Source organism: Momordica charantia (assembly GCF_013281855.1).
Source record: "Momordica charantia cultivar OHB3-1 chromosome 8 unlocalized genomic scaffold, Mcharantia_2.0 BLBB01000008.1, whole genome shotgun sequence".
NCBI lineage: Eukaryota > Viridiplantae > Streptophyta > Magnoliopsida > Cucurbitales > Cucurbitaceae > Momordica > Momordica charantia.
In genome coordinates this window covers 32944194-33082478 of record NW_028275166.1, presented here as the reverse complement: position 1 = coordinate 33082478, position 138285 = coordinate 32944194, and the positions used below count along the sequence as shown (strand labels likewise).

The following is a 138285-nucleotide window of genomic DNA, read 5'->3' as shown; positions in this document are numbered from 1 at the left end:
ATATGGTTAGATATGATGGTTATAAGTGATTAGTTATAGGCTAATTAAGCTACAATTGAAGTATTATTTAGTAATTTAAAAAATTTCCATCAATATCCACTATTTTTGTAATTTTTCTCGAAATATCCATCGACATCGACATGTCCATGAACATGCCCGTAAAATCGAGACCTCGACATTTCCATCGACATCGACATTTTGAACCTTGGTTCTAATAAAAAATTATTTTAGTGGATGTAATTTTATTTTAATTATTAATTATTTATAAATGTTAAATAAATTGTTATAATAAAAAATATATTTACTATAATAAAATAAATTAAAATGTATTATTATTCTAATTAAAAAAGAAATTAGCACAAAATGTATTTGTAATTAGCTAGAAAAAAAAAGGTGGTATATATCTTATTCGGATTCTAATTAACCGTTTTAGTTAACAACATCAAATAAATTTTTAGTAAACACTAGGAATAACATTTTTATTCTGATTGATTTGATTCTGGTCGGTAATTTTCATTCCGGTTTTTTGTGAGTAAACCATTGCTAAATCCCGAAGTTTGGAAAGGAAAACAAAAAACAACAAACAAAAAACAACAGAACAAGAGAAGAGTGCTTACCAAGCCACGTAATTTAAGAGAAATATCCTTAGGAGTCGAGAATTCATTGTTGAGAATTTTCCCAGACCGTTGTACAAGTGTGTTGAACTGTAGACAAGTTACAACGACAGAAAAAGCTTTGTGGATGTAGATCAAATGCAAAGCTGTGTTGCCACCATAATCTTGCTTGTTCATTAACTTTTTAAACTTTCGTTTTCCCAACATAAATTCCACAGCTGCACCTTGGCGCCCTAAGACTGCAGCATGAAGGGGTGTTCGACCCTTGTTGTCAACTAAATTGCAGCAATCAGGACGACAATTTATGAGCTCTTCTAACGCATTGATATGGCCTTGAAAAGCAGCAATATGGAGAGCAGACGCCCCATTATTGGTCAACAGGTAGATCGCACAGCTATCATATTCAAGAAACAACTTAATTGCTTCAATTTTCCCATAAAAAGCAGCATAGTGAAGAGGGGTCATTCCCAATTCGTCACCTTCTCTTATCATTTCTGGCCTCCATCTCACAAGAACCTCAATCTCCTCAGTTTCTAAAACAAAACAAAATAAACACCTTTCAAAAGCTTTTAATAAGTCTCTATCTATGCCGTTGTTCTTTGAAAATGTTTTTATTTTAGTCTATCAACTTTCAACTGTTTAATGCTTAATTATATGACACAATATATATGATGATGATTTTTTGAAAAATTGAAGGGATTTTCAAAATATGCATTTGACTGTCGTTATGCGATAAGAGACGCATTCAGCGCTCCGGACTTACAGTCACGGGACTACGTGCTGTTAAAATAAAATACAACACTAACTATATCTAGAACCTTCTTGAGGTATCTACACAACATAAGTTTTCTCTAGAAGATTGTAAATAAATATCTAAAGAAAATGATCTAGAAATATCTTAGGTTTTTCCCTTAGGTTCTAAAGGATTCTAGAGAAATCTTTTGGATAAGAATAGATAAAGAAAGATCTAGAATATGTAAGATTTGAGAAGAGTCTATAAAGTTCTTTTTGCTTAAGCTCCAAGGATCTTTCTTCTATAAATAGAAGAGATGTCCATGTGAATAAAGTGAATAGAGTGAAGAGAGTGAATCAACTAAAGTGAGTGAAAAAAGAGAGGAAAGTTAGAGGGTGTGAAAGAGTCTTCCATCAAGAGTGTCCATATTTCTACTTTCCTAATAAAAGTATCTTTCTTCAAGCCATCATCTATTTCCTTTTGTGCTATTTATTCAACAAGTGGTATTAAAGCTGCGCTAATTAATTCAACAGATGCGTCTCTGCCTTGAAAATCTCGATTGGCCTCTTTTTTTTTTAAAATTTTGTTTTTACTTCCCCTCACATCGTCTCATCCTAATTTTTATTAAACACCGTAATTAAGATGTTCGTGTATTAAACAACCTCACTCACATCTCATCTTAGAGAGAGGCATCCGTCGCCGGCGTTCGTTGAATGGACATCACTACGTTTTTTTTTCTTTTGAATTAATTGTTTTATCGATTTATATTATTTTGTGAGTATTTTAGGTTAAGAATTTATTATTTTATATTAATAAATATTCAAAATTTCAAGACATGCAATTTCAATTTTAACTATGTATTTATTTTTATGTATTTCGATGTTCATATTTATGAAGTATATTTAATAGAAAATTTAAAAATTTAGATAAGTTATGAAGTTTGGGTTTAGATTTTATTATAAAAAAATTTTATTATTAAGTTAATAAAATTACGAAATACATGTGTTAATATAAAAGAATAAAATATTTTATTTAAAAAAGAAAATATTTTTTTAAAAAAAGTAGTCATTAAATTTTGAATATTTATTAATATAAAATATTACATTCTTAACCTAAAATACTCCCAAAATAATATAAATCGATAAAACAATTAATTCAAAAGAAAAAAAAACATAGTGATGTACATTCAACTAACGTCGGCGATGGATGCATCTCTCTAAGATTAGATGTGGGTGAGGTTGTTTAATACGAACATCATAATTATGGTGTTTAATAAAAATTAGGATGAGATGTCAGGGGAAATAAGAAGAAGGAAAAAAAAAAAAGCGTCTCTTCATGCATTCGCTATTTTTTCAATTTATTTTGAAAATACCTTTAATTTTTCAAAAAATCTCATGATCAATATTAAAACATTAACGTGTTAGGTAAGTGTAAAACGAATTAACAACCTCATTAACATGCATAAACCCTATTAAACACAGCTCAAGGTGCAGAGACTAGACTTTTAGTTTACCCAAAAAAAACAAAGTTGACTCCATGTGCTTGTTAGATTTAAGGATAAATTAAACCTGTCAGCATCGTGTAAGGTCCCGTTTGGATTACGATTTTTTTTTTTTTAATTTTCTATTTCATGGGTGGAAGCGGTGGTTGTATGTTTTATTTTGAAAAACAAATAAAATGCTTATCAAAATGGGGCATAAACACAATAAAATTTCCTTACCAATTTTTTCGATGAGCAGTGTTAAATGCAATGCTGTGAGAGCTCTAGGTCCTTTATAGAGTGCTGAAGATCGTGCGCAGTTTATGATATGGTGATGGATACCACTAACTCCAGAGGCAACGCAAAGATAAAGGGGAGATTCATCAGCATTATTCACAAAACTACAAACTTCAGGATCTGCTTCTGCCAGCAGCTTCACACATTTCCAACTTCCACTCCTTGCAGCGCAATGCAAGGCCGTGTCCTTCTTCAAGTTCACCAGTCTCATCAGCTCCCTGTGCCTCGACTCTCCCATTTCCTCGTCGGCCTTCTCCCGCGCGCAGGAGATGAAGTGCCTCACCAAGCCTGCATGCTTCTCTCTCGCCGCGATGTGGAGCGCCGTGTCGCCCGAGGAGTTCACCTGCCACAGCAGTGCCGGGCAGTCGTGCACGGCGGCCACTGCGAAAGCGACCCGGTGGTATTCGGTGGCGACATGAAGAACCGTGTTCTGAGATGGACTTAGCTGCAACTCAAGATTTGATGTCTCTGGTAAACTTCGAAGGAAAACCAAGTCCCCCTTCATGGCCGCGAGGTACAGATTTGGATCCATCAAAACTTAGTTTTGGGAGTGAAAGGTAAGTGGGAGAGAGACGTGTTAGAGAGAAATGGCAGAATGAAGAAAAGAAGCGAAGGTTTAGAGAATATATAGAAATGGAAAAATCTTCTCGTTACTGTCATTGAAAAAGTAGCAATTTATTGAAATTTTTTTAAATAATCTCTCTTTTATTTTTTTATTTCTCAAACATTTAATAGTACTACCAAGGAATAAAGTATTTTTCTATAGAAACTTTGTTTTTAAAAACTTATTTTTACAAATTTTTAAATTTACTTGCAATTTCAAAATTATAGGAATGGAAAAAAAAATTAGAGAGAAAATAGCTGGGTAGATGGGGAAAAAGAAGTTATATATTACAGAGAAATAATTAAAAAGAAAAAATTAGAGAGAGAAAGATTGTGAGACAAAACAAAGATGAGTTTAAAGTGTCCAGAGGAAAAAAGAAAATGAGAGGAAGGAATAAATAAATTTAACTATTTTTATTTACTTACAATTAAAAATTATTTTCAAAATTTGAACGTTTTGTAATTTTTAATTTTTTTTTTACTCTTTCTCGTTTCTTACTCCCTCTTTCATATTAATAAAAAATATATTTACATTTAATAATTATTTATTTATTTCTTATTATTTATTTTCAGTTTAAAAAAAAAACATGTTCTTGGTAGCCCTTTCTTGTTTTTTATCTAAAATTTTCAATTAAAAAGGTAAAATTTTTAATATAGAAATCAATTTTTAAATTAAATATTCAAATGTTATATTTACTCATTAATATTTACCATGCATCTTGTGAATCAAAAGAACGATAAAATAAAATAATAATTTTTATGGCTCTTTCTAATTTATTTTTCTTTTAAAAATTATCTAAAATTGCTCGATCTAATTTTTTTTTCTCTTTCAATTTTCTCTCATTGTAACTCTTTTTCTTTGAACTCTTTCTTTTTTTCTGTCTAAATTTTTTCTTTAAATTTAATCTCTTCCTATTTTTCGTTTTTATTTTTTGTCCGATGTATGCTTTGCTCTCAACTTTAATTACCATCCCTCAGGATCATTTTGTCTCTAACATTTCTCTCTTTCTCTGGCATATCACTGCCACTAATTTTTCTCTCTAAATATTTTATCTTTATAAATTTAATCTCTCTTGTGGGTGGAACTAAATGGGTTAAAATACTAAAAATACAAAATGAAATAGCTATCAAATGAAAAAAAAAATATAACTATTATATATTATCAAACAGATGGGACCTTAATATTTCAAATTTGTCCCTAATAATCTCAAATCTCATATCTAGAATCTTGTAGGTCATGTTTTGTTTGAAATTATTGTTAACTGTTTGGCACTAAAAAAAAAGATCTACGTTTTTTTTAGTACAGCATATGAGGGAAATGCACGACGTCTTGGTCATAGATATGTAACTATTATCGCTGAGCTATATGCTCGCTTTGACAAAAAACGTTTAGGGACATCAAGAATAATTAAAGTATTCTTTTTTTTCTTTTTTAACACTTTGGAAACAAAGAATAATTAAAGTGTTGAGTTTGAAAGACCAATAGAAACTAAATTCTAATCTGAAGTGTAATGTACTAAAAAAAATTCTATATTATTTGTTGTGGAGAATGAAACAAAAGCAGAATAAAAAGTAAATTAAGCCTAACCGGAATGGTTTCCAATAACAAAGTACTCCATTATGTTTTTAAAAAAAAGTAAAACAAAGTACTCCATTACATTTGTTACATTGAATTTTGAAATCCAAGTATTTATGGACTTTTTTGAATGATGAGGTAGTTTTTAAAAAATGGATTAGAAAAATAATGGATAAGTTTCAAATTATTTTGAAAAATAAAGAGTGCATGACTTAAAAGAAGAGAAACATTCCTTAATATTTGTTTTCTTATCCTTATGTATTTGAGTTAGTTTACGCATGCTTCCACTAATTTCACAGGCGACTACTGATCCCACAATATTTGGCGTTAAGAAAATACTGAGGACCAATCAAGTCTATTATATTATGATTAATTTTCTCATCTTGATGGACCATTAATGTTCGTTTTATTTATTATCTGACCTTCTTTCTCTTTAATTCATTTATTTATTTAAACTTAATTAATAGAAGTCAAAGCAAGCATAGTTCAGCGGTCATTGACATATACCTCTAACTAAGAGATTATGAGTTTGAATCTCCTCCTCAACAATGTTTTACTTACTAAAAAAGATAGAACAAATTAAGAGATCCCCTCCACAACAATGTTGTACTCAAAAAAATAGAAGAAATTGAATTTCTTCTTTTTCTTTTTTAATTCACACTTAAGTATGTCTTACGTGCTTAAAACATCTAATAAAATCAGTTTTCTTTTTAAGCTCAAATTCACTGTTTTTAAATTGGTTTTATTATTATTATTACTATTACTATTAATTTTAAAACTTGAATGCCTTCGAGTCTCTAAATATGTTTTATTTTTTCTATTATTTTTATTTTTAAACTTTTCCTAAATGTAACTATAAGAATCTAACAAAATAATTTTTTTTAAATACAATAGATCCAATGTCGTTTAAGGTTAAGCTCTTAATAGATCAAAAACTTAATCGTCACATTTCATTCCAAAAGTACAATAACAAAGATTGTCAAAGAAAAAATTAGGAGCACAAAATATTGTTATAGAAGCCGAATTCTTTGCATGTGAAGGAGAAAAAAAGGGTGAAATATGAGAATTGATCCCATTTCAATTTTCTATTTGGGCATGTACAAGACAAGAATATGTTTACTTCATGTTATCAACCTTTTATTGCAAAATAAAGATGAAACACGAGTTCTACAAAGATAAGTGTCAATTTATTTATTTATTATTATTTTTTTTTTTTGAGATACAAATTTAAGTGTGAACTATTTAACTCTTTTCTTTAAACGTTTAAATTCTCATATCTTTGCATTTATTGCACATGAATGATATTTTGGAAGGGGAGGGGTTCAAACAAATGTGGGTGGATGAAAAATCGAACCTAAAAAAAGAAATATATATCTTATCAATCAAGTTATATATCTTATCAATTCTGTTTAGAAGCTTAAAGTTACACCAAAAGTTATGTTTTTGTGGGGAGTGTTCAACGATTGCCTTCTATGGAAAACCTTATTAAGAGAGGGATTGGTGCAGACCCAAATTGTCTAGTACGTGGGAAGCAAATTGAAACAACTGACCATGCTCTTTTTAAATGCAAAAGAGCAAAGGAGGTTTGGAATATTTTATTACCTCAAGCTGTCCCGCAATGTGATTTTAATAATTCCGTTCAAGATAGATTGTTGTATCCAGTGGAGTCGCTCTCTACTCTAGACTTTGATTTGGTTGGAGTTGGTGTTTGGACAATCTGGAAGGATCGAAATGCAATTAGAATTCAAAGACAAATTCCAGACGCTAAGATTAGGAGCGATTGGATCCTTACCTATGTGAGAGATTTTCAAGCCCGTGATGTCCCTTCTCTTGGTGATTTTCGGATTCAGGAGGATGCAAGTTCGAATGGTTGGACTACTGAGAGTTACTGGTCGCCTCCTCCTGACTGGTTGGATTAAAATAAACGTGGATGTAGCATGCAAGAAACATCAATTTAGAACTGCAATAGGGATTGTTTGCAGAAATGAAAAGGGGCAAATTTTGGCAGCAGCATCTCGTAGAATGGAGGCTTACCATGATCCGCTAATGGCAGAATCTCTTGCTCTCCTTGAAGGCCTGCGTCTGGCTGACCATCTGAATATCCAACAAGTACAGTTTGAATCAGATTCTTTGCAATTGATCAATTTGCTAACTGAGGATCCTATTTCTTGGTGCGGTTCCAATGTCTGGTTAGAAGATATACGTGTATTGGCGAGAAATTTCATTGATTTCAATTTTTTGCATGTCTGTCGGTCCTCAAACAAGGCAGCCCGCAGGGTTGCTTCTTTTGCTGTTGGTTTTGATAATCCCTGTTTTTGGGCTCTGATTTTCCTGAATGGTTAATGGATGTAACCACTCAGGATATGTTATGTTTCAATATACTAGCCATAACGGCTTTGGTTGAGTTTCAATAAAGTTCCTTTTATCCTGGTCATATTCGATCAGTTATATGGGTACCGTCCAAATTCATCGAAACCAATTTTTTCTCCTAGAAAAAAATGTCAAACAGCCTCTAACCAAGAATTTATAAGAGTTCAAATCATGCCTCGTATTAATTAGACATCTCAGGATAATCTATTAATTTTCTTGTCCGATAAGTTACAACATTTTTTAAAATATTCATCACATGAACTAAAAAACAACGACAACTTGAGCACTCAATTGGTTAAGACAATTATCTTTATTTTCCAATCAATAGACTGTGAATTTAATTTGTGCTGTACTTTGAAAAAAATAGAAATAGAAAAAAATTTGGTGCTAAAATCCAAGAGATATTGAATTCTACAAAGTATAGACCATACAAATAGGCTCAGCAAATAAGACGTTTAGGTAATTGAAAATATTTGGCTCTTTAAGACTTCTACTTGACACCTGATCATTCTATTTAAATAAAAACATTTATGCTTTGTTCGATTTCAAATTCTAGAATTCTAAATTATAGAAATGATTTCTAATTCTTAATTGCATTTAGAATCTACAAATTTTGATGGATTTTAAATTAGTTAAAAATAAAATTTTTTGTTGGATGATGGCAGGAAATGAAAATAAAATATATATTTTACCATGCCTTTATAATTATAAAACAAAATCTTAACAACATTCTTCTTATATCAAAACCCTACTCCCTTTTCTTATGAATTCTCGTTCGTATCTCATTGTCTCCTTTTTTCTTTTTTTTTTTTTTGTATTCCTCCTCTTTCTTCATCTCCCTTTTATTTCATCATCTCATTTTTTCTTTCTTCTCTTTATACCTTCTTCTCCATTTTATTTCTTTTTTTTTCTTATCTCATCTTCATTTTCTTTAGTCATTTTATCTCATCTCTCATTTTATCTCATCTCATTCTCTATGCATTGGTTTCATTTGGTCTCGTTCTTTTTTGGTTCAGTTTGATTTCTTCAATTAAACTGGTTGTAAGGGTAAAATTGTAATATAGTCAACTTTCAATTAAAATCCGATCAAATCCAATCTATTTTGGATGGAAATTTTTTTGGGACAAAACGGGATTTTAAATCATATTGGATTTCAAATTCTATTTTTTTTAATCCAACCAAACACGAAAAATGATTTTCCTCATAAATCTGAGGAACTTGTAGAGTAATTATTTGTGTTTCGCGAGTTTTTTTTCCTTTTTTATTTAAGTGATAAGAAGTCGTAAACAGTTGAAAAATCTTCTTAACATTTATCTTTTCTTATATTCGGTACCTTATATTGGGTAAGGCAGTATAAATGTGGTTTCAATTTATCTTTTCTTATTTTTTTATTTGTTGCTTGAAGTTTTGCGTTGCGTCTATTTTGATTTAATTCTGTTATAATTGATATTTCGGAACCAGAAAGATAATATTAGTGGACTGTTTTGTCCTTACCAGTAAGGATGTTTATAAAGGATGTCAACCGTTAGAACTGCTCCAACTTCTGTTCGTAGAGAATTTAACTTTTGGAGGGAAAAATATGACCCTTTTTCCTGCCTAATGAGAAAAATGAGTTTAGGCAGAAAATGGAACTAGGTCAAAATTGACAAAAGTCGGCGACGTAAGCTCGCTGACTCGGAACACTCGGAGATAACCTGCACAAGATTAGGACAAACTCTCTCACGCTCAAGTTAGTGAAACAGCTCGGACTCAATAGTAAGTTCAAGAAGAAATTTTATATCTGGTGCGAAAATAGTGCCCTCTATTTATAGGTTTGGGATTCGACAGACCTCCCGATCGACAGCGTCGAATGGCAGATCGGACATGTCGGACTCTGCATGCCAGTCCTTGGAGCAAATCAAGCTTCTTATGAGAAGAGTATAACAAATGATTGCCTAGGTCTCCATCTCGGAAGGTTTGAGGTAAAGCTGACTCAGATTATCCCTCACGTGGATATATTCCTGTCCTCCATATGACATAGCGATTTTCTTCCCTAAACAAAATGATTTATGCTAGATCACCCAAATAGATTTGTTAGATTTTTTATAGGAAAGAAAATGCTTTATGAAATATTAACTTTTGGTTTGTTAAAGACTGATAAGTGAAAGATAATTTAAAGATAAGTGAAAACTTATGTTTGGCAAGAGGTAATTTAATGACCAAAAGTTTATGCTTACTAAATAAATTCAGTCATTTTTGTCGTGTATAATATGATTGAATTTCGAGTTGGTAATATTTTATAACATGGTTTAATCATATGAAAAAGAAAGGGAAAAAAAAGGAAGGTAGGAAGGAAAAAATATTGGTTTATAATTATTTAGGTTAAATGTATGTAGCTTTAAGAAAATAAAAAAAAAAACGTAATCAACACTTGTATCTATCAAGAGGGCATGAGTTCAAATCCTCAAGCACTTCCTGTTAACAGGAAGCCACATAAACTTTAAAGAAATGGTCCTTAGCATGAGGAACAGGAGGATTAAAGATTCTCGAAGGATGATATTGAAATCTTACTAGAAAAAGAAAATCTTACTAGAAAAAGAAAGACGGAAAAAAAAAATTTAGTTTTGCAGTGAAAGTTGCGGATCTTTTCGCCCCCCTCTCCCGACTCAGTCACATGCAACCAGGCTTGAAACCCGGCCCACTCTCCCTTCTGTGCCCCCAGACCAAAAAAAAGTATGGTCTTTCTGAGAAGAAAGAAGAGCATATCTACCTTGAAGACCTTCTGGAAAGTCGCCTATGGAAAGAGCATACCCAACCAATATGAGCCTGTCCGAGACTTGCCATTCCCATGGAAGAGAGTTTCCCTGCGTATTGATTCATTACCGACTGAACGGGAAATGCTTGCTTCTATTCTTTCTCTCCGAGCGATGAACTGTGGTTGTCTAGCTGTACGGAATCCCTGGGGAGTGAAGGGATAGGTGGAACAGGGTGCTCCACGATGACTCATGAGTCATGCCCAGCTCGGACGCCCGAGATCACCACCGCTAGCGTTGACAGATGCTAAGTATGAGGGCCGAGGTCCGACCTACCGGGAAGCTCGGTGGGGGCCGATGTGAACTACTGTCAGCGGCGTGATTATCAGGTGTAACCGTCGGTCCCGAGATTACTGGGTGAAACCGACGGTCCCGAGATTACCGGGTGTAACCGTCGCGGGATTAGCGGGACTACCACCCATAAGTAGAGGACCACACTTCGCGACCAGGTACGATGATTTCTGACCTCGAACTAAACTGGGAATTCGACCTATACTGACTTGATCGTCGGAGTGCTCACCTTTTTGTGCAGGTCCGCCCAAGTATTCAGATCGGTCCGGAGGCCGAGTTCGAGCTGCAATCTGAAATACATTGTTGTGCATATCCTTGCATAAACAGTCCAAAAGGATAGCTTGAAGCCATCAAGTAATGATTCCTTGCGTATGTATGTATATGAACTTTTTTTTAATTTAATGAACAAGTGATTTTGTAAAACGGATTTTATATTATTATTTTAATATTTGGTTAATACATTTTATCTAATAATTTTTATATAATTAAAAGTGATTTTGAATAATTTAAGTTTGATTTGAAAGAACCATCAATTTATTAATATATATTTGAAAAATATTTAAAACCATTTATTAAGGAATTATAATGAAAAACACATGATATATATAACTAAATAACCAATCTAGAATAATGTTTCAGAGAGATAAATAAATTTAGAAAAAGATGAAGATTTAAAAATTTAGAGAGTACAGACAAAATTAAAGATAATAAAATGATAGAGATAATAAATTTTAGAAAAGAAAAAGTATTTTTTTCCTTTAAAATTTATGGTATTTTAGGAAATATTTGAAGTTTAAAACAACAAACATTCTAAAAACTAAATTCCTCAAAAAAAAAAAAATCATTTAGATTTAAGACTAGAATCACTTAAAATTATTTATGAAATCATTACAAATACGCCTATTTAACATGAGTGAAAGTGATAATAGTCATACTAAAATCACTTACAAAACTATTAGTAATTAAGTTTATCGTCAATCTCAATCTTCTAAGTCTGGAAAAAATAAAACAACAAAAGAAGAGAAGAGTACCTAATTAGTAATTACCTCGTGATGTTTATTATAAACTGCGAAGACACTTGTGTATTGTTGGTAATAAAAAGCTGTGTGGCCATTTTTTATCTTGCTTGTTGATTTAGCCTTTCAAGCATGGGTGTTTTCAATATAAATTACACATCAAAGCCACCGCCTAAAATTAGGTTCGAGAGTGATAATAGAATGGATGATTTTGAAAAACAAAAATTAAACATAAAATGGATACTTTAAAAATCAATTTTAAGTAATTTTAAACTTTCTTAAAATAAAAATTTTAATTTGTCAAACATAATCAATGAAAAGTGAAATGAGTTTGACAATAACAAAAATGATTCCTAAACACACACCAAACACAGCATGAAAGGATTGTTCGACCATACTGTTGTTGTACAATTAAATTGTAGGATCAGGACAACATTTTATGAGCTCTTCTAAGGCATCAATGGCCTCCAGAAGCAGTTGTTTATAATGCATAGTTGATCAACGATGACTCAATCTTGGGTTTAAAATATAACTATTTTTATGAGTTTGTTTATATAACATTTACAATAAATAGTTAATGACGATTAACCTGACTCAATTCATTAAAATATCCATAATTTCAATTTTTTCTATGAATCAAACGTTTGGATTCTCCCTTTCCACAATTTTAATATTATATTCTAAAAGTTATATATGTAATAACAACCAGGATTGGTCCAAACGAATCAAAGTTAAGTCAAAAGGATGCCAAGGAGGCTTTGGCATCATGCTCCACTGCCTCAACACCAGAAATTATTAATCTTAGTCTATTTGTTAATTATAGTATGAAGTATGCAAAAGTTGAGACCACACTAAATCCTTTGGTTGGAAACTAAACATGTACATTTCGAGATACATTTATATTGTTGATGGTCAAAATCAGAATCGACACATGTGACTATCAACTCAGCTAAGAGTAACCATATAGCAGAAAATGGACCATTGGGACCCACCGTGTTGATCCATACCGAGCTGAGGTAAAAGAAAGCCCCCCGACCGTCGACCCGACAACCATAACCGCATATCGTATAACCACATAACGGTCCTGTCTCCGCCCACCTACCTATAAAAGGGATACTCCACTCATTGAACAGTTATGCAATTTCTTCTGAGAATGATTTGAACAGCTGGAGCTCGCAACTAACTTAGGCGTCAGAGTGTTTGTTCCATGTGCAGGTCTAGTCGTGAGCAACTCGGCAGATCGTCCTCATTAGCAGGTGACCGACGACCGTGAGCTCGGTGGAAAACTGCATCAACATAAATGAACTATAGTACATTCATGTATTTAGTTTTTTAAGATGAACTAGTTGTACTATGTTCATGTATGTATAGGTTCATAGGATTGAAAGGTTATGGATCTAGATATTTCCATGGATTCCTATAAATAGAATGATTTTTTTGTTTTATTTCAAGCAAGTGTGTAAATAAGAAAAATAAGAGAGTTTGTGAATCAAATGTGTGCGTGTTTTTTTTTTTTTTTTTGAGAAATTTCAATACAATTGTGAAGAGCTAGTTTCCTTGAAGAGGCTTGATGGGAAAGAGAGGTAAAAGAACCTAAGGAAGGTACCTCACAAGCTCTTGGATTCCGTGGCTAAGGCTTACTTGGGCAGATTTTAGGTGAGGGTGGAGGAGTAGGATAGGAGGTGAGTGGTTGATAGAACCTCTGGATTCTAGGGAGATTTTGGCAATAAGGGTGGTGTGAGGGCTCAAGACAATTTGGGAGGGGCAGTTGGATCATAAAGAAGAGTTTCTTCCTTTGTTTGAAGAGGAAGAATCCTATCAGACTTGAGATAGGAATGGCTAAACTGATTGTCCCAGGAAGAAAGCTACTCAAACAAATCTTGTTGATTCCAAACTTGTGGGTGTCCATTATCACACAGTTCCAACACCCATAGATATGAACTACCCTTCTAATTCTCAATTGCTTTTGAGATGTAACTCGAATGTTGATATAGTATCACAGCTCTTCATGTGATCATCTTGTCTGCCAGAAACAAAAACGTGAAATTGACGAGCCTAAAAAGTCACGATCGTGAGGCATAAATTTTGATTAGGAGTATTATTACTCAGCATCTTACATGTCGAATTACAATGCCACGTATGAATCTTTGAAACCCACAAAGGCATGGAAGGCCATCAACCCCGGGGTCAGCCACGAGAAGGGCAAAGTATAAAACCATAAAGAAAGCAGTCATAATGTAAGGAGTGACAGAGAGTGGGGTTGATTTTGTAAGCACAACGTAAGTGCCCGAGCAAAATGCCAACACCATCGCAAGAATGGCAACAGTGGTGGAATCTGCTGCAATCCCAATGTACCGAACACGAGCTTCTTCATGACGGGCGATAAACCCACCCGGCACTGTAAACACCACGAAAGATGGTTTCTTGGTGAGAATGGCGAGCCCTTCCTGTTCTCCGCTGCTGATAAACCCACCCGGCACTGTGAATCCTGCAGCGAAGGTTACTGTGGCCACCAGCATCGCCACCAACAGGTTCACTTCCAGTGCACTTTCTAGTCCAAAATCTGAACTTTTATCTAATTTTAATTTGTTGTTTGTTGATGTCTCTTCCTCTCTCGCGTTTTCAGCTTCTTTGTTCATCTTTTCTAGTTTTCCGCTGGCATATTGTTGCACTGCCAGTGGACCCTTGAAATTCTTTAGATTGTAACAAGCTACTGCCGCCTTTAATCCTTCCTACAGGTTTAACAAAAATATGTAATCCTTTCCATAAATTTCTTTTATAAAATAACTTTTTAATAGCACTAGACTTCATATCGTTATTACATGATGCTGATGTGAAACATAATGAATGATTGTAGGATTGAATTTTTTTTTCCTAAGACAATATGATCGTCTCTTTTTTTTGTGCTAATTTTTTTTACAAGTAGTGACTGAGTTGCACTGATTTATTCAACAAAAACACACCTCCAATTCAATATGTAGGGATTAAAGTCATATATGTTTATCCGTATTTCTCCTTTTATGATTGGAAAAATAACAAAACAAGAGAAGAGAAGGGAAGAGTAGTTACCTGGTCATGTTTTTTATAAACATCAAAAGGCGTCGAGAATTCATTGTTGGCAATTTGCCAAGTCGCTATTTTATGGTTGGTAATAACTTCAATGGCATCATAAAACTTGTGGAGGGCAGCCAAATGCAAAGTTGTGTTGCCATCACAATCTTGCTTGTTTATTAACCTTTCAAGCGGCGGTGTTTTCAATATAAACTCCACAGTAGCTCTTCGTTTGCCTAAAACTGCAGCATGAAGGGGTGTTCGACCCTTGTTGTCGATTAAATTGTAGCAATCAGGACGACAATTTATGAGCTCCTTTAATGCGTTGGAATAGCCTTGAAAAGCAGCAATATGGAGAGCAGACTCCCCATTATTGGTCAACAGGTAGATCGCAGAGCTATCGTATTGAATAAACAACTTAATTGCATCAATTTTCCCACGAAGAGCAGCATAGTGAAGAGGGATCATTCCTAAGTCGTCACCTTCTCTTATCATTTCTGGCCTCCATTTCACCAGAATCTCAATCTCTTCTAGTGCTGAGACAAAACAAAACCAAACAAACAACAAAAACTTTAAAAGGTAGTATCTAATTAAGTCCCAAAACTTTCAATTTTGTGTTTAGTAAGTTTTAGATCGTTGGTACCCCAAATATCCACACCGAGCTCCTCAGATTACACCATGACTACATCTTCTGATCAGACTCGCCACTTCTTAGTTTGACACTGGAGAATTCACCGACTCAATTAGGTTTAGACCATAGACCTTATATCATTTGTTAACGACAACGGTATCCCAAATACTCCAAGTATCTTCGCAATTGTATGATACCAATGGAGATAATTGTTTTCATCTATATACTATAAATCATGCTCTCCCCTAACTAATGTGAGATAACTAATGTGAGAGTTTGTTGTACCCTTAAAAACCCAATATAGATCACAACCAACAATGTAATGCAATGTTAACATGTATCCTATTAAACATAAAATTTAGAAGCCAAGAATGTTACAAACTTTCTTTTAAAGTAGAAATAAACTCAATCATAACATTGGATTTGTAAGGAAATGTGCAATTAAAGTCCCACGTTAGAAGAAGATCATGAATATATATGTGATAGAGAAGATTATCTTTATTTGTATATGAAATCTTTTGGGTGAAACTAAAAGTAAAGCGGCATGAAGTTACCTAGTCCACCTGAATGTAATAAAACAAAAAGGTTGAATCACATGCTGTGACTTTAAGGATAAATTCAATTAAATTTTCTTACGACATATGTTGAACGTCAGTATTTGATGCAATGCTGTGAGGCCTCTGGGTCCTTTGTAGAGTGCTGAAGATGGTGCGTATTTTATAATATGCTGATGGATACCCCAAAATTGAGAGGCAATGCCAACATAAATGGGAGACTCATCAGCACTATTCACAAAGCTACAAACTTCAGGATCTGCTTTCGCCAGCCGCCTCACAGATTTAAAACATCCACTCCTCGCAGCACAGTGCAAGGCCGTGTCTTTCTTCAAATTCACACTTCTCACCAGCTCTTCAAGATGCTTGGACTCTCCCGTTCCCTCGTCGGCATTCCGCGCGCAGGCGATGAATTGCGTGACCAGGTCAGCATGTCGCTCTCTCGCTGCGATGTGGAGGGCTGTGTCGCCCGAGGAGTTGACCTGCCACAGCAGCGGTGGACAGTCGTTGGCGGCGGCGGTTGCGAATTCGGCCTGGTGGAATTCTGTGGCGACGTGAAGAACTGTGTCTTGAGATGGGGTTAGCTGGGACTCAAGATTATTTGATGTCTCTTGAAAAGTTCGAAGGAAAACCAAGTCCCCTTTCATGGCGGCGAGGTACAGATTTGGATCCATCAAAAGGAAGGAGCTTTTTGAAGCTTGAGAGTTAATTAATGGAACCACACACACTGTAATGATAACTAATACTGTGTATTTGGTAACAGGAGAAATGTTTTAGGTATATATTGTCTCGTGGGCCGGCTGCTTTCACAAATTTTCCATGGATAAGGGTTGTGTGGACGGCTTCAACAATTCAAGACACCTCATTGCTTCTCTCTCGAATATATGTTCCACCAACAGAGATTTTTTTTTAACTATACATACATGTTGGCCACGAGAGAGTTGGTTACACTTATCTTTTCTTAACATTAGACTGTCAAATTAAATGTATACACCTGCAATATTCTGAAATATAAAATTTTAGAACGAGAAAAAGTAGAGAGTGAAAGATATATACGTTGAAGTGAGAACATGTAAGAGAGAAAACCTAGAATGAAGAAAAGAAGTAAAACTTTAGAGATTAGAGAAAAACTTTTTCTTTTTAATTATATTTATGGTTTCCCTGTCTGAAAGAGCTAAAAGCACACCGCTCTTTCCCCTCGTCAACATGGTAAAGCGGCTTCGCTCCTCGCTCTTAAAGTGAGTTTACTTCCGAACCTAGTAGCTAGTAGTAAGCTATGAAAGTCATGATAGAAGTTATTGGCCGTTGAGTTTAGACAGCTAGTGCTATGGAACTCATGTGTAGTCGGAGGTTCTCCGAGGTTGTCTCGTTCCTCCTTTTAGGAGCAAGCTACCTTACTTAAAAGTAATTGGTATTTAAGTAAGGTTTGGAAAAATTCTAGGAAGATTGAGAGAATTTAGAGAGAAATTAGCTGGGAGGAAAAAAAGAAGTTATACATTAGAGAAAAAGACAATTGAGATGGAAATTTTACCAAATAAAAGTGGAGAGAACGAGATATGTGGAGTGAGAATGAGACATGTTTCCTACTTTTAAAATAAAAACATAATTGTGTTGGATGACTACTTTATTTGTTGTTATTTTTTATTAAAAAAATAAATAGAAACTTGTTCGTTGTTGTCTAAAGTTTTCAATTAAAAAACTAGAAGTTTTGTATGAAATTAGTTTTTTAAATTAATTATTCATATGTGTTCTGTTATATTTACTTTCTAATATTTATCCTAGATTTTGTAAGTCAGGAATGATAAAATAATATTTTTATGGTGATAAGATTACAAATCAATCACATCCAAACACTTGAATGTGATAATAATAAAGATCGGAGAAAAACAACTCTAATTGTGCGAAAAATAAAAAAAACAAACATATATATGTTAATGATCATACAACCATCTCAATCAATGTTCGAGGATTTTCTAATTCCGATTTTGATTCTTCACAAAGTGAGGATAAACGTCAGAAATCTTAGTAGAGTTGCAGAGAGCTCGGATCCACCCAAGCGCACTCTTTTGCCATTTCATCATTATTGAAAGGTGTACAACACAATTAGAATGACCCATATTTAAAAATAGTAAAAAAAACAACTAATTTAAAGTGTAAGGCGTGAAATTGAAAGTTTAAAGTTAAAAATTAATAGTAAAATATGAAATTTCCCCTATAGAAAAAATATTAATTAATTTAGCAATTCCAGACAACTTTAAATATATTATTAATCACTTTATTGTTAGAAAAATAATAAATTAATTGAACATTCACACATGCTTTTTTTAACTTTTTTAGTACCATTCACACATGCTTTTTGACAATTGATCCCTTTATTTATAATTTCTGGACAATTTCCAAAGGGTTTCCTAGTAATCTACCAGAAATTAAGGTTATACATGTCCCCACTTTTGATCGTCTTTCTTGTCCTTTTTCCTTTTTTCTTTTTCTAAAAAGAACTTATAAAAAACAGTAAAAGTGAAGTTTGGTAGAAAATTATGGTAGATAAGAAAGATGGGTTCATTAAATCACTCGCAAATTTGAGATGAGATGATTGTTAAATTAAATAAAACAAATTGTTTTTTTTATAAAGGATTTATTTTTTTTAATTTCTCTAAATTTTACCCTGACTTAATTGTATGAAAAATAATATGTTAAAAAGATTTTTCAAAAAGTGAATTTGTCTCTCCAACTTTTATCTTGTCATAAAATTAAATATTTTTACTGCTATATTTATGTCAAACCTCAGGCCAGGGCAAAAAACATCAAACCCATGAGGTAAATGTGTACAACCGAGTTATGTTCAGGGTATCAAATTTTCCGTTGACGTATCGACATTTTCATGTGTGTCCATAAGTTTGACACCAACCTAAGGATAAGAAAATATAAAAAAGGATATATCTATTTAATATTAATATTAATTCTTTTCAACTTGTTTAGAAAAGGGTGAAATAGTTAATTTAAATATTTTTTATAATTTATTATTTTTATAATATTTCTAAAAATATACTTCTATGTACTCTAAATTTATTCTGCTTTGAATTTTGAAAATTGAAGAATAAGTTGTTATATTGATTTTATTTTAAAAACTAAAAACTAAAAAAGAAAAGCAAAGGCAAAATCTAATTATGTCTTCAAGATTTATAATCTTATCCATGCCCACTTAGTCAAAAACAATAATCTTTCCCAGAACCTTTTTCAAAGCAGATTAAAGACCTACTTTTTTTTTATCAATAGAAAATTTCTTTTCGTACCGAGTGGATGATATTTTAATTTTAATAACCCTAACAACTTCAACTTTCATCTCATTACATTCTGTCCCACTCCCACTTCCACTTTCTATACTTCAATCTATTCAATAACAAAATTTTTAGCCAAAATTCAAATAAAAAACAAGTTCTTTTTTTAGTAACTACTTTTCTTTGGTTTATTATTTTAAAAAAGTTTTCAAAAATAGGAAAAAAAATAAGAAACATAGATATCTTGGAATAATTATGTTAACCTGACTAAAAAAATCGAACAAAATATTGCAATAAATTGTTCTATTGGAGTGATTAAAAAAATGACACATGAAGATGCTACAAGAGGCTTGGTAAAATCTCAGGTTTAAATTTTTTCAAGGATACTGATGAGTGACTTTTGGGTCTAGTAATTTAGGGTGTTTTTGAGTTTAGTTTTTACCGACATTTTCTTTGAGTAGTTTAATCGTTTTTAGTAGTTCTTTGTTTTGTAGGACTTGAGTTGAAGAAAATGAGAAAAAGAGCAAATAAAGAAGCAAAAGCGAGCCAAATTCCAGTGCTTTGGACGCCGAAAATTGACAAAATGGCAGAATGTTGGGCGCCTAGGTGTCGACTTGGAGAATATTGGGCGCCTAGGCGAAGTTGGAAGCGGTGTTTTTGCTCGTACGCGTTTGAGCGCCTAGGCGCTGCGAACAGAACCTGCATTTTTAAACTTATTTTTACCCTAGCCGAAAGGTGGAAAAAAAGAGGAGAAGAGACAACATTTTTAGAGAGAAAAGTTGGGATTTTGAGAAGATCGAGAGGAACGCGAATAACGGAGGCTCGAGAGATCGCAGGATTTTGTTTCTTTCTCTTCTTCTTTCTCTCCTTTAGCTTCGACTTCTTTATGTTGATTGAGATTTTCTTTTTGGATTCAAGTATGAACTAAATACATTTTCTAGGGTATTGATGTAGCCTATATCAAACTTTACTTTCTTCTTCTTTATTTGATTTTCTTTCTAAACTTGTTGGTTGTGAGGTTTTTTTCTATTCTTAATGCATTTTTTAGATTTGGTCATTATTTACATTGATTCTTTGTCATAAATCGAGGTTGAGAAACAAGATTATTAACTAGATCGGAATAGTTCTCCCAAATTAAAGCAAGAGATATAGAGATCATATTCTTGTGAATTTTGTGTCATAGTTTTTGGGTTCTACCTGCTTAATTATTTTAATTGTCCGAGTAGTCATAGAGATATAGATACTCTACTTTTCGAAAAAAATCGTATTGCTTTAGAAATAATATCGAGTCAATAGAGTAGAATCTGTCAACAACCATGGTTTAGAAAAGTTTCGAATAAAATAATAAAAGAGTTAAAGAACAATATCGGTGAAGTCATGCTCCAGAGTTTAATCCACTTGAACTTACTATTAATTCTTGATAGTTGTGTTATTTTATTCTATTATTGATAGGGGTGAGCAAGCGAACCCGAAAAATTGATCCGACCGACTAAAACCGACGTCGGTCGGTCGGTTTAAAGGACAAATCGGTCGGTGTTGATTTTTTACCGTGAAAAATCGACAAGTCAGTCGATCGGTTCTTCTAATATCACAAGAACCGACCAACTGATCTACCTAAAAGAAAAAGAGAGGAAAAATCTAAAATTTCTTCCACGAGAGAGAACTAACAGAGAGGAACAAGAGGATAAATGATAAATGAGTGAAAAAGAAGAAAGATGTAGGAGTAAAAGGGAAGAAAAGAGAGAGAAAGTAGGAGAGAAAAAAAGAGAGGGAGAAATCAATTGAAAATAAAGAGAACAAAAAGGGACAGCTAATAGATAGCCACATGAGTGAGAAAATGTAAAATAAAAAAAAATTATGTTTCAGGGATTCACGTGAGTTATATTTATATATAATTATATTTATTTATTTTATATACTTTTATTTATTATTATTATATTTTATTTTTTTATTTTTTTCTTCCCCACCTACGTGGCTCTTTAGTAGCCATTCGTGTTCTTATCCTACTTTTCAATTTCTCTCTCTTTCTTTATCCCATGACTCATTCCTTCTTCTCTTTTTCTTTTTCTCTCACTTCTTTCTTCTCTTCCTTCTTCCATGCATGTTCTTCCTCTCTATCCTTTTTCTTCTCCTTCTTTCTCCATTGTGCATTTCAGTCACAAAACCACCCCCTTGGAATCGTTTTAGTTTCAAATTTACTACCTTTTAGAAACTGACCAAATCGATCGACCAAACAGTCGGTTAAACGGTCGATTTGTAAAGAGATGGAAAAAAAGAAAGTTTTCGAGGTCGGCCAATAACCGATCCCGACCGACCGATGCTCACCCCTAGTTATTGAACTACTTTATTTTAGAATTACTTCATTTCACCATCATTAAACGTTCCATATTCAGATAAAATTGAAGTGGAGAATTTGATAATTAGTAATCATTTATTCCCTGTGGAGACGATAGTTTACTTACTTTTATATTACTTGTGACGATTCGTATACTTGCGAAATCGAACAACAGATATACTAACAATTTGATATCTGTTTGCGAACTTGAACCTAGTTCAACTAGTTAAGGTACCTAATTTCCCATCAAAAGGTTCTGAGTTTAAATCTTTACCTCACATATTGTACTAAAAACAATTTGATAATTACTGCAAACTGCAATAAGTAATTGTGTTCGTCATTGTAGTGAATATAGTAATACCATCATAATGGCTCAAACTTTTCTTTTTAGACAAGTGTCATGCCAATAATAGCCTTGCATCATGCTCCACTGCACCAACACCAGAATTTGTTGATTTTAGTCCATCTGTTAATTTCAATATTAAGTCGGTAAAAGTTGATACTTAGAGAGCACACTCACTCCATATCGTTATATGGACCACTCCCTCTCATTCTCAATTGCTTTTGAGACGTAACACAGATGTCAGAGTTAAACAAGCTCGTGTAAAGAGATATCATCCTAAGAGAACCCATGACGAATTTTGATGAGAGTATCATTCAATGACGAAGTAGCATATGTTGGACATTAATTACTTAGCATTTGACATGTCGAATTACAATGCCACATACGAATTCTTGAGACCCAAGGCACGGAATGCCATCAACCCCATGGTCAGCCACAGGAAGTGCAAAGTACAAAACCACAAAGAAAGGAGTCATGAGTGAGAGAGGGTGGGTTGATTTTGTAAGCACAACGTAAGTGCCCAAGCAAAATGCCAACAGTGGTGGAAGATGCTGCAACCCCCTTGTACCGAACACGAGCTTCGTGACGGGTAATCATGGTGTGGAACTGGAGAATGTTAAGGATCCCACATTGAAAAGAAAAGGGACCTAACAATGGTTTATAATATATATGGGCTACTCCTCTCATTGCCAATTGGTTTTGAGATGGAACCCCATGAATATTAATAGAGAAGCACTACAAAAATCGAGCAGAAAAATGTGAAACTATTGGAAACATCACCGATGTCGAGGTCTATTATTGCAAGTAACCTCATCCAATGGCTACATGTAGGACACATCAGCAAGCCAGATTTCAACATCAATAAATGTGTTATTAATGTCCTAACGAGTTAAACTAGGTTCAGATTCACATATAATTTAATAAGTAAGAAGTGAAGATGTATGAAAGTTTGTTTATCTCAAAGGATGAATTTGTTAATTTAATGGAATAACCCGTGGAGGTTTAGATCTCCTAAACTCAGTTAAACTCTCATATATAATATATAGAGGGAGAGTTGATATGATCAACATAATTTAATTGGTCAACCATCTAGTAGCTTCCGTTATTGGGTGTAGGTTCAATGCTTCTATCTCTCATTTCTATATACCTAATCATATAAATGTGAAAAAATTTTAAAAATAGACGAGATTATGTCTTAGTACTACTAGGACATAAGGTGAGAGTTGCATTTTTATATATAAGGGAACTAATTAAGTTGAGGTCTTAAGTTTCACGTACAATTCTAAGGAGCCAATAATATTTATGGAAGGATTATATAGTTTATATATCTTTTTGTGCTCGATTCCATATTGAAAATATCTAACCTATCTCGAAGTTCATATTGCCTCTAATAATATTTAGATTATTTGATAAACAATTATTTTATCTTATAAACTTCATATTATTTTCAAAATATAGTAGCCCTAAAATTGATTTTCTAAAAGTATTCGGGAATGGTATTTTATTGAAGACTTATTAGTCTAGATATAAGTAATTATCTTATAAAATGTTAATATCATATTGTCACTATATGATTAAGGAAGGACCATGTGGTACACCATTATTTGGCATAGGAGCCTTCCTATAAGCTTAAACATCAACCATCAACTTCAATAATAAGGTAATGGTTACACATCTTTTCCTTCATCATTAAGCTGAGATATATCACCTATTCTATTTCTTGAAGGAGAGAGAAAGAAAGCTTGGGTGAGTGTGAACCGGGGGTATTTTAGTAAATTAACAACTATAATAAAATATTGTTGCTCTTGAAACTTGGACACCCTTCTCAATAATAAAGGAGATACTCTTTGTGTGTGTGTTTTTCGTTGAATAGAGTGTATAAGAATGGAGATCGAACTCACAACTTCTTAGTTAAAGATATATGCAAGTTATATTCGCTTTGGCACTGATACTCTTTTTTGAGATAAAGTAGAAGCAATATTTTAAATATAGTGGAAATATCAATATCTTAATTTTTGTTAAAGATTGATAGAAATATTGATAAAATTACGTCGATGTCGATGAATATTTGATAGAAATATTGATAAAATTACGTCGATGTCGATGAATATTTTTTTAATTATAAAATAAAGAATTTGTAACAAATATTTAAATTAAATACTTTTTAGATAAGTCAAAAGTTATTAATATTAACATTATATTTCATATTATATTGATATTTTTCAAATTATTTTTTCCATTTTTTTTCAATACTATGAAAATGTCTATTCACCCCTCATATCGATATTAAACACAAAAAAAAGTGTCGACGAAGATCAATACTTTGTGTATAAGTAGGAAAAATATGAATCGTGTATAAGTCTTTAAATTTTATGTATTTATTTGTTATTATTATTTTCTTTTATTTCTGGTCTTTAAATTTTATTAGTTGAATAGTAATTAGCGGTGGTTTTTCTTAACTATCGTTATTAATTTTAAAAATTGATTTTTGATTTCGAAATGTTTATTAGTTAATTATAATCCTGGTATTTTTAGTGAACTAAAATTGCTAAATTTGGCAAAAATTACCGAATGTGATTGTTGTTATTAATTAATTAACTAGTGTAAATTGGCAATAAATTATTAATATTTACGTGATGTGTTGAACACAGCCATTCTTTTTATCTTCCCTCTTTAATTAGCAAACATGAGGTCGGTGGTTCGAGATCGAGAGAAGAAAAAAATTATTGATGAGTCTAGAAAAAAATTATCGAGGTCGGTGTTTTATCTGTCTTCTCAATAGGATATCTCCTTATCTGACCAAATTCTTTTCGGGACTTCAAAATTCAAATGAACACATGGTGTGAGATTCAAAACATGCACAACTGTGCTTAATGCTTCACCCAAAACAATCTTGGCAACTGTGACTATGAAAGCAAACACTTGCAACAAGGTCCACAATACTTGCCTCCATTATCGGTCCTGATGTACTTCAACTTCTTACCAGTTTCTCTTTCAACAAGGGCATGAAACTGTTTAAACACTTGCAACACTTGATCTTTAGTCTTGTCTTTATAGGACCGCATACATCAGAATATACTAAATCAAGTATATTTGGCTTCCTCGAGTGTTGAGACGCCTTAAAGGAAACTCTAGTTTGTTTCCCAACTAAGCAATAAACACATCTTTTCAGAATTGCATTATTTATACCAGAAAGATGATTCTTTTTGGCCAAAATCATCAATCCCTTCTCACTAATGTGACTGAGTCTCTTATGTCATAATTCAACACTCTTTTCATCATCCACTGTATTTATTGCAGAATCAATAATCTTTGCTTGCGTCAAATACAGTGAGGTACACGTCTCTCCTTTAGCTACAATCATTGAGCCTCTAGTAAGCTTCCATTTGCCATTGTAGAAGGTATTGCAGAAACCTTCGTCATCAAGCTTACCTGTGAAAATTAAATTCATACAAATATCAGCGATATGTTTTGCATTCTTCAAAACCAGCGTAGTACAATTCTTGGTCTCCAAGTGCACATCACCAATACCAATGGCTTTTGCTGATCCATCATTACCCATCCTAACACAGCCGAAATCACCAGATGTGTAGGATACAAAGAAATCCCTTCTAGATGTAGCATGAATTGACGCGTCACTATCAATCACCCAATTGCTCTACTGTATAATTAGATTAATAACATCACCATCAAATAAGATAAGGAAATCCTCAGTATCTGTAGCAACTTTATCTGCATCATTACCATCATCATTTTTCTTTTCCTTACGTTTATCATTTTTATTCTCTCTCTTCAGTTGTCGACAATACTTCTTTATATGTCCTTTCATGCAACAATGATAACACTCAACATTGGATAACCGGCCGCTCTTACTTTTGCTTCTATCTCTACCCATCGGACCTTTACTCTTACTCCTCCCCTTTCTTTCAGTAACAAGAACATATGACTGTAATGAAGAACCCTGTGATTTTCTTCTCATCTCTTCATTTAAAATACTGTTTTTCACCATGTCCATACTTATTACTCCATTTGGGGCTAAGTTCGATAACGAAGTTCTGAAAGTCTCCTACGAGTCTAGCAATGTACCAAGAAGTCATAACCCTTGTATCTCATCTTTAAACTTGATTTTCATTCCAGCAAGCTAGTTAATGATACCTTGGAATGTATTCAAGTGATCTGACATGGGTGTTCCATCTTGATACTTCAAAGTCATCATTTGCTTGATCATAAACAATTTATTATTGCCAGTTTTCAGGGCATATAACGACTAAATCTTGTTCCACATAGTCCGTGCATGTATTTCTTCTCCAATATGATTTAGAATATTTTCTTCTACCTAATGTCTAATAAAGCCACAAACTTTTCTATGACATATTTCCCATTCTAAATCAGTTTTATCTCGAGTGAAAAAACAGAAAGATAAAAATCTTTCAAATATAAAACATCTTCCATCTTCCTTTTCCAAACTTGATAATTTGAATCATTCAAGGTCACCATTCTACTTGTACTAGTTTCTATTGTTCAACACAAGGCCTAATTAATTTTTAACTTAACCTCGCTGTGATACCACTTTTGTTGGGATAAACCTTTAAATTTATGGACCAATTATCCCCTAACCTAATAGGAATAGCAAGTAAAAATAATAATCCAAACAAGCACAGGACACAAACAATTTTAACGTGGAAAAACCCTCTCAAGGGGTAAAAAACCACGGACCGAAGTCAAAATCTCTACTATAATCAATAATGGGTACACCAAGTTCTCCCTAGTAACAACTAGAGGCATACAATAATAATATCTCGAGACAATAAATCTCGACAAACAAAAAGAATAAATCGGGGAAGAAAATTAGAAAGATCTCACCTAGAAAATGACAACAACTACCCACTGTATCTGACTATAGGCAACTCCAAAAGAAATCTCCACCGTCCAGATTGAAGACCCTCGTGTCACGATACGAATGAATTTCTTTTTCCTTTTCTTTTCTGTTTTCTCTCCTCGATCTGCGTGTACTTTTCTCTCCCTCCCCTTGTGTTATCTTATGCGGCTGCACATGTAGTTTTAAATATATATATATATTAAAAAATCCCTAAACATAATGGCCCATTTGGGTCTAAAAGTGTTGGGCCTTCGCACATGTGAAATAATATCCAACAAAGTACAACAATCTCGTGCCATCATCTTGTCCACAGGTGTGCCAAGATTGGTGAGTCCATCTTGAGAGAACACACGACGAATTTTGTTAAGAGTATCATTCAACAAAGACATATGTTGGACATTGCTTAGCATCTTACATGTCGAATTACAATACGACGTATGAATCTTTGAACCCCACCAAGGGATCGAATGCCATCAACCCCAGGGTCAGCCACGGGAAGGGCAATGTATAAAACCATAAAGAAAGCAGTCATAATGTAAGGAGTGACAGAGAGTGGGGTTGATTTTGTGAGCACAACGTAACTGCCGGAGCAAAATGCCAACACCATCGCAAGAATGGCAGCAGTGGTGGAAGATGCTGCAACCCCCTTGTACCGAACACGAGCTTCGTGACGGGTGATCGTGGTGTGGAACTGGAGAAGCACTGCAAAAACCGAGCAGCAAAATGCAAAACTGTTGGAAACGGTAAACACCACGAAAGATGGTTTCTTGGTGAGAATGGCGAGCCCTACCTGTTCTCCGCTGCTGATAAACCCACCCGGCACTGTGAATCCAGCAGCGAAGGTTACTGTGGCCACCAGCATTGCCACCAATAGGTTCACTTCCAATGCAGTTTCTAGTCCAAAATCTGAACTTTTATCTGATTTTTTGCTGTCTTTGTTGTTGTTTGTTGATGTCTCCTCCTCTGTCGCATTTTCAGCTTCTTTGTTCATCTTTTCTAGTTGTGTGTTAGCATATTGGTGCATTACCATTGGACCCTTGCAATTCTTTAGATTGTAACAAGCTACTGCCGCCCTTAATCCTTCCTACAAGTTTAACAAAAATATGAATCCTTTCTATAAATTTCTTTTAAAAAATAACTTTTTAATAGCACTAGACTTCATATCGTTATTATATATGATGCTGATGTGAAAGACAATGAATAACAGTAGTGTTTGTAGGATTGAATTTTTTTTTCCCTAAGACAATGATTGTCTCTTTCTTTTTGTACTAATTTTTTCTACAAGTGGTAACCGAGGTGCACTGATTTATTCAACAAAATCACACCCCCAATTCAATATGTAGGGACTAAGTCATATATGTTTATCCATATTTCTCTTTTTTATGATTGGAAAAACAACGTAACAAAACAACCAGAGAAGAGAAAAGAAGAAAAGTTACCTCGTCATGTTTTTTATAAACATCGAAAGGCGTCAAGAATTCATTGTTGGCAATTTGCCAAGTCGCTATTTTATGGTTGGTAATAACTTCAATGGCATCATAAAACTTGTGGAGGGCAGCCAAATGCAAAGCTGTGTTGCCATCACAATCTTGCTTGTTTATTAACCTTTCAAGCGTTGGTGTTTTCAATATGAACTCTACAGAATATAGTCGATTGCCTAAAACTGCAGCATGAAGGGGTGTTCGACCCTTGTTGTCGATTAAATTGTAGCAATCAGGACGACAATTTATGAGCTCTTTTAATGCGTTGGTATAGCCTTGAAAAGCAGCAATATGGAGAGCAGACTCCCCATTATTGGTCAACAGGTAGATCGCAGAGCTATCGTATTGAAGAAACAACTTAATTGCATCAATTTTCCCATGAAGAGCAGCATAGTGAAGAGGGGTCATTCCTAAATCGTCACCTTCTCTTATCATTTCTGGCCTCCATTTCACCAGAATCTCAATCTTTTCTAGTGCTGAGACAAAACAAAATCAAACAAACAACAAAAACTTTAAAAAAGGTAGTATCTAATTAAGTTCCAAAACTTTCAATTTTGTGTTTATTAAGTTTTAGACCTTTAAAAACAACCCTCGAGTAGTCAATCGTCTATATATACTCTCAAACTTGAACAAGAACGTGCTCTTCTCCCAGGCTTCCAACACACCTTGATAAAGCACACCCACAGATTACACCAATCAAAGGAATGATCCATGATATATAGATGAGGGCAATTATCTCTATAATCTTGAGGACTATGTCCAAAACGGACAACATAATCGTATTAGCGGTGATACTAAGGTTAGGAGTTCTTGGATACCGTTGTCCTTAACAACCCTGACTAATCTTTTGGATTCACCGATACGTCTAGTTTTAGATCATGGCTTTGATACCATTTGTTAAGGACAATGGTACCTCAAATACTCCACGTATCTTCATAATTATATGACATCAATGGAGATAATTGTTTTCATCTATATACCATAGATCATGTTCTCCTCTAACTAATGTGAGACTTTATTTGTACCCTACAAATCTAACATAGATCACTGTGAACAAAGTAATTCAAAGTTAACATATATCCTATTAAACATAAAATTTAGAAGCCAAGAATGTTAAAAACTTTCTTTTACAGTAGAAATAAACTCAATCATAACATTGGATTTGTGAGGAAGTTTGCAATTAAAGTCTCACGTTAGTTAGGAAAGAAGAAGATCATGAATATATATACGAGGGACAAAATTATCTCCATCGGTATATGAAATCTTTTGGGTGAAATTAAAAGTAAAACGGCGGTCAACTGCCCAGTCCATCTAGACGTGATAAAACAAAAAAGTTGAATCACATGCTGTAACTTTAAGAGTAAATTCAATTAAATTTTCTTACGACATATGTTGAACGTCAGTATTTGATGCAATGCTGTGAGGCCTCTGGGTCCCTTGTAGAGTGCTGAGGATGATGCGTATTTTATAATATGCCGATGGATACCCCAAAATCGAGAGGCAACGCCAACATAAATGGGAGATTCATCAGCACTATTCACAAAGCTACAAACTTCAGGATCTGCTTTCGCCAGCCGCCTCACAGATTTAAAACATCCACTCCTCGCAGCACAGTGCAAGGCCGTGTCTTTCTTCAAATTCACTCTTCTCACCAGCTCTTCGAGGTGCTTGGACTCTCCCGTTCCCTCGTCGGCCTTCCGTGCGCAGGCAATGAAGTGCGTGACCAGGTCATCACGCAGTTCTCTCGCTGCGATATGGAGGGCTGTGTCGCCCGAGGAGTTGACCTGCCACAGCAGCGGTGGACAGTCGTTGGAGGCGGCAGTTGCAAACTCGGCCTGGTGGAATTCTGTGGCGACGTGAAGAACTGTGTCTTGAGATGGGGTTAGTTGGGACTCAAGATTATTATTTGATGTCTCTTGAAAAGTTCGAAGGAAATCCAAGTCCCCCTTCATGGCCGCGAGGTACAGATTTGGATCCATGGAAGAGGACTGGTAAATGAATCTCAACACACACTGTAATGATAAATGAATTTTTCTAGGTTGTTGGGTTGTTAGAATATAATATTGTGTAGTTGGTATGAGGAGAAATTTTTTAGGTATATAATTGTCTCGTGGGACGGCTGCTTTCACAAACTTTTTAGAATATTAACAAGTAGCCTTATGGATAAGATTGTGAGCCTCGGAGAATGGAAATTAATATACTACATCTTGTTCTTCAATTGTGCTCTAGTATTAGCTTTAGATTCTTTTACATGCTTAATTTTGTTGTTGCCTTTCTTGTTTTTCTGGTTAGATTATTGGGGTTTTTTTAACATGAGTGATTTATGATAATTTGTTTTTGGAGAATTTTGTTAACTTTATGATTCCCATATGGGAAAATAGAGTTGCATTGAGAGAAATAAAGAAAATTAGAAATTGACAGAATTTAGAGTAAGTGTGGAAGAGAGAAAATGTTAGAGAGAAAGGGTAGAATAAGTGGAAGAGCTTCTAGTTACATTTATGGTTTATAAAATTTACTAAATTCTGGGAGTATAAAAAAATTTAGAGAGAACATTGGTTGGGGAGAGGGAAAAAGAAGGTTCTACGTTAGAGAGAAAATATGAGAGAGAAATTTTACAAAACAAAAGTTGAGAGAGATATGTGGAATGAGAAAGATAAATTTAAAGATAAAATATATTTTGATTTTAAATTTGAGTTTTATGTGTCTATTTAGTCCTTGAACAAATTTAAAAAGTGACAATTTAGTCATGATTATTAGAAAATAGTTCTAAAAGGTTTTAAGTTAAATTTCAATAAATGGTGACAGTTCAATATATATCAATTTTATATTATTTTTAAATTTTTTTTTCATTCCCCCATCTCGCCCCTCTTTTTTCTCTCTCTTCCCTCCTCCTTCTCTAATATTCCTCATTCTAAATTTTCTCTCTCTTCCCTCCTCCTCCTCTAATATTCCTCATTCTAAATCCCTCTCCCTTTGGAACAAACTAGGAATATCGACAAACTAGAGGAGGGAAGAAGAAATTCCACGAAGAACGAACTTGAAGTCGTTGTTAGATACTTAATACATGAACTAAATTTATCCAACTCATCAACTTAAGCTTTTGAGTTGAGTGGTGTTTATTCATACTTAACATGAATTGGATATCTAACCGTCGCCATCGACTAGTAGTAAGGAAAAGAAAGGCACAGAAAAACCATGGAGGGGAAGATCCATGGTGGGTGCCAAAACAATGGGATTTTTGGAACTTCGATCCTCGGATTCAAATTCAGGAATCAAAAATGTGTTTTACCTTAAATTTAAAGTGTGAAGAAGAGAAAAGAAATGAATTATGGAATAATAAACAATTATTTTTGTTTAGTTGCACTTAATCAAAATTTAAAAAACTAAAAATTAAGGCCAATTTAGTAATCTTATGATTTTTTTTGCGTGTTTCTTGTTTTTTATTTCTTGTTTTATAACCTTTACAAAGTAGTTCTAAAGGTGGGGGAGCCGAGCAATTGAATAGGTAAACAATAACTAAAGAAGGGATTTGGAGTTGAGGAATGTGGGAGGAAAACGAGAGGATGGGGAGAAAAGAGGTAAGAGAGGAACAGAGGAGGGAAAATATTTAAAAATTAATAAACATCCAACTCACAAATGTCATATCATCATTTCGTTAATGACACTGACGAAAGTTTGACATTTAGGAACGTTTTAGAATTATTTTTCAAAGCTGTCACCTTTTGAAATTGAGGGACCAAATAACTCTATAAACTCAAACTTAGAAACCAAAAGTATATTTCAATCTAAATTTAAAGTGGGAAGAAGAAAAAAGAAATGAAATTATGGAATAATGAACTTAATTATTTTTGTTTAGTTACACTTAATCAAAATTTAAAAACTAAAAATTAAGGTGAATTTAGTAACCTTATGATTTTTTTCCCCTGTTCTTGTTTTTTTTCTCTTATTTTAATAAAGAAAAACATAATTGCGTGGGATATAAACCACTTCTTATTTTGTTGTTTTTTTCATTAAAAAAATGAAAATAAACATATTTCCTAATTATTTTTAGTTTTTTCTTTTTTCTCGTTATCTAAAATTTTTAATTAAAAAAAAGTAAAGTTTTGTTTGAAAACTGATTTTTCAAATTAATTATTCAAATTTGTTTTGTTATATTTATTCTTTAATATTTATGGTACATTTTGCAAGTCAAGAATAATAAAATAATATTTTGAAAAGAAAAACTAGAAACATAAATAAAAACACGAAACGAGAAGCAATAAATTTGATTTTAGTACAATTTTGGAAATGTTTCTTTAAAAAATACGAGAAGTAGAACACAATGACCAAAGACTTGAGTTTTAAAAGAATTGGAAGCTAAAAATAAAATGTAGGTGCTTACCGATGAGTAGGTATACGACCCTTATAAAAATGATTGCATAAAGAAAATAAAATAAAACAAACAGCTGTAAATTTTTTAATATTGACAAGTATTTCTAACTTAAGTTTTATCCAAAGCCCTGTAGCTTATCCGTGGTCAGGAAGGCAAGCGAACCGACAGCAAAAGGATTAGACGTCCCCCCATGCTACGATTCTCTACGGTCCGAATCTAGTGCCGCATTAGGTTAAGGAGTTGGACGATAATAGCTCCTCTGCATCGTCCCAAAGCGCGCTACCCTCTTCTAGGCGCGCAACACTAAGTAATTCAAGCCAACCCACATTAATGACTAACGGTAACTAAAGAAGTCGAAGGAAGAAAGAGTAGTTGGGCAACTAAAGGAGATCAGATTTCTCTTCCAATCTCTTTTAGGACGCATGGCTTCGTGTCAAGTATCATAGGAGACCCGGATTCGAATACTCTTCTTTCTTTTGAGATCTTATCACAGTTTTTTTGGCTAATGACCTCTTGACACGTGACAAGTAGTTCTCTCGAAACTGAACTCGAACTAGTCATTGGAATCGTCATGATAGGCACACATATGACATTGACCAGAGAGTTACGCTAAGGGTATTAAATTTTCATCCACATGTCGACATGTTTATGTCCATGAGCTCGACATCAACATTTCATAACATTGAAAAAAAATTAAAAATATGAAAAGTATCATCAAAATATCTCTAATATAGCTAGTTATAATATTAATATTAATTATTTTACTCATTTAAAAAATAGTGAACTATTTATTTATTAATTTAAATACTTTTTACCATTTTTTACTTTTATATAATTCTAAAAAATATTACATTAACATTTTATTGATATTTCTGGAGAACTTTTGACATTAAAACGTTGTACCCCCAACTTACTGTTTTGAATTTTGAAAATTGAAGACTCAGTTTGTTTGATTTTATTTTAAAAACTAAATACTAAAAAATAAAAGCAAAGGCAAAACATAATCAGGCCTGCAAGATTTAGAATCTTATCCATGGTCCACTCAAACAAAAACAATAATATTTTCCAGAACCATTTGAAAAGAAGATTAAGACCTACTTTTTTTATCTATGAAAAATTCCTTTTCGTACCAACTGGATGATATTTTAATTTGAAGTTAAACAACAATTTTGGCAATTTAATTCATTAAATTTAGTCCGGAGCGATTTAGTTTATGTATTTCTAAATTATAACAATTTAATTCTTGAACTTTAATATATAATAATTTAATTCTAATTATAATTATAATTTAAAGTTTGTAACGATTTGATTCTTATAGTGAATTTTTTTTTATTAAATTTCTTATATATATATATATATAAAATAAATTAAAGAGGAACTAAATAGTTTCATCAAATAGAAATATTAAATTGTTATATGATAAGATTTGACACTTGATTTTAATAAAATTGTTATTATTTAAGTGAAAGTAGAAGGATAAGTGTTTTTTAAGCTTAATTTTAATAACTCTAGCAACTTTAAATTTCATTTCAGTATGTCCCACTCCCACTTTTATACTTAAATCCGTTGCATAACAAAATTTTTAGCCAAAATTCAAATAAAAAACAAGTTTCTTTTTAACTACTTGTTTTATTTTATTATTTTAAAACGTTTTCAAAAGTACCGAGAAAAAAAAACATGTGATTGAAAAATAGTTTTATAAACTTAATTTTTAAAAAATAGAAAACTAAAAATAAAATAATTATCGAACTGATTCTTAGTTTTCACGAACCTCATGACTTTACTTTTGATTTCACCAAAAAAAGTTTGTACCAATAAAAATAATTGTCCTCATCTATATTACTATATATCATCTTCCCTATGTAACATGAGACTTCATTTACAACCTCTTACAAACTCAACAATCATCCCCCTCGAACAAAGTACACCGATTCTTCTCTTAAAAACCCAATTATAGCCCACTTTTGACTAAAAGCCATATATATCAAATCCATTCTAATTATAGCAACCCATGATTTAGAACTGTTGCATTCAACCCATACTATTTTTCATAAATGAGTCCACTGCCTTAGTGTTGTACTTAACCAATGCATAATTATATATTAATCCTCATATCTTATATATCTACGCACAAACTTCTAAGACCCACGAAGGAATGGGAATCCCTTAACCCCAGGATCATGCAGAAAGGGAGAGCAAAGTAAAGAAATACAAAACTAGCACATATAACCCAAGGAGTTAGCGAGAATCTCATCGATCTCGTAAACACCACATGAGTTCCTGCAGAAAACGTGACGACCATCGCAAGAATAGCAACAGTTGTACGTGAAGAAAGAAAGTAATTCCCATGTACCTCACTCTTTGGTGGTGGTCTGTAAGTGAAGTGTGGAACTGAAGAAGCACTGCAAAAACTGAGCTGCAAAATGCCACTGTGTTGAAAATCACAAACATTTTGAAAAGCTGCTTCCTTGGTAAGAATTGCATTTCCAATGTCTTGAAAGTTTCCACCAGGCATTGAGAATTAATCCTGCTGCAAACGTCACACTCCAAGGAATGTCTATCTTCACTTCTCTATTTATCTTTCTTATCTCTTTCTCAGCCAATTGCTGCATTGTCATTATTCCCGTCGAGCTTCGTGGGTTTAGTGAGGGTCAATCCTCCCCTTGAACAAAGTGCTAGTGGACATAGCCCTCACGATTTTGCTTTTGGTTCTACCCAAAAATTATCATACCAATGGAGATAATTGTCCTCTCTTATATATTTATGATCATTCACTTCCTTAGCCAATATGAGATTTTGCACTCCTTACAAATCCAACACTATCGAGGAGGTAGTGTCCTTCCTAGAAAAGAAAAAAAAGCCCAATTTCTTATCTATTTTGATTGTGTTTTGAAACTTGAGTGATTTATGATTAGTTTTTGGACAATTTTGTTAAGTTTATGATTAAGATGCAAAGTAGAGTTCTATTAAGATAAACGAAGAAAATTGACGAAATTTTAGAGAGCAAACCATATATAAGAGAAAGCGAGAAAATGTTGGAGAGAAAGGGTTGGGTGGAGAAAAGAAGTGAAAGTTGAGAGATTAGAATTAGAAACTTGCTTTTTGAAAAAAAAATTACACTTAGGGTTATAAAATTAATTTACTAAATTCTAAGAATACAAAAAGATTTCGAGAGAAATTAGTTGGGAGGGAAAAAGAAGCTATACATATTAGAGAGAAAAGAAACTTGGAGAGATTTTTACCAGAGAAAAGTTGAGAAAAAAAACATATGTGGGGTGAGAGATTAATTTAAAGTGTCAAGAAGAAAAAAGAAATGGAATTATGGAGTAATAAATTAATTATTTATTTTTGTTTAGTTACACTTAATCAAAATTTAAAAAAACTAAAAAAAATAAGGGGAAAAATGCACTAATATTTTTTTCTTTTTTTTTTTGTTTCTCATTTTTTTTCATAAAAAAAACATAATTGTGTTGGATAACTTTTTTTTATATTCAAATGTGTTTTTATTATATTTATTCTTTAATATTCATCATATATTTTGTAACTCAATGATAAAATAATATTTTTATTAATATTTTGAAAAGAAGAACGAGAAACATCATAATATTAATATTAATAATTTTAAATTTATTTAAAAAGATTGAAATATTTATTTATTAATTCAAATTTTTTTATCATTTTTATTCTTATAACATTTTCAAAAATATTAACCTGTGACATTTAAAACTTGTTCTCCAATCCTAAAATAGAAAAACAAAAGGTAAAATCTAATTTTTTTTTAAAAAAAAATAATACGTAGGGATGAGATTCGAACTCTATTTGTTGAAAATATATACCAATTACTGCTATTTCATTTTAACAGCAAAATTTAATTATTTCTGTCTTCAAGATTTAGAATCTTATCCATGGCCCACCTAATTTCTTTTCGTACCAACGGGATGATATTTTAATTTAATAACCCTAACAATTTCAAATTTCATTTCGTCACAGTCTGTCCCACTCAAAATTTCCAATGATATTAGTACATGAGTTTGAGACTTTGAGTATAACATTATATATTGTTATACAATTTTACAATATTTAAAATACATAGTTAATCAATAAAAAGAAAATACTTAGGTTTTGACGAGTCAGAACGTATGTTGGACCACACCTTGAAAAATTCTCCTCATTTTTTAAAAAAAGTTCTATGTTTTTGTATTTCTCGTTAAAAATTTATTAATTATCAGGACAAGATAGATCCTTTCCCCATCTGGATTAAGTATTTTCTGAATCTACATCTTCAAAATTGTAATGTCATATTTGTTGGGTTCGTAAATTGTGCAAACACAATTTCACATGATTTAGTTAGGGAAAAGAGTGATGTATGGCACATAGATGAAGATAATTATTTGGCCATTTGGGATTAAACAAAACAAAGTCGTTATGCCCAAGATTTTAGTTTTCATAAATAATTGGTAAACTATCATATAAATGAAAACATATACTAGCTACACGAGTACGATAAAAAACATAAAATTTACTCCATAGCCAACATGACGAGGTACCAAACTATTTTTGATCCATATACTCATGATCTTCTCTTTATTTAGCTAACAATACGAGACTTCGGTCGGTAGCATTCCCAATATTATGCATGGAATTAACGTTTTCTCCTCAAAAAAACTAAGCCAAAGTAGAGAACCACAAAGCAGCAAGCACACATAACGTAAGCACAGAGTCCAGTAGATTCTGTAAGCACAACGAATGTGCCAGAGGAAAATGCCAACACCAACGCAAGAATGGCAACAGTGGTGAAAAATGCTGTAATCTTTATGTATCTCACCCGAAGTTGGTGATCTTGGCACTGAGATCCTCGACGTTGGTAATCGATGAGTGAGCTGTGTAACTGGAAAAGCACTGCAAAAACTGAGCAGCAAAATGCCAAAGTGTTGAAAACTATGAACACCTTGAAAGCTGGTTTCTTGGTGAGAATGGCGAGCCCTTGGTCTTCTCCATTGCTGCTGATGAACCCACCAGGCACTGTGAATCCTGCCGCGAAGGTCACTGTGGCCACCAGCATTGCCACCAGTAGGATCACTTCCAGTGCAGCATGTAGTTCTGAATTTTGATCATCTGATTTTTTGTTGAGGATGAAACTTGATGATGTCTTTTTCTCCTCCCTGCCATTTTCACGTAATTCTTTGTTCATCTTTTCTAGTTGTGCTTTAGCAGATTGGTGCATTGTCATTAGACCCATTTTGAGATCCAAACAACTTACTGCTGCCCTTGATACTTCCTACAAGTTTAACAAAAATATTGTTCAATACATATTAAATATATGTAATTTTCTAGTACTCTTTTTCCTTTTCTCTTAAGAAATATGAGTTCTCGCAAGAAATATATTCATAAAGGGGAAAAAAATTAACAAAACAACAGACTAAATAGGACAAGAGTCAAATCTGATGTGTTTTTTGTTTCGTCTCAGAGGTCTCATACTAATTGAGATAATTGTTTTCATCTATATACCATCGATTATGCTCTTCCTAGTCAATATGTGACTTTGTTTGCATTCACTTTACGAACCTAACAAGATTTAGCATGATCATCAAAAGATCTAAGGTTCCTTTCCAACAAAGATTCTAGTACTCTCATCTTTTGCTCAACAATGAATCTTTTTATAAATAACCGCGTATCATTCTTAAATGAGGATGATGTAATAGTCGATAAATGACATAGTAGTCATACTACTGCAGGATCAAAAAACATTTTCTTAACATTTGTGTGTATTTTCAATTTGGTTTTATTGTTTAATAAGGTTTCAATTCAACCTTCTTTATGTTTTTTAACAATTTCCAGTTAACCATTTATATATCAGTAAATATTAAGATTGACCGATGATAAACTTGTACAACATGATACTAAATGAGTTTGAAAGAAATTTAGAAAAGAAATTAGCTCATCTAATAGAAGAAAAGTCGAAAATTTTGCCAAACACCCTAAGAAAATTGAAGGATGAATTAGAAATTTTCCCCTCAGGTGAGGTAATTTTTCCTTTAAATTTATCAACTCACTTTATATTGTGTTAGGTAAACTTATCATCAACCACTTTCTAACGTTTATTGCGGAGAAGGGTACAATCGAAAGATGCTAAAACATAAGAGACTAGATTGAAACTTTGTAACAATAGGTAAGGGGTGTACAAACACAACCGAAAAAGGCAGCATAAAAAATTGTCGGTTTCCATTTCTGGAAATCGACATAGTCAGTTTCGGTGCCAAACTGATGCCGACCAGTTGATGAACAGGCTTAACAATAGGGCTAATTAAATTTTAAAAAACAGATAAATATCAGGGACTAGCTCATATATTTAAGCCATACAGAGAGTAACTCATTTATCTATATTTATCCTTTTAATCAATCCCAAATCTTCTAAGTTCAAAAAGAAGAAAAACAACAAAATAAAAAAAGAGTGCTTACCTCGTCATGTTCATCAGAAACATCGAAAGGCGTCAAGAATCTATTGTTGACAATTCGCGCAGACAATTTTGTACTGTCGGTAATAATATGAATGGCGGCATAAAACTTGTGCAGGACGGCCAAATGCAAAGCTGTATTGCCATCTTTATCTTGCTTGTTGGTTAACCTTTCAAGCGTTGGTGTTTTGAGTATAAACTCCACAGCTGCTACTTGGCGGCCTAAGACTGCAGAATGAAGGGGTGTTCGACCCTTGTTGTTGATTAAATTGTAGCAATCAGGACGACATTTTATGAGCTCTTCTAATACATTGATATGGCCTTCAAAAGCAGCAATATGGAGAGCAGAGTCCCCATTTTTGTTAAGCAGCAAGATTGCAGAGCTATCATATTCAAGAAATAACTTCATTGCTTCGATTCTCCCGTAAAAGGCAGCATAGTGAAGAGGGGTCATTCCTAAATTGTCTCGTTTTCCTATCATTTCTCTCCTCCATCGCACCAGAGCCTCAATCTTCTCAAGTGCTAAAACAAAACAACGCTCAAGGTACTTTAAACTTACATCTATTTAGATTCTATTCTTTTAAAATGTTTCTAATTAAGTCTCTAAATTTAGTTAATTAAACTTACTTACAATATGTTTGGAAGAAGAGTGTTGGATGCAATGCTGTGAGACCTCTGGGTCCTTTATACAATGCTGAAGATGGTGCGCAGTCTATGATATATTGATGGATACCATAGAAACCAGAGGCAACGCAAAGATAAAGGGGAGATTCATCAGCATTATTCACAAAGCTACAAACTTCAGTATCTGCTTCTGCCAGCAGCTTCACAGATTCACAACTTCCACTCCTCGCTGCACAATGCAAGGCCGTGTCCTTATTCCGATTCACCATTCTCAACAGTAATTTGAGGTGCTTGGATTCTCCTGTTGCTTCATCGACCTTCCGCGCGCAGCCAATGAAGAGCATGACCAGGTCCAGACGCTCGTCTCTCGCTGCAATGTGGAGGGCCGTGTCGCCTGAGGAGTTGACCTTCCACAGCAGCGGTGGACAGCAGTGCGCGGCGGCCGCTGCGAACTCGGGCTGGTTGAACTCTGTAGCGACGTGAAGAGCTGTGTCCTCAGATGGGGTTAGCTGGGAGTGAAGATCTGATTTATCATGAAAAGTTTGAAGGAAATCCAAGTCCCCATTTATGGCGGCGAGTAAGAGATCTGGATCCATGGAAAGAAGGAGCTTCCCCTAGCTTGTTTTCCCTTAGTAAAAAATCAACTGCCTTTTGGAACATTGGCAATTTGAATATATATATCTATTACACTTTCAAAGTAGTGCGTTGAGTTGGTGGTAAAAAAGGACCAAGTTGGTTGGATCCTTTAATGAAACCTCTCCCTGTCATTTCAATTTTAATTTATTTTGCTATATGTAGTTTTGATTTTGGTTTATTTCAGTACATGTAATATTAGTTTATATTAGTTTGGGTCCTTATACTAGTAAAAATTCACTGTTTTGGTCTATTGTTTTTATTTTTAGAGTCCATGGTAAAAATGGCAAAAATATTTATTAAATTTAACAAAATTGCAACTACATTTAGTTTTTTCAAGTATAACACTTTTTATTAAAAAGAAAAATGGAGGTCCAATTTTAAAATAGCAACTTATACATCTGTAGTATATATGATATACATCTGATATACTATTGAAATGAGTTTTTAATATACTTACAATATGTATATGATATACATTATATACTACTGATATGAGTGTCTGATATACATTGATATAACTGAAAATTTGTGTTATATTTGGAAATTTTAAAAAACATGTGACATATTTTGAGATACATCAAAGATCTTTGGTACGTACTGCAGTTTCTCTTACTTTTATCTTATTTATTTTAATCAAAATTTTAAAATGATTCAGCTTCATCCACTCAGAGGAATTTTTTTTTTTTTTTTGAGTACCCACTTAGAGGATGTTTGGGGAAAGGAGTTATTAAGTCAATAATTGTTTAAACTATTTTTTTATTTTAAAATCACAAGTTGAAAATTATATATTTTTCTAACTACCGATTATTTACTTTTTAATAAAGACATTTGCTAAAGATGACTTACCACTATGCATGATTCCGTAAATAACTGAGTTTAATTGTTTCATCTGATTTGAGAGCATAAGAGTGAGTTTGGAGATGAGTTTAAGTAATTTTAGAATTGTCACCATCACCTTTGACTAAAACCCATATATATCAAATTCGTTCTAATTATAACAAACCCATAATTTAGAAGTGGTTTAATGTTGAATTCATAAATGAGTCCACTGCATAAGTGTTGTGCTTAACCAATGCATAATTATATATTGTTTAGTTTGTAAGGAGTGCAAACAAAGTCCGACATTGACGAGAGAAGAGAGTGATCCACGATTACAAACTAGAGAAGACGATTATCTCCATTATGATGAGGCGTGAAAGATTATGCCCAAAACGAACAAATCATACTATTATAGACATACTTGGTTCGGATACGAGGCTACCGTTGTCCTTAACATTATTAATCCTTGTATCTTATATATCTAACTATTACGCGACGCACAAACTTCTGAGGCCCGCGAAGGAATGGGAATCCCTCAACTCCAGGATCACAGAAAGGAAGAGCAAAGTAGAGAAACGCAAAACTAGCACATATTATCCAAGGAGTTAGCGAAATTTCATCGATCTCGTAAGCACCACATGAGTTCCTGCAGCAAACGCAATGACCATCGCGAGAATCGCAACAGTTGTGAAGAAAGAAGCAATTCCCATGTACCTCACTCTTTGGTGGTGGTCTGTAAGTGAAGTGTGGAACTGAAGAAGCACTGCAAAAACTGAGCTGCAAAATGCCACTGTGTTGAAAATCACAAACACTTGAAAAGCTGCTTTTGTAGTAAGAATTGCATTTCCAATGTCCTGAAAGTTTCCACCAGGCATTGAGAATCCTGCTGCAAATGTCACTGTGGCCACTAGTGTTGCAACCAGTAGATTCACTTCCAGTGCAGTTTTCTTGTCTGTGAATAAACTCTCTCTTTTTTCACTACTCCCTGAAGAACCACTCCGAGGAATAATGTCTATCTTCACTTCTTGATTCATCTTTTTTATCTCTTTCTCAGCCAACTGCTGCATTGTCATTGTTCCCGTCGAGCTGTCGAGGAGGTAGCGAGTTACAGCGGCCCTTAGTCCTTCCTAGAAAAGAAAAAAGACCCTGAGATATATGAGCTATATGTTGAGGTTACACAGTGTGCAAACAAAATTCTACATTAGCTGATATTAAGTACGAATAAACCACCACTCAACCTAAAAACTTAAGTTAATGGATTGAGTAAATTCAATTCATATATTGCTACTCTGATACCATATTAAGCATGAATAAATCATTACTCAACCCAAAAACTTAAGCTAATGAATTGGGTAAATCTAATTCATATATTAGATATCTAACAGTTAAGAATATAAATGAGGACAATTATTTCCATTGATATGAGGTCTTTTAGGTAAAACCAAAAGTAAATCGGTGAAGGTTCAAAACAGACAATATCATGCTATTATAGAGATATTTGGGTATTTAGGATACCGTTGTCTTTTAACACTATAATAATATAGTTCAAAACAAATCCTTAAAGTACCTCATCGTGTTTATTGTAAACATCAAGGGCGGTCAAGAACTCCTTGTTTTTTAAGTTCAAATTCACATGGCTACTATTGGAAAGAATCTCAACGACATCGTATAATTCGAAGAGCGCTGCGAGATGCAGGGGTATGTTTCCATTGTCATCTGGCTTGTTAATGAGTGGAGCAAGCCTCGGCTCGAGTAAGATGAATTTGATGGCTTTTCTTTGGTCGCCCATGACTGCAGCATGCAGCGCGGTTCGACCTTTCTTATCAACCAGATAGCAGGAATCTGGACAAGAGTCTAAAATCTGTTTCACTGCATTGATATGGCCTCTAGAGGCAGCAATGTGTAGAGCAGACTCTCCATTGGCATCTAAAATGTACATTGCAGAGCTTTTCTTTTCAAGAAATAGCTCTATTGCTTCAGTCCTTCCATAAAATGCAGCGTAATGAAGAGGAGTCAGTCCTAATTCATCTTGCACTTCTATCATTTCCCCCCTCCACTCCACCAATGATCTAATTTTCTCAATAGCTACAAGGTGGAAAACGTACGTGCTGAAAAATGTGAAAAATGTGTCTACTTTACGAGTCGAAATGTGGACAATAAATGTGGACAATAATAAAGTTTAGAGACTAAAATAAGATTTATAATCAAATAAATGATCATTACAATCAACGTGATTACACTGTCAAATGGTTAAATTCTTCTTTGGCTTAGTGGTAACTGTATGGCTGCCCCCATCGCGCGTTCATGTTCGAATCTCCAAGTTCGTTTTTCTCACATTTTTATTTCTTTTTTGTTTTTTTTATTTAGATTTCCTCATGCTCCAGTCCTGGCGCCTGTGTTCGAACTCAGCCTTAAGCATTTTTATTTCCTTTTATTGTAATTTATGATTTTTCCAAATCTTTCTATTCAATTTTCTGTGAGTTTAATATTTGAAAAATTTTTGTCAATTTTATTTTTAAATAAGAAAATTAAAATCAAACAATTAAAAAAATGAAAATAAAGAGATAAAAGATTGCAAATTTTCTAAAAAAAATATGTCAATTTTTAATAAAGGAAAATAAAGGGAATATATAAATAAGTGAGACATTTAAACTCTAATTTTAAATCTGATAGACACTACTCTTCTACTCTTTTAAAAATTCTTTTTAATTTATACGTTATTTGTCATATTTCTAACTGTTGCCCACAGTTTCCAAACTTATTTTTATTTTTAATTTATACATTGTAGTTACATATTAATATTTTTCTATAAATTATTGTACAAATATTTTTTCCCTTCCCTTTAAATCATCATTTTTTTTTAATATTCATATTCAGTTGTTCTTATTTTATATAATTTTTAGTTTTAATTTCGAAGAATCCAAAGAAGTCTTTGAGGATTAATTGTTTAAAGTACATTTTTTATTAACTTTACATCATATATATTATCAATGTAACTATTTGATGTTATTTTAAATATAATAGTTGGTAAAAACTTCGACTATAATATAAAATTGTCGTGTTTGATCAATTGCTTTTATACATATAATTATTATCATTCTTATTTATTTTTAGCTTTTTATTAACACTTTTATAATCTAAATGGAGAGATACAATAAAAGAAAATCGATAGAGCATATTTACAAAAATGGTATTATCAGCCTCAAAATCGTACATTTATAAATTCGTGAATTACTTCCTTGAATAGTATGAAGCTCCCCTCAACAAAATTTTTGTATCCGCCACCGATGATGAAGTCAATGAACAATCATGGAATTGGGTTTTAATTAGTTCACTAAGCATGTTTGTTTGCATGTTTTTTAACACTATTTTTCAATGGAAAATACTTGGGAGGACCAATTCTTTTTCTCCTTCTGTACATGTTTGAGGATCAGTGGAGAAATGCAAAAAAAGATAATTTTTTTTAATAAATTGTCACTTTTTTAATAATGGTGGGTGAGAGGAAACTATTCGATCGGAATCAAATATTAATTTCTTATTAATGATTTGTACATGTCTAAGAGTCCTTGAAAAGTCCTTTTGTGATTGGGAGTAATATAGGAGTGTTTTTAGCATCATAAAAATCTTTTCGCCAACCTAGGAGTATTTCGTTGTATTAAAAAAATATAATATTAAGTTTTTTTTTCTTTTGAAACAACAGATATTTATCTGGACCTTTTGGTACTTTATAACGATTTTTAAACCTTTACAAAAAGTCATAAAATTTGGGGATTTCATGAAACTTTAGAAATGTCACAAGTTTCAAACATGTCCTTTATCCTCAAGAAATAGCTTAGATGACTTGGAGCTCAAGAAATAACCTTAAGCTCTGGCCAAAGAGTCCCGACTCCTGGATAATCAAAACAAAGAGAAAGAAAAATATTTTGTTTCTTTATTTAGTTCGACATAAAGTTTGTCTGAGGTAAGCTCGTATTAGCAGGACAACTATATAAACAATAATTGAACTTAATTATTTTATTCAAAATTCAGTTCACAACTTTTTACCCACATGATCATATTTAGGGCAACAACCTTAATATTATTATTTTCTCGTATCTGTGAGGTGATATTGTTGCACACAAACAAACAAAAACAAAGAAGGCTGTATGGATGAAATAATTCTAAGGGAAATAAGTAAACCAGTTGACAGCCACAGCCCCTAAGCAAAACACAGGCCACATGAAGGAAAAACAAGCCACAGAACGAACCAGCCCTGAAAACCCTGATTCTTCTGCCATCACTGTACTCGTCCCCATCATGAATGCAAACACCATAAACCAAAGAGAGGCCCCTGTTAAGAATGTCACCCATCTTCTCGGATAACTGAACCCCGAACTCTCCCCGAACAAACCCGAAAAGAACGTTACGAACATCGACGCTGCAGCAAACCCGAAAGAGAAAGCATCAGATATCAGATACCATCTGAAATATTTTTCCCCTCGCCTTATCGCCATGCCATCGCTGTTGTATCCACCTGGAACCTGAAATGCAGCGCTGAACGTTACCGTTGCGATAATCGTCGCCACAACTAAATTTGCATCCATAAATTCTGTCCATATTGAGGATGCCTGTACTTGTCTACTGCCTTTATTATCAATGGCTTCACAGCTTTCTTTCTTTTGCGGCATTTGGTTTGCTTTCTTCTTTTGTGGCATTTGGTTTTGGTTCCTCTTTTTCAAGCATGGAGTCCCTGTCTAGTACTTTTTGCATCCCTCTTAGGCCTCCATTAAATTCCAAGCGTGCTATGCTCAAAGACTGCATATTTTTTAAAAGGTTTATTTGAGTTATATCTAAACTTTCAGAATGTCTATTTTAATCTCCAAATAATCATTTTAGTTTCCCTAATTATTTTCAACTAACTGCCCAAACATATGGACAATAACTTAACGTGACTACTAAAATATTGATGTGGATATATATTAGAGCCACATATATAGAGCAGTTGACATTGGGTGGGCCAATATTAGGTAGTAAATATCAACATGAGGATCAACATCAAAATGGTGCCCGATATAAGAGTTATCATGGACTATAATACACGTTTTGGAAATTCAGAGGCTAAAATAGTTGCTTTTTAAAATTAAAATAGACATTTTTCGGACTAAAATGGACCATGATAAATCTACAAATTTAGGGATCAAAATCAGAGCAATACTTACCCCTATTTTTGGCAACATAAATTTCTTTCTATTGGCTCATTGCGCATTTCACAGATGGTTTGTATTAATCTTTTTTAAATAAGTGTATTACCTATCTGTTAAATGTACATTAGGCCACGTGCCTTAGCAAGTGGAGAGTATTACTCTTTAACAATACTTAGATACTAATTGATAAATAACATTCACATTCGATCGTCCTATTTTTTGAAAAACAGTAGGAAAAAAAAATCTTTTTTTCTACATTTCTCTCCTATTTGTAAAAAATGTAATGGTGGTCAGAAAAAAATAGATGATAACAAATAACACCTATTAATAAATATAATTTAAACTTTGAGATTATAAAACTATATCATATGACACAAAATTGAAACTTTTAAAAATATAAAAATGAAATTTACACAAACCCTATAAGAAGAACAATATGTTGATAAATTTGATGGGTTATAGAGATGAAGAAAGCATACCTTATCATACCATCTAAAGTTGTTATTGGATCGAATAATGTCATTGGTAGTAAACCCTTCATTGTTCATAATCCTCTTGTTAACCCTTTTGTTAGCAGCCAGCATCATTACTATAACATAGTCTGCGGCAATGGCAGCAAGATGCAAAGGCGTGTTGCCATCCTTGTCCTGCTGGTTCACCAGGCTTCGAAAGCTCCTCAACTCTAACATCTTTTGGACCGTGTAGGCCTGTCGCTTGTCGACCGCGACATGGAGCGCTGTCCTTTCGTGTGAATCCAACAGCTCCCAGATGTCGGGACAGTGCTTGGAGAAGATCTTGAGGACTGCAGCGCGGCCTTCCTTGGCCGCGACGTGCAGGGCTGAGACGCCTCTGCCATCTTTCTTGTAAGCCATGGATGGTTTGTGTTGTAATATTAGCTCGACGAGTTCCTCGGACCCGAGGCTGGCTGCATAGTGCAGAGGAAGCCAACCGTAGTCGTCTGGTTTTGTTAGTATGTCTTCAAACTTGGCCAACAGCTTTAGAGTAAACTCTGTTAATTAGTAAGGATGGAGTGAAAAAGTTAGAATAGTTTCTCAAAATTTACTCATTCTCGAGAAAATGTTGTTATTACAATTTAGTCGTTTAGATTTTGTAAGTTAATTTGGCCATATATAGTACAATATGCATAAAAGAAACATTACTACTTTTTAAAGCCACATCTACGTACACCAACACCAGCATCATCATAGAGAGTTTAAGAGATTTAATGAACTAATTAGATAATTAGAAGTCGTTATAATTGTAATTGGGAGGAAAAGGAAATAAGAGAGTACTTTTTTGAGGGGGCCTAAGTTTAGAAGTGATTCTCCTTTCGCAGTAGGGAAGGCCCAGCACTCGGGGAAGGACGTGGTTGATGTGCAATATTGGAAGACACAAATACACTCGAAGTGGAGTCTCAATCAGATTCTGTGTGTACCCTGTCGAGTATAATATCACCTTTAACAACAATAATTAAAGAAAAATCTCAATTGTCACTCTTTTTTTTTCTTCAAGAGTCGGAGATTCGAATCTCCACTCTCACGGGTGGTTCGTGGTTGAACTTAAAAACCATCAATTTTAGTCCATAAGATTTAAATTTAGTTTCTATTTGGCTCTCACATTTCAAAAATGACCTATGTGATTTCTAATGTTTGAATTTAGTTTTAAATTGGTCTTTAAGGTGTGAGATTGATTTCGAATTGATTTGAATTTGGTTTCTAATTGGTCATTGAATCGAGTCGACCTTTAATTGACCTAACGAAATCATGATGTCACAATTAATATATTTTGACTGACTTAAGTAAAAGAGAATGAAAAATCTTGTTAGGTTGAGTACTCAACTTAACTCAATGACCAATTAGAAAAATCTAATTATTCAAACTCGAGGAGCCAATTAAAAAATCAAATTGAAACTAAATTTAAATATTAGCTCGGCCAAATCAAAAATGATTTTATTCAAAATCTCATCGATCAAAAATGTATTTTAGGTTTTTTTTTTTGTTTTTGGTTCGGGTAACATTTAAATTAGAACTAAAATTGAAAATTTAAATTGAAACTCATTGGAGTCTGGGACTTACGTTTGAGAGTGCGAATGATAATGGCGTGAAATAGATTGGCTCCGCCTCTTCCGCCGTAGTCGCAATTCGCTTCTTTCACTTCCAAAATCTCCGTCGCTATATCCCAATAGTTCTTCTCCGCCGCCACAAACAGCGGCGAATCTCCCGCTCCGTTCACCCGCGCCACCAACTCCGGGCATTTCTCCACCAGAAGCTTTACGATCCGGCGGTGGCCATTCCTCACGGCGTCGTGAAGCGCCGTGTCCTTCTTCGAATTCACCATCTTCAACAACTCCTCTTTCCGATCTAATTCCAGATCCTCTTCGATTCCTTTCGTTATCAGATGCTCCGCCACTTCAAGGCTCCCGAGCCTCGCCGCCAGATGCAGCGCCGTGTCCGCTCTCCGATTCGTCTCGTGCAGAATCGAGCGGCGCCGCCGTATGATTTCTTCGGCGATGTTCTTCTGGTGGACCGTCGTGTGGTCGAGAAGAGAAGGATTGGAGGTGATTAGAGCGATGAATTTTTCGTAATCTCCTGAACTTATGGCTTCGTACAAACTCGAATCCATGTATTCCGGAGAATGGGAGTCCATGGCCATGGCGAATTTCTCCTGTAACAGGGGAAGCACAGCAACTAATTTAAATTAACATTACTTGTAATATTAACAACCTTGTCCACACCAATTATAAAGCAAATATTAAGGGAAACATATAGCAACAAAAACTCTTATTTCTTTCTTTCCCATTGGTAAAAGTTTTTGGGAAACACCTCTTTTTTGGGCTTAAAGTGAAAGGTAACAATATAAATTATATCCATTCTAAGAAAAAATAATATAAATTTTGATTTCAACTGGTATGAATAAGACAAGAGTATGTATTAAAATAAAAATAAAAAAAAAAAAAAAGTAAAGTATGTACATGGCTCTCCTTTATTTTGATTCCTCTCCTTTATGCTCCATTTCATATTGTCATGTAATTTATATTATTTAGTTAAACAATATAAATTGCATAAAATCATAATTTATTACTAAATAGACACAAGTTTAAATAGTAAATTTGTGGTTTAACTTTCTGATAAGGCAATCCTAATTCTCAACCCAATGATCCAAGCCAAGAGAAAGGTTAGAAATTGATTACCTCTATGATCAAAGATCTAGAAGCAAGAATGGAAATCTTGTTCTAGAATGAGTCATTCCACAATCAAACTTGATCAAGGCTGGATTGAATGGCTCAAAATGCAATCTATCACAAGAATTGCAAGAAACCTTAGAAATGGCAATGGGATTTCTAAAGAAAAAGTCTCTTGAGAGATCAAATTTCATTCAGCTAAAATCTCTCTTTTACATAGCTTGGATGGGGCTTTTTATAGCCATTATATGATTGAAACCCCCAACCCTTCACTTCCCAAAATAAAACCCATAACTAGTAATGACCACAATTGGTCTACTTAATAACCTCTCAGAATTGAACTTTAAAGTTGAAACCATCATTTGGAAGACCAAAAACTCAAAAATTACAAGCAAAATTTGATGACTTAGAAACAACAATTGAATCTTTAAAATGTTGGCACAACGTCAATCTTGCAAACGTTGACCTTCACAACATCGTCCTCTCTTGGATTATTTTGCAGCATCTGAAATAAAGGTTGAACTGAGCCTATCCAATTTTGTACGTGAATAAGGAATGCTTGTTGAAGCTTCTTAGCCTTGGCTCGTGTAATAGGTCCAGTGGAGACGTGCGGAACACCATGATTATTATCACTTTCTTTCTGCCCGTCAAAACTATAATAACATTTTATAATTTTAACTATGTTTTTTTAAATTTCAATGGTATATAGTAGAAGATCCCTATGCACAAAATCATTGACAGGATTGCGTAAACATATTGTTTTTTATGAAGTTTTTAATTAGGTTCTTAAAAGAGCAACAACTTAATCATTACATTTAACTCCATGAGTACAGGAACAACATTGTCTGAGAAAAAAGTATGAGCACTAAAATGTTATACATGCCAAATTCTTTGCCTGTGAAGGGAAAAAAAAGGTGAAATATGAGTTGTTATGAAAAGCAAATAGGTATTGATCCCATCTCAAATTTCTTATTTGGGCATTTACAAGATAAGAATATGTTTTTTTTCATGGTATCTATCTTTTTATGGCAAAGCATAGATGAAATACAAGTGTCACCGTCATCATCAGCATAATTCTTTTTAAGTTCAAGATTCAAATTCACACATCATATTTGTTGTTGTACACGAGTGGCCTTTTTTTAGTTCAACAACAAACAAATGTGAAAGGTAGAAAATTAAACATTCAACCTCAAAGAAAATAATAGGTACTTTATACATTAAACTATATATTTTGATGGACACAACTAAGAGCAATTTAACTTGAACAAGTGAAATCAAAACCATGTTTGGTTAAGGTACCTTTCAAAACCTCTTTTGTTTTTCTATAATTCACTCATGGCACTTTTACTTGAGCTAACGGTAGGAATGAGCAAAATAAATAGTATATTTTAATCCTATAGAGGACAGTACATCGGTAAAAGGTCTGGGGTGGTTTCACAGGTACTAGATTCAAGCTCATGTATGCTGATCACAGTGTTGCTCAGCTCATGCAACGAGCTCCGATTATAGGAATCCACTCAGTGTAAGCCACACAACATCGATTCCGAGAAATTAAAAAAAATAAAGTATTTTGAAAAAATGGCCAAGTGACTTTTTCTATATGATACAAATTTTATTTTAGACAATTTTACCCGTAACACAAATAATTATATAAATTCTTGATTTATGATTTTTTTTTTAACAAAAGATACCAGCAAAAAAAAATAAGCTAGCATTTCGTTAGTGACCTGGTAAGTTTTGGTTACCTATTAAACATTTTAACAAAAATAAAATAAATTTATATGAAATAGAGTATCTATTAAAGTTTTTATCTTTTTAAATAAGTTTTGAATCCCATCCTGAAAACATAAAATAGCTGTTTTCAAAATTTCCATTATTTGGATTACTGAATCCAAAAACAGTTTTCACGAACAAATAAGATATGAATTCTCTACCAAATAGACTCCTAAGCAACTTAATTGGAAAGTTTATTGGAAAGTCCTTTTGTTCTTTAGTCATTCTCGATAACCTAATCAATCTGCTTCACCTTTTCCAAAAGGAAGTTTCGAGTAAAGGAATTTTCAAAAACTCGATCTACAACCCCATTAGGATTAGAGGCATTCATCCCCGAACAACCATATCCTACTAAGAGAGGTTCTACTATCTCTTACGACTTAGAATCATCTTCTTAACCCAACTATAAATTAGATCCAAGTCATCTTCTTAACCCAACTATAAATTAGATCTAATCAAGCACACTTAACTTTATCCTCCCAAAAAGAAGAGAAACTTTATCAATATAAGCAATTACTATCAATTCTTTAAAACCTTTTATTAACCATATTTGCATGATCTCAGAATCCCCGATCTATTAAATTCCTATAGCATGTAATATTATATTCTTGTATTGGAAAAGAAATCACACAAGAAAAATATCACAAACCCCTAACCAAGATAATCAATCTAATAGCCTTATGCAAGTTGGAATTTTCTTGTCCGATAATGTTGCAGCATTTTTTAAAATGTCCATCGCATGAACTCAATAATAACTCGGTGCTAAAATCTCAGAGATACTGAATTCTCTAAACCATACAAATAGGCTAATGCAGATCACAAGACGTTCAGGTAGAATATGTTCCCAAAAATCTGATTAAAAGGAGGCTACATGATACAAATCTTTCTAATGATGGAGTTCTACTGACCACTCTTCACCACAACGACGACTCCAAGTGGGATCGCTCGGGTTGAGGAGAATGAACATCATACAAAGGCTTAGTACCCATAATTTGTACCGTAGACAGAGCCATAGCCTCCAGCATGACCAGCATGAGCAGCCGGGTTTGCAGGGGGAGATGCATAGACTGAACCATGAGCAGCAGCATAAGAGTTGTAGCCTTGGTCTGTCGTCGCCCCAGCTTGAGCCTGGGCTGGGGCTCCAGCACCGGCCATGAAATTCTGCAACACAATCAAATACGGATTATTAAAAGACCATAGATCGCCCCGAAAAGCAGCAATTCCACCTCCACAAGTTAGTATTGATGTTTATACGATGTCAACAGTTAGCACTGCCCCAACTTTTATTCACGGAGAATTAAACTCCAGGTGGGGAACCAGAAAAAACAAAAGACGACCTTTTTCCCACCAATAACTCAATGAGAAGTTATTTCGACTAGATCAACCAAATGGATTGATATCCACATAGAAAAAACAATCTTCACTATGTTATTTTCGAAGTTGAGCCACCAGAACTATGACACCACTACAAATCCATCAAACCCTTCCCAGCCGGGCTTCTTCCAGAAAGAAAATATTTTAACTAAAAAAAACTATTACTGAAAGTTGACATCATATCTGAAGTCTTCGGACTGAAGAAGATGCAAAATCAGAAAGAGTCATAAAGAATAATTGCCTGTATAAGCTGTTGGGCTGCTTGGACTTGAGACGCAGTTCCACTCATTTCAACTGTCATTTCCCCTGGGACCCCCCTCGTTTCTTGGATGGTAACAGTGGCCCCACTAGCACGCCGAATGTAGCTGATACTAGCACCAGCAGTTCCAATAACAGCGTCAGCAAAAGACAATGGAATCTGCATTTGTTGAGTTGTCTGCAAAAGTACAACAAAAACCAATATGCACATCTTAAAAAATTACCAGTTTTAGAAGGAAAAAGTAAGCAGGTCTCTCAAGGATGCTCCATCAGAGTTACTTTTGATAAACTACTGGGTTCACAAAGCCACATCATATATAAGAGATCAAATTCTTTTCTGTGATATAACACATGAATGCAAAAAAAGGCATTAACTAACCTGTGTGACAATTGAAGGCGCTGCCTGTGCATTCGATGATGCATGTACACCCATAGGAGCTTCCCTTCCATAAGCAGAAATTCCATGATGGGGTTGCTTATCCATAACTGATGGCATATCAGCAGGTGGGTAATAGTTGTCAAACTGACGAGGAGGTGGCATGTATTGAGGATTCGGTCCAAAGCCGGGACCACCCCCAGCATTTGGTGGCATTCCCTGAGGCGGGCCCCAAGATTGGTGTGGTGGCGGCATGTGATCCATCTGTGGATTTGACATCTGCATCTGGTTTTTTGGCATTTGGGTTGGGAGGAAGAGAGAAAAGGAAAATTTAAGACTATTCATTCTTCAAATGGAATTGGCTGACAACTCATAGGGAAATTATACTCACATTCATTTCAAAGACTGGGATAATACTACGGTCGACCAGGAACTTTCTAAGATGCGAAGCAATGAGTTCCACTGCTTTGTGCACACCAGCTGGATCACCTAGTACTTCAACAACTCTATCATCTTGGAGAGCAAAAACAGGTAAATCCTCTGCAGTACTCCAATTCCCGAATGACAAGGGTAGGATTCATTAGAAAGATGAAAACCAAGATGGATAGATAATTATCAATTTAAAAACGAGTAAATAGAAAACAAGAACATATGTTTTCCCTGACAAATATACGACCATTAAAGAAGATAATCAAATCGCATCTAAAAGCCCACCTGAACCAAGAACTCTAACTATACAATTTGACTCTTCTTGAATGGATTTAACAGTCCCTCCCTGCTTCCCAATTAAACTTCCTGCTTGCGAAGCTGCCACTAGCAGTCTCGTTGAGACTTTACCTCCCATGCTGGGAGCATGAGCATTATCACCCTCCAGACCATCAACAATGCGTTTATGAACCCTCAGAAGTCCATCCACCGCAGGAGGAAAAGTAGAATCAGGTTCCTCCTTTGCAGACACCATTACCTATTAAATGAATAATACTATCTTGTAAGAAATACAAATTCTCATCAGAAATTCATTAACTACCAGAAGGAAAAAATAAAATCAAATGGGGATGAAGACTAGAATTTGAAATTCTCCTTCCTAAATAGACAGAATCGCCCATATAACAAATACAAAGCACAAAATACTTCGTCAAATTTTAGACCCAGCTCGTGAGCTCCACAGATAGGGAAAACGCGTGAAACGCCAACGAATGAAAAGACAATTAAATTATAACATCTATTGGAAAAAACCAAGGACAAGCAGATCATAATCCCAAGCTCCTACTGATACGAGTTACTATTAAATACACCTCTTATAAAAGATATGAACAGTATCATATCAGTTTATTAAAACACAAACTTCCAGATGTATTAAATGCAAAATACACAGAGAGAGTCCCCTTCAATATGCATAGTCAACAATGACAAATTAAATATATCTGCAAAGATCGTAAAAAAGCCACAAAATAGAATGTACACTACATATACGACATCAGCCTTCAAAAACTATTCTATCAGTTTCCATTCAGATCTCCTACAAGATTTCCAACCCTTACCCATCCAACTTGCTTAACCTCTTCGTTTAATTTTGAGCACCTTGAAATTAGAATAATAAAGTTGCCAAAATTATAAGGTAGACCAAACAATTCAAAAACATTCTCTTTCAAACTATATATCAAAAGAGGCAAGGGCGGAAACAGCGGATGATTCTTCTTCCAATAATAGATCATGCAAGACACAACTTGGAGGCTGCAAATATCTATAAGGGTTTCTTTTCCATAATAGATCAAAAGGGTGCAGCACATGTTGAAATTTGTGAGCCAATTTTGAACATGGAGGTTATTTATCAGCTTTCTATGTTTCAAGAAATTAGATAATATAGTTGTTTTCTTCATTTAAATTCATGAGTTTAGGTTTCCACACTATTATTTTATATGTTGTTGGATCATGAACTGAATTATTGGAGAAGATACCATAGAAGCATAAGCAAAAATACAACACTTCTATTTGATATTGGTGATTAATTTTCAGTTTTAGTTCCTCTCAATTTTCATTTTAATCATATCTTTAACCATGTCAAAACATCTTAAAAATTACTAAAAATTTTTAACTCTTTACATTTATCATTATGTTTTCTCTATTATTTATATTCATTATCCCGTTGGAAATCTGGACATCAATCTTCAGATCTGAAGTTACCAGAGATATTGCAGTGCTTCATGGTACAAAAGTTCCAGATGCCTACGTGTTATTCAGATCAACTTTTCAGAACTTTGTAATGTTGAATGCTGATCCCCGCATCTGGATATTTGGTTCTTCAAATATGGGATCCTATTGAAGATTGAGTCGTTGCCTTAAAATTTGCACACAACCTGCACAGATTCATTTTTTGTTACTAGAATCAAGGCAACTGTATCCATATTCTGGGATAACCTGGATTAGTCTTACATTCCTTTTTGTTTTATAATGTGGTTTTTACATGTTTAAAGGGTCAATCTTAGTTTTTGGAGATTTCCTTTGCCAGTTATAAAGCTGAAAGAGAACCATATTTAACACCCATTGTCGGGGTGTATAAGCACATATCTTTGAAAGATGGAGCTCAATCTTCCCCACAAGTGTTGGCAGATCCATTTTAAGAGTGCCCAGTGGTTTAATATATTCAAATGCTTGTTACATCACTCGGAAGAATTTTAGAACATTATCCGACTTCTATATTTTTTAAACAGCGATTTAATGGCTTTTATTATAAGTTCTAATCAAATTAACAAATGATAATATCTTATTAACTCTTTAGTCTGAAATTTTCCCAGGGATCTTAAGAATCGTGTCTACATCATTAAACGGCCATATGACTGACGTCACATGCTTGAATATGACAAACCAAGAGTATAAATAGAGATTAAACAATTGATTAAAAGAAGCTAATACTCGAGCGGATTGGGCTAATCATACCATGCAATGCCCAATATTTGCCTAACTTGAATCAAGGTGCCATATATATTTAGAATATGAAAATTAAGAAAACCCAAAACAATAATTCTTACTGAAGCATCAATATTCATTAAGAGATAAATTAAAAACTGGATAGATCGCATTAATTTGATATTATATCATCAAATAATTTACACCAAAAACACTAGCTAAATTATAATAGAAAAGTTATCATCAAAAAGGGGAATACTTACAGCTCTTTCAGCTGTTCCAGGAGGACCATCAAGAATTTTAATCCGAGCTCTCGTTTCCTCGACTATTTTCTTGATAAACTCACCTTTGCGACCAATTATACTACCAACCTTTTGTGCAGGAACCAACATTCGAAAAACACTCTCTCCTGGCCATCCCGGCCACTTCTTCTCACCTACTACAGCCAGAGAATCCTCATTATGCACCTGCTTTTGCTCAGGCTCTAAGGTTTCTTGTACATGTTCATTCTCAAGTTCGTGCAAGGGCTCTGGCTCCTGAGCATTATCCTGTTCCAGTGTATTATCCTGTCCCTGAGCATTCTCATATATTTGTGTATTTTCATCTACTTGATTATCTTCAACATGCGTGTAGTTCTGATCCACGTCAGCCATTCAGATTAAGCTGCAACAAACTATCATATTCAGTAAAGAAAAAAAGATGTTCTCAATCACGTCAAATCTTGCTCATATATAAGTGAACTTGACAATCGACGAGTATACAGAGAATTCCCACCACATAAAGAACAGAGACAAAAAAAACAAATCCCAAGTGAACAATAAAAATCTAAAAACCCCAAAATCTCAGGCTTATCCCATAAAATTGAACCGTAACCCCTCGGAAAATAAACCAATCCAAACAAACTACAAACCCGAATGACATACCAGCATTCAGTTCCTTCCGTCGCAAACATTAACGCAAGAAAATCAACAAACAAACGGAACAGATGACAAAGCACAAGAATAAACAAAAATCTACGGGAAAAAGAAACCCTAGAAATATAAGTCACCGAGCAAACAAGCTTATTTTACCATACCTACTCAATAATCGAGGAGAGCTAGTAAAAGAACGAGAGAATCGAGTAACTGGAACTGAAAAATCGAATGTGGCCCTAGGGTTTTAGAGATTTGGTGGAGGAAGAGGAGAGAGAGAGAGACAGGAGAAGCCGTGCGACCACAATCGTAAAGAGAGGGCCGGTGGATTTTATCTTATAACTTATATGCATTTTTCCTTTTCTTTTTTTTCTTTTCCTTTTTTTTCGGGATTTTGAGGAAATTTTTTTTTTTTCTAAAATATGAAATTGAAACCCCTTTTTTCATTAAAAAAATCTATAGGAAATTATAAAAATAGCGCAAAAACTTTATTTATTTATTCATATATGTATATATATATATATATATTTATACACGCCATTAAATTTAAAATTTTATAATATAATTTCTCTAAAATCTCTCATAGGCTTATAATTTATAGATTTGCATATTGTTTTCATAATTCAAATGCATCTGAAATTTTTATAAAAAAAATAATAATAATAAAGATACATATGAAAATAAATAAATAAATAGAATATACACCATTAAATTGTCAATTTGGTCGTAGCAATGTGCGCTTAAATATTAAAATAATTTTTTATGCGTAATTTACATTAAAACATAACATTTGAATTTTAAAATAATAAATATAATAAAAACAAAACTAATATCGAACTTTGAAAGATTGGCACCAAAAATGTTCAGGTTTTTTTTCGTATAGATCTTTGTCTTTTCAGTTTCATAACGTTTATAACGTCTTTATTTTTTTCATAATCTTACCATTGTTATTGATCATTGACAAAAATTTTTAAAATTTAATTTTGAAGTTCTTCCTAGGTATAATTTAGCTCTGTTTAAATGATTTTGGGCAATCCATAATTAAATTATTGTAAAACAATATACATTATAATAAATTAGAGTCAACTCAAACATAGTTCAATAATTAATGCACATCTATACTCTCTAGAGTTACATGTTTGATTTCTCATCATTATATTTGTTGAACTAAACAAAACATAATAAATTAGTTACTTTTGTATGACATTTTTAGAGATAATAACACATACTTCTTATAGGTCATTTCTCGACCCATCAACCAACGTTAGCAGTTAAAGACATCTATCTCCAATAAAGTGGTTGTGATATCGTTTTCATTAACTTTTTGTTTTTTTGTTGGATCGTTTATGAGTAAAAATTTTATTTATCATTTATAAGTTTAAAAAATATATATAAATATTTTGAGAATTGTTAGTGTTTCTACTTTCTCATGAGAATTTTTGTAGCTAAGTTGAAAATCAACCAATCAAAAACCAATTCTTTAGTAGCTAGCTTAGCTCAAAAGTCAACAGAAAAAAATGTGAAGCAAAAAAAAAAAAAGAAAATAAGAAAAACGAGTGGAAGTAATGAGAGAGAGAGAATGAAGATTAGAAAAGAAAATTCAAGATGAGGCATCCTTTTATCAGTTCATTAGATCACCATGAAGCTAACAAATGCAAACACAGACAGTAGGCTCCCTTCTCAACACACACTTGATAGAGAAGAAAGGTTTTTTTTTTTTTTTCTTTGTCTTTTTGGTGATGGCATGGCATCTCATTGAAAACTGTAACTGTCCCAAAAAAAAGAAACTAGAAAAGAGAGCAATTCAAAATCAAAATCCCCTATCCTATAATATTGCATTTGTGATATTCTTAAACTACAACAATGTAACATCTTCAAAATGTCCCCTCTCCTCCCCCTACTGCTCCGGCTGCTCCTTGCTTTCCTCTGCCTTTTTCTCTTCAGCAGCTGCCTCTGGCGCAGCAGCTGTGGCCGCAGTCATCAGAGAATCAAATTTCTCAGACTTCCCCAGAACAATCTCAATCTATCAAAATCAGAATGAAAAAACAAACAAAAAAGAATTTCAGATTCCACAAGAAACAAATCCTTGGTCTACACAGATTATGAGCTGTGAAATGATGCATATCTTTCAACTTCATCAAATTGAATATTATAGTCATGTTTTGGAGCGAAAATCATTTTTCACTAGTATATCACTGCCATGACAGAATCAAAATCACTATTAAAACTAGATTATCAAGCTATGTTTGTTCAAAACAACTGATGGATTTTATAAAATTCAAACGAGAAGACACTCAGAATTAAGCTATAAAAATGTACAAATCGAACTATGAAGAACAGAACATACCCAAATAATAATCTCAGATCCCATATAAGAATGTTAATAACTTAACTGATCAAGAGTTATTTATTTATTTTACCACTTATGGCAAATTAGATAAAAGATTGAACTTACCTTGGCTTTCTGAACCAAACGACCTTTGTTCTCATCTTTCATGCCAACTGTAGAAGTCAAAACTTCTGTTTCATAACAAAATCATGCGTTATCAGTAATCACCGTATCACCATAGATAATGTGAATGAATGGAACAGAAATTAGCATTGAAAACGAAGAGACAATAGTGTTAATTACTCTTCTCTGTAGCCAACCCATTGTTCTTTAGAATCTCCGCAATTGTGACAACAGTAGTGATTGCTGTAACGATGCAAAGAATTCGAGCCAAGAAAACCAAAAATTCGTCAGATGCCATTTCTGGACGATATATCGATATCAGAAAAAGAGATCTTTGGAAAAGAGAAAAAAAAGTTTACCCATTCCCAGGGCAGAAAGCTCAACCTCATTGTGCTGTTGAATATACCTCTGAATCAAGAACAATAACAAGCACGTAAAAAACTGTTGTCTCGAATATCGATCTCATCGAAATGGAAGATCGGTGAAAGGGGATGATTTTAGATTATTACATTTAGGGCAAACAGAGAGCAAGATGATTTAGAATCGGTATCGAATTAGGAATTGCGGAAGATTTCTCGTTCAAATTCTAAAACAGACGAATTGTGCAAATAAATTTGTTCAAATTCTACAAATCACCATGGATAGTTCATAGTTCATGCACATTTCCATTTCATTTATCGAGAACCAAAAGAACACAAAACGAAATCGCGATTCTCCCGAATTATAATCCAATCAAATAATCAAAGAATCAAAGAATCAAAGAATCAAATAATTAGAGAATCTGTTATGTATACCTTAGCGAGGTTAACGTAGAAGAATAGTGGTTTCTTGGTGTTTGAAACCTGAATTCTGTTCTTCTTCTGTGTTTCAGTGGCTCCCGATACTGCAATCGTCGCCATTCCTTGATTTCACACCTCGCTGTTTCTACTCTCTCTCTCTCTCCCTGCTCAAACAGAAAATTTTCTCTGGCAATTTTCTCGGGAAAATCTCAGGAGCGGGAAAAATTGGAAGGGGTTGGGGCTCGGAAAACTAGCTGGAAGTCGTTAAGAAGATGGATTTTATAGGGCGGGAGAGCGGGAAGGTGAAACGTGGCAGCCTTTGATTGGATGGAGAAATGGAAGTTAGTTCATTGACCGTTATGGGCGGAATCGGAGATGGTCAAAAGCCTTAGTATTTGTGAAGACAGTTATTTTTTAGAGATTCTGAAAGCATTTCACCGAATACCCAAATTACCCTCTCTCGCTCTCTCCCTCTCTGGACTGTTTTGTCATTTTGTTACTAATTACATTTTTTCAAAAGTTAATAAGCGAAATTGAACAATTATATTATGCAAAAATCATCCACAGATTATAAGGGTTTTTATGATCGTAGTTCTGAAATTATTTTAATTTTATCCATTTTTTTACTCCAAACTTATGAAATTATTGTAATTAAACTAATTTGATAAATGTACAAACCACCCCAATAATGAAACTATTATCGGATTTTTTAGATGAGAACATATTTTTATATTTATTCCAAAATTTTAAGCCTATACTTATTTTAATTTGGATATCAACTTTTTTTTAGTACAATAAATATACGGATTGAGATTTAAATTTATGACTTTAATAAAATGAATAAATACCTTAATTGTTAAGCTTGACTCATGTTGGATATTAAATATGAAGATAAGATTAACATTCAATCGGTTAAGATATATCATCCCATAAATGGTTATACATTCATTTGATTCTTCACTCCATGGCTCTTTATCTTTGAATTAAAAAAGAAAAAAGAAAAATTGAATTGAGATGCATAAAACTGGGCCAAGGAAAGCCCAAATTTAAAAAGTAAACTGAACCAAAATAACACACCTAGTCTTGGCCCATAATGCAATCTATTTTCTTCCGTATCTTTTATTTTTACAAAGTATGAATAAGAGGCGCCGGAATTGGACAACTTGTGATTGCCAATATGAACCGAGTCCAGTAAATAAATATATATTTATCTAATCAAAAAGTTGTGAATTTCTTAAAAAAAAGAATCTAATCAAAAATTATATTTTGTTGATTGAATTTGAACCATTATTAGTAGATTTTAAAAGAAATATATATATACACATACATACATTATTAAGTAAAAAGTAACTTTTATCTATTTATTTAGAGTTTTACAATTCAACCAAAAGTATTGTTCGACTAAGCAAGACATCAATAATCTTTTTTAGAGTTTCAAACTTTTCTCAAGTCCACAAAATCTATTTTGAAAAGCACATAAAATAGGGCCTAAAAATATTGTGGACCCCACAAACTAAAATTTATAGATCTTCTCCTGCACACGAGCACCGACATGTATGTACAAAGTAAATAATAGGAAAGAAGATTGGACCAAACAAGATTTGTGTGAGATCTAAATTATAGGAGAAGAAGTTGGCCTAAAATTGGCTTATTCTTAGAGAAGGGACAACGACATGCCATGGGCAATGGGGCCAAGCATGCTTAGGGAATATTTATTTACGGGTTGGTGACATTTTCTTTAGAATATGATTTCATAATGTTTAATCACATCAAGCCTAATTTCAAAAATATTATCTTGTGGGGGCATTTCTCGCCTTAATTAATTGTCCTTTTCAATCTTATTTTGAAATAAATTTGCCTAATAAAATTCATCCATCTCCAATTATCGTTGTTTTCTTTCCCCCATTTCTCTAACCATAGTTGAGAAGAAAAGAAACAACAAGTTTATAATCGTGTTTATGAAGACTGCGAGTACTCGTGTTCATTAAAATCAGCTTAAAGAATTAACTCGCCAACCAAAACATAGCTGAGCGGATTGAGGTACATATATTCAATCACGAGTTTAAGAGTTCGAATCCCCATCCAATTTTAAGAATTAACTTCTATGTATAACAATTTTAAGAAAGACCATTAAAAAAAAAGTTTAAATACTATTTTTGTTCTTATACCTTTTCATGTATTTTCAATTTTTGTTCATTTTAACCACTATACTTTCAAAATATCGGTTATAATCTTGGTACTTTTTAAAACGAGACCAATTTGGTCTATAACTATAAAATTATAGCACAAAATTTATACACAATAGAAATCTTTTAATACAAATTTATGGCTAAGTTTCAAGAAATTTAGTGAGTGAATTATCATGGTCAAATTATGATGGAGAGAAATTTGAGAAATGAGATGAAAAAGAAAATTAAATAATCTAAATAGTTAATTTTTAAAAATACAAGAACCAAAATAGGGTACAATAATCAAAATGAACCTAAATTAAAGTACATGAATCAAAATAGATGTTTTTAATAATAAAAAAAAACTAAAATAGATTTAAACCTTAAAATTAATATTACTTTTTAAGTAGATATCACTCCTAGTCCTTAGATATTGTATGAATGTCAAGATCAATATTATAAAATATAAGGTCATGGTCCCATTTGGTAACATCAGGTCAATTAAGTTCTCTTTCATTTGTTTTTTTTAATTATAACCCTCATTTATTGTTTCACACCTTTTCATTTCTTATTTTTTAGAAAAAGAAAAATAAATATGTATTTTTTTAATATAACAAATGTGGGAATGAGAATTTCCTTGATCACAAGGAAAAAAACAAAATATTTTAACGTATAAACTATGTTCATGTTGGTAAAAAAATGAAAAACATAAATTCCAAAGTAACTTTTGTTATTTATCTCAAATTTTAATCTTTTCTAAATTCAAAATTGTATGTTATATTTCAGTTTTTATAATGATTAATTATGTATTTGGTAGGTAAAGAATGATAAGATAATGTTTTTATTTATGTTTCTGTATATATATATATATATATATATATATATATATTTTAAATTTTTATATAAATAAGAACATTTCTTAAAATGGAAAGAAAAAAATGTTAAATTATAAGTTTAATCTCTAAACTTTCAATATTGTGTTTGACAAATCCACTTCAAGGTTACGTTAAACTTGTGATTTTATCTGAACAAAAAAAAAGTTAATAATTATCAAACGCTTAGTATTTCTTAATAACTAAAAATTAAAACAACTTCTTAGTTTTCACTCTCACTTACAAATTAAAGAACTATTTTCTAACCATCTTTAACTTCTAGGTGTGTGAAACATAGAGAAAGGTCATTGCATTGTATATATATTTAGTGAAGTTTCTTGAAAAAGTGCTATTTTCTCTTTTCAAGTAATGGATTAAAAAAAGAAACATATGCTTGGATAGGTCATTTTCTATGTTATAGCATTCCTCCAACTTCGACCCATTAAAAAAAAAAAAAAAAAAAAAAAAAAAACTTGTGAGTTTTTTTGTCTTCACCTTCCAAAATGATGTTTAAATTTACGTGGTAGGCCAATTTTATGCAGTTATATATCTATAAATGATTAAATTTATTTTAACAATAAAAACTTGAGTTTTTTTAGTTCATTTGTGATTTGGTTTAAAAATTTAATGACATATAAGATCTAATTTTTCTGTAAACCACATTTTTTTTGTTCCTTTTTAAAAAGTAGTTTCTTTTTCTATTATTGAATATTTTGTCGAAGCTATCATGTCGTGAGATCGAAGTTTATAGTACAAAAATTTCCTTATTTACCCCATAGAATTGTGCTTGTATATGTACTTGCATATTGAAGTTCTAAAAAATAAGCATTATGTAGTTTTAAAGATTTAATTATAGTTTCAATTTTTATATAATTACAACCATTGCATTGGGCATTGATAAACTTAAATCTTAAAACTCCACATTTGCTTTATAAACTCATAACTAAAAAATAGAAAAATATACCTTCCTTGGAGGTATAAAAAACTCAATATTTTTCAATCAAAAAAAAAAAAAAACTCAAATTTGACACTCAGTTAAATTATCAATTTCGACTCATTATGTTTCAATTTGGTTCCTATGATATTAAAATTTTCAATTTAGTTCTTATAATTTGGTCAAACTTCACAAAATTATCCAATGATGATCATATTAAACATGTGACACATATTTTATGTATGTGAGATCTTGTATTTTTTAGAACAAAAATGTATAGGATGAGGGATTGAAAACTCGACCTCAATGAAGGTAACAAATAGTCTTTGTACTTTTGATTTTGGTTCATTTTAATCAACATTTGTTTATTTTAGTTTTTATACTTTCAAAATGCCTATTTTGGTCTCCGTACCTTTAAAAATGAACATTTTGGCCCCTATTTACAAAATTTTAACACAATGAAAATCCTTAAATACATATTCAAAGCTGTATTTCAAGAAATTTAGATAATGAAATGTCATGCAAAAATTTGGATCAAGATAAATGAGATAACAAAAATTAAGACTAAAATTGTAACCTTTTAAAATCACAAGAACGAAAACGAATATCTTGAAAATATAAGAACTTAAAATGAACAAAAGTTGAAAGCATAATAACTAAATATTTTAAAAGTAAATTAACCAAAATCAATCAAAGTCGATAAAATACAACTATCAAAAGAGTATAAACCCGAAGAGGGGAAAATAATGAAACAAAAATGTCAAATAAGTGTTGATTGATATCACTATACATATGGTTGAAATTTCCATCTCTAGACAATGCCCTGATTTTGCTCCAATTTTGTCTCATTAAGTGCTTTACAATGAAACTCCACACAAAAACACTTTCTCAAAGAAAGTGATTTAGTGGGCCAAAGAAAAATGGTCAATTCAAATTATGGATCCCAAACAATGGCATCACACCCACCAATTGGAAGCCATTATTTCACTGCAAAAGAGAGACTTTGAAGACAGATGCTTGTGTTGTGGGTTAATTAAGAAGACAAGCTCTAATTTGGTGGGAGATAATTTAACTTTGAGTAAAAGAATGATTAATCAATAGGGTAATTATGGGTTGGATGTCATTAATCAAAAGAAGAAGGAAAAAAAAATGTTTTCTAGAAAAATAGTTGGAATTATTTTTTATTTGACTTTCAAAAGTTTGGCCTTCTTTCGTTTATGAAATTATTTGAATGGATCTACTTTGTCTAGTTTTCTTTGATTTATAGTTATTTAAAAAAAAAAAAGATTGTTGGAAAATTTTGTAGATGTGAAAATTTAAAAATAATTACTAAAAAGATCCATCACTTATTCATCTTTTATTTATGGTTTAAATCTCATTTTTCACTCTAACATTCAAATCTTTACATGTTCAAAATATTGTTTAAAGACAATCAAAATTCATTTGAAATCTCAATATGACTCTGAGTAACTGTTTACCTGTTAGGTTTCTATTAAATAATCTGTTAAAATAATTTAAGCGAATCACTAAAATAGTTTTATACAGAGTCGATGGATGACTAAAAAAATGTTGGAAAATTTTGAAAAGGAAACCTAATCAACATGGGTAGATAAGATTTAAACCTATTTATTAATATTGTGCTATCTAATGATATCAATCCATGATTTTATAGTTCAATTTAATATAATTCAAGTCCTCATATACCCATATTTTTCTTAATAAATTCATATGAGTAATCGATTATATTCTAGAAAAAACATGAATTTTGTACATTCAGGTGGAAGTTGGGTTTTTTTCTCACTTGAATTAATATTGTTGAAAAAATGAAAAATTGTAGTGAAGTATGACAAGTCATTTTCAAATTGTATAGCAAATGCCATAAATTTTGGGTAATTTCTAATTTAATCCAGAATCCTTGACAATGATATTATTCGACCGACTAACCACTATATACTATGTTTCTTTTATTTAACCCAAAAAAAAAAAAAAAAACTTTGTTACAATTGGACCAATCTTTTGACAATGCTTTAAATTTAAAGATCTCGATTTTATCATAATGAAAATACGCATCAAATATTCATGTTGTTATTATTATTATTATTATTATTATTATTATTATTATTATTATTATTATTATTATATATATATATATATATATTTTTTTTTTTACTTCAACAAAATGTCAACCTCTTACTTTTTAATGGATGAGGTATATAATTCTCACATTTTTAAATTAAGCTATAAATTTTAATATTATATTTACATTGATAATGTATTTATTAAAATTTATACTTTTTAGATTTGGTCAACCTTTTCGAACCTTATAAATATCAATAATTTTCAAACCTTTCTATTGATGGAAGTGTCAACGAAACTACATTGATATATAGATAGGTTTACTTCGTCTTTCACTATTTCTCCAATATGAAGAAAAAGGAAAAAGAATTTAAGTATGGATCAAATTATATTGTTATACCAAAATGTCGTAAATTCAAATTCTCATCCATATGATGTTGTTGTATTAAAAAATATATATAAATTTAAAATACGCATAAAAACCAAAAAAAAAATATATATATATATATACATATATATATATGATGACTGAATGGTAATGGAAACTTCTCAAGCTTGTATTTATGACTCAGGTCATTTATTTTTCACGGGGTGGATACAATTTCTAGTAAATGCATTTTTTATCTTTAAACTTTTTGTTTTAAATTTTAAATTCAAATATATCCTGAAAAACTATATTAAAAGAATTACTCACTAATTAATTAATTAATTATACACCAATCAACCAACAAAATATTTAATATCAAACCACATGAATAGTCCGATTGAAAAAATAATATTCCAATCTAAGTCAAACAAATAAAAGAGCGCACAAATATAATTAATAGGTATCTCATATGACAAAATAGTCTTAATTGAATAACAACAATGATATCTAGCTATTTCAAATCTTCAAAAAAAATTGATCATCTTTTAGAATTATTGAATCAAAATGAATATTTTTTAAAATAAATAAATTAAAATTAACCCAAATTGAAAATAGACGACTAAAATATATACATTTTTAAAGTATATAGATTGAAAAAACGAAAATCGAAAGCTGGGAAGTACAGGAATAAAAATAATATTCAAACCATAAATTTATGTTAAAATTAAATTTTAAAAGAGATCACAGTAGAGGAGAAAATGATGAAAGTTAGTTCATAGGAGGTGGGGATGGGTATGGTTAGTTAATAAATAATAATTATAATTTATAACGATGTTTTATTTGGAAGGACAAAATTCCAAACAAGATTCCCATTTCAGGATTCGGACCCATTTTGGTCATTTTCGGCTCATCTGTTGTCCTCACCGTCAACGTCAACTCACGCCGTTAAACTAAACTTTCTTTTTTCTTTTTAATTGAGATTAGAAAAGTATAAATTAATTCCATTAATTAATGGTGATGGAAGCTTTTGAAAATGAAAGAAAATTAAAATAATTAAGAAAGAGATTAAAGAGCTTTCATTGTCTGATTAGCCCAACTGAAAGCAACGACCTTTTTTCACTAATCACATTTTCCAATACAATCCATCCATTTTCATATATTCCTTTTTATTTTTAAAATATTAGTTAATTATTCAATCAAATATGTCATATAATAATAATAATAATAATTGTAGTAGGTTTGATTTTAGGCGAAATCGATAATTGACAATAATATTTTATGAATTATTCCTAACTCAATACGATAGGTTACGGATCACGAAACTAAATAATATATGACATTATATTTCCTTTTTTCAAATTATTTTAAACATTCTATTTTGATAGCGATATTTATAATTTTTTATTAGGTAGTTATATTTGTGTCAAACCTAGCTCAAAGTTAAAGTATTTTTTTTCTTGAACTCAAAAGTTTAAATACCCTTTCAAATTTGTTGCACTAAAAGATATTTGACATACATATTATTGTTATTTATTTATTTTTATGAAAAAATTACATATTGTTATTATCATTTTTCAAGTATAAAAGATATTTGATGTGTGAGGATTGTTTATGATATGCAAATATAACATGAGGATAGCTCAATTGGTTAAGAGATTTATACAACTACAAGATCGTGAGTTCGAATTCTCACCTCCACATATTGTACTAAAAAATGTATTTATTAATTACTTAGAACTAAAACGTCTATTATATTGGAAGTTTACAAACTAAAATACACATTTTGAAAGTTGAAGACTAAAATGATGGTTTATTTAACGTTTAAGGTCCAAATTATTATTTTTCAAAAGCTCACGAACTAAAATAGAAAAATCTAGCTACTTAGACGCTAAAATGAACATAAGCACAATTCAGTGGTAAAATCATATATATTCAAATTCTAACACCCTCGTATTTGTTTTTTTAAGTATAACAAATAGAAAAATCTAGCCTCGTAGAGACAAAAAATAACTTAACCATAACTTTGGTAAAAATATGTGTGGTCAAATTTTCACACTCTCATATTTGTTTTTGTATAAGTCTAACAAATGTGAGAGGATAGAGATTTAGAACTTCGACCTGAAGAAAAAAAGTACATATTTTTATCGTCGAACATCAATTAGAAATAAAATTATCTTAATTAAAATGAAACTTTTAATACAACTTTGGTTAATAAATCATCTCATACTAAATTTAAAATGGAAACTAATTCATTATTACATTTTAAAACGTGAGTTTGAGCGGAGTATCTTTCAACTTCCATTCTCTCATCCTCTCCACATTATTTGTCCTTATACAAGATGATGACGTGGCAAAACTTGATATCTTTGAGGTGGGCCCCTCGTCCCACAGACCAAGAACAAGAGAAGCAAAAAAAAAAGGTTTTTTTTTTTTGCAAAGGAAAAAAAAAAACTTTTGTCTTAGCGTGGCTTTTTGCCTCCACTAATTTTTCAAACTGCAGCGTTATCGTCCGACGCCGTCAGACTGGCAATAAACAAACAGCAGCACCCAACTAAATTTATCCCAGCAAAAAAAATTATGAAAAAAAGAAAAAGAACCGATCTTTAATCTATATGCTATAATTAACGAGAAAACATCTAATCCATCCAGCAGCAAAACACCGATAAAAGGCTTTGTTTTTCATTTTTTATTTTTGGGGTTTTGTTTTCTTTTCCGACCATTACGCTAACGAAAAGGAAAACCGCTAACGTTGATTTGTAAAAAGGAAAAAAAGGAGAGAAAAAAAAAAGAACAAATAGAGAGGGGAAAAAAACCCCATTTAGTTGTTTTGTTTTGGTTTCTTTGTTTTGGGAGGGAGGGAGCCAGGGAGATCTTGTCAGATCGGCAAGGAGAGCTGGTTTTTCAAGGTGGGTCTTCGTTTTCTTTCTTTTTTTTCCTGTTTCTTCTTTAGTTTTCTAATGGTGGATATGGATCTTTCTTCTTTTTTTTTTCATCTTTTTTGCTGCAATGAGCTGAAACTGGCTTATATTCTTCTCTTTATGAGAATTTGTCGTCTTCTTTAATATGTTGCGTTGTTTTGAAGCTTGGAGAAATGGGTGTCTTTAATCTTTGCATGTGTTTATGGGAATCCTTTGGTATGTTCTCTGTTTCTCTCTTCTTTGTGTATTGAATTGGAAACTCTGCATTAACCCTTTTGATTTGGTGGGCCAATTCAAACCTTTGAATTTGTCCCTCTGCGTTTTGAGCTCAATTTTGAAGTTTTCTTCAGGATTCAATCTGATGTTTCTCTTGTGTTTTATGGGCCAACAATGGATATTCTTAGCTAGGAAATCAACCCCTGTTTGTAAATCTAGATTCTACCTAGTTTGGATGTTGTCAATGCACTTTTGGTTTCTTTTTAGCAAAAAGTTTTTTGGAAGTTATTGTCAAGTTGAGTGAGTGAGTGTAAATATGTAATTTGGATTATATGATCTTTAGTTTGCTTTTGTTTTTGGAAACTGATTCCATTTCTTTTTGAAGAATTTGATTGTGATGTTGTTTTTGTTTTTGTTTTTTGTGTTTATTTTTTGGTGCAGGGTCATGGGAAGGGAAATAGCTGGTGTGGTGGAGAAGCCAAATGGTGTTGTAGTGGTTTTAAATGGTGTTTCTCAGGACAAAGTCCATGTTTCCCCCAAAATTGCAGAAGAGGATATCAATTCGGAGGAACTCGGGGCAAACGAATGTAGCGAGGAGAATTCGTCTGCCGAAAATTTTCAAGAAAATGAGCCTGAAGTTTTAACCATCAAAAGCACAAACATTGATGCTAGCGTGCCTGTGCCCGTGCCCGTGCCCGTGCCCGTGCCCGCACCCACACCCGCGCCCACGCCTGTGCCTGTGCCTAAGGAGAGGAGAACTGTAGCACAGAAGATCAGTGACTTTAACAAGTCTATCTCACCCGGGACTATAGCTGTTTCTTCAAAAATCATGTGGGTGAACCCCAAGATTCAGCAACCAACCGTTCAGGCAGCAGAAAATAACGGGACATGCCCGCAAACCGTCGAGACCGAGCCTGCTCCAGCTACTGCAGACGTCACTTCACCAAATACTATCAATTTGCAGTCTACCAGCCCAAAGCAGAATTCACTGGTAAGTAAAACTTTTAGGAGTATCAATGCAGCCATATGTTTGACAATATTTCAACTACTAGAAGAAGCTTATATTAAGTAGGAAAAGTAGCGTAGGAGCAGACAAATACCGGAAAACAGCATCAGGACATTGATTTTAGGGGTTGATCTCCTGTTGGACTTCTTTTAAGCATTTTGACACAAATATAACCATGCCCTTTTATTCGGTTTCGTGTTTTCGTGGTCAATGGTTTCGACTGGAAGTAAGAAGACTAGTGTCATTAGGGTCAGTTATATACAAGTTTCAGCCTCGACTTCGATTTACTTCGAGTCTATGTGAGCGCAGAGCCGTTGAAAATGTTGATTCTGTCTATAGTTCAGTAGGAAAAGTATTTAGTTGCAGTACAGTTTTTACAAGGTGGAGAATATCCAATCCTCCTCAGACCTCTCCTTTCTGTATATTTTTCTTGAAGTATAGGCGAAGATTTCTGTAAGAAAGTGGAAAAGAAGGTTCACATAATTCTGATTTCAACATGTTTTACTTGTCTACAGCCAAACTCGCCTCAACCGTCGCATAAATCTTCAGAGAATGATCTTAAGAAACATCACGACGAAGAAGAAAACTGGTTTATCGCCTCCTCGTATCCTCTCTTCGATAACTATTACATAGAATTAAGTCTTTGTTTTAGTTTTTAAATGCTTAATTCATTCATAGAATCAGATTTTGTTATCCTTAGCCCATTCATAGTACTGTTGCATCGATTCGACAACTCAAATCTAAAGTTACCATCGGAACGGCTCCCACATTTAGATCGGCCGAACGTGCTGGTAAAAGGAAGGAGGTACTTCTGTTATTGTATGATCTAAACATTACCTTGCTGTTCGACCTGTGATTTCTCCATTCACTTATGAAATAAATTCTCTGTTCAGTACTACAACAAGTTGGAGGAGAAACACAAAGCTTTAGAGGCAGAGAGAATCCAATATGAAGAGAGAATCAGGGTATTTCTTGACTGCCACTTTGCTTCTGCATATCTATTCTTCTGCATTTTATATTTACAATGGTTTTCAGGTAATCGTCGAACGGTCGTCCTAGTTTGGTCTTTGATTTACTGCTTTAAAATGCTTGTAGGAAGAACAAGAAGCAGCACTCAAGCAGCTTAGGAAGGGACTAGTGATCAAAGCAAAGCCAGTGCCCAGTTTCTACTATGAAGGACCACCACCTAAAGTTGAACTCAAAAAGGTCAGTTATCGAAACTCTCTACCCATATGATCTTTCCTGTCTTAGGCTGTATAAGTCACTCAACGATGACCCGGTATGCCCTCTGGCCTCTACGTGTCGGGTAATTTCGAGTGTTGAAAAAGACTATGTTTCTGGCATGTTCATATTACCATGCTTGCAGATGCTTCTTTGTTTTATCATGTTCAAAAATTTTAACTAGAATCCTATGTCAGTTGCCATTGACTCGACCAAAGTCTCCAAATCTAACCCGAAGGAAAAGCTGCGGCGATGCGACCAACTTAAGCCTAGAGGAGAAGGGACAAGTATGCACACGAGCACAGCGCCACAGCTTCGGTAGTCACAAATCGGAAATGGCTGCCCGCAAAAGTAAAGGGCAAGCCAATGGACATATCAGCAACAACGACAACAAATCTTTTAAACTCAGTAGCCAAGCGAAGCACGATAAAGAGACGAGAAAACCGACACTTACGACGATCAATCAACACAAAAGTAATGTACACATCTCCATTCATTCATGAAAATCTACATTTCTCTAATGTGATAAAGAAAGAAAAAAACAAAACAAAACAAAAATAAGAAGAAAAAGAGGGGGGAAGAGAGAAAGGAAGAGAGAAAAGGCTTGTTCTTGGAGTTGCTAGTTTCTTGCCTGGTTATTCTTAAAAAGGAAATAGCTTGTTTTCTTTTTTACATCTAATGACTTAACTGAGTGAATTGTGCTAATATGAAATGTACATGTTTTTTTTTTCTTTTTTTTTCTTTTTTCCCTCTGAAAGTCACCATGATTTTATGTTGCATATAAGGAAAGATTTTGATTCAGTGTGGACTGTTGTATATACAGATAAATGCTTTCTTTCTCTCTTTTTGTGGCTAAGAGAATGATGTGGGGACTATAATTGGTGTATTAGATGTGATATAGTAAAATTAGAGAATGATTTTCTATGGTTTTTGGAGGGTGTTGATGGAAATGGATTGAATTTGATGTGCTTCAGATGGGGACTGTGTAACAATTTTGAACTGACATATTTTCAAATTTTATGCTTAAATTTATGCAAATCCAAATCCAACTCAGTGGAAATGGAACTTATTATTATCATCCTAAAAGTTGATGATTCGATCTCTCACTCGTACAACACATGGGGTGGGAGATTAAACCCACAACCTAGAGATTGTGAATATATGTTAATTACTGTTGAACTAGGCTCGTTTTAGCTCTGAGAACATTTTATTAAAAATTATTATTATTAAAATTTTTAAGAAACTGTTAATTTTTGTTCTCACATAAGAATATTGAACTTGTTTAACAGAAGAAGGGTTTGAAAACAAGAGAAGAAAGAAAGTTTCTTGGGTCCTGGAAGATACCACTACTTTGGAAGTAGTTTCAGCACGGTTTCAGTGCTAAATTGTTACATGTTGGTTGCTCCTCAAAGTTAACATAATTCTCTTTTCTCAACGTGCACTCGTGAGAAGAAAGGGTGGAATCGAAGACGAAGAAGACTTTGCTGGATTTTAAGAAGGAAGAGAAAAATGTTTCTGTAATCAAAATTGAATAAGAAAAATGTTTTTCGAATTAATCAACATTAATTAATCCATTTTTTGCTTGTTTTCTAATTCAAATAAAAGAAATAACAAAAATTATTTCTTATTTTAGGCACAAATACAGAGTTATCCAAACCCAAACTTACCCGTTAGTCCATACAGACGGTGACAGCGGTGCGCGTGGGGAGAGGTCTGATGCTTGTCATTCCCAGGAGAACTTTCAACAATTTTTCTTTTTTCAATTTTACCTTTATGGGACACGATGACTATTAATTAGAGATCAGATGATGCAATATGACAACCAAACCATGTTGTGCTTCGTTGATTAAAGAAGTTGTGATTAAATATTTCAACTTCTAATTTTATATCTAACAGCTCTCTATCATTGTCAAAACGAGCATAGCTCAACGATAATTAGTATATAAAAAAAACTATTCTCTATTATTAATCCCATCATATGGCACAATGGGACAACTAAAGCATGTGAAGTATACAAATTTCGAGCAGATTTAGATTTATAGAACTACATTTTTAGTCTTTCAAAGTCTTTGCGTACGAAATTAGTCCACATTTAACACTTTCCGTTGATACATTGTGCCACATCGTTTTTAATTAATACAGTATATGATGTAAACGTTGAACTAATAGAGTGGAGCTAACATTGACTATCTTATTATGTATAATCATAGTTCAATGGGTCAAGATATTACATACTTGAGTCGGATGTCGAAATCCTCTCCTTGTCAAACTCTGTTCCTTGTTCCGCTAAAAAGACAACTAATATAAAAATAAAAGACAAAAATACACTTTTAATCATTAGATTTAAGTTTGGTGTCTATCGTATTTCTTGAAGTTTGAAAAGAATATTCTAAATGGTTTATTGAACTCATTTAACATAATGTTTACATGGCAATTAACATGCTGACTCGACTAAGACAGATTTAAATTAATTGCAAAAATATCTTAAATTAAATTAATATTAATTTGAGATATTTTTACCTCTTGATTTCAAATTATCAGTAATGGTCAAATGGTCAAATGGGTTCAGAGACCCTTTACAATACTTTTCAAACTTTTAAGATTATAATTTTTTATTTCATAAACTAAATAGACTCAAACTTAAACAACGCCAAAAGAAAAAATATATATAATAATGCGGGAAAGATGATTTTTTTTTTTTTTTGGGTACAAGAAACAAATATGTATAGAAGCGTGGAAGAAAAAGAACCCAATTTGAACGAATCAGTGGCGCGCACGAACGGAAAAATGGATTACTGAAGCTTCTTCTCCTCTCGTCCACTCTTTTTTTCCCTCCAAAGATCATGTCTTCCATTTCCTCTTCCCTCGTTCTTCAACCCCTCAAAACTTCTAAACCTTCCACCTCCATCTTCTCCTTCAAACCCTCTACAAATTTCTCTCTGCTTGTAGTGTGCGATTCCCAATCCAAACCTAATTCCCCCTCCAATTCCAGAAAACCCGCCATGGATCCCCGCAAACCCACCTCCAAATTCCGTCGAAAATCGTCATACGGTACCTCAAGGAGGTCTATTCTCAAGAAAACTTTCAGTCAGGAACAGGTGACCTTCGCTACTGCTCTCTCCGAAGATCCCGTTGTCGCCATTATTGGCGGCGGCATGGCGGGAATAATGTGTGCGCTGAGTTTGGAGAAAAGGGGTGTTCGCTCCACTGTCTTTGACACGGTTGGTCATTTCAGTTTCTTTTCTGTTCGAGTTTTTTCCCCTGGTTCTCACAGATTATGTACTTAATTGTGTCTGTTGCATGATTAGAAGGCTTTCTAGTGACCAGTGGATAGATTTGCGTACATCTTCTGAACCCACTCTCATGTGGGTTGAAATTTGTTTTTTTATTAACTTAGCACATCTATAAAAGGGCATTTCAATTTGCATTTTTTGTTGCAGGGAATTCATGGATTGGGAGGAAGAATGGGGACCAGAAGTCTTGGTCCTGAACCCCTAATCTTTGATCACGCGGCTCAGTTCTTTACAGTGACTGATACCCAGTTTGCTCAGTTGGTCGATGGTTGGGTGGCTGCAGGTTTAGTTCGAGAGTGGGAAGGTACCGTAGGAGAGCTTGAATTGGGTGGTAAGTTTGTTCCGACGTCTTCTTGCCCGAGGTATATAGGCACGAACGGGATGCGGCCGCTTGCTGACTCGTTGCTGTCTCAGGTGATTGAATTCTGTTTCTATTTGGTTGTGTTTTCAGGATGGTAATGAAAATCTTCAGTAAGAGCAACTGGGAAGAATGAACTAAAAGAATCTGGAAGATGTAAAGCATTAAAACAGCCGCTGCCTAGCCTTGTTAACAGCAAAGATTGTTGCATATACCTGTTTAGATTGCTTGGTTTTATCATAGTTGAATGCACGATATGGAATCTACATAGACACAATTTTTAATAATTCTGATCACTTGAGTGGACCTATTGATTATTGATGAATAATTTCGTGAATGAATTCTAATCTGAAATTTATCCCAAAAGAAAAAAGGAACGTTATGCTGTGGTATCCAAATATTGTAAATTTAGCTTTCTGACCTTTTGCTCTTTTGTTTCCTCTGATTTTTCTACTTATATACTATTTGACTGTTGTTCCTAGACTTCTCTTATTAATGTGATCCGCCCTTGCTGGATAAGCAAGCTGGAGCCATTTAACGGGATGTGGCACTTAAGTGAGAACGGAAAACCTCGCGGGCATTTTGATGCCATTGTTATTGCACATAATGGCAAGTAGATGACTCTTTCGTTTCTTTTAGAATATGAGACACCAAAATTTGTTGCTTTTTTTCCCTTCTTTTTTACCGTTTTTAGGTTCTCTGGTTGTATGTGTCAGCGTTGACTGCCAAGAGGCAAAACTGCTGATTGCAGCAAATGTTTAAATGTCATTCACATTATATTTATTATGATCCTTCTGCAATCTTGATCAACATTCATTTTTTCTTTCTTTAATTGCTTATCAGAAAATTTTCATTTAGAATGAATTAGATTTTTGAAATGTTGGATTGTTAATGCTGGACAGGCAAGTGCGCTAATCGGCTACTTGCAGCATCTGGCTTACCTCTGATTGCGAGACAAATGAAGGTTCAAATTTTGATATCTTTTTCCATCCTTTTTAGTTTGTTTAACAATAAGTATCTCCAGGCTCCTCCTTAATTAGTTCTGTCTATTCTGTATTTTGTAGAGGTTAGAATTGAGTTCTATTTGGGCCCTCCTTGCAGCATTTGACGATCCTCTTCCTATCCCAGATGGTGCAGCAACATTTCCTTTTGAAGGAGCTTTTGTAAAAGGGGTCGATTCCATCTCATGGATGGCAAACAATAACAAAAAATTTCTAAATTTTCAGAAAGGTGGGCCCCACTGTTGGACCTTTCTGAGTACTGCTGCATATGGGAAACAGAATAAGGTTCCACAGGTTGGCTCTCCCATACTGTTAGGCTTGCCCGTTCTTGCATGTACTCATAAGTCATACCTAATAGTAAATGTTCTTAATCAATTCACGTTCCCTGATCTCTGCTACACTTTTCCTTCTTACTATGCTTTGGTGCTTTGAATTGAAGTAAGAATTGCCTAAACAAAGGCATAAAAGTTTGGTTAGGTATCAATGAGAACATAACTAAGTATCAGAGTGACCCAGTTGAATAAAATAGAGGCCAAGATCATATTGTTCATTTGGAATCGAAGAGAGTATTGTTTCAAACTTCATTAGTTGGCAATCTCAACCTATAGTGCAGGATAAGTGTTTGACATTTGCTGACCAACTTCAGTTATAAAGTGCATTTGTTGGTTTTAAACATGATATCAGCAAAGTATCGAACTATTCCTATGAAATGGTTTTAGCAAACTATGTAAAAAAAAAAAAACAAAATTTGGATGGCCCAATATTCCACCAATTAGTAAGATTCTAAGCTTTCATTAAATGAAAGAGTGAAAATACTATTATAGATTATGCAAGAAATGGAAGGAAAAATGAATGCTTTTTTTGGCCATTTTTCATCCTTGATTGCTCATGTTTGTTTATTATCATCTGCAAAATTTACTATTTTATTATCAATCTGTCACTGCCTTTTCATTTCTGGTTTCATATGGTTATTAATGTACACTATGTTTGACACCTTGAGCTGACATTTGATATGTGCGTCCACAGCCTATGTTGAAGAAGTTTACCTCGACTCAAATTCTTTTGTTAAAATACTGATTAATACCAACTATTATGTTCTGTTAGGAGAATATTCCAACTTCTACTGCTGAGAAGGTAAAGAAAAACATGCTCAAGGGTGTCGAAGATGCCCTGGGATTGTCCGAAGGGTCACTACCGAGACCATTTTACACCCGAGCTCAGTTATGGTAATTGGCCAAAACGTAATTCACCCATGATCGATCTACCATACCTTCTTGATTGTCTGAAAAAATGGTTAATAGCCTAGATATAGGCTGTAACTGTGGATATTCTTGCCAAATAGCATATACTTAATGTTAATGTAACTGCTATACTTGAAGTTGCAGAAATGAAGTAGCATAACCTCCAAAAGAATAACCTTTTTTTTTGTTTCCTTCATTTAAAAACCACAAAACCCAAAAGGTTAAGTTAATGAGTTATGGTATATTGATTATTTTCTTTTTTCTATATATACTTGGCACTCTTCCTCACTCTTTGGTTTAGAAATGGATGCAAGACCTAACAAGTAACTATCAATATCAAAGAAATAACATTATAGGGATCCGAACACAAAATCCATTGGTCTAATATTATGTTAAAAAACCACTAAATCTGAAAGTTTAAGGCGATAAATTATGATATATTTAATCTTTTATACATATTCTTAATGTCCTTAATAATCAAGATTTTCACATTCTCTATGCAGGGGTGCAGCACTTCCTACCAATACACCTGGTATTCCATGCATCTTTGATCCTCTTGGAAGAGCTGGAATCTGTGGTGATTGGCTACTAGGTTCAAATATAGAATCAGCAGCCCTAAGTGGGATAGCTCTTGGCAATCATGTAAGCATGTTTGATTTTCTTTGTTTGTGAGATTGCTTCTCGTCTTTCCATGACAAGCTTTACACGTACCCCGGAAATCTGCAAAACTACATCTGATTGTTCTATATATTCATTAAGCAGACATAAGGGCGATTAATATTCTGCATATGTGAATAAATGCAATGCCATGCTGTGCATTTACTAAGCGAAATTGGGATCTCATTGCAGATTGCTGATTATTTCCGTAGTGGCACTGGCAGTGTACGGTCCGAAGAATTCGCAGTTGGTTTACATAATGAGTTTCAGCCCATTCAAGGTCATGATATTGGACAATTTCCAGGTTTGGGAACTGAAAAGCAGGCAGATATTGAACGCTCACTTCAGATTGCCACTTGAAGTTGTCCTTGTTAGACTCATTATGTATATCTTTGAAACATAAACCTTATGAAAAGACCTTAAATATGTTGATGTGCATGAAATTCTTCCTCCTAAACTTTGCTATTGTTAATGTTTGCAGACAACTATATATAAAGTAAGGTGTGGCATTTTTCCGACAATGGTGTTGATGATGGTTATTGCAGGAAGATGGGGATGAATGCGTCGATTTTGAAGAACCCCAAAAGAGTAAAATGCGGAGCCGAGGCAACTCAACTGCCTTGATCAAACCTACAGCAAGGACCTTATCTATGCGATCCATCAGGCAAAGTATCTCTATAAGTATGTCCTCTTCTCAAGAATTCCAACTTCTAAAAGAATAAAAGGTGGAAATAGATTATGATAGAGCTAAGTACTACCAAAATTTGATGATCGTTAATATATTGTCTGGGTAGTCTCTAAATTTTCGATTATGTATTGTATGTGATAGACTAGAACGAAATATGCATGGAAGTTTGTTTTATAAATTTAGATATGAACTTTTCATTGATTCAAAATCAGAACCGAGTTTATTTATTGGTCGATAAATGAATTTTTGTGACAAGAAAAATGTGATGGAGGGCAATGTTTGTGCAATGAAGGGCTTTCTCGTGAGTTGTGTGGCAGAGTCAGATTCAGGCATGGTGTGTGCATGAAGATGGGAGTTTTCAGAGAGAATAACCACAAAAGATATGTTGATTACTTTTCATTGCATATTTCAATTGTAAGTTTATTTTTTTGCAAAAGGAAATTTCATTTGATAAATGCTACTTCACCTGTTCTTCTTATTGGAATGTATAATGGTAGTCTAAACAAAGCTTCACTCACTTACATATTTGCTTTACATTTGGATTTTCAATTATCAAACCCTAAAGGGCAAATTAATTGAAGCAAGAATAAGGAAAAGTCTAAATCTAAGCAGAAATCCAACGAAAAATAGAGTGTATTTGATATTTTCAAGGAGTTTTGTAGTAGATTTATAAATGTTCATCTTAATTGTAATATATTCATAAATAATAATAGTGAGTTTAGTAGTGGATTTCTAAATAATAATAGTGATAGTTTAAATACTTTGAATCTCCAATATTAAGAGTTTAGTTGGTATCTCAAAATTTCTTCCAAATATTGTTTGGTAGTAAATTTTGAAATTGAATCTCAATTTAAAAATGGTATAATATATTTGTAAACACAATCTATTGAGTAATTTATTAACATATATTATAAACTTTGTGTCATTATTATTTGATAATATTATATAATATTACAATATTTTACAAATAAACTTTTACCATAGTATATGTATTGTTTTAAAACATAATTCTATCTTTAAAGTTCTAAATTTAAAATCTAAAAACAAAAAACAGCGACACTATCTTTCCCTTCTTTATCGTTGGATTGTCACGCCTTAAATTAAAAGTTGAATCTTAAATATTTTTAGTTATTAATTTTTTTTTTAGAAACATTAAATATTTTTAGATAATTTATTAATACAAGTATATTTTAATTTATACGAAAATGAATGGAGTTTACTGTGCAAATTACACAATCTAACAACAGTTCGCAAAAAAGTAATCCACCAAACAGGTTGTATAGAAATCTATGATATTTTGAATTCATTTTGATTACTTTGATTTAAAATGGTCTACAAAGAAAATATTTTTGATTATCTCAGAAAAATAAAATAAAATACTTTTGATCAAAAATAAAATAAACAAATTCATTGATTGTCCAAATCAAAACACATTACTATTTTTTTTAACTCAAGACACAACTCTAATTTCTATTTCGTTGAATTTCTTATGTTATTTTGATTCTTTCAAAATATTTATCTTTTAAAAGAAAACTTAATTAAACAAATCTCTAAATTTTTGCGCCAACGTGGATAGTAATCGTGTGCCACGCTCGTGGGCTGATCGGATTTCGAAGCGACGTTTGTTGTTTCAGAGTGAATACGAAAAATCCGCCATTGAAGATCTAATCCAAAGCTTCATTTTATATTCCTACAAATTTTCCAGAATCTCAAGCCATATCGAAAATCACTCTCTGAAGATTGATTTGATAAACCCTTGAATTTATCAAACTGAATTAATAAAAATAGTGTATTGCAACGATTGCATCTCATTTCCCCTAATTTACATGGCTACGAGAGATAGAGAGGATCAGTAAGTAACAAACCCTAAATTCAATCAAACCTACGTTCATTTCTTGACTTTCCTTGCCTGGACTTTCCTCGCCGGCGACTTTACAGTCTTCGGCTTCTTCGCGGCTACCTTCTTCGCCTTCGCTGCCGGTGCAGCTCTCTTTCCCGGTGATGTTTGCGTCAATGTTTTCGCCACTTTCGCGGGCCTTGCAGCGGGCTTAGCCTTCGCAGCAGCTTTAACTTTCGCCGCCGCCTTAGGCTTGGCCGCCGCCGCCGCCGCCTTCGGCTTTGCAACAACCTTGGATTTGGAGATCGTCTTCGGCTTAACCACGGCCTTGGGCTTAGGTTTCACTGCAGTTTTAGCCTTCGGTTTGACGACGGCGGCCTTCTTCTTCACACTCGCAGCTGCCTTCAACTTTGAACTAGCTGGCTTCTTGGCAGCGACAGGCGCTGCGGCTTTCGCCTGAATCGAGCGAGCGGAAGGAAGCTTGTAGGAGTTCTTCACCTTAACAAGTTTATCAGCGGCGACTAATTTCTTCAGATGAACAAGCAAGAGCTTCCGGAAATTCGACGGCAGCTGTTTGTGCTTCTCTTCACTGAACTTCGTAATGGCGTACTGACTCGAGCCTGTCCTCTCCTTCAGCGATACAATCGCCTCGCTAATCATCTGAAACACACAATTTCAAAATTCGATCAGACCAGAACATAAAAACGGAGTTGATAATCACTTGCGAGTTAAACAGAATTCAATCACTCTTACCTGAAAGAAAGGAGGATGAGTCGGTGAAGATTTCGGCCTCTTCGCGCCCGATGGTTTCTTAGCCTTGGAAGCTTTCGAGGACGCGGCCTTCTTAGGCTTCGCATCGTTCGCCACAGTCAGAACCTCCGCCGCGTCGGCGGCCGGCGCGTCGGAAGGTACAATCGGATCTGCAGCGGAAGCCATGATCGCAATTAACCAGAAGCTTGAACTTGAAACGTATGCGGAAGAGAGAGAGAGAGAGAGAGAGGACGATGGGATTTTAGAGAGAGAAAATTCGGTGAGGAGAGAGACGGTTGAGGGCAGTTTATATAACGAAAGTGGAATCGGACTGCTGCGATATGATTGGTCGAAAGGCGTTTGACGCGGATCGAGAGCCTCGTGAAAATTTGAATTTGAGCCCTTGGATCTGGGATTTGTCGACGGTCGGTATTGAAAGTACGGGTTAAGAAGGGATATGGATGGGCAGGTTGAAGGTTGAAAATGGAATTTTTAGATGTGTTTTTCACTTCGCTTCCTAAGGCCATAACTTGTTCAATACTTGATGAATTTTAGTGATCTTTGGATGATTTTGTAGCTTAGAATCTAAGCTTTCAAATGAATGTAATTTTAAGTTGTTTGGTGTCCAAAATCAAAAGTAATTTGGTTTTGAGTGAACATTGGTTGAAATTAGGGTTATTTCAACGTCTTTTTGTTTCCTGTTGGTTTTAATGCAAAATTCTAAATCTACTATCTGAATTTTTGTTACACGATCATTGTTATCTTCTTTACATTTCAAGCGATCTAAAAATTGAGAGCTTTTATCAACTTTCTATGTCAAAATTCATTCTAAAACTTCGTCAAAGTTGCACATGTCAATAGTTGATTTAGTGAATCTTTTATCGAAAGTAGAATTGCAACTAGAACTATTAATTCTTTTGTATAATGCTTATTTCGGTAATGTGTCCACCTACAGGCTACAATAAGCCACGTTGGAGAGATATAATGATAACAACATTTTAGAAATTCACATATCTAATGCTTGTATAGTTTTATTTAGTAGTCAAGTATAGTAAGGAAGATCCAAACACTCCTCGACCGTGTAATATGTTTATTTTTACATTGCAATTGGATCCACTTATTCTAAATCACTATTTTTCTAAACTTTCAAACCCGAACTCTTGGTGCATGAACTAGATCATTCATCCCTTTTAGTAACATATAATAAGTACACTACAATATTGTATATAATCTAACACATCAAATTCACTACACGTGGCTTCAAATACTTATCTATACAAATATATACTCATAATAAGATATAAGTAATACAAATAATATATGTGTGTGTGTGCTTTGATATTTTTTTAAATAACCTATCAAATAAATTAACAAAGACAAGAGGGTTATTTTATTCCTAAGTTTATTAATTAAAATAGAACGTTGAATGATCAAAGACGAAACTCAAATAAGCAAGTAGAAGTTGATCAGAACAAAAATAGGAAGGTTAATTTGAGAAAGGAAAAAGAAGACTGAGAAACACAACCCCATTTCCAAGGAAATGAAAATTGAAATGGGGAAAGCTAACAACATGGATCCATTTCAAGATATTTCCTAAAGATAGTTTTCTATGCATATAGTTTTACTTTGCAAAGAGCTAAAAGGTTACTGTAAATATAACTTTATCATAAGGAATAGGCAGCAGGTTGAACTTGACTCTGATCAAGTTGTTGTGTGTAAAGTACAAATTGTAATGCATATATACTGTCCAATAAAAACAAACAGAGAAAGACCCAATAACTAATATCAATATAAAATACAACAACGCTCTCTGAAGTTTGCCAAAATAGCAGCAGCTGGTTCAACATGCTTGAACTCCCAATGTTAGGCTAGGCCCTTGTTTGGTGGGCGCGGGAACGAACAACGTCGAAGAGGTTTTTCGTGCATTATCGGCCTTTCGGATGGACAAGTTGAGAGAAGATTGCAGTACTGTTTTGTTCACTAGATTGAATCAACTCTTGCTCACTTCCAAGACTGAGGTTATTGTAATGTGCAGACATGTCTTGGTTTCTTTGGATATCGTCCTCATGCATCCTCGAGCTGTGACTCGAACCACCACCATCGGCACTTTCTTGCAGTTGGAGAGCAAATTCCAGGTTCCATAACACATCGCCCATAGATGGTCGCTCGGCCCCATGGTCATCGAGGCATTTCTCAGCTGCATCTGCAAACTTCTTCAAGCTTTCAGGGGTGATTTTCCCCTTGAGGTGGGGGTCGATGAGATCCTCGAGAAATCCTTTCTTTTTGCAATGCAATGCCCAATCCGCAAGACTAACTTGTTCCTTGGGCAGGCTTGGATTTAGAGCAGGTCTTGCACACAACACTTCAAACAGGACAACTCCAAAAGAGTATACATCAGATTTCTCGGTCAGTTGTTGCCTCCGGAAGTACTCTGGGTCTAAGTAGCCAAAGCTACCCTTAACTACTGTGCTAACATGGCCGGTAGACATGTTTGGACCAGTTTTCGAGAGCCCGAAATCAGAAACTTTTGCAACCCAGTTTTCATCCAAGAGAATGTTGGTAGTTTTAACATCTCTATGAATGATGGTGTACTGTGCTCCTGTGTGAAGGTAGTGAAGTCCTCTAGCTGCTCCAATACAAATCTCCAGCCTTTGCTTCCATGAGAGACGAGTTTTGTTGTTGGTCTTATAAAGATGCTCCCTCAGAGTTCCCAGACCCATATAATCATAAACCAAACACATCTCATTCTCATCATCACAAAAACCAATCAAAGACACCAAATGTTTGTGCCTCAGCTTCGAAAGCAAATCGATTTCAGTCAGGAACTCATGAACTCCTTGTTCTGACGACGGGTTCGACCTTTTAATTGCGACTTTTGTCCCTCCATCAATCACTCCCTTATACACCTTCCCAAATCCTCCAACCCCAATCACATTTGACTCACTAAAGTTCTTGGTAGCATGTAAAATCTCTGGAAGCGTAAAAACCCGTGCTAAACCTTGTGCCAAATTACTCGCCGTACTCTTCCCGGATGTCGTCGATTTGCTCCCACTCGAATGTGAATTCCCGTAGATGGGTAACCAGCTATTTGTGTGTGAATCTGTCCCTGGCATTCTGTTCTTCTTTTGGTACACTACAAAGCAAAGTGCCACCACAACAAAGGCTGCAGCCCCCCCTGCTGCCCCTCCTATCACTTGAGCATTACTGCCCTTTGCTTCAAAAGTTCTTTCTGATTGAGCCTCAACCTTCTTCCTAAATTCCGAGGCCTGAGGATTCCTCCCTGCCAAATTCTTCGACGCATCCATCTTGAATATCTCAACTCCATTTAACATGGCATCCGCATATTCAGGGTGCGACGCCATCCTAGGATGCAATGCCAGCCAAATCTCCTGCATTGTCAAGCTATCTTTTGAGTATATAAAATAATCCCGGTATAATGGAATGCCCTTACCACCCGCCCAACCAATCACATCTAACCCATTTGGATCCACTGTTTGATTGTTGATGTAGATCGTAAACACCACCTGATTTTGCTTATTCATATACAAATCACAGAAATGCAACCTCAGTAGATACATGAAGCCTGGATCGATGTTAGGGAATACCCATGTCAGATTGAAGTTCAAACTCATTTCCTTGTTAGGCCCCATTGCTCTTAGTGACTGGTAAACTTGCATTGGAGCTATAAACTCTGGCATATCTCCATATTTGATCGCCAACCGTTTATCAGCGTTTATCACAACACCTAGGGAAGCACCATATACATAAGGATTATCGCCATACCATGACCGGCCCAGACCGGAGTCATTCACTGGGGAAATGTAACTCCCCCCAACGTTCAGTCTCGCAATAGTCTGCATATTCGAACTCCTCCCATCAATCGTTTGCGCCGGTGCCCCAACCATTGCGGCTTCCCCGAAGATCTCCGGCATTAGAGCCAACTCAATTCCATTAACGAAGGCAAATCCAGAATCCGGCGTGAAGGTCACGGTTAGGACTTCGGATTCCAACGCTGCTAGTGAAAATTCCCTAACAATGTAGGCTTGTGTGTAGGCCTCACACGTGAGGTAGGCGCTGAAGTTCTTCAACAGGGTGAGATCGTTCGCAACGACGGTGAAATAGGAGTTTACAGAATCATGGGTTCCGTACGTCGAAGGGTAAAAATGGAGGCGAAGCCAGTAGCGACTACCTCGTTTGATCGGAAATTTGTAAGCGGTCGCGGCGGTAAAAACTCTGGCCTCCATGTACGGAACCTGCGAAGTCATCGACGGATCTTGGAATCCGGCCGGCGCAATTAAGGATTTCTTCGGGTCAACAAATTTGGTATCGGGGCCCCATTTTCGGCCGAATTCATCGGTTCCTTCTTTCTCAGATCCACAACTCAACAACAATGGGGGATCCGCATCTGTATTAGCGCAATCAGAGAGATGAAGGCGATTGAAGAACCCTAACAAGACGAGTAATAGAGATAACATCACATGAGTATTGGCATTCATATGGGGGTATCTGTTTGGCGTACAGGAAAGAAGAAAAAAACCAGAAAAAAAAATGAAAAGGAAAAAAAAAATGGAGGAAAGAGGGGGGGGGGGGGGGGGGGGGGGGGGGAAATCCTTTTTCCTGCACGCCAGAGCAAATTAATGGCCAAGGGGTTGGCTACTTTAGGTTCTGCCTTTGGGAATCATAGCCTAAACCATCTCTAATCAACAATGGAGGAGTTGCTTTAATGGTATAAGAGAGAATTTTGGGTTGAAGGAGGCTTCAAGGTTCAAGAATTGGCTCTTCCACCATTCATTTCTAACGGACAACACCAACGGAAACACACTATTTTTGGATTTATGAAAATGAAAATTCTCACATTGACTTGTGTTTCTAGATTGAATTTCTTCCATGTTAGAACAGAACAACAATGCAATAAGAAATCTAAAAAGGAAACCAAAAGTCTTCCCTGGTAAACTCGGTGGTTCTTCTTCTTCTTCCATCGTCGTCTTCCCCGCCGCACACAAGGGTTCCTGATTCAACGCGCTCTCTCTCTTTGTTCCTAAAACGTGGCAAATTTGAATATGCTCTATATATATATATATAAAGTTGAAATCCACAAAAACAATATATATAATAAAGTATCATACAAAACGAAAATACGACGTCATTAAAAAATTAAAAGTTTATTGTCTTTTAATTACGGTTTTGCATTCTTCTTTAATGGTGTTAGTATAAAATAGATAAACCAATCAATAAAGTAACGTTAAAAATAACTAATTAAATACGTTAATAGAACAATAATTTAATAATTTACGTTATGTTCACTTTTTTTTGATAAATTTGATTTTTTTTGGAATGACCTAATTCATAACAAAATGATAATTTTAAAATATTGAATTGATTTTAAAATATTAAAAATCAATTTGATAATTTAGTAAGAAAAATATATATATTATTTATTATCTTTTGATTTAGAATGACTAGTTAATATAGGTTATTTGTCACATCATTATTAACGCATTCTCCGAGGAAAACCACCCTGATCCCCTATCAAAAAAATTCTCAATTCTCCTTTTGGGGCTTCGACTCTCACATAAAGTTCTTGTTTCGCCAACTCAAAAGTTGGAGAAGGTTTTTTTACTAATGAATCGATAGTCAAAGTCATTCCATTTCGGAGACCTTTCTCGATCAAAACATCGTATTTCTAAATTCTCATAGGGCCCCCCTGGAATTCCTTCCATAGCTCGTTGAATAATTTTTATGGATTCCGTCATCTCACCAAGTCTGACTAAATAACGAGTTAATGAATCTCCTTCTTTTTGCCACTGAACTTCCCAATCCCGTTAGGTCGACTTAATTTAGAGACCAATTATAAATTAAATTGAAACCTCAGGTATCAAATATAAAACCAAACTCAAACTCATCGACTAATTATAAACTAAATAAAAATGGTAGTTTTTTAAATTTAGGTACTAAATAGAAATCCACAAAAATGTATTTTACCATATATACTATTATACTATGGTATTTTTAAAAATAAGTACAAATCCAACAATTGTATTTCTTTTTTTCTTTTTTGAACGGCCAGCAATTGGTTCACGAACCTAGGTATATTATAATTCTTAACAATTTCAAAACATTCAACCAAACTTTGTAGTTGCACTAAATCGAAGAGGAATTAATATATATAAAAAAAAACAAAATTGAAATTCATTAAGAACCATAAAAGTCTCTAAGATTCAATGGCCTCGCAAGCAAAATATGAACACTAAATATTGGCCTATCTACCAATTTGATTACACTAAATAACTCCATAACAATCAATTAAAGCAAAACTCTTATCAATAATTCAACAAATTTTATTAATTAAGATTGAGCTCGTCCAACAACTAACTACCTCTGAAAGATCTGTTTCATTTTAGGACATCCAAGATTAAGTGAATGAATATATAATTGAAGAAATAACTTGATAAAGGAATACAATTAAAATTAAACTAAAAAATAAAGTGAACCAACAATCAATTTAAAAACAAAATCTTAAAATAAATTAATTTAACTTATCGTTAAAAAAAATAATAATAACAAATCGAATAAATTCCCCTAGATATTGATGAAAAGGCATAAACTAACCACAAGTCTCAAATTTAGATGTTATGAGCATAAAATGAATTTTTATCGAAGTTGTCGTTTTGCATCGAAGCCACGAAGGGATTAGAGGTTGGTGAAGGAAGATGAGTTGTGAGTGATTACCTTGGAGACGATGACTCGGTACTATTGGATTGCAGATAATACCATCAAATAAGTCGATGTTGGACTATAATCCAAGGTACTACCATTAATCTAATTTTAAAAAGAATTAAATTTAGTTTAAATTTTTAAATGTTGAATAATAATTGGTTAAAATGATTTTCTTTTATCAGTTTGTTTTAAGATTTTGGTAGTTAATTTTAGTTTAAAGTTTTTTTTAACTTTTTTAATTATATCTTTCTGTGAGATTTTGATAGATTTTTTTTAGTTAAAATTAATTTAAAGTTTGTTTTTTAAATAATAGATTTTTTCAGATTTTACGATTGTGTTAGATTTTTTTAGTCAAATTTAATTTAAGGTTTGTTTTAAACAATAAACATAGAATTTTGGGGGTATCACGTATGGATAAGGAGATTTTGTAAAACAAAAACAATTACAACACAGAAAAAATGCAGAAGTTGTCGTCTCTAGTATTGGGATTTAGGGAAAAAAAAGTAGGCCAAACTATTTTCCAATATTATTCTTGAAATGATCGAGCATAATTTTTTAAATAGTTTAAGAAAAAACAATACTAAAACAAAAAGGTCCTTGACTAATGAGGTTGGATTTTATATTAGTAAATTCTCCCAATTTTTCACTAATATATATATATATATATATATATATATATATATATATATATATATATTATCCTAATTTTATACTTAAATCTACGTATTATTACATGTCTATCCGTCTATTGTGAATTATGTTTTTTTAGTTCAATAATAGGCTGGATGAAAATTCAAACCTCTAATATTGAGGTGTAAGGTTCTCTAACAATTTGAATTATACTAATTTACTTTTGATTGGTTTGTTGTCCTTATTTGGGGTTATGATGCATTTTTTTAGCACGTGATGAGTTCGTGTTCTTGCAATATACTTTACTTTTGACGATCCATCATGTTTTAGTTGCCAAATCTGTAAACATTGAAACAATTTGGCAATTTTACTTTTTTGTTAAACAACTAGAGAGTGTATATTGAATCATAAATCTTGAGATGACAATAACTCTAATTTAATATCTATTGAGGTATACTTGGAATTTACTAACAATATAATTTAACTTTTTTTTTCGAAAATTTGAAAAACCATGTAGTATATAGACATTATTAAAATTTTATTTATTTATTTGATTAAATTACAGACAAATAATTCTCTTTCTTTATTATCAATCAAATGACTCTTCGAGACCCGATATTATATTTTATCATCAATCTATTAACTAGTCACATTTTTTATTTTTCTATCAATGAATATATCTCTTTACTTGTATGATTTAGATGCTTCAATATGATTATTGGGAGTAAGTGCTATAGTTTGATTCCAATACTCATCAACTTTATTGAATCAAGCATAGGAACGACTAACTGTATTTTATTTGTGGACAAGTTAGAGTTTGAGAAACAAATATCTTTGGTAACTTTTATTGTCAACATCGTCTTATTCATTTGCAAAAATAAGACTCAAAATAATAATGATTCAGTTATTAGGCCCTGAAACTGTGGGATGTAAAAATTGAATAGGGGAGTGTTATGCCTTACATTTCAGCTTGGTCATTTGTTTTTAAAAAAATTATATAATTTCAAACGTTGCCATATTTAAACAAACATTAATTAATATTTTAAAAGGAAAGTTGACGTGTCATGATATGAAACAACATAACAATCAATGTTAACGAGTAAGAACAATTAACGTCCTCCTCTCCTTAGTGGTTTGGACAATATAAACATTCTTCATGATGAGACAATTAACGTATCAGTAATTCTTCTAGTCCCCTCTTCCCTTGGTAAAAAAATAATATACTTAAACGTAATTGTTTATTTAATTGTTTCCGATAGGTTTCTACATCTTTCTAGATTCTATTGCGTCAAACCCTTTCTCAAAATATTAAAGAATACTTACTAACATATTTTATAAACAAATATCAACGTTTTTTTTTTTTTTTTTTCATTTTTGCTGACTATTCTTGTCATTTAATTAAAAAAATAATGAAATTCTACTTTCTTTCTTCTCCGTCCTTCTGGGGAATCCTACAAACTGTGTCACTTTCTTCTACTAGGGTTTTAGTAAGCAGTCTCACTCAGCTTCTTCAAACTAGGGTTTTGGGAATCACTCTCACAAATCTTCTTCAACATGGCCCCCGATGCGTCAGACGCCCTCGCAGGTTCCTCTTGCCACTCTCTTCCCTACACTTCTTCCCTTTTTTTTTTCTTTCTATTTTTTCTGCTTGTATCCTAACAATTTATCTATTGCAAAATTGTGCATTCATTTCAGCGAGGGAGACTGTCCAACAATTTCTCAACGCCTCTCGTATAGGAAACATTGATCTTTTGAAGAGTAAGTTCTTTTGTTTGTTTAGCTGAGTTCTTAAATTTACATTGTCAGCTTGAATTTTAGTACGACTTCTTATGGAATGCTTCGTTATGTTCGAGTAGAGTTGGCCACCAGGCTTGATGAAGGGAAGGGATTGTCGAGGACGGTGGCTGATATTAAGGATGCTAATAAGCGAGGAGCACTTCATTTTGCGGCAAGAGAGGGAAAGACTGAGGTCTGCAAGTATCTGCTCGAAGAATTAAAGCTCGAAGTAGATACGAAAGATGAAGATGGCAAGTTACTTATTCGTTATTTATTTATTTATTGGGAGAATTTGGATGAAATAGATAAAGGGAATTTTAAGTTAGATGCTAGAGTCGGTAATTGTGAACAATAAATCATCTTTGACTTTTTTTTTTCTGTGTTTTTTCCCCTTATTGCCTGTAAAGTTCAATTGTTTTGGAATTCCGTTAGCTTTTGTATAAGTACTAATCAAAGGAAAACTGAAAATGAATTTGATATTCCCTTCTGTGCGTATTGTATTGTAGTTGAAGCATGAGGGCATGCTAGTAAATACAATTAAAATTATAACAATTATTCGATTATTCGATTTACAGTTGAAAATTATGAGAGTGATGCACTGGGTACTGGAAGACAGTCAATATAAAGAGCACTATATATTTGACCCATTCTGTGATTAGCATTTAAAAAAGAATAGCTTATTAAGGAGCATCATAATTTATATTTGATAAATATAGGCAATATGCAGGCTAAAATATGTTTGGCTTTAATCTGTATAGCATGAAAAGAGGAACTCAATGTTGTAAATACTTTTTCCTTAACGAGTATAACATTTTTATTGATTTAATGTCTATGTCATTCTTGTGTAATTCTTATTGGCTTATGCTAGTATTAAATTCAAAAGAGGATGTAACTTATTTGTCTGCTCATATTGTTCTGCATCAAGAATTCAAGACACCCTCCATCTAGTGAAAAGGGAAGCCAGATGTCTGATGTTTTTTTTTTCTTTTTCTTTTTTTGTCTACTACAATAATGTTTGATATCATTTGGAGTTTTTACAGGGGAAACCCCACTTATTCATGCTGCCCGACAAGGACACACCGATACTGCAATATACCTTATTGAGAGTGGTGCTAATCCTGCGATAGCAAGTGACTTAGGGGCCACAGCTCTTCATCATTCTGCAGGCATTGGTAAATTTGTCTTTCAATCCTTCTTACTTCTCACACCCTTGCATTTGGTGGATGGTTGGCTTCTATTTATGAGCGTTTTGATTTTGGTATTTGAGCAATGATTCCATGTAAAAAAAGTATTTGATGAACGATAGAGTTTGCTTATGGAACCAAATTCTGCATCGTTTTACATCTAATTCTTAGGTCTGGGTATTATGAAGGAACTATTTTGTTTGATCGTTTAACATCTTTCATCTAGAGCATGTATGTGGCTTGGTTTCTTAAATAGTTACAAGTGTCTTTTTTATGATTTGAAATTCTTGCATGGCTTGCTTAGAGAGGGGTGAGACTTGAGAGTTAATGGTTTTGGTGGGAGGGGGAGGGGGAGTGTCTAACCAAACTAAATAATTTTGGGGTTTGCAAATATGCCTGTAATGCCTAGCATAGAATGAAATGGTAAGGATTAATTTTGTAGAACAATGTATAACTTCTACAAATTCTAATTTCTAATGCAGGAAATATTGAGCTGCTAAAGTTTTTACTTTCAAAAGATCCTGATGTTAATTCCCAGAGCGATGCGGGCACCCCTTTGATTTGGGCTGCCGGTCATGCCCAACAGGAAGCTTTAAAACTGCTCCTTGAACACCGTGCTAATGTATATAAGTTTACAATTTTAACTCCATTATGAGATTTCTTATTCTTAAAAATATAATTGATCGAAATATCTTGTGTACTTAAGGTGCTTATTTGATTGAGTTCTTTTTATAGGAAAGCTTCTCTTATGGAAATGTTGCGTATTGGGAATTCTTGTGTTTTAACTTTGGTATGATATACATAGAGCAACTCTTTTTGAGTTGGTAAATATTGTAGAATAGTCTCAAAATTTTAGTTAAGTGATCTGTATATCACTTGGTTTGCTCGCTTGGAGATGTGTGCTTCACTGCTTCTTCAAAAGGCAATGTTAATTGAAGATGATGATGAACCTGCAATTGATGGAGCTTTCAGGAAGTTTAGGGTTATCCTCATCAAGTCACCATGGTTGAGAGATGCAATTGATAAAAACTGTTATTTTTTTTGTTTAGAAAATAAATGTGGAGGTGTGGTGTTGTTTTCACTATTAGAACAAGGTTTTTAAAGTTGTATTCTTGCTTTAAGGTTTCTCTTTGAATTCATCACTATTTGGGGGGGAGTTCACTAATTATTTATAGCTGTAGAGAAGAGTGTAGTACATCATATAAAAATATCTAGAGATTTTTTTATAGGATTTTATTACTATTTTTTCATAGGAAGATCCAGAGATTTTTTAATGAGCATCTGCCTTTAATTGTGGATTAGCCCCGGCTACAAAACAATATAAACTATTACCTTCTAGTTTCAGCTTCTCTTTCATCTTTTTGTAGTCTGTCATGTCATAATTTTTTGATAACAAGTTTTACATCATATAGCGTGGATGATTTTTCTTCCTTTATATGTGTCCACTAATGCCATAAATTTATGTTTTCAGCCCAATGCTGAAACTGACGATGATATTACCCCCCTCTTGTCAGCAGTGGCTGCTGGTTCTCTGGCTTGCTTGGATTTGTTGATTCAGGTTTTGTTTCTATTGACCCTTGAAGGCCTTGCTTTATATTTTTTTTAGTTCTTCTTTCGTCATATGCTGATGCTATTTTTTAAGTTCTAATTACTTGAAGCTGAAATGTGTAAATGGATTTTTTGCTTCTTCTTCTTGAATAAGAAACATTTCGTTTAGAGAAGAGAATAATAGAAAAAGTGATGGAAGCACAAGGCATCAGAACCTGTGATTGACCTTTGTAGAGCACAAGAAAACTTTCCAGTTGGTATGAATCACTCACGATAAATAGTTGGAAAAATCAGCATCTAGTGTATACCATCTAGAGGCTAAGAATATAAAGTTTTCCTCAGCATCCTCTACATCCTTATAAGCTTGTAAGGAATCTTATTTCCTATTCACAGCAAATAGCTGAACAGTAGCTATCAGACAGTTAGTCCTCATAATAGCTTCATTTAAATTCTAATATGGAACGGGTGTTGTTGGTGGAGTGTACCATTTGAAATCTAAATATTTTGAGCATATAATTGTAAATGCTTTGTGAAAAAAGCAGCGAAAGAAGAATTGTATGTATGGTTTGAAAGTGTCCATTAGATCTTGTTTTACAAACTTGAGAAAATTAAGAATGAGCTGAGAACTTGGAAAAAGCAGTCTCTTTGGGGACTTAAAAGCTATTATGGAGAACACAGTACAATTGGGGATTGGGTTTAGGGAAAGGACCAAAGAAGTTTTATTACCTTTGCCTAATCTTCCTTTCTCCATTTTGTAAATTCTTTATGAGCGTTTCCTATCTAAAAGAAATCCCTATTTGTCTGGTGATGGAAAATGTACTTCAATTCTGTGCATTTGTTGAACAATTTTCATACTTTATGCTAGTTTTGGAATCAGCAAGTATGGGTGTGTGTACGTATGTCCATGTCTAGCAAACTTTTGATGTTTTTGTATCCTTCGCATTTAATCTACAGGCAGGTGCGAAAGTAAATGTTAGTGCTGGTGGAGCAACCCCTCTACACATTGCTGCTGATAGTGGAAACCTTGAAATTATAAATAGTTTGTTACAAGCTGGGGCCGATCCTAATGCCACTGATGAGGTAATGTCAACCTTATGTCCTTATCGTGGACTCTCTCTCTCTTCTTCCTGATCTAAGGTAGGTAGTGTACTCTCTATGCTATATGAGTCCGTGAACAAGTTCTATAGTGCCAATGCACGAGGAATTATTACTCTTTAAGAGAGAATGTCTTGTTCTTGACGTTTCTTTTGTTGATTCATGTGAGTTCAATGTATCATCTTTTTCTTCCTGTTCTTGTTCTTGTTTTCTTCTTTCTTTTTAGGAAAAAAACATTTCATTGAGTGAAAGTTTAAAAAATACAATAAAAACCTCAATTTTAGGTAATTCAAACTGTAGTATAACAGCCAAAAAAGAAAGGAAAAAAAAAGAAAAAAATCAATATATCATATCTTCTTACTCCAATCCATGAAACGAAACTTCTCATTGATATTTGAAAAGTTATTATAATAAATAAAAAGAAACTCTCCCCTACAACTATAAGAAATAGAAACAAATGGTTGCTTACTTCTAAGTATTTCAAGATCAAATCAACTCGTAACAGGCAAAGCTTATTTGAGGTGTCCGTAGTGGTGATATTATGCAACTTCGGTTGAAATTGAGATTAAAATCTTCCAGACTGTAGATACATCCCTTTTTTAATATTAAATTATTAAATCAATAAGTGCTCGTTGTTAAACTTCTTGTAGTGATTACGAATATGTGATCAGTTCTGGTCGAACTCTTGGGGGACTATAATGGTCTTACTCTATGTTATTAACTTGATTTCTGCTTTCATCATTATGGCTTCTTGCTCTTGAGGGCTCTTTGTTTTCCTATAAAGAACAAAAGAAAAAAAAAGGTTTTACCCAAATAAAAGAAAACCTCTTTCAAACTGAAATTTGTTATTGCTGCACTGTAGGATGGGGTAAAGCCAATACAGGTTGCAGCAGCTAGAGGTAGTCGGGAAGCTATTGAGATTCTGCTTCCCTTGACTTCAGAAGTTAAGGCAATTCCCAATTGGACCACTGATGGAGTACTCGAGTATATGCAGAATGAAACCAGCAAAGATCAGGTATGATCTTGTGATTCTATTTTGGCTTTAGAGGGTGTCTAATTAGTAGATAGGTTATCTGTGATACGTCCGTCTTTTTTCCATGAATAGGCTTAAAAAACACTTCATCTTCGTCATCAAATTATACAATAAATATTGGCCTCTGCTCAATTATGAAACCATCAGGTTGCAGTTTCTCTAGGACAGCCTCCTGCGTTTAATCCATCATCTTTTAGTTTGTTTGTTTGTTCTTTTTTTCTCTTTTGGATTTTGTTTTTGTTTTTGTTTTTTTTTGGGGCAATAACAAAAGAAAAAACTGACCTTTCGCTTGATCATTGATGATAACAGCAGATAAGTGCTAAAAAACTAATGACTGACATTTTTTATTTGGAAGTCTCCCGTGTCTGACACTTTTATGGCGATTGCACGTGCAGCTTCATTCCCCTATCTTCTTATCCATACCCAGGGGTAAATGATTTGTTTTAATTTAAGGAAATAACATTTTTTCTTAGAGGAACAAAATTGTTCAAAATTATGGGAAGAAGGTGTAAGACATCTACCAAAGATTAGCTAAATACGAAATGAGGTTACAAAAAAATGCATTTTGGATAGCTTATTGTTGGATCAGAGATTAGACTGGCCTTAAATTTTAGTAAAAGAAGACTGTACGGTAAAGATGCTTGAACTACAAAATGGTGAAAGAAGTGAAAACAATAATAAAAACATTGGTGCAAATAGGGGGAATGCGCTACTTTCACCTTCTAAGTTGGAATAGAGTAGCAGAGGATTTTATCAACTACTGTATATCAATGGCATTGTTTACATCTGCTTGTCGGTTCTTTCTTGTATCTCATAGCTGCTTGGTATCTTAACTTCAAGGGCCAAATTTTGTAGGTGGTTTCCAGAAATCTCGAGGAGGTTAACAAACATACAGACTCCACAGCACGAGAGCAAGATTTGCCTGAGGTGCATTTATCACCCTCTTGATCTGCTTTTTTGTTGGCTGTGCATCTGAAAGTACAAAGCTACCAACATGATAAATAAGTGATGATGATGAAAATTAAATGGATAATAAGATGGTAACTTACAATTTGTCAATGTCATTCAATATATTGGTTGGGAAGAGGAATTCAAAACATTACTTCAACTTGTCACGACTATGGACTAAGAGGGAATTAAGAATTAAAGTCTATCAAACCTTTCTTCAGATGAACAAAGGTCAGTTTGTGTATCGAGTTCTACTTTGTAGAATGCCAACCCAAGGTATTTACGTTATGGATTATTTACAATATGCATGTTGCAATAAGGATTTGGAATTTTAGTGTCAACAGGTTATTTACAAAATTTCTGATGTGGTTGTTTGAATTATATTCAAACTAGTCAAAACAGCTTAATAAATTTGTCCCCGGAAGTTTCATGAAGTAGTATACTCCTTTCCTGTCCCATAACAATCAATTTATTACCCAATCTTATTAATATATTTGTTTCAGTTCAGTCAGTGATTGCATCTTAACATTTTTTTCATGTTCTAGAAATCTTTTACTTGTTTATTCTTTTGAGTTCAACAAGATGTAGGGTGCAAATTTAAACTCCGACCTTCCATTTGTTGGAACTATCTCGTGGTTTAGAGACTTTGTATTTTATTCCATGGTAAATATACGGTGGGTCTATCATGGAAGGTCAAAGTTACTACAAGCTCATGAATGCAAACATCTTATCTAATAAATGCTTATGAAGCAAACAGAGACTAAAATATGTTTATTATAGTTATACAATTCTCTATTGCTACTGTTGCTTTTAAGTCTTAACACCAAATGGTACTTAACTACTAGGTGTCACCTGAAGCAAAGAAGAAAGCAGCAGAAGCAAAATCTAGAGGCGATGATGCTTTCAAAACAAAGGATTTTCATACAGCAGTCGATGCCTATACACAGGTAGATCCTTATCTGTTTTCTGTTTCTATTTTGGATGTTTCGCTTGTAAGATTGCAGGCATATGATAGAATCAATCGATTGCATAAGATATGCCAAAACCAGAACTCATACCATCTGCCCATTTTAAGAGATGTCTTGGTTGGTAGAGAGTACTTCTCTGTCCATGGTTAACGAGCGATGTAGTTTGCACAAGTATGTCATGAATTTTGTTATCTGATAAGAAAAAAGGAATCAGGAATTCTTGTGTGCTTCTATAACATTGTTTGTTTGTTTATTTTTTTCATTTTAAATGTAATTTTCGACTTACATTAAGGGGGAATAAAGTACAAAGAAAACTGTCCAAATAGACATTAACAAAATATATCAACTGGAAGAATTGAGGGAAACCCCAGAGACTGGCCTCATATAATGTGATGATTTTGTAGGCAATCGATCTGGATCCGTCTGATGCTACATTACTTTCCAACCGAAGTCTATGTTGGATACGGTTAGGTCAAGCTGAACAAGCCTTAGCAGATGCTAAGGCCTGCAGAGCATTGAGACCAGATTGGCCTAAAGCTTGCTATCGGGAAGGTGCAGCTTTGCGTTTATTGCAGGCAAGTCCTCAGTTTCACAGTGAATCATTTCATGGGCATTGTTAATACCGAGATGGTTTTCATGTTTAAATTTGAATTGGAAGACTTTTATCTTATCATGCCATTGAACTAATATAACTGCAGAGGTTTGAAGAAGCAGCAAATGCTTTCTACGAGGGTGTCCAGCTCAATCCTGAAAGCATGGAATTAGTCAGTGCCTTCAGGTTCTCATTTTTCACAAACCTTTTCTACCATGTGTGTTTTTGTTATTTCATCTCACAGGTTTGGATTTAGCTATTTATAATGAAAGTCATCGTCATAATCTAGTATAACCACAAAAATGGAAGACTTGATGATGATAGTAATGCTTCTGAGATTATATCCCTATGCTTCCTCCAATTTCTTCGAAGATGCTTTTATGGGTTTAAGGTTACTCTTCACAACCCATCACAAAATTTACATTTTATTATCCAGGGATAAGGGTCGGTTTTTGTGGTAGACGGGCTTCTTTGCTATATTTTGGGGTTTGTGGTATGAGAGGAACAACAGAATTTGAGAGATTTAGGGAGGAGGCATGCGCTCTTGATCGGTTTCATGTCTCACTTCGGGCTTTGGTGTTCAAAGTTTTTTGTAATTATTCATTAGGTTTGATTTTGCTTGATTGGAGCCTGTTCTTTTGGTTTGACTCCTTCGGTCAGTTTGTATGTCCTTTTGTAATCTTTCATTTTTCTGAACGGAAGTTCGACTTTTCATAAAGAAAAATATCAATTTTCTTTGCAGAGAAGCAGTCGAAGCGGGTAGAAAGTTCCATGGTAAAGATAAACAAAAATCATAATCCAGCATCTGTGGCTGATTCTAGAAATAGTCAGGTCTGGTGTTGATGAGGATCCTTTTTTGTGCTTCTGTTTTTGTTATATACAGTAATGATAGTGTTGATTTTGATAGAGAAGTTGAGTTGAGGTGTGGAATTCACAATGGGTAGACTCTCTATAGAATAACTTAAAATGACTTTTTATTTTTTATTATTCAATTTATTTGATAATGAGTCAATATTAATTTAATGTAGAAGTAATATCAATAATGTAGCTCCTAAGCTTTTGGTGTAGAACCGTTGGTGGTAACCAATTAAGTTGTGCAAAAATGAGCTGTTCTAGTTCTAGGATGATGATGTGGAGGGGACATGGGCAATTTAAAAGAAGAAGAATGGCTGGGTCATGAGATAGATGAAATTTAAATTAATACATAGTTTAAAGACGACTTAAGAAATCGCGTAATTCCTCTCTTATCTAATATGTACACTTCTTTTTTGCTTGAGAGTATTTACATAGGAAACATCGACCGATCGGCTACTAGTTTATGAAGTTTTGTCTTTGATTAAATTAATAAATAAAAAAGAGAGTTTGAAAGTCTTGGGTAATTTAACTAATCAAGACACTTATCTCTAATACGGTCAAACTTAGTTCGAACTCTTACTTTCACAGTTGTACTATAAACAAGGCACATATTTTTTATTCGATCATGAGTTCGAGCTCTCGGCGTATTTGAAAAAAGACAATATCACGGTAGCGAACTATGTGTGGTTGATCAGCAAAACTTTTTCGAGAGCAAATCCATTTTCTTCTTTTTATAATGTGAAACGATTTAGGAACGGCCACGGGACTGTAGACGGGAACACATCCCCTACAGATCCCACATTTTTTAAATCTCTCCCCAAATTCTCACATTCCTCGGAATCGGAACCCTTAATTTCATCAATGTCGTCCTCCTCGTCGGTGAAATTCTCCGTCGGTTACAGCACCTTGTCCTCTCCGCCCGCCGCCACGATCCCGGTCATTTCCGCCGAAGCTCCTCCATCTCTCTCCAGTTCCTCCTTCCTCGAACGCGCGAAGAACACCACCCAATCACTAATCGCCACTCAGCGGCCATGGCGCGAGCTCTTAGACTTCTCCGCCTTCTCTCTCCCGCTCGGCTATGACGACGCCATGGCCAGAATCCGCCAGAACGTGAACTACTTCCGTGTCAATTACGCCTTGGTGATGCTCATCATCGTTTTATTCAGCCTCTTCTGGCACCCGATTTCGATCATCGTGTTCTTGCTCGTCTTCGTCGGCTGGCTGTTCTTCTACTTCCTCCGCGACGACCCTCTCGTCCTCTTCAACCAGACGTTCGATGATAAAATTGTGTTGGGCGTTCTGAGTATTGTTACCATAATTGCTCTTGTGTCTACTGATGTGGGATCCAATGTGTTGGGAGCTTTGATAACGGGGGTCGTCGTGGTAGGATTGCACGCTGCGTTTCGGATTACGGCCGATCATTTTCTCGATGAGGAGACCGCCGCCGGAGGTGGGTTGCTGTCGGTGGTCGGGAATCAGCAGCCACAACGGGGTTACACCCGGATTTGATTCTTCAATTCTTCTGAGATTTGTGGCTATTTCGTTGGGTATATCTGGACAAGATTTGCGGCACTGTTGGCAATCGCCTCGAACTTCAAGTAAGAAGGTAGGATTCGGTTCCTTATTGCTTGTTTGCTTGCTCGGATTCATCGTCTCATTGGAATCTGATTTTTGGGTTTTGATTAAAGGTCTTGAAATTCATTTGTAGGGTTTATTTTTGAGTTTTTGGCTTGGATTGTCAGTGTTGTGGGGTAGAAATTAGAATTATGGTGGGATTAGAGCAGATGCTGGATTTGTTGCATCAAATTTTCTAGCTGATTTCATTTCTTTGGTTTGATTGGATTCTGGGATGCTTGATTTCTTGAATTTTGCCGTCTGTTCTTCTTCTTCTTCTTCTCTGATTTTGGAGGGCTTCTTTTATCATACTCGTGTTATGATCAAGAATGGCTTCAGTCCAAGTTTGCAAAAGAAACCATGAGTTTGCGATTGTTGTACAATCTGTGTGTGTTTTCGTGGCTTTAGGTTCTGATTTCCGTGGCTCGATTTGACAATATTCTGAATTCTGATGTGAGCTTTTGTTCATCTTGAACATCAATGTGACGTTTCGTAGGTTGATATTGAAAAGGAAAGATGAAAGATGGGAAGTCTAAGCATGTCAAATTTAGTTCCACTTTCTTATTTCTAGATTCTCGTTTCTTCTTTCTTAATAAAAACAAAATAACAATAGAAATGCATTTGGTTACTATTTCTCTTTTCTTTCTTCTCTTAAATTTTAAATTTAACAAATAAAAAGAATTTCAAATTATGTATTACTTTTTTTTTACGATACATCTAAAATTCTTTTTAGGTTTGCCATGAATTTTATTAGTCAAAATTGAAAAAATGATGCTTTTGTTTGTATTTTTGAAATAACTAGAAAAATTTAGAAATAATTATTAATGCAAGAAAAGCTACCATTAATTATTAAATTAGTCTAAAATTTGAAATAATTATTAATGCAAGAATAACCAATGACATTAATAATTATTAAAAAGCATTAATTTTTTTTTATAATCTATTAACAAGCTGCCATCTTTCAAAAATATTTTTAGACTATTTTATTCTTTTGTCAAATTTCGAATTTATAAAACATATGCCATTAATAATTATTTCTAAATAGTAAATTAATGAATTAATTATTAACAATAATAAATACATGGGATGCAAAAAGGGGGTCTATGTGTTGTTTCATTTCACAAGAATTTAAAGATTTTCTCCTTTAATTTTAATAATTAAAATGAAGTTTATTTAATACTCTTGAAATCACAAATTTAAGTTTCAAAATAGTGCTTTCGATGAGCACAATAATACTAACCAACACTCAATCACAATTTTTAAAACAGAAGGAATAAATCAAAAAGTTGTATCCTTAAGCTTTTTTTTTTTTTTTTTCTATCAGTATTATTCTAACAAGCTAAGTGATTGATTTGACATGACAGAAGAGAGCAAGGCAATTAAATAAAATAAAAATAAGTGCAAATATATCTTAAATATTTGTTTGGCCAACTACTCTTATTTATCTAACTATATTACATCGCATCATATCAAATCATAGCGTGACACGGAAAAAAAATTAAGCTAAGAAAAAAGAAAAGAAGAAGAGTGGAAGGCAAGTGCATCATGACGTCATCCACTCTTCCTCCCTTCCTTCAACTTCTCTATCCAATTCCATTTCTCCTCTCTTTCACATTTTTATTTTTATTTTAATTTTTACATTCTCTGTATAGATTAATCAATTTTACTTTTTATATATATAGATTTAATATTTAATCTTATACTTGATTAATTTTCTTCCCCGAAATTGAGAAAGCATCTTGACTTCACCCTCATATTAAATATCGATCGACATGTCACGTTTTTATTGACGTTACCATGCATCTATGAATTTGACATCGACATAAAAACTAAATCGACATTTCCATCATATTACAAAATAAATAGACAAAATATGAAAAAAAATATATCAACAAAATATCACTAATGTATACGTAATATTAATATTAATCATTTTTAACTTATTTAGAAATATAAAAATATTTATTTATTAATTTAAATTTTTTTACCATTTTTTGATTTCTCTCACCTTTACAAAAATATCAATGATATCAAGTGCGACGTTTAAAACATAACATTGGTTGATATCCCTTCCCTTCCCTACTCTCTCTAACTCTTTCTCGTTTTCCACTCTTTAAAAATCTCTCCCCATCAAAAATTTCCTTCTCTCTCTTGAACTTTCCTTTCTTATATTTCTCTCATCTTTGCCTTTTTTTTTTTAATTTAATTTTTCTAAAACTTCTATCTTTTCAATCCTATGTTTCTCCCTAGTCCCTAACATCTCTCTATAACTATTTCTTTCTTATTTCTCCCTGAAAATTTTCAAAAATACAAAACCAAACATTTTTATGCAACATTTGTGGGGGGTTTTTTTTTTTTTTTTTTTTTTGTAATAAAAAAACCAAAATAATGAGAGAAATCCAAAACAGAAAATTGTCTAAGCAGAGCAGATTAAGAAACAGGACAAAATTTGAAGCATCCACAGTTGGCTAATGAACATGTTAAGGTGTCACGTGGGAAATGTTTCCTCCTTTTGTTGCAGATTTACGTTAACATCCAATCCAAATTCTGCCATCCAGCGCTACACCAATTTCATAATAATTTGTTTTTTTTTTTAACAAATACGTTTTATTTTCCTTTTTACAACTTCTACTTCTATTTTATGGGCAACACATCTAACCTTAGTTTATATTAACTAAACTAGGGTAGGTTTTCAGTTTCATTGGTTGGATTCGTCGGTTTTTGTTTCTTCAAAGACGGTAGCAGCAAGTTAAGGTGGACCTACGAAGAAGAGATGATATTATCATTGGCAAGACAACAACTACTTACACACAACTCAGACTAATTTTAGGGACAACTAAATGATCCTACAATATATTTGATTCACAAGAAATTTGTAGGATTTGAATATCCTAGGTAGGTGGCCACCGTAAGTTAATTTCTCAGGGTCCCTTTAATTTTTTTACATGCTCCAAGGCTAACTAAAATTAATATGTCGAATCGGTCCAATTCCAGCCAAACCAACTCAATTTGAGTTGGTGCTAGTCAATTCATCAGTTCGAAAAACATCAAAACGTCAAAGAGATAGATAGTTCCAACCATGAGTTGGTGCTAGTCAGTTCATTGGTTCGAAAAACATCAAAGAAATAAGTTCCAACCAACATGTAGGGGTGGGGGATCAAACTCACAACGAGGTTGAAGATATATGTCAATTATCGTTGAGCTATGCTCGCTTTGGCAACACCTCTATTATCATTCTTAAGGTTAATAATTCAATTCACCACTATTGTTGAACTAAAAACAATCTACGGATTGTAATTTATATACAATTTAATTTATTGATTCCAATTTCCAACCATCCTTCTTTTAAGGAGTGGTGTTGCATGTAACTGAAAATTAACACGGTGGTGTTGATATGGACTCGCATAGATTGATATGCCACTAATTTGGTCAATAACTATTTTAATACCCATTAGCAACATGAACTATTGAGATTTGTTACAACTTTAAAAGTATGAAAGCAAAATTGACACATAAAAGTATAAAATCAATATAAAATGAAGAAAATTAAGGAATATATAAAATGAGGGCCATGGCAATTTATTAAAATGGCTATGAATGTGATGTATGCAACAAGAAAGAGGTAAATTTGAAGGAAGGCTATTAATGGGTCAACAGAGATTTCGGATGTGTGTGCACCAGTTAACAGATAAGGCACAAGGAAACCTTTTCTTTTCCCTCGAACTTAAGCATAAAAAGGGAACCAATTAGCAATTCAGTTAGTGAATCCATCCATTTAACAAGACTAGCCAAGGAACATCAGATGTTCATGATTCATGTATGCTATAGAGATAAGAATGCTAATACAAACATCTATTCATCTCGAGTAAACTATCAATTTTCTATCAGGTCATTTTCTCAAATCAAAAGGCCAGTGGATACCAAGAGTACAAGGACCACATGAGAGAATAAAAATCCAAGATGCAAAGAACAGTTTCAAATCAAAACAGCTTCAGAAAGACTTATCTGTATTAATCAATCATCTTCTAGATTGATGGAGTCTTTGAATTTCCCGTACAGAATTTTCTTCAACTCAGTCATCTGGGCCACAATAGAATCCCTTTCTTTCTCAAGTTTCTCCAAGTTCTTGACATTCTCTTCTTTCATTTTTTCCAGCCTGTCTTCCACGTCTTCCTTTGGCACATGGGCATAAACTTCCCCAATTTGGAAACGAACCACCTCGTCATCACTGAGAATCAACTCATTACTTGCATCCTCTAGGTTATCATTTGTTTCCTAAGGAAAATAACCACTAAAAGTGAGTTCAATATGAAATTTATAATAGTAAAACGTGTATTCTGGAAAAATAAGAACACTTAAATAAATTTATAACATAACCAAAAATGATTTTGAAAATGTTAAAATCTCTTAAAAGCATTTTAAAATGTGGATTGTGGAGGAAGTAAACAACTAGTACTTCTTTCCAGAGTGCTCACTGAAAAATAGAAGTTTCTTTCCAGTCATCTCAAACTCACTCAAATTTGGGTACAAATCAAATTACAGGAGACATAAGGTTCAAGTTCTGATGAATTGCTTCACTAACTAGAGTTTCCCAAATACCACGAAATAGCAAAACCACGGAAGCAAATACATTGTGCTCAAGAACAATGTGAGCAAGTAGAAACGTCTTGCATATATTGACACACTATACAAACAAAATTTGAGCTAATGTATCTTTAATGGAATCTATATCACTGATATATATAACCCCTTCTACAGCCTTTCTACTTCCTCCAGTCAAAAACAGGATAAAGATTCTGCCCGATGAAAACATGTTACAATCGAATTGCCTCCTCCAAAAGTACGAAAATCGAATCTAAATAGAAAAGAAAATGGTAGCAAGAAAAAACCCGCAGGAAATTTTAACACCACCACCACCACCACCACAAATGCTCATTAACTCAACGAGGAGAAACATAAGTTTATAACACATCGATATTCAAAACCGATCAGAAATTCAGCGCAGCAATTCGAAAAGCGCGTCAGAAATTTACAATAAAGAGCAAAAGAAAAAGAAATGATCTAATACACAATTCGTGGGATGCAATCAATACCTTGGCGAGTCTAATCTCATCCTCAAGCTCGTGGAAGCGATTGTTCAACCTACTAAATTTGTTAATATTCTGTTGGTCCTCCCAAGTGACCTCCGATTCAGATCCTCCGCCCTACGCACAGAAATTATCAAGAACGACATCGTCAAGAAACGGAAAACGAAGGAATATTTCTCTGATTCAAGGAAAAAATTGCAGTTCTAAACGAATTTGATTAGGGTTTGGTTTACCTGCTGCATGATTCAGTCAATCGCCCGCAGTGAAAAGAAACTGAGAAAGAAAGCTCCGGTAAGAGCGAAAGCGAGGGGAATCTGGTGGAACCGCCCAAATGACGAAATTGACCTTATGTAATATTATTATTAGTTTTTGTTTTTTAATTTGAAGCTCAACCAGTAGGGATCTTCATTTTATCTAATACACTAAAATAATTCTATTATCTTTTTTTTTTCTTTTTTTTTTAAAGAAAAATTCTATCATCCTCTTTATTTATACACATACTAAATAAATACTAAATAAATCATGTATTATTCTCCATCCACCCACCCAATATATATATTTGGGAGAATTAGACATTGTAAATGAAGTTTTATCTCTAGAAAGTAAGCAATTATAAATATTTATTGAAAAATAAATAATAAATAATAAATGAGAAAATTTTTTATGCCAGGAATCCAATCTCCACGAATTTTCTACCGGGAATCTCCGTGAAAATTCGTGGAGAATTTCACAGGGATAGGAAATTAGATAGGGGTGGGATGGGGAAGGCTTCTCTGTCCCTGCTCCACCCCGTTTTATTATAGTTTTTATAACATGGATAAATCGCGTAAAACATCCTTAAGTGAATGTTAAAATGGTTAAAATGACATGTTTTCTTTAAACATGATAAAGAGAAAGAGGAGTGAAGTGATGACATTTAACATCTAAAATGGTTAGGAAACTTGTAAGTTTTTTTTTCCCTTCCTAAATACAACGACATCACGTAAAGGTTTGAGATTTTCGAATTCATGCATGACTTTTTGGTTGAAATTAAGTGTATTGACCAATTGAGTTAAGTTTAGATCGACAGAAAACTTATAAGTTATAACTTATAATTTTTTTTAGTACAACATGTAGAAGTAAGTGACCGAACTCAAAATCTCTTAGATGGAGATATATGACAAATACTACTGACACAGTGGCGAATCCAGAATTTTCGTCCAAGGGGCATAAACATGTTTAGCGAACTTGGTCTCGAACAATACAATTATAAATTGTGGATCTAGAACATTATGTTTGGTAGATTGTATAAAAATAATTCGAATGCATCGATATGTATTTAGTTTATATATTTTGATACTAAATTAGTTAAATTAAAAATGTTTTTCTTTAAAGCTTCCATACTACGTTTAATAGGTTGAACTTAAAGAAAATTATAATAAATTAAAAAATTTTACATCTAATAAGTCTATATATATATAACTAGGTTTATGAACCAATAATTTTTTATTTTTTTTTCTTTAGAAAGAATATGAATTTAATAGATTGTTCAAGTAAAAGATACAATAATACAATTGGTTAAGTAAGGTCGTTTGAACCAATAAATTCTTGAGCTTTAAAAAAAGTCAAATAGGTTAAAGGTTTACTAAACATAAAACTGAGAGGATCTATTAGATGCAAAAATGAAAGTTACGGACACATTTGATATCTTTTAAAGTTTAAGAACCTATTAAACATAACTGTCAATATCTATGAATCATGGCCATGAGGGGGGGTTTGAGTGCTATTAACCACTGGAACACTAGACAACTTCATAATAATTTTTACAGAATATATAAATTAAAAGGATACATTCTGAAGTTGACCTAACGTGCATCCGTCCCTGACTGCTGAGTTATGTTTCATTTGGCTATAATTTAGAAGATTGTTAATAAGAAAGTATTTCTAAGTTATTGGCCATAAAAATAGAAAAATCTCCCAAAATTGATATGAGATGAGAGAGTTATAAATGTGGCGGTAATTAATATTAGTGAAATCAACTTGTTTATTAAATTCAATATAAGTAATAAATTGATACAAATCAATGAAGTGGGATAGTAAGTAAAAGCTCCCCTTGCTATTTATAAATGTGGTTGTAATTAATATTAGTGAAATCAATTTGTTTATTGCTATTTATTTTTCCTTAATTATTTGACATAAATCTAAACACAGGTTTAAAATCAATACCTACCTTATTACATATGCTAAATATTTGTCTATATATAGACATCTAAACATGACTAATGTTTCTATTAAATAATTTATAAAAAAGTTTCAACAAAAACAGTTTTTATATAAAGTTATGAACAAAAACAAATTATTAAAAAATTTAAACATCAAAATGAAATTAAAAATGAGCGTTTAAATACAAAAATAAAATTTAAACCATAAAGTTTTGATAAGTAGATGATGAAGAAATTTGTTTGCAACAACTCAAAGAATAATTTTCTAATATACTAACAAGATGAATTAGGATTTATAATAAATTCTTGTTTTTTTTTTGTTTTTTTACAGCAACAATAAATCTAATTGGTTTAAAATATAATTTATGAATTGAGGATCAAAACAAGTAGGACTGAATAGACAAGATACTCGTTAACTTCTTATTGTAGATTCGATCTCTTTGTCGTCGGAGTAATAAACAAAATTTCAAATCTAAATATTTCAATCCAACTAAAACTTAATATCAAAACTAGGGATGACAACGAGATAGGATGAGGTCGGGAGGAAGCCCAATCCCTACCCCGTCCTTGCAATTTTGGGGCGTAGATTCCCCGACAGGGATGGGTTCCCCTTGTACCCCGATATAATGGACCTTGTTATTAATTGTTTTTATTTTTAGAATTTACCTAATTTTTAAAAAATATTTTAATTTTTTTTTATATAATGAGGCTTTAATAATTCGATAATGTACTTATAAAAAACAATATATTATTAATATAATTAAAAACATAATAAAAATTTAAAAATTTATTATTTAAATATCAAACGAGACGGGGTCTTCGATTCGACCCGTACCCGATCAAATTGAGAATTTTCTGACCCATCGACTTGGGACTTGGCCCACGGATTTTTTGCCATCCTTTGTCAAAACCAACAAAAAAATATTTGTCTTTACCAAATAAAAAAAATAGCTCAATACCATAAAAGCAACTAAAGTTCATATTTTTTTTTTTCACTCAATTAAAACTAAAAAAAAAAGAAAGTAGCTAGAAATAAAGCTCCAATGAATGCAATCCCAATTCGACATTTTCCGTGCATCTCACAACCAAATCAGACATATTGCAAATCCCGCAGCTCAAATGTCCAATCTTTCGAAAAAAATTAGAGAAATTTCTCAAAACTGTAAATAGGGTTCTTCCGGTTAACGTGGGCAGAGCATTGACGGCGCTATTTATCCACTTCTCCTACCAATTTACCAAAACTCGAACCCCAACTCAGTCTCCAACTCGATCTCTCCACTCGCTTTTGCTCAAACAATGCACGAATCTACAAAATAGTAAGAGCCCCCGTTTCCCCTTTATTGCGCATAATATATATATATATATACTTTTGTTTCTTTAAGACCATGCTATTTCATCGAAACCTCAAAACTTCTTCCCCCTCCCCTGTACTTTTCTTGTCCGCAATCGAAGCAAGAAGGCAACCCCACGTAATTTTCCCCCATTCGGACCAAAACCCATCTCTGAATTTCACCCCAAATCCCTCTTGCTCTGATTTCGACCTCAGATCCACACCTCAGAGACGTCCAATACAATCCATACGCCGCCGTTGCGTCGTCGCTCGAAATCTGCGTCTGATTCTGTGCGGATTTGTAATCTGCGTTTCGTTCAATGTGGTTTAGAGAGAGGGAGTAGAGGGAGAGAGAGGGAAAGAGGGAGATGGCGGGTCAAGTGGTGAGAGTGAAGAGGGAAATACTTGAAACATGCATGACGTGCCCTCTTTGCAAGAAGCTGTTGAAGGAAGCTACGACCATATCTCTCTGCCTTCACACGTGTAAGTTCACTTCTTCTCTCTTTTTGTGTCTTGTGCTCTGATTTTTATTCTCTTGGGAGCTGATCTTTCTTCCATTGTGGCTCTGCCTCTTTCTTCTGCATGTTTTCCCCCATCTTGGTTCCTCTTTTTTTAGTCGTTTTATGATCTGGGTTGCAGTCAATTTTGCTCCTTGTGATTGCTTTTTGGAGCTTTTGCATTTTGATTCGTGAGAAGTAATGTGGTAACGTGGGTGTTTTCTTTTTTCCTTTCCTTCGATCAAACAATTTCATAAATTCTTACGTAGAATCTTTCACCTTGTGCTTTTGATTTCCTATTTTTGGTATTCTAATCACGACATCTGGATCAATATCTGTGTGAAGTTATTCTTCTCTTCCTCAATTTGATTTTCCATGGCTCTTTTTATTGTCTTCTTTAAACAGTTTACTCCAGCTGGGTTAAGTTGTATTTGCTTATTTACTGATCATTTGGTTACGTTACAAACATTCAAAATTTCAACTAATTCATATTCCCAAATCTACCGACTTGATTTCAGTTGATCTACATTCTACTTAAATAACAAAGTAATGCAAGGTGCTTCTTAACAAGCTAATATTTTGCACTTACTGTGGATGTTTTAAGGGTATTTGAGACTTGTTTTCTTAGATGGCTAGTTTACTTGGTTGGAGTAGTCAAAATTGCGAACTTTATAGTAGTTTTTCGTAATGGGGTGGATAATTATCATCACACGAATATGTAATTAAAATTAAGCCGTATAATATTAGAAGTCCTTGAGATATCAATCCTAATCTTCTACAAATCTAAAATTTTCCAGATCAAAAGGTCTCTGTAATGATCTCAGCTATTGATCTTTTCATCAAGATTTCAAGTCTCGGGTTTGCTTACCTGAACATCAAAAAATTGAGAACTCGACATTGATATCTAATATGTTTGGTACTCTGAAAATCTATCTAAAACCATTTACACGTTGCTATCATGCATATGTTTTCAGAAGATTGTGTTATGTGCTTTCTGTATCGACATGCCCAACAATGTTATTGCATTGAGTTTTTCTCACAGGCTACTGAAACCTTCTGCTATAAATGGGATGATACGTCTTCCATTTATTTATTTTTTTAAAATTTTAGTTCTAAAAGTATAGGCCTTTTTGATAATTGTCTTGTTTCAATTTTTTGTTTTTTGTTTTTTAAACATAAGTTTATGAAAAGTAGTTGTACCCATGTTTCGTTTGTTTTATTTTTTTACTTTTATATAATTTTAGCCAAATTTTAGAAACAAAAAACAGATATTTGAAAGCTATTTTTTGTAGTTTACAAAATTTAGGTTAGATCTCAAAAATGTCTTTTTAATTTGAATAGAATGCACAGAAAATTGTTAATAAATAAACATAATTTATGAAAACAGAAAACGAAAACAAAAAAACTTTATCAAACGAGTCGTTAAAGATTTAGTTTACCAGTTAAAAGATGTGTTTTTACATATTTATCAATATTTGTAATTAACTTTGACTTTTGTGATTACTTCCTCAAACTCAGATATCTGTGGCTTCTCGATTGCTAGCTTCTAACACATTAATTTTGGTTGCACATCAGTTTGCAGGAAATGCATATACGAGAAACTCTCAGATGAGGAGGCTGATTCTTGTCCTGTATGCAACATTGATTTAGGCTGTCTTCCTGTGGAAAAACTGAGGTCTGTTTTTATTTTTTAATTTTTATAAAATAACTTCTGTGGTTGTTTACATTTCATTGCATAATTTGACATCTCTTGAGAATTGTTAGGTAAAGTACTTTGTTGGGATGAAATAGCAGTCTAAGTTCCTCAATAGTTGTGAAGGTTCATGCTTGCATACTCTTATTTCTCATAAAGAGTGTAGTTGATGCTATTTGACAGTTGTAGTGTAGCATGGCTTGGGATATTGCGGCATTTTGGTGGTTGATACTAAAGGGAGAGATTAAGAAAGTATAAAACAGAGGACAAAACACAAAGGGATAAAAGGGGGGAGTGGCTATGGAAGAGTTTAGCAGGCTTGCTTTCTCCATCTGCCTACGGTTTTCATCTCCTTTGCCTAGATTATCGCTGCCTCTTCCCCTTTGTTCGTCATTTTATTTCCCCGGAAGTTAGCATCATTCGATCACTTAAGAAAATTGAGGAATGAATGATAAAGGTTTCAAGTGTGACCGATTTAAGGACATGGTCTAGAACCATCTCACAGGCTCTTCCAATCAAACTAACCTAATTTTGGTTTGCTGAAGTAGCCATATGTCCAGGTACTATCGAAGATGTGTGTCGATGTATTACACACTACCTCTTTGTTTTTGGGCTTTTCAGTGGAATTCAGACAATATCGACTTTTACAAGAGATGCTTAGTGGAAAGATTTTAGAGATGTATTGGTACTTGTGCTGAATGTAGGGAGGAATTGAGCTTTACTCAAGCTTTTTGATGTACTGAGAAAAACATTCGACGTTTTCTTTATTAGAACTTCTCACATGAGAAAAGAAGATGGTGTACAAATATTATGACAGTCTTTCGTGATGTAAAATAATTGACTTAAAATCCACAATTATTGAAAGGAGTTCAGTTTGTTGTCTCCTTGGACTATATTTATTACTGCTAAATTTTAGGTCCTTTCTCTTGGCTGTAAATCCATAACGATCCTGTACAGGACTTTAATCTGGTGTTTCCTTGATGAGATTTTGCAATGCTAAAATTTTACATTTTCTTTTGGCTGCTCAGCCATTTAATGTTATTATCACTTTTTAACACGCTAACTGAAAATGATTTTTTTTTCTTCTTTTCGATTATGCTTAAAAGTAGCTTTCCAAGATTTTTATTATTTTATATCAACCCATATGGTGCAAGAATAATCCCACAAAGAAGAATGGAAGATGCGTAACTTTAGATGTGCTCAGCAACCACATTTAGATTTATATTTATTGTTTTCAGGCCAGACCACAATTTGCAAGATATAAGAGCAAAAATATTTCCTCTTAAGAGGAGAAAGATTAGTGCACCAGAAGTTTCACCCTTGGCTTCACTGCCTGTAAAAAGGAAGGAGAGATCGTTATCTTCATTGGTGGTTAACACTCCCAAAGTGCCGATGCAGAGTGGCTCGACTGGAAGAAGATCCAAGAATGTTGCAAGAAAGGCTGCTTCACGAGGATGTAGTTTTGGCATCGAGGAACCACTAAAGAAAGAAGAAGATTCTGGAGAAGATGATACATCAAGTTCCAGCTCTTCCGATTATTTGAATAAAAGCGTTCGGCATAGAAGGCAGGTAAATGGATTCTTCTATTAATGGGGGGTTTCTGTTATAAAATTTTGTTAAAAAGCTGGAAAAAATTCCCACATTTATAGTTGTATGAATACTTCCACTACTGGTAAATGTATGAAATTGTTGCAGGACTCATCTTTGGCTGAGCCTTCTAACAGTGTAAGACATGAGGATCTTGAGAATGATGTAGGTGCCGTAGAAGGAAAAGCCGATCTCTGGACACCCTTAAATTGTTTGGTTGAAGCTGCTAACCGAACGAAGTCTACCAAGCTAAATTTCCAAGTGCCATCATTAGCCAAATTGGAACCATCCGATGGTGAATTCAGTGCACAAGAAACCAAGGAGAAAGTACTGTCACTTGGAGTTCCAAACTACGGATTGTATATGCCCAAAACAAGAAATAAGGAGCATGGAAGCAACCCGAAGGCAAAGGATAAGCATAATGGGACCACATTACTCCCAGAATCCATGAAACGTAAAAGGTTGCGGGCAACCGCTCGTAACAAGGCAGCTGCATCTGGTGAGCTAGGCTCCCCAGCACATGTCGTGCTTGATGCATCAGCTGCGAAATGTAGAAGAAACAATCCAATTTGGTTCTCATTAATTGCTTCAGAAGACAGGTAACACGCTCCACCTATAAACACTTGTGAAGTCGAATATGTATTGAAGTTTCTGCTTGACTGATTTTTTATCAAAAGTTATAGGAAAGGAGGTTTTTCGTTGCCTCAAATATCAACTTCTTACTTGAGAATAAAGTAAGTTCCTCACGTCTTGTTACTTCATTTAGATTTTTCCGTCAATCAAATTAGCACAAATATATAAATTTTTAAATTTAAAGTCAAGTGTCCTTTTTTCGTGGTCTTGATCAAATTTGTATCGGCAAACTAATCATTTGCCACTTTTTATAGCATAATGTCCAAAATCTCTGTGGTATCTTTTTAAAGTCCTGTTGTTTACCTAATATATGTGAAGTTAACCGACAATCACTTGCTAATTACTATTCTGTTCTGACTATTAGTTAATTCATTTCTTACTACAGGGATGGGAAAATGCCTGTTTCTTCTATCCAGAAGTACCTTGTAAAGAAACTAGATCTTAAGAGTGAAGCTGAGGTGAGTTCTCTGTTGCCTTCCCAAAAAAATAATTAGTTTGGAGAACTGATAGAAGTCTTAAAATTTTAACCCTTTGGACATTGTGTTATAATTGAGGATTTAGTTATCGACACAAGTGTTGAGACCTCAACTTTGTGCAGCCGTCGATAAAATTTTGATGCGGATATATATTCTTGAAAAAAATCGTGGAAATATAGAATATACATTAAAACTATCAGTACTTATCTCAAGATATTTTGTTGACCTTTTATATTTCATTCATTGATATTTTTACGATGCTCTAGAAACATCAGTGACCTTTAATATCGATGAACCTGTGATTCATGGAAATATCGATTGATATTTTCTTCCCTGGTTATAAGCTCAAGAGTAGTAGCTTTGTCAATATGTTGGCTTTATTGAAAAGCCTCATAGATTTTTTTTCAAAATGTGTTCTGTTTCCTATTGATAAAGACTCCCCTTTATCCATCTTGGTTTTTCCTCCTGTGAAATTACTGTTTAATCATTTAGACATATGTTCCATCTACTTAATCATGGCATACATAAATGAGATTTTGCATGTGGTCTGAAGTATAGATAAGACTTGCTTTTGATTTCATTTATTTTTTCTTTTCTGCATTATAAAATTGAAATTTCTTGTGGTTTTGATGTGAGGATTTGTTCACTTCGAAAATCTTGGTCATGTTTCTGCTTTAATAGTTGCTGACCATTTTGTCTCGGTGTATTTTTTGGTCCCTATAATTTCGATCCGGTGACATGCTCTCAATCAAGATTTGGTTGCACATGTGCTTTTTTTCCCCATTGCTTATACATTAAAAAAGACAATTCATATATTACTTCCCATATTTTTTAATATGTAGAGAATTATTTGTTACATTCTCAGCACGCAGAGGCTAAATTAGTTTAAAGAAAAGAGAAAGTAAATGAAACCACAGACAGATTATAGGGACCAGACTGCAATTTAACCTTTCTTTCTACCACAGTAAAGTTGCTTTCATTGAAAACTCCATTTTTTTTGGGGGGTGGGGGGGGGGTAGCCTATATTTTTATCTATTATTCTATTGAATTCTGCACAATAAAATGTGAATCATGAAACCGAAACCGAAACCGAATTAGAGTCTCAAAATATTGAACTTGAAACTCAGTAGGCATATATAAATTTGCCCAGTACAACTTTTCAGTGAATGATTGTGCTGCAGTTGCCACATGCCCAGAACTTGAATGTTATTTCATGAGCTTATTTCAAAAGTGCCCAAATACTTTATCATTATGTTCTTTTGAATAATTTTCCTTCACAGGTGGAAATATTGTGTCGGGGTCAGCCCGTGCTTCCATCGCAGCAGCTACAGAACTTGGTCGATTTGTGGTTTCGAACAGCGTCGACGGCAAAGAAAATTCCAGCGTCCATTGGCTCGTCTGCTAAGGACTTTGTGATGGTCCTCTCATATTGTCGCAAAGTCCAGACCCCTTAACGTGCTTCTGAGTTCCCGTCTTGCATCTGTACGTCGTTACATCTTTGCATAGTGTTTAATGAGCATCACAGTTCTGACCTGAAGCCTTCGGGTTCATCATGTTTGCTTGAACATGCAGATGATTATTATATATCTGAATTCTTTGATTGTTTTATTTCATTGGTATACCCATATATAATGAACAATTGGTCCAGTGCTGCCTCTCGTTCCATTTTTGGGTCTCTTTTGATTCTTCTATAGTCACTGGTGTCACTCTTCTTACCAAAATTGTCAGCCTACAAGTTTCTTATATGTTATTTTTGGGTGAAAAATGAAAATATTACAATTCAAGCAGGGGATTTGAACCTCTGATCTATTGTACGGAAGGTTGTTAATCTCTTGACAAAAGTTGTTAATATCTTGACAAATTGAGCTCAGTTCATGTTAATTAATCTCTTGACAAAAGTTGATCTTGATAAATTGAGCTCACTTCATGTTAACTTTATCTTGTTCGTTTACTATAAGTTATAATTTTGTAATGCTAAATGGTTGAACATAATTTGGGTAAGTGATAAGTTATAATTTTGTAATGCTAAATGGTTGAACATAATTTGGGTAAGTGATTGTAACTGAAGAATCTTTTTTCTTGTTTCTCACTTTTTGTTTTTCGTTTCCTAAGAAAAAAACAGAACTATGTTTGGTAGGCGTTTCTTGATTTTTTTTTAATTTAAAAAAGAAACATAAACATGTTTGATAAGCAGGTCGTGGTTCTCTCTAAATATTTTTTTTATTAAAAAAAAGTAGAAATTTTATATGAAATTAAAATTTTCAAATTGAATATTCAAATATTTTATGTTATATTTATTCTTTTTAAAAAATCTACATAATAAACAAAAATAGTTATCACGCTTAAGTTTTTTAGTTGTTTTTAAAAATTCTATATAATAAACAAAAACAGTTATCATGCTTATGTTTTTTAGAAATTAGAGCCGAAAATTTTACTAAATAAACTCTCAATCAGATGTTTATTCATTACTAAATGCTTTTTTCATTTGTACTCTTGAAAGTATTGAGATCTCCATTCTTTATTTCTTCCTCAACCAAACAACCAACTAAACAAGTGCATGAGATCTATAAGTTGTTGAATATTGCACCATTATAAACAATGACACCAGATTTCCCTGTTACAGCACATGGATGGAGAGGGACACGTGGAGAGCAGGGATTGGTGAATGAGGATTGAGCACAAGAAACTGTTTGGCTGTTCTCATATCCAAATTGTGTGGTGCATAGAAAACATCACTTTCCACTGCTCATCACAAACAACTGAGCTTATAGACACAAAAAGAGAACAACAACAACAAAAAAAAAAGAAGAAATCTTTAGATCCGAGTGTTGCAGGTTTTTTGGCCGGAAAAAATGGCTTCCACACTGCTTTCTCATTCAGGGCTTACACTCAAAGGATCACCCAAGCTTCATCCATTGCCGGCCATGGCTGCTCCCAGTGAGTTTCTTCAATCTCAAACACCTTTTTCACTACTTTATTTCATCCCATTGGAGAAAAAGCCATTACTTTCCTTTTCTTCCCTCCAAGAACTGAACTGGGTTTTGGTTCAATCTTTCTCCTTTTAGGTTATATTATCCGTTTAGTCCTATGGAACTAAGCTTGTCTTAATTTGGTTTCTACCCTTTTAAAAGTTTCCTTTTTTAACTACTGTGATTTAGTCCCAAAATATACCATGTTTTCCACGGTGACATATTTTCTTTAGACGTGACATAGTGAGGATAAGTTAATATAAGTTACTACATTAGAAAATGAAAAGATCACACGGGCTTTTCGAATATTCTGATTCTAACTCGTTACATATATGTTTAAATAAGCGCGTGTTTATGTATAAAAAGATATATTTTGAAATATTTACCCATCACGAGCTCAAATCATATAAACTAAAACGGGCCTCCAAGTTACAATCTGGTCGATGAGAATTTGGAGTCTCTTGGTCATATTGGCTCTGAGGTCTAAGTTCGAATCTCCTGATGAATTTAATATAAAAAATCCTTGATGTCTCCTGGATCCCAACCTTGGGATGGGCATGGATATTTTTGGGTACAGGAGAGTAGAGCTTCAACCCCTCCCCTCGTTGTAAAGAAAAAAAAAATCTCATATAAACTAAAACTGTAGTTTTATTTTGCAGGGTTGCTTATGGTGCCAAAGATGAAGAAGGGAGGGATTAAGTGCAAGGTTGAAGAGAGGCCAGAATGTAAGAGCTCAGGAGAAAGCACGGTCTCGGTGACCATGGCGGCGGTGGTGGCAGCTGTGGTGGCAGCAGCGGGTCCCGCGGCGGCGCTGGTGGATGAGAGGTTGAGCACAGAAGGGACAGGGCTGCCCTTTGGCTTAAGCAACAACCTTCTAGCGTGGATTCTTGCAGGGGTGTTTGCTTTGATTTGGGCTCTTTATTTTGTCTATGCTTCATCCTTGGATGAGGATGAAGATTCTGGTTTGTCACTCTGAAATCAATTACAACCTTAATTTCTTAATCAAAATTTGACTTATGATTTCAATTTGTTTAAACAAAAGTGATCATTTGAAATTTAAGGAGGCAGCTGAATACAATTTATGATCAATACAACATTATTTTCCCGTTTTTTCCTTCTTTGATCTGATCAACAATTGACAAAATCATAGTTGACTGTGAGGAAGCCATTAGCATTGCCATTTCCATTGGTGTCGAGACTTTGGAACACTCCAACATCCAAATCCAGGCCTCCATTGCTACACTGATCCACAATTCTCACTGTTTGTTGAGCTCCTGTTTCAGTGTTGGTCACCTGCAAATTGATGCATTTTCTCAGTCTCCAAACAAAAAAGTTCAAACAAAGACACTACCTCTCCATTGATTTATGTTTTTTTTAGGTATAGACGGTTGAAATCAAAATATCATTCTATTAGAGAGGTAGGGACGCCTCAGCCCCTACTCGACCGCCCGCCTTCGCCATTGTCGATCCCACCCAACAGATTTCTATCTCTCCTTTTTTTTTTTTGGCGGGGTGAGCCCTTTCGTCCACCAGGAGAACGATAGTGGGGGATTTCGCATGGCTCGAAGCAAGCACACCAGAACGAAATTCAACGAACAAAACAACTACGTGCAAGCATCGTCGAAGCAAGGCCACCTTAAGTTAGACTCAACAACCCTCTCTCTCTCTCGATGTAGGGGTATGAGTATTCATCTAATTTAATATCCCATGGGTGGGGTTGGATGGTAGCGACAACTAGTTCATTGCCGTGCAACACATCAATCTTTCGAGAGTCTGCACGCTTGACAACTCCCAGCCCCCTACACGATCGCCCGCCTTTCAGCACGTTGGCATTGTTGATCCCACCCAACAGATTTCAAAAATTTTTTTTTGGGGTGAGCCCTTCCGTTGAACAGCAGAATGACAATGGAGGATTTCGTCTGGCTCAAAGCAATCATGCCGCAACTCTGCAAGCTAGACTGTTTCTTATCATCGAAATTCGATGAACGAAATAGCCATGTGCCAGCATTGTCGAAGCAAGCCTACCTCGAGTTCGACTCGACAACCCACTCTCTCTCCCCTGCTCAATGTAGGGGCATGAGTATTGATCTAATTTGATATCGCACGGATGGAGTCGGATGGTAGCAACAACTAGCTCCACGCCACGCGACATATCAATCTTTCGAGGGTCTGCACACTTGACAGCAGCCAGCCCCCTACACAATCGCCCGCCTTGCAGCACGTGGTCATTGCCGCCACCCAACAGCTTTCCATCCCAACACTTTCACACATTCCATATCATCAATATCATATCTCAGTATCTAATTAAAAGAAGAAGTGGGCTTTGTTGTAGGATTCAGGTTCATCATTAAAAATGTTGGTGTGTGTGAGAAACCATTCAGAATCAAGCCATTACCAGTAGGCATTGGCCACAAGAATCCTGGCCATGGGGGCCAACAGGGCCACAGAAGGCAGTCCATCCATATTGGCTGCGCCACTCTAAAGGCTGATTGGCATCCCATGTTGCACAGAAAGCACTCACAGCATTCAAATCCCAATTGATCTGTGGAGCATTGTACAAGTTATATGTTGCTCTCACATTGCTCCCACTTTGCCCTTCCGACACTCTAATTACAAGACAACAACACAACATTATCATACCCAACATCCTCAAACTTTTTGTCTCCATTTATTTTCCTCTTCTCTGTCTCTCTGTTTTTGTGGGTTTTTGGGAAATGGGTGTCAATGGGGGCATGAATTTATAGAGGGAGGGATTGAAATCTCCAAGAATATGTTGAGAATGGGGAAGAATTTGTCATCTCCAACATGATCATAACTGTGTTTTTTCCATGTCTACTCACAATGGCCTGCAGTCGTTTACAACAATGTTACTTGTTGTTGCACAATATATTGGCTCAGAATTTTCAAAGTACATTTTTTTCTCTCTCTCTATGTGCCCATTCAATTTTAGTGTGGTTTTGAGGACTTCGTAGATATAGGGTTTGCTTAGTGTTGTTTGGATTATAGGATGTATTTGAGAATGATGGTAGAATGAGTGATTTTGAAACGAGAGATTTAAGTACAATTGATTGTCATTAACGTATTTTTTTTTTACTTAAATTGAATTCATAATATTAATCACTACAAGCCACCTTGAGGATTGTTCTCAAAATCAAAACCAAAATTTGAAAAAAAAAATCAATCTTTTTAAATTTAGCTAAGAGTTTAAATATGTTTTTTAAGAAGGTGAAAATGTGACAAAATAAATATAATTATTTCAAAAACAGAAAACTAAAAAGAAACGGGGCAAAATGTTTTAAAGTTTGAGATTTTAACTCATAAGGTTTATGAATTTTTTTTTTAATGAGTGCAACAATTATGAAAGGTGAAGATTCGAACTGACAACTTTTAATTGAAGATATATATCTTATCTAGTTGAACTATGCTGTTTGATAAATATTTTGGATTCGGACGTGCAGTGATTTCCATAGAAAGTCAAAATCAAATTTGGAACTCAAGAAGATAAGATTGGTAATTCTTTTTCCTCATAGATTTAATTACTTTGACATTTTTGTTCACTAGAATTGATAATATTAAATAGGTTTGAATCCTTTCTTGTCATCTGCTTTTTATGCTTACTTTGTTATAGTTTTTAAAATTTCAAACGTTCTATTTTCTTTCCTAATAGTTTTCAAAACTATATCTTTTGTTTCTAATTTAACTCAGATCTCAAAAGTACTATTCTTAAATAGTTTAAACGAACCAAACGAGCATAACTGAGCGGTAATTGACATATACTTCCAACCATGAGACTGTGAGCTCGAACCCCCTCCCCAATATATTGTATTAAAAAAAATAGTTTAAACGAACAAAAAAATATAGCTCAAAATAATTTTCCTAAGTTCAATTTTTTAAAATAAAAAAGTAAAAACAACATCAAATTGAACCTATTTTTGTTATCAAATTTTCAAAACCATTAATAAAAGGGCTATTATATATATATATATATATATATATAAAAGTAAAAGTTACATAATAGCCCTTTATGGCGCTTATATATATATAGGCCAAAATAGCGTAAAAGTTATTTTTGAAGCAAAAGTTTTTAAATTTAATGTTTGAAAAATAGAAGAAATAATGATTATTAAACACATTTATATTTTGTAATAGCAAAACGAGAACAAAAAAATTAGAAATAATTACTAAACAGTTAGTCTTGGATAATGAAAAGAAATAGAGAATGAAATAAAAAAAAACAAAAAAAGGCAAGAAATGAGAAATATTATCGCATATATCCTAAACAAATTGATAAAAAAGAAAAATTAGTTTGAAATCAAAATTTTATTTTCTTTAAAGTGTAATTATCTGAGGAAGAAAAAACGAAGGGTGTAATTAGGCCCAAAACAATTAAATTTTGAAAAACTTTGTGGGTGTTCGAAGAATAAACAAGAGCTAGGTCAAGGTCAAGAATTTGCAAAGAGAGAGCCACTTCTAGAACATTCTTTACTCCCATTTTCTTATAGATACATAGATTAGTTTTCTTTTCTTTTATTTTTTTCCCTCACATGTTTTGGATTTGACTTTTATTTCAAAGTTGTCAGCCAATGATTTATTTGACCATTTTTTTTTAATTTTTTATATACATATCTTCGAGTTCTTATTCTAGTTCTAACAAAAATTTTGAGATTAAATTACAAGAAATAGTTTATATCGATAACACTATTGACTAAATAATGATGTGGCAGACTAATGGTACAATGAAATGGATTTCTAAACAAAATAACTTAACACGATCGGTAAAATAGATCTATATGCATTGCTTCAAAGAGTTATGTTGCGTGTATCACTTTATTTTATCCACCTGTTTATTTCCCTCGATTTTTTCAAAAACTAATTGCTTACAAAAATTGAAATATCAAGAAGTACAAATAGAAGTATAAGAGAGAGTTTTTTGAAATTTTTTGACACTTGTTTGTTTATTGATTTTGTCTATGGTAAATAATTTTAAATCTCTTGAAATCGTGCTTTCAAACGACCATTTTAAAACTTTTTATCTACGTATTTATTTATCGAAGTATTTATAATGAAAGCAATACATACTCTAAAGTTATCTCACACACACGTCGAATTAATCTCAACTTCAAATTCGTAGCTCATAGAATTGAAAAACACTTAGTTCATCATTTATTCATAATTTATTTATCCAGTCGCGCATACATGATTTTCTTTTCCTCATTCTTCTTCTTAGGAAGAATGAAGTAAAAGAAGAATCTCAGCAATTGACAAACTGGTAATTGACGAACATATGGCCACGAGCATGTCCATTTCCATTGGTGTCAATGCTATTAAAAACATTCACATCCAAATCTAATCCTCCATTGGCACATTGATCCACAATCCTTACTATTGCTGAAGCTCTAGTTTCAGTGTTGGTCACCTGCACACATTGCAATGAATTTCCTCAGCTTCCAAACAATTTTTTTAACCCAAATTGTTGATATATTGTTCGTAAAATCAAAACTCGTGAAGAGAAGACTTGCATACATACCCTCAAGCAGCGACCGCAGGAAGCTTGGCCACGAGGGCCGACAGGGCCACAAAAGGCGGTCCAGCCGTAACGGCGGCGCCACTCCAAGGGCTTGTTGGCATCCCATGTGGCACAGAAGACACTTGCCCTAAGATAATCCCAATTGATGTTTTGTGGGTTGTACAAGTGATATGTAGCCCTAACATTTGTGGCACTTTGGGCATTGGCCACACCCAAAAGGCACAAACCCAAAACCAACATCACCAAAATTCCTCTCTCCATATTCTCTCTCCCTCTTAATCTCTGTATCACTAAATGTTTTGTGTTTTTTTTTTTGTGTATGTGTGGTTTGGTTGGGAGATTGCTTTAATTTATAGAGGAAGATGAGGGCATACTTTTCCACTCAAATCTCATTCATTTCTCCCTCTCATCCTATACGTCAAATCAAACATACCGTAATAAAAATGGTATTTATTTCCATTCTTAGCCGCCCTTTGAATTTTCTTCTCGTCAAGATATTTAACACTACAAAAAAAACTAAAAAGATATCTTTTTTATTGAGCTATATTACTCGAATTGGTGGTACTACTTCTCTTCATTATCAACTATGTCAATAATATATATCAATTACTTTGGTGTAAAAAGTGGGGTGGATTTGAGCTCAAAATTTGGAGTTACTTTTAACTCAGTGAACATGCACTTTGAAAAGAAAATTTGATGCGAATATTTGGATCTATAAAATTTCATGTTTCTAAAGTTCGAGTTTGCTCATCGTCTCTATATTGATCCTATCTAGTAAGGTTGTTAAAATTTAATAATAGAATTGTGGGGTGATATATTTTTTAACTTTTTTTTATGAAAATAAAATGCTTTTTTTTAATGAGATGATTTTTATTTTTTTATTATTTCATTTGTATCTTATCTAACTCGATTTAAAAATCTACAAGTGAGATGTTATCGTGAGGAGAGATTTGAGAACGGTATTTTAATTGAAAAGTTTTTTTTATTAGGTACAACATGTGGGATGGGGGATCGAACTCACTACTACCTTCTTGGTTGGAGATACATGTCAATTACCACTCAACTTACTTTGAGATTTAATTGAAAAGTTATGAAACACTTAAAAGAGATAGAAATTGAAATTTTCAAAATATTGGAAACCAAATCCAAGATCAAATGATATATTTAGTTTAATATAATCTTATCTAGAGTTCAAATATTCATAAAATATATATTGAGTTGTAACGTTTAGAATATTTTAAAATTTGCTAAAAGTGGCCAGTTTTCAAGTCTTATCTTTTTTTTTTTTGATCGATTTCAAGTCTATCTTTTAATACATAGTTATTGATTGATAATGTGACTATATCAAATGATTAATAATGTGACCATGTAATTTCAAGGATAAATCCACTTTTTTATCCACCATTAAGACCTAATTATGTATTTGACACTCCAGTACTTAAGATTGTTATTTTTCCAAAAAATAATGACGAAAATTTAAACGCTATTTCATAACTATTTTATTTTTGGTTTTACATATTTAAAAATTAAGCTGAGAAAGAAGATCCAAAATTTTGTAGAGAAAAAAAAATGTGTATCTAAGAAAAGTTAAAAACATACCAACAAAAATTTTGAAAATAAGGAATAATTTTAAAAAACAAAGAATAAAAAAGGAAACGGTCATTAAATAGAGTCTTTAACAACTAAATTTGAGATTTTAAATGTTCAAGAAACAGGATAGATAAAGGGTAAAATTCACAAATGAAAAGCAAACTTTAAAAAATTTAAAGACAAAATAGAAAACAAATAAAGAATTAAACAGCAAAACCATATTCTAAACTTGATTTTAAAAAAGAAAAATTGTATTATAAGGTGGAAAAACTGAGTGGGAAAAAGTCAAGATTGCAAATTAAGCTCCATGATTCAAGTTGGCAGCCAAAGTTGAACATTTGTACCTATTTTTAAATATTTTTATCCACATTTCTATACATTTAAAGAGCTGGATAACAATATTGAATAATATCATATAAATATTGATGAAAATTCAAAAATACCGATTGTGTGGATATAAATATGAGTATTAATTATATAAATTAATTCAAAGAGAGGATAATTTTTATCCATATGTTTAACTTGAGTTAATTTTAATATTAGAACTTTCAACTTCCTTCAATTCAACCTTAAATTTGAAATTAATAGTAAAATTATTTAATACCCTTCATTGATTTTTCTTTTTCAAAAATTTATGATTAGCTATATACAAGGTGCTAGTTAGACCATTAATTTTGTGGGACTAGTTCTTTTAAGTTGAGTTTTAATAGGCCAAACCGAGCATAGCTCAAGTGGTTAATGCACTTATCTCTTATCAAGAGGAGGTTATAAATTCGATCTCTCACCCCACATGTTATACTAAAAAAAAAGCATTAATATAATTGACCCAACCTGAATATAATTCAACTAATTAAAGTATTAATATTTTTGTAAGTGAATATATACCATTTTGAAAAAGACATTACGAAAGCTATAAGTAAGTCATATTTAGAGGAAATAAGTTCAAACCATGGTGACCATCTACCTGAGATTTCAATATTCTATGAATTTTTCTGACAATCAAATATAGTACAATTATGAATTGTGCGTAAGTTGGTCTCGACACTCGCCGATAGAAAAAGAAAAAAGCTATAAATCTTATATTGGTTAAGAAAATATATGGAATAAATAGGTAATGTTTGAATAGTCAATACTCCACCCTTAGTGCAAAGGAAGTGCCTTGACTTGACTTTTAATTCTTAATGGAAATTTATGCTTCGACCCCCAAAAAGTTTGTTTAGGATTCTAATTTCTTCTTCCACTACTTTTTTTTTAAGTCTTTATAGAGTTCATGGCGTTTGTTATATAAATTTTCTTATTTTATATATAGTATTTTCAATCTTATTTAAGTTGTTATTCAAATATAATTGTTTGTTCATACTAAAAATGACTAAATATATTATTTTGGATGTGATGTTTTAAAATTTTATATTTGATCCTTGATAAGTCTTGAATTTTAGGAAAAAGTGTTTACAAATTGTGCATGTTTAGTGTCTTTTGAAATTAAATACATATGTTTCATGCATTGAATCCGGTATAAATGGGACTATTTCTTAGGAAAGACTTGTACACTTGGTTTTGGATAAATAGATGGAATTATGAGGAAATATATATGTTTTATAGAGAAAAAGGAAGGAAAAAGCAGCAATGTACCCTACTGCAGATGACACAGAGGCTATCTTAAAGCTAGCAGCGATGCGTCTGGCGCATCGCCAACACTCCATAAACTTCAGCAATGCGCCTGGCGCATTCTCCACCTACAAATGAGGGTTTTTGTTGACCGGGCAGTTGGAAGAAATCTCAACCCATCCCTTATCCGTGCAACCAAATGCTGTTAAGCCCATTGTAGCTCCTCCACTCAAATACCCAAGATTTTCTCCACCAACTTGCAAGGTTTAGCTTATAAATACCAAGTTCGATCAAGCTTCAAAGGGGAGCTCACTTGACATTTAAATTCCAGCTTTTTTCTCTCTCTAGAATTTACGCTTTTATAATTTGTTTTGTCTTTAATTTTGCTCAACGTTCCTTGAATTATTTTTATTGCAATTCCTTTTCGTTGTTATCATTTTCTTTAGATTTCGGTTCTCGATTTTAATTTAGCTATTGTAATTACTTCTTAAACTTAATATGACATTTTATTTCAATCCACTTCTTATTATTTCTATTTTTCATGTTTTTATGAGTAGCTAATTTGCTTTTCCAACCCTCTTACGAATGACTTAGTTCCTATCATTTTAATTACATCTATCAGATAGCATGGCGTTTACGCTCAAATTGCTTATCTTGATTGAGTTAATTAATCTAGTTGATTTTACTTGCTGGCCACTTGTTTAAATTACAACAGTTGAGTTTAATTCTGAAAAGGTTAGAGTCAATGGAGTTCATCAAGATAAAATGAGAAGTTACTTAGACATAAGAACTTAAACAAGATCCTAGACATAGGCTCTCTTACCCATTAAACGTAAATTGGAGTTTTAATTACTTAGGATTCTTCTAGTATTTTACAGACATGTTTTAAATACTGGCCTAATCTTCTAAACAAACCAAAAGCGGTATGGAATAGGAGTTGAACCAGTTTGCAATTAGAGAGTAAATTTAGTGTGAGATTCTGATAGGTGTAATTCATTTCTCTTCGGACTAGTCAGTAGTATGAGGGTTGGTTTCAAAATTCTATGATTTTCGTGTGTTTTTCGTGTTCAACCAATCTCACCAATTTTTATCACAAACCTGATTGCTCATTCCAACAATTTGCAAAATTAATTTTAAAAGAAAACTAGTCCCTGTGGAGACAAACTTGGAATATTTCCAGATTATTACTTGTGACAGTGTGCACTTGCACTCGTCCCTCTTGCTATTAAGCAGAGGTGCAACAAGTTTTTGGCGCCGTTGCCAGAGACTTTATTTTCATTTTAATTTATTTTTTGTGAATTGTTTTTGTGTGCAATCACTCCATCGTTTCTGTTCTGAAAATATCCCCCTATCCAACCTAAAAAATGAGTATCAGTGTATGAGCACAAATTCATATCTGTTACCTTACGATCCAGAGATCGAGAAAACCTGCAAGAGGTTAAGACGTGAACAGAGACTGAAAAAACAGCAAGCAAAAATCCAAAAAGAGAAAGAACGTGAGCACTTCAACAAAATGGCAGAAAATGTAGTGCCGAACCCAATTCACGTGGCTGACCAAAGAGACCGTGCAATGCGAGATTATGCAGCCACAATATTAGAGGACCTGAACTCTAGCGTTATGAATCCACTTCCAGCAGATGCCCAATTTGAATTTAAGCCAATGATGCTTCAAATGTTAAACACTATTGGCCAGTTTGGGGGGCTTGAACATGAAGATCCACGCTCTCACCTTAAATCTTTTATTAAAGTTGCTAACACTTTTAGATTACCTGGAATATCTGATGATGCACTAAGACTCACATTATTCCCTTTTTCTCTTTCAGGCCAAGCAACAGCATGGCTGAACGCCTTCCCGTCCGACACCATTACCACATGGAGCGATATGGTGGATAAATTTCTTGTTAAGTACTTCCCACCGACAAGGAATGCAGATGTTCGGGAAGAGATTATCTCATTCAGACAAAAGGAGAATGAGGCGGTAAACGTTGCTTGGGAACGTTTCAAAGATCTAATAAGGAATTGTCCAAATATTGGAATCCCAGCGTGCGTACAAATTGAACATTTCTTTAGAGGTTGCGATATACCGACTATGATGATGCTTAATGGGGCCGCAAATGGGAAATTTACATCAAAATCTTTCAACGAGATAGTGGAGATTCTGGACCAGCTATCTGAACACAATGATCAATGGTGCTCGGAGAAGCCAAGGACCCAATCAAAACGAGCAGATCCAGCAATCGTGCTAGCCTTAGATAATATGACGTCTATGCAAAAACAAATTGACACCATCACTCAAATGTTGAAGAACATGGAAAAGAACAATGCAGCTGCCGCATTAGCCCCAGCAACAACTAATCCTTCTCCTGTTTACCAAATAGCTGAATCTACTTGTTATTATTGTGGAGATCTACATCCATCTGAAAATTGCCCTTCTAACCCTCTTCTATGTCTTATGTAGGTCAAATGAATCAACAAAAATTCAATCCTTATTCGAACATATACAATCCGGGATGGAAGCAGCATCCTAATTTCTCATGGAGTGGACAAGGAAGTTCCAGTGGTACAGGACAGAATCAACAGTACAAGCAAGCTTATACCCCACCTCGATTTCCAAATTCACCAGCTTTTCCACCAACTCCACAGCAATACAACCAACAGAAAAATTATGGGCAGCCGGCACAACAAAACTTGAGTAACATGGAGATTTTAATGAAGGAATTCATAACCAAGAACGATGCCACAATGAAGGAATTAATGACTAGGACTGATGCTACCATAAAGGACATGAAGGAAGTGAAGGATTACATGGGCAGAAATGACGTTACGGTAAGAAATTTAGAGATGCAATTGGGACAACTTGCGAATGAGGTAAGGACAAGACCCCAAGGTTCATTACCGAGTAGTACAGAAGAGCCAAGAAGAATAGTTTCCCCTAGCCCTTCAAGAGAGAAAGACACACAGGTTGTCCCTGACAAAATAGTAGAACCAGAGGTAAGTGTATCGGTTGCCCCACAGGTAAGTAACTGTAGATCTCCTCCTCCCTTCCCCCAACGTTTAGTAAGGAAAAATCAGGACAATAATTTTCGTAAGTTCCTAGACATCTTGAAACAATTGCACATTAACATACCCTTTGTTGAAGCTCTTGAGCAAATGCCTACTTATGCAAAGTTCTTAAAAGACATAATAACTAGGAAGAAAAAGTTAGGAGAGTATGAGACGGTAGCTTTGACAGAATGTAGTAGTAATGTTTTTAAGAGCAAAATACCCCCTAAGCTTAAAGATCCTGGCAGCTTTACAATCCCTTGTTTAATAGGAGGTAAAAATGTAGGGAGAGCACTATGTGATTTAGGGGCTAGCATAAATCTCATGCCTTTGTCCATTTTTAAGAAATTAGAAATAGGGAAAGCTAATCCTACCACCGTCACACTCCAGTTAGCAGATAGATCAATCACCAAACCAGAAGGAAAAATAGAAGATGTCCTAGTAAAGGTTGATAAATTTATTTTTCCTGCTGACTTTATTATTTTAGACTGTGAAGCTGACAAGGATGTGCCTATCATTCTCGGACGCCCATTCCTAGCTACAGGAGAAACTCTAATTGACGTTAAAAAGGGAGAACTCACGATGCGCGTTGATGATCAGAAGGTGACATTCAATATGCTGGATGCAATGAAATATCCGGACGATAGGGAAGAGTGTGTAGTAATTAGCATTGATAAGGGAATTACTTGTTATGAGTTAGATGATTTGTTAAATGCAGAAATAGAAGCAGAGTTAGAAGAAGCAGAAAAAGAAGGCATCATAGCGATAACTGCTTTGAAGAAAGAAAAGAGAAAGTCAATTCAGCCTTTAAAAATAGAACCACCATGATAGGGAGGGGATTTCAGCGAATAAGCGACCCTCGCCTTGGTTTTGAGAACTAAAAGAGAGATTTGTCTTGTATTTTATTTATTTATTTTTTCTTTATTCACGCATTGTTTGTTTGTTTTTTTTCTTTAATTTGATTATTTAGTTTGAATAATTTTGTAGGAACAATAACATGCTTAAATGTGACAGGTTAAGATGAAAAGAAGAAATTTTGCTAAGAATTTGCCTTAGTGCTAGACGACACAACCATGTCTACTTTCCACCATCTTCAACCACATCGTGATGTTACAAACAATGAAGAAAATGATTCACGGAGTTTTTTTTTTTTTTTTGACCTCCAGTATTATTTAATTCAATGCATGTTCTATTTCTGTCAATAAATTAGTAGATGCGCATGTTAGGACTTAGGTAGTTAGTTGATTTTGTCTTTTGATAGCATGCTATCAAGTTGTGGATATTATGATGTGTTGCTCCGGCCTAGCATTGACATGCATGGAAATAATAAAACTTACTGCCAGATTTTTGTTTTTGTGAATCTTCAAGTGAATGCACAATTGTCTAATTAATTTTAAGCATGAAAAGTCTTAGATTTGTCATTTTTGAGTAGGTTCTTGTTCTTTTCTCATGTTGATGATGATAATTAGGAATATGCACGAGCTTTGTTTTCTACTATTTAGATCAAGCTATGACTCATTTGCCACGTTGTTTTAAGATAAACTCATTTCTGCTTCTTTAGTGTTAACCTTTAAACTTTTTACATCTTTTAAGAGGATCCTTGTCCTTTAGTGGTAAAAAATTTTTACGCACCTTCAAATTTTTCACACTTAAAACCAGTGAGGACACTGTCTTCCTTAAGTTTAGGGGAGTAGCGTAAGCAAGCCTAATAGAATGCAGTGAAAAAAAATAATAAAATAAAATAAGAAAGGTAAGAAAAAGTGTGGAAAAACGAAGAAAAAAGTGGCAAAAGAAAAAAAGGAAAAAGTGACAATGAAAAAAATAATAAAATAAAATAAGAAAGGTAAGAAAAAGTGTGGAAAAACGAAGAAAAAAGTGGCAAAAGAAAAAAAGGAAAAAGTGATTGAAATTTTTGCAAAGAAAAGCAAAATGAAAATAAGAGTGGAAAGACAAAAGCGTGAAAGGAGAAACTATGTGGCAAGAGAACTTAATGAGAGAAGAAAAGTAAGGAAACTTGCCTTAACTCAGTTCCCACTCTGTTTGCAAAAAGAGTCTCACTTAAGGATACTCATAATTTTATGGTAGCAACTTTGATCTAGTTTGACTTTGTGCAACTCACTAATCAACAAGCTCGGATTGGTTGCCAGCCTAGAGAATCCCTTGAGTGACTGTCCTATTTTCGAGTCATTTTTGTGCTAGAAAATTTTCATTAAAGGGAGTGTGCATAGTCTCTAGTGGATTTGGAAAAGTTTTTTGAGTGAGATCATAGAAGATTTTGAAAAGCTTTTATCTTTTAAACAAATGTGGCCTTATGATGAATTTGCTTGAGAAAAGTAGTAGGGATTAGAGCTTTGACGTTCCTCCTGAGACACCATATGAGCAAATTACTCGGCTCTACTTCATGTTTTGTTTATTCTTGAATTTTGCATGCTTATTCTTGATTTGATAAATTGTTGTTCTTGCTTGGGGACAAGCAAAGTCTCAAGTTTGGGGGTGTGATAAGTCTTGAATTTTAGGGAAAAGTGTTTACAAATTGTGCATGTTTAGTGTCTTTTGAAATTAAATAAATATGTTTCATGCATTGAATTCGGTATAAATGGGACTATTTCTTAGGAAAGACTTGTACACTTGGTTTTCGATAAATAGATGGAATTATGAGGAAATATATATGTTTTATAGAGAAAAAGGAAGGAAAAAGCAGCAATGCACTCTAGAAACTTCAGCAATGCGCCTGGCGCATTCTCCACCTACAAATAAGGGCTTTTGTTGACCGGGCAGTTGGAAGAAATCTCAACCCATCCCTTGATCCGTGCAACCAAATGCTGTTAAGCCCCATTGTAGCTCCTCCACTCAAATACCCAAGATTTTCTTCACCAACTTGCAAGGTTTAGCTTATAAATACCAAGTTCTATCAAGCTTCAAATGGGAGCTCACTTGACATTTAAATTCCAGCTTTTTTTTCTCTCTAGAATTTACGCTTTTATAATTTGTTTTGTCTTTAATTTTGCTCAACATTCCTTGAATTATTTTTATTGCAATTCCTTTTCGTTGTTATCATTTTCTTTAGATTTCGGTTCTCGATTTTAATTTAGCTATTGTAATTACTTCTTAAACTTAATATGACATTTTATTTCAATCCACTTCTTATTATTTCTATTTTTCATGTTTTTATGAGTAGCTAATTTGCTTTTCCAACCCTCTTACGAATGACTTAGTTCCCATCATTTTAATTACATCTATCAGATAGCATGGCGTTTACGCTCAAATTGCTTATCTTGATTGAGTTAATTAATCTAGTTGATTTTACTTGCTGGCCACTTGTTTAAATTACAACAGTTGAGTTTATGGAGTCAATGGAGTTCATCAAGATAAAATGAGAAGTTACTTAGACATAAGAACTTAAACAAGATCCTAGACATAGGCTCTCTTACCCATTAAACGTAAATTGGAGTTTTAATTACTTAGGATTCTTCTAGTATTTTACAGACATGTTTTAAATACTGGCCTAATCTTCTAAACAAACCAAAAGCGGTATGGAACAGGAGTTGAACCAGTTTGCAATTAGAGAGTGAATTTAGTGTGAGATTCTGATAGGTGTAATTCATTTCTCTTCGGACTAGTCAGTAGTACGAGGGTTGGTTTCAAAATTCTATGATTTTCGTGTGTTTTTCGTGTTCAACCAATCTCACCAATTTTTATCACAAACCTGATTGCTCATTCCAACAATTTGCAAAATTAATTTTAAAAGAAAACTAGTCCCTGTGGAGACGGACTTGGAATATTTCCAGATTATTACTTGTGACAGTGTGCACTTGCACTCGTCCCTCTCGCTATTAAGCAGAGGCGCAACAATCCTCTATGCTTGAAGGATAATTTACCCACTTATTCCTCTTTGAAACCATGGATTCCCAAACCCTGCTTTGGATTATATGTTATCTAGAAAATTATTGTATTTATATCTTCATTGATCCATTCATGTGTGACGTAACCTATCATATTAAACTTCACATTGAATTGAGATTACTATTTGCATTGAAATTTGGTCTTACAAGTTACAAGTATGTTGAGATTTGTGAAGCTAAATCATGAAAATGAAAAGAAAAGAAAAAAAAAAGAGACCCATGAAATGGCCATATTTTAATGGAACGGAACAAAAAGGAGTCGATAAAAAGGAAGAGACTTATATAATAGCTAAGGCAAATAGAGCTTTTATAAATTTTCTTAATCCAGGAACATGATTTATATGCCTAAAGCCTCCAGATTCATACATCACAATTAGAAAAGAATAATCAATAGTAAAAGAAAGAATCAAAATTGATCGATATATTTCTCAAAACAAACAAAAGACGAAATATGAGTCATAGATCAACTAATATAAGTCAGACTCTCTCGAGAGCAATCTCATATAAATACCATGAAAGATAAAAGTTGGAGTATCAATATATTATATTCATGAAAATATTTATTTTCTAAAACTGGAAATAATTATAATATATTTGGAGATTGGATGCAAAATTTAGGACAAGGAAATCATAAGAGTAAACAAAATGGGCAAAACAAAAAGGAATATCCAATACAAGGTCGTGAACATCACTTGTTCAAATAAAAATTGGACAAACCACTTAATTATGCTAATACTAAATTTATCTGTTCTTACAATTTCAACCTCAACCTTAATATATATATTAATTAGAAAATGAAAATGAAAAATGGTACATATCAAACAAATTTTTATCAATGCATGCAGCACCTCAGCTTCTGTTTTTGCACTTCTCCACTGCTCTTGGTGCTGTTCATGATTAAATAATTCAAAAGATTTTAAAAAGAAACTCCAAAAATTAAACTTATATATTAACAGAAGCTCATTGTTAATTAGTTTCTCTCCTTCTTTAAACCACATTAAAAATTTTAACAAAGAATTAGAGATGGATGATTTACCAAGTCCAATGGCTTCAGACCCTTTCATGATCCTCAAACGTTTGCATGAATCAACAAACATCCTGTCAAATAATTAACGAGACGATATAAAATAGTGAATACGTATACTTCATACTGACTTTTACAAATCATGAAATGCACCAACTAAGTACAACTATAATGTATTTGGTTGTATAGAGCGTTATTAAAATCACGAGTCAACGTCGTCGTGATTTAAATTAAAGAGAGAGAGAGCTTACTCCCATGGCACATCGCCTACAAGCATCCAATCTCCATCTTTGTCTTCATAAGTGGGTACGTATTCAGAGCTATTCAAAAGGTCTGCCAATTTTGTTTGGTTCATGAAATCCTTCATTATTCCTTCTGAGTCGCACTTTCCTGCCATCCAAACACCAAAATTTTCCCATTAAAACCCATCCATTTTCCTGCCTTCATCTCAATTTTTAGAGAATATGTATAAGGTAATTATAAACCTTTAGTACTCATGTAATAGTTCTTGCATTTATTTTTTTCCATTTTAGTGTATATGCTTTCAAAATATTTATATTTGTCTTTATATTTTCAACTTTTATTTATTTTAGTTTTTGTGTACTCTCAAAACATTCATTTTGTTCCATGTATTTTTAAAAAATGATCATCATTTTAATTCTTTAATTTTCATTTTTATCTCATTTATTTCGATCAAAATTTTAACGTCACACTTTACTCACTAAATTTGAAATGTAGCCATAAATTTGTATTAAATGATTTCTATAAAATTTTGTAAACAGGGCTACCAATATAAATTGAGATCACTAGATTTTTAAAAGTATGTGAACCTTTGAAAGCCTAAGGATTTTAAGTGAACAAAATTCAAAAGTATAAACACCAAAATGAACATTTTGTGAGCACAATACCAAAATAGTATTTAAACCTGTGTTTTATATCAAATAAGGAATGTATTAGTGAAAGTTTCATTAACAAAATCTCAACTTTCTGGTGGATCACACGAATTCTCTGTCGATCAAAGTACCTATAATTATAAACTTTTTTCAAAAGTTTGGGTTTAGAACCCTCTTCAAATTTTCTTAATTACCCACAAAAAAAAAAAGAATAATTAGGCGATTGATTAATTTACTAAAAATCCATTTTAGAAATTAAAAGAAAATAGGACAGAAAGAAATTACCAATGGTGAAAGAGCTAAACATTTGGGCAAGCGCGTGAGAGAGATCCTTGTAGCTGCTGTATAGTTTCAAGTCCACCTTCCGTAAATAAGGCGCGCCGTCCATGCTGACTTTTACGAACGACGCGCCGCCGCCTTCGTCGCCGCCGTTCCTCTGCGCTACCAAATTTTTCCTTGATGATCTCACCGGTGGCCAACCCACTACTTGGGCTCTATAAATAATTCATCAAACAAAAAAAAATAATATTAACCCAAATTTTTACTTAACTACATAATAAAATTATTGATTTTTAAATAGAGGAAAACCCCCCATTATTTTCAAAATCTACCATTTTTCTCTCAAATATCTTTAAAACTTAACGGAAATATAAAATAATTAAATTAGAATCAAATTGATTGGTTTATTAAATCAAGTTGCAATTTATGTTGAACAAATAATGCAAGGACCAGAATAAATTTTTTATATGATTAAAATAAAATATTATTTAAAAGTTTTGGAACTAAAATAAAAAAGTGTGAAAAGAACGAAATATGATTTAAAACCTCTCTCTTTTTTTTTCCTTCAAAGAAATGAAGGTTTGTAGAAGCAAAGCAATCAATAATTTTTCTTTATTCTGTTTATTACTTAAATCAAGTTATATATTCTTATTGAATTAAAAAAAAAAAGTAAATACTTAAAAACTATTTCTATTTTTGGAGTGTGCATCTTTTTGTTATACTTTAAGAATTGTTTGGTTGGTGAGAAAAGTGAGATTCCTGATGTTTTGTAATTTTCCTTCATTTTCCCGACAACCAATCAACCAAACCATTGAAAATACTGAAAACTTTGTTTCAAGGTCAGCTTAACTTACACTCGTATTCCCAAAAAGTCCTCATGAATCATCATAATTAATAATTCTCTTCAATTTTCATTATTTAAATATTAACCATCTTTTACTTTTTTAAAAAGGTAAAGTGAAAATAAAGCATGAAAATGTTTGGTAAAATAAGGAGAATGAGATTTGAAATCTACAAGCCATGAAGAACGGTCACTAATATTTGATATCAATAATATGTAAAAATTAGAATTTTTTATATGGATATAAACAAAAAAATAACACTCTTATTTATTCAAATATGCAAAAGTTCAGGAAAAAAATGAATTCATATCAAAGGTTAAAAATCATTTTTTGTATCTAGACGGTAGTATATAACAATTTAGTTTTTGTAATTAAGAATTTGTACATTTTAATCTCCATTGTGAAAAATGTTATTGGAATGTAATAAAGTTTAAATTCAAAACTTTTCTATTCCGTGCTTTTAAACATTTTGTTCATATCCTAAATTGTTCATACATATTTACGATATTTAAGTAGAGGTCTTACGACATTTTCTTTATGCATTTCTACTATTATAATGTTCCACTTCAATTTTAGTAACGAAACTTTTAGGTATATTTTATTTTGATTCTTGAACTTTTATAACATTAATTTTGATATGTGAACTTACAAAATTGTTAACCTAGGCTTTGATTTAAAAAACAATAAACATTCTGATCCTTATTTTACTTTTATTTAACTAACAAACAAATAAGTATTTATATTAGTAAACGATTATTGAATACTTTCAAAAGTTTAAAATCAAAATAAAATAAAATTTAAAAAGAATCGAGAACCTGAAATAAAATTCCTTAATCGGTTTAAAATAGTTAACCATACAAGAAAAAGAAAAATCATCCAATATGGTTTTAATCATTCATTTAATCCTAATTCTATTTTAATAATTCAAATTCGGTGATAGTAAAAAACGAGCACAGTTCAACAATGATTGATATATATCCGGTCCCACCACCTCCACTCGTTGTATTAAGAAAAATCCAATTTTGGTAATTAATTAATTAATTTTATAGAGAGAGAAATTTACTTGGATGGAGGTTTTGCAGAAGTCTTGTGTTCCAATTTGGTGGCCTCCTCCTTCACGGTCCCCATTGAAGAAGACAAATTAAGCTTCAAATCCACAGTTTCCAGAAATCCTCTCTTCGCAGAACCACTTTTTCCGGCGAGGATTTCGCCGTCGTCGCTTCCTCCACCGCCGCCGGGCAATCCGAGCCGGAGCTCCGTCTGCTCGAAATTGATCATCGTCCCTCTGTACTCCTCACCGCGCTCCGATTCCATCACTACGCCGCTCATATTCTTCGAATTCCTCACAGATTTCCACTGTTTTTCCTATTTTCTTCACAAATTGCTGAGATCGACAAATTTGGAGAACCAACGAACGGAGATTTGGGGCTCGGATGTTATATTATGCACTGCGAAATTGACCCCTTTTTTTCGTTTTGCAAAACTGGCGTTGAATTTATGTCCAAAGGACGATTTTGGATTTTTAATATGTCGAGAAATAACACTTAAACTTCTTTTAAAGAAAGTGTGAACCTTTTGCTTTGGGAGCTCTTTTTCAAAAGTTTTATTATTATTTAAAAACAAACCTTTAAATTTTGTTAGAATAAAGCTATGATGTATCAATAAACAAGTGATTTATTAATATTAGGAGTGAGTAAAGAGATTCAAAAAAATCGATCCGATCGACTAGGACATCGAAATCGACGTTGGTAGGTTGATTCCTTGATCTGTCGATTTCATTCTTGGTTCTGATTTTTCAGAACCAACAAGTTGGTCGGTTGGCGGTCATGCACCCCCAAATTCTGACCGACCGACAATAATATACCTATTAAATTTATTTTTTATTTTTTAATTTTATTTTTATGGTTTGAGATATTAGGTTTGCTTGGTCTAAAATGTCTCATTACATGAAATATAATTTAAACTTTAAACAATAATGAAAAATAGTATATACAAGAGAAAGTAAATAGAATTAATGAAAAATATGGGAATAAATTAAAAAAACAGAATTGAAAAAAAAAAATAGCACTGTCAATTTCCCAACAAACTAACCAATCGAATCAACAGCGTCAATTCGTA

The 138285-nt window shown here is 33.5% G+C and overlaps 21 protein-coding genes and 1 pseudogene across 36 annotated transcripts in view; 8 read left to right on the top strand and 14 right to left on the bottom strand.

Moving 5' to 3' along the window:
- Window positions 1-3728, bottom strand: part of LOC111012952 (protein ACCELERATED CELL DEATH 6-like) — a 12847-nt gene extending 9119 nt beyond the window's left edge. The window contains exons 1-2 of the mRNA XM_088127942.1: window positions 3068-3728; window positions 618-1147 (exon numbers count right to left, since the gene is read on the bottom strand). Coding sequence (XP_087984068.1) covers window positions 618-1147; window positions 3068-3656 — 1119 coding nt within the window. The 5' untranslated portion in view covers window positions 3657-3728. The remainder of the gene's footprint in view (window positions 1-617; window positions 1148-3067) is intronic.
- Window positions 3729-7121: 3393 nt separating this feature from the next.
- Window positions 7122-7646, top strand: LOC111012950 (uncharacterized). Its single transcript, XM_022287264.1, has one exon. It carries the CDS (start codon window positions 7122-7124, stop codon window positions 7644-7646), a length of 525 nt encoding a protein of 174 aa, XP_022142956.1.
- A 6198-nt stretch (window positions 7647-13844) lies between these two features.
- On the bottom strand, window positions 13845-17049 carry LOC111013104 (protein ACCELERATED CELL DEATH 6). Its single transcript, XM_022287478.2, has 3 exons — window positions 16091-17049; window positions 14842-15359; window positions 13845-14504 (listed from the first exon to the last, which is right to left on the bottom strand). Exons 1-3 carry the CDS (start codon window positions 16680-16682, stop codon window positions 13878-13880), a joined length of 1737 nt encoding a protein of 578 aa, XP_022143170.1. The 5' UTR covers window positions 16683-17049; the 3' UTR covers window positions 13845-13877.
- Window positions 17050-27123: 10074 nt separating this feature from the next.
- Window positions 27124-30477, bottom strand: LOC111013102 (protein ACCELERATED CELL DEATH 6-like). The gene is made up of 3 exons (XM_022287475.2): window positions 29709-30477; window positions 28283-28800; window positions 27124-27927 (listed from the first exon to the last, which is right to left on the bottom strand). The coding sequence occupies exons 1-3, from the start codon at window positions 30301-30303 to the stop codon at window positions 27247-27249; spliced, it is 1794 nt and encodes a 597-aa protein (XP_022143167.2). The 5' UTR covers window positions 30304-30477; the 3' UTR covers window positions 27124-27246.
- A 6763-nt stretch (window positions 30478-37240) lies between these two features.
- On the bottom strand, window positions 37241-40436 carry LOC111013103 (protein ACCELERATED CELL DEATH 6). Its single transcript, XM_022287477.2, has 3 exons — window positions 39783-40436; window positions 39156-39673; window positions 37241-37974 (listed from the first exon to the last, which is right to left on the bottom strand). Exons 1-3 carry the CDS (start codon window positions 40369-40371, stop codon window positions 37339-37341), a joined length of 1743 nt encoding a protein of 580 aa, XP_022143169.1. The 5' UTR covers window positions 40372-40436; the 3' UTR covers window positions 37241-37338.
- A 1160-nt stretch (window positions 40437-41596) lies between these two features.
- On the bottom strand, window positions 41597-43525 carry LOC148209935 (protein ACCELERATED CELL DEATH 6-like; annotated as a pseudogene). The gene is made up of 3 exons (XR_015792610.1): window positions 43509-43525; window positions 42798-43338; window positions 41597-42357 (listed from the first exon to the last, which is right to left on the bottom strand). The product of XR_015792610.1 is annotated as a protein ACCELERATED CELL DEATH 6-like (transcript).
- A 1713-nt stretch (window positions 43526-45238) lies between these two features.
- LOC111012949 (uncharacterized) lies at window positions 45239-49239 on the bottom strand. The gene is made up of 5 exons (XM_088128236.1): window positions 48489-49239; window positions 47706-47849; window positions 46893-47422; window positions 45907-46024; window positions 45239-45869 (listed from the first exon to the last, which is right to left on the bottom strand). The coding sequence occupies exons 1-5, from the start codon at window positions 49063-49065 to the stop codon at window positions 45391-45393; spliced, it is 1848 nt and encodes a 615-aa protein (XP_087984362.1). The 5' UTR covers window positions 49066-49239; the 3' UTR covers window positions 45239-45390.
- Window positions 49240-52144: 2905 nt separating this feature from the next.
- On the bottom strand, window positions 52145-57519 carry FLK (RNA-binding KH domain-containing protein). Of its 4 annotated transcripts, none has more exons than XM_022287365.2 (7): window positions 57358-57519; window positions 56546-56945; window positions 54090-54339; window positions 53767-53915; window positions 53379-53660; window positions 52983-53177; window positions 52145-52528 (listed from the first exon to the last, which is right to left on the bottom strand). In XM_022287365.2, the coding sequence occupies exons 2-7, from the start codon at window positions 56933-56935 to the stop codon at window positions 52346-52348; spliced, it is 1449 nt and encodes a 482-aa protein (XP_022143057.1). In that variant the 5' UTR covers window positions 56936-56945; window positions 57358-57519; the 3' UTR covers window positions 52145-52345. The 4 variants fall into 4 exon arrangements, with proteins under 4 accessions (XP_022143057.1, XP_022143058.1, XP_087984360.1 ...); XM_022287366.2 differs by having other exon boundaries at window positions 57362-57516; XM_088128234.1 differs by lacking the exon at window positions 57358-57519 and adding an exon at window positions 55560-55732 and having other exon boundaries at window positions 56546-56685.
- Window positions 57520-58787: 1268 nt separating this feature from the next.
- DAN1 (Alba DNA/RNA-binding protein) lies at window positions 58788-60718 on the bottom strand. Its single transcript, XM_022287466.2, has 5 exons — window positions 60440-60718; window positions 60005-60053; window positions 59826-59888; window positions 59649-59713; window positions 58788-59216 (listed from the first exon to the last, which is right to left on the bottom strand). Exons 1-5 carry the CDS (start codon window positions 60542-60544, stop codon window positions 59091-59093), a joined length of 408 nt encoding a protein of 135 aa, XP_022143158.1. The 5' UTR covers window positions 60545-60718; the 3' UTR covers window positions 58788-59090.
- An 8756-nt stretch (window positions 60719-69474) lies between these two features.
- LOC111012943 (uncharacterized) lies at window positions 69475-74103 on the top strand. Of its 3 annotated transcripts, none has more exons than XM_088128212.1 (8): window positions 69475-69747; window positions 70417-70966; window positions 71497-71585; window positions 71693-71786; window positions 71875-71946; window positions 72077-72187; window positions 72400-72676; window positions 73492-73829. In XM_088128212.1, exons 2-8 carry the CDS (start codon window positions 70421-70423, stop codon window positions 73584-73586), a joined length of 1284 nt encoding a protein of 427 aa, XP_087984338.1. In that variant the 5' UTR covers window positions 69475-69747; window positions 70417-70420; the 3' UTR covers window positions 73587-73829. The 3 variants fall into 3 exon arrangements, with proteins under 3 accessions (XP_087984338.1, XP_022142949.1, XP_022142950.1); XM_022287257.2 differs by lacking the exon at window positions 69475-69747 and adding an exon at window positions 69813-69975; XM_022287258.2 differs by lacking the exons at window positions 69475-69747; window positions 73492-73829 and adding exons at window positions 69814-69975; window positions 73836-74103.
- An 841-nt stretch (window positions 74104-74944) lies between these two features.
- Window positions 74945-79961, top strand: LOC111013130 (FAD/NAD(P)-binding oxidoreductase family protein). 8 transcript variants are annotated; one of them, XR_015792672.1, is made up of 10 exons: window positions 74945-75423; window positions 75643-75909; window positions 76336-76462; window positions 76756-76817; window positions 76918-77148; window positions 77959-78080; window positions 78599-78737; window positions 78945-79056; window positions 79298-79433; window positions 79733-79961. XR_015792672.1 is itself a non-coding variant. In XM_022287521.2 (9 exons), the coding sequence occupies exons 1-9, from the start codon at window positions 75046-75048 to the stop codon at window positions 79309-79311; spliced, it is 1452 nt and encodes a 483-aa protein (XP_022143213.1). In that variant the 5' UTR covers window positions 74945-75045; the 3' UTR covers window positions 79312-79961. The 8 variants fall into 8 exon arrangements, 6 of the variants coding, with proteins under 6 accessions (XP_022143213.1, XP_022143212.1, XP_022143211.1 ...); XR_015792673.1 differs by having other exon boundaries at window positions 79697-79961; XM_022287521.2 differs by having other exon boundaries at window positions 79298-79961.
- A 1219-nt stretch (window positions 79962-81180) lies between these two features.
- LOC111012938 (uncharacterized) lies at window positions 81181-82322 on the bottom strand. Its single transcript, XM_022287249.2, has 2 exons — window positions 82031-82322; window positions 81181-81937 (listed from the first exon to the last, which is right to left on the bottom strand). The coding sequence occupies exons 1-2, from the start codon at window positions 82211-82213 to the stop codon at window positions 81329-81331; spliced, it is 792 nt and encodes a 263-aa protein (XP_022142941.1). The 5' UTR covers window positions 82214-82322; the 3' UTR covers window positions 81181-81328.
- A 1349-nt stretch (window positions 82323-83671) lies between these two features.
- Window positions 83672-87075, bottom strand: ANX1 (Malectin/receptor-like protein kinase family protein). The gene has a single exon (XM_022287262.2). It carries the CDS (start codon window positions 86521-86523, stop codon window positions 83953-83955), a length of 2571 nt encoding a protein of 856 aa, XP_022142954.2. The 5' UTR covers window positions 86524-87075; the 3' UTR covers window positions 83672-83952.
- A 3723-nt stretch (window positions 87076-90798) lies between these two features.
- TPR10 (ankyrin repeat family protein) lies at window positions 90799-99510 on the top strand. Of its 2 annotated transcripts, none has more exons than XM_088127495.1 (13): window positions 90799-90959; window positions 91070-91132; window positions 91231-91401; window positions 92191-92322; window positions 92817-92956; window positions 93806-93892; window positions 94837-94962; window positions 95840-95992; window positions 96866-96937; window positions 97804-97905; window positions 98331-98501; window positions 98625-98704; window positions 99261-99510. In XM_088127495.1, exons 1-13 carry the CDS (start codon window positions 90929-90931, stop codon window positions 99313-99315), a joined length of 1383 nt encoding a protein of 460 aa, XP_087983621.1. In that variant the 5' UTR covers window positions 90799-90928; the 3' UTR covers window positions 99316-99510. The 2 variants fall into 2 exon arrangements, with proteins under 2 accessions (XP_087983621.1, XP_087983623.1); XM_088127497.1 differs by lacking the exon at window positions 99261-99510 and adding an exon at window positions 98955-99201.
- Window positions 99511-100027: 517 nt separating this feature from the next.
- PRA1.E (prenylated RAB acceptor 1.E) lies at window positions 100028-101370 on the top strand. The gene has a single exon (XM_022287284.2). The coding sequence runs from the start codon at window positions 100235-100237 to the stop codon at window positions 100880-100882; it is 648 nt and encodes a 215-aa protein (XP_022142976.1). The 5' UTR covers window positions 100028-100234; the 3' UTR covers window positions 100883-101370.
- A 3363-nt stretch (window positions 101371-104733) lies between these two features.
- AIP3 (ABI3-interacting protein 3) lies at window positions 104734-106446 on the bottom strand. The gene is made up of 3 exons (XM_022287291.2): window positions 106308-106446; window positions 106081-106191; window positions 104734-105262 (listed from the first exon to the last, which is right to left on the bottom strand). The coding sequence occupies exons 1-3, from the start codon at window positions 106314-106316 to the stop codon at window positions 105002-105004; spliced, it is 381 nt and encodes a 126-aa protein (XP_022142983.1). The 5' UTR covers window positions 106317-106446; the 3' UTR covers window positions 104734-105001.
- A 2924-nt stretch (window positions 106447-109370) lies between these two features.
- Window positions 109371-116156, top strand: LOC111013046 (E3 ubiquitin protein ligase DRIP2). Of its 2 annotated transcripts, none has more exons than XM_022287402.2 (7): window positions 109371-110088; window positions 111678-111777; window positions 113034-113364; window positions 113491-113981; window positions 114066-114116; window positions 114401-114473; window positions 115772-116156. In XM_022287402.2, the coding sequence occupies exons 1-7, from the start codon at window positions 109974-109976 to the stop codon at window positions 115943-115945; spliced, it is 1335 nt and encodes a 444-aa protein (XP_022143094.1). In that variant the 5' UTR covers window positions 109371-109973; the 3' UTR covers window positions 115946-116156. The 2 variants fall into 2 exon arrangements, with proteins under 2 accessions (XP_022143094.1, XP_022143093.1); XM_022287401.2 differs by having other exon boundaries at window positions 114060-114116.
- Window positions 116157-117231: 1075 nt separating this feature from the next.
- Window positions 117232-118574, top strand: LOC111013009 (photosystem II reaction center W protein, chloroplastic). Its single transcript, XM_022287329.2, has 2 exons — window positions 117232-117428; window positions 118120-118574. Exons 1-2 carry the CDS (start codon window positions 117344-117346, stop codon window positions 118434-118436), a joined length of 402 nt encoding a protein of 133 aa, XP_022143021.1. The 5' UTR covers window positions 117232-117343; the 3' UTR covers window positions 118437-118574.
- A 14-nt stretch (window positions 118575-118588) lies between these two features.
- Window positions 118589-120404, bottom strand: LOC111013008 (pathogenesis-related protein PR-4-like). Its single transcript, XM_022287328.2, has 2 exons — window positions 119856-120404; window positions 118589-118753 (listed from the first exon to the last, which is right to left on the bottom strand). Exons 1-2 carry the CDS (start codon window positions 120126-120128, stop codon window positions 118589-118591), a joined length of 438 nt encoding a protein of 145 aa, XP_022143020.1. The 5' UTR covers window positions 120129-120404.
- A 2196-nt stretch (window positions 120405-122600) lies between these two features.
- Window positions 122601-123325, bottom strand: LOC111013095 (pathogenesis-related protein PR-4). The gene is made up of 2 exons (XM_022287467.2): window positions 122988-123325; window positions 122601-122876 (listed from the first exon to the last, which is right to left on the bottom strand). The coding sequence occupies exons 1-2, from the start codon at window positions 123246-123248 to the stop codon at window positions 122712-122714; spliced, it is 426 nt and encodes a 141-aa protein (XP_022143159.1). The 5' UTR covers window positions 123249-123325; the 3' UTR covers window positions 122601-122711.
- Window positions 123326-127563: 4238 nt separating this feature from the next.
- On the top strand, window positions 127564-130055 carry LOC111012947 (uncharacterized). Its single transcript, XM_022287261.2, has 2 exons — window positions 127564-128575; window positions 128644-130055. The coding sequence occupies exons 1-2, from the start codon at window positions 127564-127566 to the stop codon at window positions 130053-130055; spliced, it is 2424 nt and encodes an 807-aa protein (XP_022142953.2).
- Window positions 130056-133760: 3705 nt separating this feature from the next.
- IAA16 (indoleacetic acid-induced protein 16) lies at window positions 133761-137762 on the bottom strand. The gene is made up of 5 exons (XM_022287318.2): window positions 137231-137762; window positions 135332-135540; window positions 134405-134543; window positions 134166-134227; window positions 133761-134016 (listed from the first exon to the last, which is right to left on the bottom strand). The coding sequence occupies exons 1-5, from the start codon at window positions 137494-137496 to the stop codon at window positions 133979-133981; spliced, it is 714 nt and encodes a 237-aa protein (XP_022143010.1). The 5' UTR covers window positions 137497-137762; the 3' UTR covers window positions 133761-133978.
- Window positions 137763-138285: the final 523 nt, after the last annotated feature.

Excerpts from the sequence above, each read along its gene's own strand:
- DAN1 (XM_022287466.2), bottom strand. The coding sequence starts at position 60,544 with ATGGCGACGATTGCAGTATCGGGAGCCACTGAAACACAGAAGAAGAAC. Across the intron at positions 59,889-60,004 it reads GCTTTCTGCCCTGGGAATGG|CAATCACTACTGTTGTCACA; the intron begins GTAAACTTTTTT and ends GCATCGTTACAG. Across the intron at positions 59,217-59,648 it reads GTTTGGTTCAGAAAGCCAAG|ATTGAGATTGTTCTGGGGAA; the intron begins GTAAGTTCAATC and ends TGATTTTGATAG.
- FLK (XM_022287365.2), bottom strand. The coding sequence starts at position 56,935 with ATGGCTGACGTGGATCAGAACTACACGCATGTTGAAGATAATCAAGTA. Across the intron at positions 54,340-56,545 it reads CTGGAACAGCTGAAAGAGCT|GTAATGGTGTCTGCAAAGGA; the intron begins GTAAGTATTCCC and ends TTCATTTAATAG. Across the intron at positions 53,661-53,766 it reads TCCCAGTCTTTGAAATGAAT|ATGCAGATGTCAAATCCACA; the intron begins GTGAGTATAATT and ends CCAAAAAACCAG.
- LOC111013095 (XM_022287467.2), bottom strand. The coding sequence starts at position 123,248 with ATGGAGAGAGGAATTTTGGTGATGTTGGTTTTGGGTTTGTGCCTTTTG. Across the intron at positions 122,877-122,987 it reads CCTGCGGTCGCTGCTTGAGG|GTGACCAACACTGAAACTAG; the intron begins GTATGTATGCAA and ends CAATGTGTGCAG.
- PRA1.E (XM_022287284.2), top strand. The coding sequence starts at position 100,235 with ATGTCGTCCTCCTCGTCGGTGAAATTCTCCGTCGGTTACAGCACCTTG.
- LOC111013046 (XM_022287401.2), top strand. The coding sequence starts at position 109,974 with ATGGCGGGTCAAGTGGTGAGAGTGAAGAGGGAAATACTTGAAACATGC. Across the intron at positions 113,365-113,490 it reads GCGTTCGGCATAGAAGGCAG|GACTCATCTTTGGCTGAGCC; the intron begins GTAAATGGATTC and ends AAATTGTTGCAG. Across the intron at positions 113,982-114,059 it reads TTAATTGCTTCAGAAGACAG|TTATAGGAAAGGAGGTTTTT; the intron begins GTAACACGCTCC and ends TTTTATCAAAAG.
- LOC111012938 (XM_022287249.2), bottom strand. The coding sequence starts at position 82,213 with ATGGCTTCCGCTGCAGATCCGATTGTACCTTCCGACGCGCCGGCCGCC. Across the intron at positions 81,938-82,030 it reads CTCATCCTCCTTTCTTTCAG|ATGATTAGCGAGGCGATTGT; the intron begins GTAAGAGTGATT and ends TGTGTGTTTCAG.
- LOC111013103 (XM_022287477.2), bottom strand. The coding sequence starts at position 40,371 with ATGGATCCAGATCTCTTACTCGCCGCCATAAATGGGGACTTGGATTTC. Across the intron at positions 39,674-39,782 it reads ACTCTTCTTCCAAACATATT|CACTTGAGAAGATTGAGGCT; the intron begins GTAAGTAAGTTT and ends GTTTTGTTTTAG. Across the intron at positions 37,975-39,155 it reads TTTCTGATGAACATGACGAG|GAAGTATCAAGGGCAGCAGT; the intron begins GTAAGCACTCTT and ends TTAAACTTGTAG.
- AIP3 (XM_022287291.2), bottom strand. Across the intron at positions 105,263-106,080 it reads ATGAGATTAGACTCGCCAAG|GAAACAAATGATAACCTAGA; the intron begins GTATTGATTGCA and ends TATTTTCCTTAG.
- LOC111012950 (XM_022287264.1), top strand. The coding sequence starts at position 7,122 with ATGTCCCTTCTCTTGGTGATTTTCGGATTCAGGAGGATGCAAGTTCGA.
- LOC111012947 (XM_022287261.2), top strand. The coding sequence starts at position 127,564 with ATGAGCACAAATTCATATCTGTTACCTTACGATCCAGAGATCGAGAAA. Across the intron at positions 128,576-128,643 it reads CCAAATAGCTGAATCTACTT|GTCAAATGAATCAACAAAAA; the intron begins GTTATTATTGTG and ends TGTCTTATGTAG.
- LOC111013009 (XM_022287329.2), top strand. The coding sequence starts at position 117,344 with ATGGCTTCCACACTGCTTTCTCATTCAGGGCTTACACTCAAAGGATCA. Across the intron at positions 117,429-118,119 it reads GCCGGCCATGGCTGCTCCCA|GGTTGCTTATGGTGCCAAAG; the intron begins GTGAGTTTCTTC and ends TTTATTTTGCAG.
- ANX1 (XM_022287262.2), bottom strand. The coding sequence starts at position 86,523 with ATGAATGCCAATACTCATGTGATGTTATCTCTATTACTCGTCTTGTTA.
- LOC111012949 (XM_088128236.1), bottom strand. The coding sequence starts at position 49,065 with ATGGCCATGGACTCCCATTCTCCGGAATACATGGATTCGAGTTTGTAC. Across the intron at positions 47,850-48,488 it reads TATCATTCGCACTCTCAAAC|GGTACACACAGAATCTGATT; the intron begins GTAAGTCCCAGA and ends TATACTCGACAG. Across the intron at positions 46,025-46,892 it reads ACTTTAGATGGTATGATAAG|TCTTTGAGCATAGCACGCTT; the intron begins GTATGCTTTCTT and ends AAAAATATGCAG.
- TPR10 (XM_088127495.1), top strand. The coding sequence starts at position 90,929 with ATGGCCCCCGATGCGTCAGACGCCCTCGCAG. Across the intron at positions 93,893-94,836 it reads GCTTGGATTTGTTGATTCAG|GCAGGTGCGAAAGTAAATGT; the intron begins GTTTTGTTTCTA and ends TTTAATCTACAG. Across the intron at positions 97,906-98,330 it reads CAGTCGATGCCTATACACAG|GCAATCGATCTGGATCCGTC; the intron begins GTAGATCCTTAT and ends ATGATTTTGTAG.
- LOC111013130 (XM_022287519.2), top strand. The coding sequence starts at position 75,046 with ATGTCTTCCATTTCCTCTTCCCTCGTTCTTCAACCCCTCAAAACTTCT. Across the intron at positions 76,818-76,917 it reads TGATTGCGAGACAAATGAAG|AGGTTAGAATTGAGTTCTAT; the intron begins GTTCAAATTTTG and ends TGTATTTTGTAG. Across the intron at positions 78,738-78,944 it reads GGATAGCTCTTGGCAATCAT|ATTGCTGATTATTTCCGTAG; the intron begins GTAAGCATGTTT and ends ATCTCATTGCAG.
- LOC111013104 (XM_022287478.2), bottom strand. The coding sequence starts at position 16,682 with ATGGATCCAAATCTGTACCTCGCCGCCATGAAAGGGGACTTGGTTTTC. Across the intron at positions 15,360-16,090 it reads ACTGACGTTCAACATATGTC|CACTAGAAGAGATTGAGATT; the intron begins GTAAGAAAATTT and ends GTTTTGTCTCAG. Across the intron at positions 14,505-14,841 it reads TTTATAAAAAACATGACCAG|GAAGGATTAAAGGCGGCAGT; the intron begins GTAACTACTCTT and ends TTAAACCTGTAG.
- LOC111013008 (XM_022287328.2), bottom strand. The coding sequence starts at position 120,128 with ATGGAGACAAAAAGTTTGAGGATGTTGGGTATGATAATGTTGTGTTGT. Across the intron at positions 118,754-119,855 it reads CTTGTGGCCAATGCCTACTG|GTGACCAACACTGAAACAGG; the intron begins GTAATGGCTTGA and ends ATCAATTTGCAG.
- LOC111013102 (XM_022287475.2), bottom strand. The coding sequence starts at position 30,303 with ATGGATCCAAATCTGTACCTCGCGGCCATGAAGGGGGACTTGGATTTC. Across the intron at positions 28,801-29,708 it reads ACTGACGTTCAACATATGTC|CACTAGAAAAGATTGAGATT; the intron begins GTAAGAAAATTT and ends GTTTTGTCTCAG. Across the intron at positions 27,928-28,282 it reads TTTATAAAAAACATGACGAG|GAAGGATTAAGGGCGGCAGT; the intron begins GTAACTTTTCTT and ends TTAAACTTGTAG.
- LOC111012943 (XM_022287257.2), top strand. Across the intron at positions 70,967-71,496 it reads GCCCAAAGCAGAATTCACTG|CCAAACTCGCCTCAACCGTC; the intron begins GTAAGTAAAACT and ends ACTTGTCTACAG. Across the intron at positions 71,787-71,874 it reads GTGCTGGTAAAAGGAAGGAG|TACTACAACAAGTTGGAGGA; the intron begins GTACTTCTGTTA and ends TTCTCTGTTCAG.
- IAA16 (XM_022287318.2), bottom strand. The coding sequence starts at position 137,496 with ATGAGCGGCGTAGTGATGGAATCGGAGCGCGGTGAGGAGTACAGAGGG. Across the intron at positions 135,541-137,230 it reads TCTGCAAAACCTCCATCCAA|AGCCCAAGTAGTGGGTTGGC; the intron begins GTAAATTTCTCT and ends AATTATTTATAG. Across the intron at positions 134,017-134,165 it reads GTCTGAAGCCATTGGACTTG|CACCAAGAGCAGTGGAGAAG; the intron begins GTAAATCATCCA and ends AATCATGAACAG.